At 47.6% G+C, this 129,016-nt stretch overlaps 35 protein-coding genes across 35 annotated transcripts; 20 read left to right on the top strand and 15 right to left on the bottom strand.

Annotated features, from left to right (window-relative positions):
• Window positions 1-2,496: 2,496 nt before the first annotated feature.
• On the top strand, window positions 2,497-5,374 carry J7T55_001262 (uncharacterized protein; the record flags this gene model as incomplete). Its single annotated transcript, XM_053136115.1, has 11 exons — window positions 2,497-2,646; window positions 2,763-2,875; window positions 3,004-3,030; window positions 3,120-3,126; window positions 3,190-3,286; window positions 3,358-3,397; window positions 3,535-3,871; window positions 4,113-4,512; window positions 4,602-4,743; window positions 4,987-5,222; window positions 5,277-5,374. 11 exons carry the CDS (start codon window positions 2,497-2,499, stop codon window positions 5,372-5,374), a joined length of 1,647 nt encoding a protein of 548 aa, XP_052986314.1.
• Window positions 5,375-7,314: 1,940 nt separating this feature from the next.
• On the bottom strand, window positions 7,315-9,000 carry J7T55_001261 (uncharacterized protein; the record flags this gene model as incomplete). The annotated part of the gene is made up of 3 exons (XM_053136113.1): window positions 7,315-7,547; window positions 7,619-8,225; window positions 8,302-9,000. The coding sequence occupies 3 exons, from the start codon at window positions 8,998-9,000 to the stop codon at window positions 7,315-7,317; spliced, it is 1,539 nt and encodes a 512-aa protein (XP_052986313.1).
• A 6,574-nt stretch (window positions 9,001-15,574) lies between these two features.
• On the bottom strand, window positions 15,575-18,296 carry J7T55_001259 (uncharacterized protein; the record flags this gene model as incomplete). The annotated part of the gene is made up of 2 exons (XM_053136112.1): window positions 15,575-18,126; window positions 18,266-18,296. 2 exons carry the CDS (start codon window positions 18,294-18,296, stop codon window positions 15,575-15,577), a joined length of 2,583 nt encoding a protein of 860 aa, XP_052986312.1.
• Window positions 18,297-19,161: 865 nt separating this feature from the next.
• J7T55_001258 (uncharacterized protein) lies at window positions 19,162-19,862 on the bottom strand (the record flags this gene model as incomplete). Its single annotated transcript, XM_053136111.1, has 3 exons — window positions 19,162-19,208; window positions 19,264-19,613; window positions 19,678-19,862. The coding sequence occupies 3 exons, from the start codon at window positions 19,860-19,862 to the stop codon at window positions 19,162-19,164; spliced, it is 582 nt and encodes a 193-aa protein (XP_052986311.1).
• A 3,051-nt stretch (window positions 19,863-22,913) lies between these two features.
• Window positions 22,914-23,355, top strand: J7T55_001257 (uncharacterized protein; the record flags this gene model as incomplete). The annotated part of the gene is made up of 3 exons (XM_053136110.1): window positions 22,914-23,018; window positions 23,086-23,160; window positions 23,254-23,355. 3 exons carry the CDS (start codon window positions 22,914-22,916, stop codon window positions 23,353-23,355), a joined length of 282 nt encoding a protein of 93 aa, XP_052986310.1.
• A 1,573-nt stretch (window positions 23,356-24,928) lies between these two features.
• Window positions 24,929-26,416, top strand: J7T55_001256 (uncharacterized protein; the record flags this gene model as incomplete). The annotated part of the gene is made up of 1 exon (XM_053136109.1): window positions 24,929-26,416. One exon carries the CDS (start codon window positions 24,929-24,931, stop codon window positions 26,414-26,416), a length of 1,488 nt encoding a protein of 495 aa, XP_052986309.1.
• Window positions 26,417-26,766: 350 nt separating this feature from the next.
• Window positions 26,767-27,794, bottom strand: J7T55_001255 (p-loop containing nucleoside triphosphate hydrolase protein; the record flags this gene model as incomplete). Its single annotated transcript, XM_053136108.1, has 4 exons — window positions 26,767-26,963; window positions 27,045-27,320; window positions 27,395-27,549; window positions 27,670-27,794. 4 exons carry the CDS (start codon window positions 27,792-27,794, stop codon window positions 26,767-26,769), a joined length of 753 nt encoding a protein of 250 aa, XP_052986308.1.
• Window positions 27,795-41,202: 13,408 nt separating this feature from the next.
• Window positions 41,203-42,234, top strand: J7T55_001253 (uncharacterized protein; the record flags this gene model as incomplete). Its single annotated transcript, XM_053136107.1, has 3 exons — window positions 41,203-41,665; window positions 41,902-41,936; window positions 42,022-42,234. 3 exons carry the CDS (start codon window positions 41,203-41,205, stop codon window positions 42,232-42,234), a joined length of 711 nt encoding a protein of 236 aa, XP_052986307.1.
• A 110-nt stretch (window positions 42,235-42,344) lies between these two features.
• J7T55_001252 (uncharacterized protein) lies at window positions 42,345-43,685 on the bottom strand (the record flags this gene model as incomplete). Its single annotated transcript, XM_053136106.1, has 3 exons — window positions 42,345-42,789; window positions 42,851-43,505; window positions 43,655-43,685. 3 exons carry the CDS (start codon window positions 43,683-43,685, stop codon window positions 42,345-42,347), a joined length of 1,131 nt encoding a protein of 376 aa, XP_052986306.1.
• Window positions 43,686-44,438: 753 nt separating this feature from the next.
• Window positions 44,439-46,280, top strand: J7T55_001251 (uncharacterized protein; the record flags this gene model as incomplete). Its single annotated transcript, XM_053136104.1, has 5 exons — window positions 44,439-44,606; window positions 44,709-44,867; window positions 44,947-45,909; window positions 45,973-46,055; window positions 46,121-46,280. The coding sequence occupies 5 exons, from the start codon at window positions 44,439-44,441 to the stop codon at window positions 46,278-46,280; spliced, it is 1,533 nt and encodes a 510-aa protein (XP_052986305.1).
• Window positions 46,281-47,702: 1,422 nt separating this feature from the next.
• On the top strand, window positions 47,703-50,402 carry J7T55_001250 (glycoside hydrolase family 92 protein; the record flags this gene model as incomplete). The annotated part of the gene is made up of 3 exons (XM_053136103.1): window positions 47,703-48,973; window positions 49,041-49,153; window positions 49,213-50,402. The coding sequence occupies 3 exons, from the start codon at window positions 47,703-47,705 to the stop codon at window positions 50,400-50,402; spliced, it is 2,574 nt and encodes an 857-aa protein (XP_052986304.1).
• A 377-nt stretch (window positions 50,403-50,779) lies between these two features.
• Window positions 50,780-52,301, top strand: J7T55_001249 (uncharacterized protein; the record flags this gene model as incomplete). Its single annotated transcript, XM_053136102.1, has 4 exons — window positions 50,780-51,260; window positions 51,337-51,803; window positions 52,001-52,141; window positions 52,197-52,301. The coding sequence occupies 4 exons, from the start codon at window positions 50,780-50,782 to the stop codon at window positions 52,299-52,301; spliced, it is 1,194 nt and encodes a 397-aa protein (XP_052986303.1).
• Window positions 52,302-52,914: 613 nt separating this feature from the next.
• On the top strand, window positions 52,915-53,214 carry J7T55_001248 (uncharacterized protein; the record flags this gene model as incomplete). The annotated part of the gene is made up of 1 exon (XM_053136101.1): window positions 52,915-53,214. One exon carries the CDS (start codon window positions 52,915-52,917, stop codon window positions 53,212-53,214), a length of 300 nt encoding a protein of 99 aa, XP_052986302.1.
• A 1,050-nt stretch (window positions 53,215-54,264) lies between these two features.
• Window positions 54,265-55,266, top strand: J7T55_001247 (uncharacterized protein; the record flags this gene model as incomplete). The annotated part of the gene is made up of 1 exon (XM_053136100.1): window positions 54,265-55,266. One exon carries the CDS (start codon window positions 54,265-54,267, stop codon window positions 55,264-55,266), a length of 1,002 nt encoding a protein of 333 aa, XP_052986301.1.
• An 845-nt stretch (window positions 55,267-56,111) lies between these two features.
• On the top strand, window positions 56,112-57,199 carry J7T55_001246 (uncharacterized protein; the record flags this gene model as incomplete). The annotated part of the gene is made up of 3 exons (XM_053136099.1): window positions 56,112-56,363; window positions 56,512-57,099; window positions 57,167-57,199. The coding sequence occupies 3 exons, from the start codon at window positions 56,112-56,114 to the stop codon at window positions 57,197-57,199; spliced, it is 873 nt and encodes a 290-aa protein (XP_052986300.1).
• A 4,523-nt stretch (window positions 57,200-61,722) lies between these two features.
• On the top strand, window positions 61,723-63,303 carry J7T55_001245 (uncharacterized protein; the record flags this gene model as incomplete). The annotated part of the gene is made up of 6 exons (XM_053136098.1): window positions 61,723-61,792; window positions 61,867-62,139; window positions 62,195-62,365; window positions 62,423-62,631; window positions 62,702-63,079; window positions 63,265-63,303. The coding sequence occupies 6 exons, from the start codon at window positions 61,723-61,725 to the stop codon at window positions 63,301-63,303; spliced, it is 1,140 nt and encodes a 379-aa protein (XP_052986299.1).
• A 115-nt stretch (window positions 63,304-63,418) lies between these two features.
• On the bottom strand, window positions 63,419-65,162 carry J7T55_001244 (uncharacterized protein; the record flags this gene model as incomplete). Its single annotated transcript, XM_053136097.1, has 5 exons — window positions 63,419-63,581; window positions 63,639-63,805; window positions 63,873-63,965; window positions 64,051-64,188; window positions 64,251-65,162. 5 exons carry the CDS (start codon window positions 65,160-65,162, stop codon window positions 63,419-63,421), a joined length of 1,473 nt encoding a protein of 490 aa, XP_052986298.1.
• Window positions 65,163-66,023: 861 nt separating this feature from the next.
• J7T55_001243 (uncharacterized protein) lies at window positions 66,024-72,375 on the bottom strand (the record flags this gene model as incomplete). Its single annotated transcript, XM_053136096.1, has 15 exons — window positions 66,024-66,173; window positions 66,226-66,415; window positions 66,474-66,647; window positions 66,696-66,861; window positions 66,917-67,070; window positions 67,141-67,755; window positions 68,115-68,287; window positions 68,409-69,336; window positions 69,405-69,544; window positions 70,259-70,834; window positions 70,891-71,068; window positions 71,184-71,290; window positions 71,345-71,708; window positions 71,786-71,995; window positions 72,238-72,375. The coding sequence occupies 15 exons, from the start codon at window positions 72,373-72,375 to the stop codon at window positions 66,024-66,026; spliced, it is 4,263 nt and encodes a 1,420-aa protein (XP_052986297.1).
• Window positions 72,376-72,774: 399 nt separating this feature from the next.
• J7T55_001242 (fungal specific transcription factor domain-containing protein) lies at window positions 72,775-75,303 on the top strand (the record flags this gene model as incomplete). The annotated part of the gene is made up of 3 exons (XM_053136095.1): window positions 72,775-73,017; window positions 73,179-75,179; window positions 75,238-75,303. The coding sequence occupies 3 exons, from the start codon at window positions 72,775-72,777 to the stop codon at window positions 75,301-75,303; spliced, it is 2,310 nt and encodes a 769-aa protein (XP_052986296.1).
• Window positions 75,304-75,403: 100 nt separating this feature from the next.
• J7T55_001241 (uncharacterized protein) lies at window positions 75,404-76,441 on the bottom strand (the record flags this gene model as incomplete). The annotated part of the gene is made up of 2 exons (XM_053136093.1): window positions 75,404-76,040; window positions 76,107-76,441. The coding sequence occupies 2 exons, from the start codon at window positions 76,439-76,441 to the stop codon at window positions 75,404-75,406; spliced, it is 972 nt and encodes a 323-aa protein (XP_052986295.1).
• A 683-nt stretch (window positions 76,442-77,124) lies between these two features.
• Window positions 77,125-80,955, top strand: J7T55_001240 (uncharacterized protein; the record flags this gene model as incomplete). The annotated part of the gene is made up of 3 exons (XM_053136092.1): window positions 77,125-77,773; window positions 77,846-78,242; window positions 78,315-80,955. The coding sequence occupies 3 exons, from the start codon at window positions 77,125-77,127 to the stop codon at window positions 80,953-80,955; spliced, it is 3,687 nt and encodes a 1,228-aa protein (XP_052986294.1).
• Window positions 80,956-82,495: 1,540 nt separating this feature from the next.
• Window positions 82,496-83,665, bottom strand: J7T55_001239 (uncharacterized protein; the record flags this gene model as incomplete). Its single annotated transcript, XM_053136091.1, has 2 exons — window positions 82,496-83,118; window positions 83,209-83,665. 2 exons carry the CDS (start codon window positions 83,663-83,665, stop codon window positions 82,496-82,498), a joined length of 1,080 nt encoding a protein of 359 aa, XP_052986293.1.
• Window positions 83,666-85,051: 1,386 nt separating this feature from the next.
• On the bottom strand, window positions 85,052-86,352 carry J7T55_001238 (uncharacterized protein; the record flags this gene model as incomplete). The annotated part of the gene is made up of 3 exons (XM_053136090.1): window positions 85,052-85,218; window positions 85,508-85,676; window positions 85,768-86,352. 3 exons carry the CDS (start codon window positions 86,350-86,352, stop codon window positions 85,052-85,054), a joined length of 921 nt encoding a protein of 306 aa, XP_052986292.1.
• A 1,003-nt stretch (window positions 86,353-87,355) lies between these two features.
• Window positions 87,356-88,498, bottom strand: J7T55_001237 (uncharacterized protein; the record flags this gene model as incomplete). The annotated part of the gene is made up of 1 exon (XM_053136089.1): window positions 87,356-88,498. One exon carries the CDS (start codon window positions 88,496-88,498, stop codon window positions 87,356-87,358), a length of 1,143 nt encoding a protein of 380 aa, XP_052986291.1.
• Window positions 88,499-90,505: 2,007 nt separating this feature from the next.
• Window positions 90,506-91,455, bottom strand: J7T55_001236 (uncharacterized protein; the record flags this gene model as incomplete). The annotated part of the gene is made up of 3 exons (XM_053136088.1): window positions 90,506-90,652; window positions 90,811-91,179; window positions 91,279-91,455. 3 exons carry the CDS (start codon window positions 91,453-91,455, stop codon window positions 90,506-90,508), a joined length of 693 nt encoding a protein of 230 aa, XP_052986290.1.
• Window positions 91,456-92,532: 1,077 nt separating this feature from the next.
• On the top strand, window positions 92,533-94,857 carry J7T55_001235 (Heterokaryon incompatibility protein 6; the record flags this gene model as incomplete). The annotated part of the gene is made up of 2 exons (XM_053136087.1): window positions 92,533-92,680; window positions 92,741-94,857. The coding sequence occupies 2 exons, from the start codon at window positions 92,533-92,535 to the stop codon at window positions 94,855-94,857; spliced, it is 2,265 nt and encodes a 754-aa protein (XP_052986289.1).
• A 722-nt stretch (window positions 94,858-95,579) lies between these two features.
• Window positions 95,580-97,038, top strand: J7T55_001234 (uncharacterized protein; the record flags this gene model as incomplete). Its single annotated transcript, XM_053136086.1, has 3 exons — window positions 95,580-95,924; window positions 96,081-96,838; window positions 96,999-97,038. 3 exons carry the CDS (start codon window positions 95,580-95,582, stop codon window positions 97,036-97,038), a joined length of 1,143 nt encoding a protein of 380 aa, XP_052986288.1.
• Window positions 97,039-97,053: 15 nt separating this feature from the next.
• J7T55_001233 (Heterokaryon incompatibility protein 6) lies at window positions 97,054-98,961 on the bottom strand (the record flags this gene model as incomplete). Its single annotated transcript, XM_053136085.1, has 1 exon — window positions 97,054-98,961. One exon carries the CDS (start codon window positions 98,959-98,961, stop codon window positions 97,054-97,056), a length of 1,908 nt encoding a protein of 635 aa, XP_052986287.1.
• Window positions 98,962-103,699: 4,738 nt separating this feature from the next.
• Window positions 103,700-104,299, top strand: J7T55_001232 (uncharacterized protein; the record flags this gene model as incomplete). The annotated part of the gene is made up of 1 exon (XM_053136084.1): window positions 103,700-104,299. The coding sequence occupies one exon, from the start codon at window positions 103,700-103,702 to the stop codon at window positions 104,297-104,299; it is 600 nt and encodes a 199-aa protein (XP_052986286.1).
• Window positions 104,300-104,992: 693 nt separating this feature from the next.
• Window positions 104,993-106,378, top strand: J7T55_001231 (uncharacterized protein; the record flags this gene model as incomplete). The annotated part of the gene is made up of 1 exon (XM_053136081.1): window positions 104,993-106,378. One exon carries the CDS (start codon window positions 104,993-104,995, stop codon window positions 106,376-106,378), a length of 1,386 nt encoding a protein of 461 aa, XP_052986285.1.
• An 89-nt stretch (window positions 106,379-106,467) lies between these two features.
• Window positions 106,468-109,112, bottom strand: J7T55_001230 (het domain-containing protein; the record flags this gene model as incomplete). Its single annotated transcript, XM_053136080.1, has 3 exons — window positions 106,468-106,716; window positions 107,033-107,176; window positions 107,508-109,112. The coding sequence occupies 3 exons, from the start codon at window positions 109,110-109,112 to the stop codon at window positions 106,468-106,470; spliced, it is 1,998 nt and encodes a 665-aa protein (XP_052986284.1).
• Window positions 109,113-109,608: 496 nt separating this feature from the next.
• On the bottom strand, window positions 109,609-111,745 carry J7T55_001229 (mitochondrial phosphate carrier protein; the record flags this gene model as incomplete). The annotated part of the gene is made up of 4 exons (XM_053136079.1): window positions 109,609-110,086; window positions 110,198-110,242; window positions 110,737-111,587; window positions 111,647-111,745. The coding sequence occupies 4 exons, from the start codon at window positions 111,743-111,745 to the stop codon at window positions 109,609-109,611; spliced, it is 1,473 nt and encodes a 490-aa protein (XP_052986283.1).
• A 1,152-nt stretch (window positions 111,746-112,897) lies between these two features.
• J7T55_001228 (uncharacterized protein) lies at window positions 112,898-115,106 on the top strand (the record flags this gene model as incomplete). Its single annotated transcript, XM_053136078.1, has 2 exons — window positions 112,898-113,247; window positions 113,360-115,106. 2 exons carry the CDS (start codon window positions 112,898-112,900, stop codon window positions 115,104-115,106), a joined length of 2,097 nt encoding a protein of 698 aa, XP_052986282.1.
• Window positions 115,107-116,640: 1,534 nt separating this feature from the next.
• Window positions 116,641-118,319, top strand: J7T55_001227 (WSC domain-containing protein; the record flags this gene model as incomplete). The annotated part of the gene is made up of 2 exons (XM_053136077.1): window positions 116,641-116,788; window positions 116,860-118,319. The coding sequence occupies 2 exons, from the start codon at window positions 116,641-116,643 to the stop codon at window positions 118,317-118,319; spliced, it is 1,608 nt and encodes a 535-aa protein (XP_052986281.1).
• A 1,369-nt stretch (window positions 118,320-119,688) lies between these two features.
• Window positions 119,689-120,447, top strand: J7T55_001226 (uncharacterized protein; the record flags this gene model as incomplete). Its single annotated transcript, XM_053136076.1, has 1 exon — window positions 119,689-120,447. One exon carries the CDS (start codon window positions 119,689-119,691, stop codon window positions 120,445-120,447), a length of 759 nt encoding a protein of 252 aa, XP_052986280.1.
• Between the last annotated feature and the right edge of the window lie 8,569 nt (window positions 120,448-129,016).

The following is a 129,016-nucleotide window of genomic DNA, read 5'->3' as shown; positions in this document are numbered from 1 at the left end:
ATTTATATATAATAGTATAAATATATATATTATTAATATTTTACTATTTTATATTAATTATAAATTTAATTTAAATACTTATTAATAAATAATTTTAAAAATAAAAATATTATAAGTTATTAATTATATAAATAAAATTAAAAAAATTTAAAAATAATTTAAAAAAAATTTAAAATTTATATAAAAATAAATAATAAAATAGGTAAATTAGAAAAAGTTAAAAAAATTAACTTTTAAAAAGAGAAATATAATTTATTTACTTTATAAAAAATAAATTAAAATTAAAAAATTTAATAATAAATTTAATTTTAAAAAAATTAAATTATTTAAAATTAAAAAATAAATATTAAAAACTAACTATAAACTTTTATTATTTAAAAATATAAGAATTTACTTAGTTTTTTATATTTTAATATTAAAACTAATATTAATAAATACTAAACTTATTAATAGTATTAAATTTAATAATTATAAATTAAAATATAAGGTAAAATAAATCCTTAATTATAAAATATATAGTAATATTATAAAATATTTAGTTAAATAGAAAAATTATAATAATAAAAATAATTTATAAAAATTAACTAAAAATTTAATAAACTATTAATAGCTTTTATAAAATTATTATTAAACTTATTATTTTTAAAAAGTAATACTTAATTTATATTAAATATATTAAAGCTAAATAAAAGTTAAGTAGCTATATTTATAATACTTAATAAAGTAATATTAAAAACTACTTATAATTTTGCCTTATAAAAATATTTTTATTTAGTATTATATTTATTTAAATTTTATATATTTTATTAAAATAAAAATATATAATGCTTTTTAAAATAATAATTTTAATAATATAAATATATAAAATGCTTTAGGGCGGCTTATAATTTAGTTTATAAAAAAAATAACTTTTTTTTTACTTTTTTAGTTTTTTTTTTAATATACTTTTATTTATATTAAACCTTTTTATTATAAAAGAAATAAAGGGTTAAAACTAAAAAACGCTATAAAAAAAAATAGGAAATATTTATAAGCTTAAATTATATTATTCCTATTATAAAATAACCTTTAATTTATATACTTAAAATACTGGTTAGAATTTTTTAAATAAAAATAATAAAAGTTATAATAGTAATAATAAGAATAAGGTATATTGCTTTTAGTATTTTAAAACTAAATTAAAGTAGTAAAAGCTTAATATTATTTAATTTTTTTAAAATAAGGCTTTTTAACTTTAAATATAATAGTTAAAAGATAAAAAAAATACTAAAAAAAAAAAAAAAAAAGGGGAATAGAAAAATTATATAAGGAAAAATAAATAGAAATAAACCTATATAAAAGGAATAAATTATAAAAGTAAGCGGAAAGATTAGATTAAATCTTTAAAAATAAAAACCTTAAAAAAAAAAGAATAATATTATAACCCTAATAAAAATAGAATTAATAGTTAGTTTTAAAAATAAGTATAAGCTAGCTATTATATAGCTAAATAGTAAAAAAAAGAATATGCTAAGCTATATAATCTACTAGTTTATATAAGGTATAGATTACTTAAATTAAGATTAAGCTAAGTAAGCTAGTATTTAAATTAAAACGCTTATTTTTAAGCTATTTAAGCTAATATTATAAATTAATAGAATTAGGTTTAAGCCTAATAATCTAGGCTAAAAAGATAAATTATATAAAATATACTTATTACTAAATAAATAGTATTAGCTTAAAATAGTTTTTTAGTAGTTAATTTAAGTATTTATTTTAAATAGCTATAAAGCTTTTAATTAACTATTATTATATATTACTTAGAACATTACTATTTTAAACGCTTTTTAAATATAAACCCGCTTATTAGGTTTATTAGCTAAGAACTAGTTGTAATTGTTATATTACTTAGCTATATTTATATCTTAAAATTTCCACTTACTTACTTAACTTTGCATATAATATTTTACTGCTTTAAAAAGAAAATAATAAAATAAGCTATAAGCTTAAAATATTAAAGTAACTAAATAAAATAATAAAATATATAAAGTTAAATAGTTAATTATTTTAAATTTAAACTAAACTTATTTAAAATAATTTATAACTTTATACTTTACTTTTTTATAATTAACTTAAATAATTAGTATAATTCAACTACCCTATATATAAAACCAATATACTCTAGTACTTATTTTACTATTATATTAAGCATTTAGATATACCTGTATATAACTTAATTCGTTATATACTATATACTCTTTATTTTCTTAATTATTAGCCTCTAACTTCCCAGTGTATTTCTATTAGTACCCTCTTTAGTACACTCTAGAACTTTAATAAAATCTCTGCAACTCTCTTTAAGAAGCAGCTGTTCCTGGGGTAAAGCTTTAGCTATAAATTCAGCGATTTGTTGTTTGAGTTTGGTTGCCGATCCCGGGATATATTTGCTGGATGACTGTGAGTTATACGATCTGTAGCATGCAATCTTAATTGAGGTCTTTTCTAGCATACCTTTCTATGATCGTCTTCGCCCATTTGTTACTGTTCTATTGTGACTCGGTTTTGATTTCAGTTCTAAGCGGATCCCATGTGGACGAAGGAAGACCTGACTGGTCCGAGGAGGACCCCGCTGGAGCCTTGGACCCTGATAAGGTGCCGGGCTTATGGGTGAACCGTGTTGAATACATTGAACTCAAAAGCTGCGTGGCAATCGACTAGCTTGAGGTCTTGAACTTTAAGGACCGTTGATACTTCAGCTACCGTGAAATTGCCGGCCCACGCAGGTCAAAACCAGTAAGATGATCCAGAGCATGGGAGTTTCAGCCCTTATGAGCTCATCCGCAATCTGGACCCCTCATTATCGTACAGATTATGATTGGACATCATGCAGCAGCAGGTATGAGTCTTACCTGTTTGAGCCTTGACAAGCCGTAAGCTGTAATCTAAAAGGATTGGATGAACAGGGCGAGCACCCATGTGAGAAACCAACCACGCCACGAACAGAAAAGGGTGACCTTCCTATAGATTCAGGGAGGAAGTGCAATCCATAAGGTACAGGCGTCGCACAGTCCAGCTTTTAATCCGTAAGGTCAGAGCTCTCCGAAGCGCTGCAAGGAATAACCGACCCTCGCCGCATACAGCGTGCATGTAGGACTCGGATGTCTCAATTCATGTGTATGCGGGGCTAGGATGGGCTGACCTGAGGCATAGGGAGAAGAACAGAAGGACTTTTCCCCGGGATATCTTCCTGCTCAAGTTCAACTGTCAGACCTTATTTGCAGTGCGTATCAACTAGTCATTTCAGACCGTACGTCTCTCATAATCGACCTAAGACGAATATGGCTACACAGTCCCATGCCACTCGACTACAAATTATAGTGACATATGCCAAGGATGCGCCAACATCGATCTCAAGAGGGTACTCTCGAAACCCTGGAGACCGACCCAGAAAGTACAGCAGCCGGAAGCGATCGCCATCCTATTCTCAATATTGATGGCCATGAAGCCAATACTTGGACGACTTCATGCATAATTTGCGGGTTGCGCGTGCTATAGCACCCCCTCAAAAGATATGGACGGCGCACCTTGGTGGAGAGAACGTCAAGTGTCACTATACGGGCCAGACCACGAAGTTATCGGAGGATTCCAGATCGAGAACAATTTCCTGGGCGTCGAAAATGTACATGACAGCAAGAGAATATTCATGTACTATCCCATCCCGGATGTTTACCTGTGCGGCCACCATGTTATAGCACCAACTGTCCGAATTCTGGAACCCAAGAAAGCAGATCTGGGGATTTTCCAGAGCGGGGTAACGACATGCTTTGATGTGCACGGGAAATCATGTAGCGTCACGGAGTCCGATGAAGTGCCTGGACTTCGATTGCTCAACGTGCGTGTCCCTCATGGAATAAGGAGCCTGTACACTGTTGGAGGAAGGCACCACCTCATGTGGCTCTGAGCTACGTATGGGGCCAGCCTCCCGGCAGAGGGGACGATATCCCAGTGCTTATAGAAGACGCTATCGAGATAACCAAAAGCCTGGGCTTCGACTATATCTGGATTGACCGGTATTGCATTCCTCAGGCAGTGGGATAAGGGCAGGACGAACAAGAAGGGAGAAAAATGAGCAGGAGAAACAAGAGCAAATAAAGCGTATGGCTCAGATCTGTGGCAATGCCGAGCTCACGATGATCGCAGCCCCGGGGAACTCGCAAGAGCAGGGATTGCCTGGTATATCAGCACCAAGAAAGTCTCAACCACACGCGAAAATTGGAGATTATACATTGGTTTCAACTCTTACCACGCCGCAGGTGCTCGTTCACGCCTCGCGATGGAGCAGCCGGGCTTGGACCTACCAGGAGGCTCTTTGCTCACAACGTCGTCTCATTTTTACCGATGAGCCAGTGTTCTGGGAAAGTGAACAGACGAGCTGTCGAGAAATCGTGGACTACGAATGGCCCCTGCATGAGTGCATAAGTACAACATCTTCAACTCTTACACTGTTCACGGCCTCGCAGCAAAGACAATCAGGTAAGACGAGGAGCATATATCAACTTATACCAAACGACAGCTCACGCTTGATGATGATGCGCTTAATGGCATGCTCGGGATTCTGCGAGTCTTTCAGGAAGGAGCTGCGCCTATATTTCACATTTGGGGCTTGTTCATGACCACCGAAAACAAATTCCTCGCGTCGATGAAGTGGGCTTTGAAAACACCCGGTAGGCGACGACGGGGGTTTCCAACCTGGTCATGGACCGCGTGGGTCTCTGAGGTAGTCTGGAGGCCTCTCCAATACTCGGACTTCCAGCCCGCAAAAGACTGTCGAGTTTCTATTGGTCAAGAGAACGGATCCTTCCTCCCATCCCAACATATATTTGAGCACTACGTGATCCGCAGTCTCAACGATTGCATCTCACATTACCTTCCCATAGAGGGTTGGATGGTGGACCTGCACGCATAGACCTTCCTCCCAAATTCGACATGGTTTGCGTGACCCGCCAGCACGGGGAAGGACCCGCACGCGATTGTTCCCGTTCTCTTGACAGAGGAAGTCGATAAAAAGACACGAAACTCGTGGCGACAGGTGCCCAGAGATTTGCTAGGCGTTATTCTTGCAGATCATCTCAACTTGGATGGGGGGCAGCCCTTGTTCGTCTTAGTACTTACAAATGTCGATAGCCACTTCGAACGGATTGGTCACGTGAAGCTGGACAATAGGCCGGGGCGTCACACTGATGGTACGTAGTCATGGTCGATATCAACTGGCCGTCGACCTACACCCCCGCAAGTAGTCAACGGCGAGGTCCTGGATTCACACTATGAATTGTGTCGACGTGAAGTGGCAATATGGATGCGGAAGGTGACATTCCGCCACATTACTCCAGCATGAGGAGACAGTTAGCAACATTTGACATTACCTTTGGGAACAAACATCGCTGGTATCAAGTTCTGCATCCTTCACCCTAAAGAAACGAAATTATCATTCAGTAAGTCTTCCGTGTACGTGAAGTTCCGGGATTACAATGTTAACAGCCGTGAGCAAGTTTTAGGTGCGTTTTCTGATAGGTAAGCTCCTGAAGAAATATACACCCGGAACAGGTCGCATTAACGGGCCTAAAATATCTTCAAGTCAAGCGCGTCCCTTTCCGCCAACCCCCCTTCCGCCCACCAATTCGCTCCGCCCACCACAACTACCCTTTGGCTTCATCCTCGTCATCCTCCTCTGACGAGCCAACCGCGATTCAATCTTCGGTTTCTGTGGTGATTTCCGATCCTTCTTCGTCTGCTGACTCAGCGTCAACTTCCCCGGCTGCGATTTGTGCCCTCCGAATTGCCCGAATGCCTACAAACCTTGAGTTGAGCTTATTTCGACCTTCTTCCTCTTTGCCGGCCTTGTGGCTTCCAATCGATCTCTCAGCTTCTGGTTTTCTCTGCAGGCATCTTTTACTTGCTGATTAGGCCCAAGTTGGCGTCCATTCCGAAGTTTGCACTACCATTTAGCGGCTTTAGAAGGACTCTGTCTCATGGATCCCATAGAACCGTAATCCTATGTCTGGCTCAAAAAGTCACGCGCTGGACACCTGCTTTGATTAGGCACGAGCGGTGTGGGTGAAAAGGCAAACAGCCACTATCTGATGTTGCGGCCAGGTCGGCTTTGCTTCTGGTAGCTCCTCTCAAGAAACCATACCCGATTAATGGAAGTGCACGGCGGATCGCAAAAGAATGTGTCAGGTGTGGAGAGCAGGATACAAATATTACTAATTTTGTCGTTATCTTGTTAACACTCAGGCACTTGGTCGTTGCTTTCATCGGGTCCCTACTAGGACAAGATAGGCGGATCAAGTGGAAAGCGTCACAAACAGTCTCGACATCGTTACATAAACGCCTTGATTAGTTGTTACACAGAGAGAAGACGGTCTGTCGCAAAGCATCGTGCGAGACGAAGAGGAATTGGCGTTACATTTTCAGGGCCATACTATACCTCAAGTCGACGAGATGTCTCTGGCGGTAAAGGAGGCTCGCTGCTGAGTGGTTGTTTCATCGAAGGTCCAAAGAGGTGCCCCGGAGCCGGTCGAATTAGCTTGGAACGGGACGAGGTGCTTTTTGCAAGGCGTAAGTCACGACGTAGGAGACCTATCCGTGGCCCTGGGCGAGACGAAGGATATGGTGAAGGATCCTCGGGCTAGACAATTTATTGCGTACGTGCTGGTATAACTGGGCACTAGTCCTTAATTGTATGTAACAGAAACAATTCTCGTAGTTACGCTCCACGGCTGCCACCCCTTCATATCCTTAGCTTCAACTCGCGTTGGAAGACCGTCTTCGTCCAAAATACCCTGCGCAATTTTCTGGACTATGTCGAAGCAGTGTCTGATCATGGAAAGGTCTACCATAACCAACCCCTTCAGCAGTCCTTTCGAGCCAAAGACCGAGTAGCGAGTATGGTTTCCCAAACAGCCCCAGGCACGGCATTAGAGAGAAATTTGTAATCTTTAAGACTGGTGAGGGTATATATTAAATTTTGGGACAGATAGTATATTAAATATACCTGACTTATAGCATAGCTCTTACGACTTAGCTGGTAGAAGGGAAAAGTTATAGAATAATGAGCTTAGTGAAGCTACTGAGATACCAGAAGCTTGGCTAAGTAAGGGTGAGAGGGCTCGAATGCTGTTTAAGTTGTAGGTTGTTTATTTTGTTAGGGTGATAAGGGATAACGAGAAACCTGTGTGTAGTGGAGAAGACAGTTTGGCTACTATGAGGGTTGCGGGAGCTGTTAGGACGGCTTTGCGGACAGGCCATGGCGTTGATGTTTAGGAAGGAGAGTTTTCAAGAGTTCTGGGTCACGGCGAGTATGGAGAAAGATCCACCAGCACTAGCGACAACCAACTTCTTTCCGCCGAAAGCCTTGCCATCGATCACAGTCGGAATCTTGATATCATCCTCCGTGCTTTGCCCAGTCCTTCCATTGGAAGAAAACCCCCATGAATAAGCTTTCCCATCATTAGTAAGAGCAAAACTGTGATCTGTTCCAGCTGCGACCGAGACGATGCGCGGGATGTCTACCAGTATATGTTTATTTTAGCAAGGACTTGTTTAGAGGAGAAAATATGCTGCACAGGATATATCTCACCTGGTATGACCGTTGGACTCTTCAAGATACGAGCAGTGCCGCGCTCGTCATATATAGTGTTGTCGGCTGTGAAAACCTCGGGATGCACGCCAACTTGGTTGCCATCTATGCGCCCCCATGTGAGGAGCTTGCCATCGTCGCTAGCTGCGAGAGAGTGATGGTCCCCGCCGGCGATGCTCACAACCCTGTAGTCTTTCAGGGCTTCAACAAGTCGTGGCTTTAAGTGGTAAGCGTTATCCTCGCCGGCTTTTTCGGAGATGCCTAGCTCGGCGTAGGTATTCAGGCCCCAGGCATAGACGCGGCCTTGCTCATCGACGGCAAAACTGTGATAAGAGCCACAGGCGACTTGGGCAGCCTTCACACCGCGTTTTGGAAGAGCCCCTATGCTGGCAGGTCTGAGGGCAAGCTTGGGATGGCTGGCCAGCACTTTACGACCTAGTTGGCTTTGTTCTCCACAACCCCATGCATATACCTTACCCTTGCCGTCGACCGCAAGTACATGGTTGTTACCGGTAGCTAGTTGTCTGATATCCTTAAGATCCGGAATGAGGATCGGGGTCTTCTGAACCTCGATATCCTTACTGAACCCCATGATTCCCTCACTGGACTAGGCACCGTCAGCTAAGGTTGATCGTAACACACCTGAAGCGGAATCCATTGGGGTTCTGCGGAGCGATAATTACCCGGAACGTCCCCCAACCATATACCCTACCCTCGTCGGTCAGTGCAAACGAGGCGTTGTCGCTTGCAGCTACCTGGGCCCACCGCACATTGGGGTCAAGGCCCGAGACGTCGACGGGCCCGGGTGTGCTTTCCGCAGGGTTAAACTCATCATCCTCATCCTCTTCGACATTTGTTGCGCGCCCCAGAGCACCGAGGTCGTTAACACCCCATGTAAGAATCTTGTTGTCCTTGGTAAGCGCGACCGCGTGCATGCCACCACAGGTGATCTGGACCACGCCAACATCGTCTGAAGAGAGCAGCTTATTCAGTCGTGGCCGCATCACGTCCGTCAGTGATTGGCCCTTGACGATCTTGCTGCCAAGGCCGAGCTCCCCACAAGCTCCTTCACCAAAAACAAAAACGTCAAGCGGATCTGAGGGTATTCTGTTGATCCGCTGACCAGTTTTTGAAGATGGTTTCTTGGAAACGCCAGCCCTCATCTTCGGCTTCGTTGAGGTTTTGTTCAGGGAAGGTTCTGCCCTTTTGGACCGCTTGGGGGGCCTGCCATCGCCTTGTTCATCTGAGTCGGGCCTCTCAGCTTGCGTTAGAGCGTTTGGGATGGGTACCTGCCCAGTTCGCTTGCGCTTATGGTGCATTTTTGAAGGAGCAAGATCTTCCTTCTTCTCAACGCGCGCGATCGCCTTCTGTCCTCGGGGCATGGTCGAGATGAAAGTAGCTGTCTTTTTTGGGCTTAGTTATAAGACGATATTACATCAGATTCCGTCGTCTGTGTTTTTTTTTTTTAAAAAAAAAAAGGAACAAAAGGTGCATAAAGGCCAGATGCTGATCAGCAGTGGGGTGGGCTGAATTTATAAAGTCGATTGAAAAGGGCTTTGGGGAAAGAAGTGCGCTATTTTAAGCCAGGAACGGCGCGCTCCCGTAAATTCGGGACCGCACGGACCATTTAACCACCAACCAACTTGACAAAAGGTTACTACAGCAACTGTAGAGAGTAGAAGGCGTCAATCCTACGCCAAGAAATCTGCTGTCCACGGAGTATACCCCGTAGTGCAACCAACTTTGACGGTTCGGGTTACATCGTTTACAAAAACCCCAGTCGGCCGATTCGGCCAATGCGTATGCCGCGATGTCTGACAAAAAGTCTTTGTCATTATTTAAGGCGAACGAGACTGTGTCGACCTGCATAGTGGCACCAGAAGGCTTTCAAGATCGTACATAAGTAAGATTAAATACAGTAAGATCAGCGCTTCATGCCGTGAAAATTCGAGTCCCGAGAAAGTCAAGTTTCTTACCGTCGTGTTACAATTTGAGATTGCGTTGAATTTGGCGGGCCATTATTGGAAACATACACAGAGGAATGAGTTCACCTTGGAACTTCACTATGTAAAGGTGCTTGTAAAGGGTTGGTGTTCCTTGTAAAGTCCGCGATGGTCGAAATGAACATAAAATTCAATACGACAAATGAGAGCCGCTATATTAATAAGTCCCCCGTTACTGGGGGCTTTCAACCGAATTTCCTTGCTTTTTAATGCCTGGGTCCCAATCACAATAGGTAGGGTGTGGCTTAATTAGGTCCAAGGCTGGCAAAGACACCGGCTCAATCCAAAACGCTTACTTACCCCGCAACGTACCATCGCCATCTATATTGGATGATACAACTTTCACCTTCACTAGGACTTCAAAGTACAGCGGTGTATTTGATGGCCGAATGAAGAACAATGAGAACATGCCTCTTATATTAAGCTTGAATGAGTGGCAGAGCTACAATCTCAAAAAACGGAGCACGACTTAGGTCTAATACAATAAGCAAAACAACATTAAGAGAACACTCATTCATCGTCATCCCGTTCGAACTCCCTCCTAGCTTGAGCCCTGTAATAACCGCTATCATACTTGCTGTTGTTAGTTCGTGCGATCTGGTCAGCGGTCTCCCTTGGATATCCACGCTTGCTGTAGCCTATTGTCAGTCCTACACCAATGAAAATTTGAGGCTGACGCATAGTATCCAAACTTGCCGGAGATGCTCATATTCCATCATTACACGTTGCCCAAGTTTACGGTCTGCATCACGAATTTTGTCTTGTAGCCTTCGCACCCTGTTCTCTGTGTTTTCTAATTTATGCTCGTAAAAATCCAAGTGCTTGAGCTGTAGATGGGCTTGTTTTGCAAGTCAGCTCAAGCCTTTTTCTTCAGAGGTGATGCCCGAGAGTTCGAGTATGAAAGTACTCACATACTTGGCCGTATTGTCTATTTTCCTCACATACCCGACGATAATGCTGGACTTGTCTCTGGACCCGCGGAAGTTGCAAGTAGGTGAGTTCAAGCTTAATTCGTGCCCTGTCATAAGCTTCGGCTTGGGGGGATCGTGATGACATTTTGAAGGAGCAAGACGTCTCAACAGAGTGTGTGGGTGAATGTGATATCTGAACAAATTGGATCGATTTGAAGTGCAATTCTGGTTGATTATGGGCGTCTCTCAATCCGTAGTCATTAAGCAGGCTTTACTTTATATTCAAGCACCTACCGACGCCGCTTGAGATGTCTATTCTTAACATCAAATTCTACAGTTGCTGACCTCAAGACGGCCATGGACAGCCGTTGAGCCATGTCTCGGCCACCTGGTGACCATGAGGCATGTCGCATGTTGAAAACGAGGATTGTTGTGCCATGCCTCTTCCTCGTAGGATTGATAGGATGCAACAGATCAAGGCACAGCAATAGAAGCCCTGAAAATAGGAAATGAGTAGCAGCAGATGTGTCTCGATGGGATGAGATGAGCACGAACAACCAACAAGCTGTTTCAATGAGGGTCGCGATCTGGTCTATGAGACCCATCAGTTAGCACTCTCCGGAAATCTGGCTCTGATCTAAGGTGGTATCAGAAGGGCGAAGGCGATGTTGGTCTGGTATGTTGGTGTTTAGGGCTGCCATTGGATTGGTCGAATTACCTGCCCAGGCAAATGTGTTGGTTGTGATTAGCTTTGATGGCGCGGTAAGTGGCGGCCTACCGTCAAGGACTGACAAGCACGGGGATTGCACATCTGAGAGCAGGAAGACGAAGCTAGTTCTAAAATTAGAAAAGCAATACAACATCAGAAGAATGCGATGATACCAAAACGAGCGAGAGTGTGGCATTAGGATTGGGGCCAGGAAAACACAACCGTGGCTCGTAAGGCTCACGCTGGCACCCGAAGTGACTCTTCTGGCCCTTCTTGTTGGTTGATCTACCAAGGCATTTGGCCTTGCCTGGGTCAGCCGCGTGCCCTCAACACGGCGAGGACGTTTTGCATAGGCAGCCCACAGTGGTTCGTGGCAGGCATAGTTCAGCGCGCCCACGGCCTAGCCTTCAGGAACGCTGGGAGCTTGGTTACATTCAAGCACGCGTGGCAACCCCCAAGTCCCTGTCCATCACTCAGCGCTGATCAAACACATGTATGCCGAGGGCTCCCCTCCGTACGTGGCCTAAATACGGTCGTGCAGCTTGATCCCCAGCTGTGGGTTTGACGGTCTAAACGCGGATTCCTTTTCTTTCCTCCATCTTTCCTTTTAGTCGTTTACGGATTTGATTAAGAAGTCTTTGCGGAAGGAGTACTAGTATTAGTGCCTACTAAGCTTTTTTAGCTTTATACTTTTCTTATTTAAATACAGTTTTATATAAAACAGTGATTACTATTTATTTATGAAATATATTACTTTTATTAAATTAAATTAGTATAATTACATTCTTCAGTTTAATTATTAAGATCATGTAAAGGTTTATTCACCTTTTTTAATTTATTTTAGTGGCAGCGCGGACCGTATCACAGATATTACACTCAGACGCAAAACCGGACCATGTATCAAACCCGACTACGTACCTAGGTAACAAATTCCAAATCGCTGTAATTCAGTCCTCATCATAAGACACTACAACCCGTACATCAAAACTCTTCCTCACCTTATTTGTCCCCTCGTCTACCCACAGATTCTTTAAATAGAATTATTATAAGGGTATCTATGCATTCCATATTATACACTATAGGTCATTATAGTCTACAGTTGCTATCAGCAGCATTCTTTTGAAAATACTAAGTATTTTAATTTCTACTACGTGACTGGTCTGCCTATACGCTGCTTGAGAAGAATATACGGATAAAAAAAACGAAATTACTTAGAGCCACAGAGCTTTGGTTATAGACGTGCTGTAGATGCTTTCTCATTCTCTTTCCTGGCCTGTTCAGCAAGCACTCTCCTGAGCAACTTTCCGGCATTGCTCTTCGGGATTGTCCGTACAAATCGTACTCCACCCCGGAGCCGCTTGTACGGTGCCACTCGCTTATGTATCCAATGTTTCAGATTCTTCTCCATCTCCTCATCCCCTTTATACCCATCAGCCAGAACAACGACTGCTCTTGGGAGCTCAGTCGCCCGTGGCTCGCTGTATACTCCTACCACGGCCACGTCAGCGACGGCTGGGTGCGCAAGCAGCAGGCCCTCGAGCTCTGCCGGTGCAACCTGGAAGCCGTTGTACTTGATCAACTCCTTCACGCGGTCGGTGACGTAGATGTTGTTCTTCTCGTCGACATAGCCAATGTCGCCCGTGCGGTACCAGCCCTCGGCATCGATGCTTTCGGCCGTGGCTTTGGGGTTGTTGTGGTACCCCTTGGTGACGTTCGGTCCTTTGATGCAGATCTCCCCTTCCCTACCCTGGTCGACTTCCTTGCCATCTGCCATGATTCTCATTGACATGGATGAGGCGAGACGGCCACTGCAGCCGATAGGCTTGTTCCAATCCTCCAGCCTCTGAGAGCATACCAGTGGTGACGCTTCGGTGATTCCGTAGCCTTGCTTGATAGGCACCTTGAGGTGCTCGTATATTGCTTCAATTATCTCATTCGCCATTGGCGCTGCAGATGAGTGCAACATCCGCAGAGAACTTAGGTTGTATTTGCTGACCATAGGGTTCTTTGCAAGTGCGACGCCAACCGGCGGAACGATGTAGGCATAAGTGATCTTCTCTCGCTGTGTAGTGTCACAGAACGCTTCAAGACTGAACTGTTTCATGACGTAGATGGTGGTCCCCTCGTAAAGTGGACTAAGAACCAAGATAGCGATTCCTGGTCACATTGTTAGTTATCAGCCGCGATTGGGAAATGCTTCGAGTCTTGTACGTTCCATAAATGTGATACATTGGTAAAAATCCAAGGCCCCGATCGTTTTTCCAGTTTACCACGCCAGGGTCTGCGGTGCTTAATTGGATTATATTTGCAACAACGTTCTCGTGGGTCAACAAGACCCCCTTGGGAAGTCCTGTCGTCCCTGAAGAGAACACAAGCAAACACAAATCGCTCGGCTTGTTCGCGACCCTCTCGATGCTTGTTGACGAGGCCCGCAAGCTCAAAGCATGCTGAAATCGGCGTTCCGGATCGTGATCGCCCACGAGGAGAATCTTGTCCAGGGACAAGCCAACAGCTAGCGCCGCTTCGCAGGCAACCTTGAGGCTAGCCACGTTGGTCACGAGAGCCTTCGCCTGAGAAGTTCTTAATAGCGACACCAGTTCCTCAGTTGTGTACAGGTAGTTGACCGGGCAGACAACTCCACCTGCAAACCAAGTGCCAAACGTGACCGGGGCGACATCGGCGGTATTCGGTGTCATCAAGGCTAGTATGTCCCCCCTTTTCCATTTCCAGTGTTGAAGAAGGCTTCTTCCGAACGCCTCTGCGGCTTGACGTATGGCGCGGAACGTGAATCTCTTTTGGGTTGCAAGGTCCACGTAGATGACTGCTTGTGTGTTATTGCGGGGTCAATTGTGATACATGCACCACGAATGCTGACAAGTCCGATTGAAAAGATACGTACCATGTTCCTCGGGAAACTCGCGATCATTTCGCGAGAATATCAGGGTCCACACATCTACTGGAGGCACAGCGATCGGTGGATAGGTAGACTCAATAGGCATGTTTTCAAGTGTTGAACTCGAGCCGGGTTTGCCAGGATGAGCGTGGAAGTGATGAAGGCACGTTCAAAACGTAGGAGACTAGACTAGGAAGACTAGCAGTAGCAGGAGATCCAGGTCAAATAGAGTAGAGGAACATATCTTCTTGTCAGAAATAGTGCTGACCTACAGATCTTTTTGCGATTTAGGTCTGCATTACGTGATGCCTCGGCAGTTGATTTGTTGATCAGTCGTGGGCGGCCAGCACCTCGATCCGAAACCCTATCTGGGTAGAAGGCGGCCGCTTCGTTCGAACGTTCACGTAATCACTGTTATTCTTGATTTTTGTCATCATCCACGGCCAAGTCCAATCCACTAAGAGTCCTTTCTTCAGAGAGACCTGATTTTACATTGAAAGACTGTAGCTCTTGTTCAGAGTGACGGGTTTCGGTGTCTCAGAACCCTCATCGACCTGTCTCTCAATCACGATTCGACCAGACCTCACAGCCCAGGCCTTAAAACCAGCACTTGCTCTTAGGCTTCGGTACTATGCGGGGACCCCAGGGTGGCAAGCTCACCATTTTTGCGGTGATTGTGGTATGCCCGCTCTCTTAGCTCTCAACCGCCGTCCCCCGTATGCTATCCTACCCATATCATCTTAGTATTCCGTTACTCATGGTTCGGATTCACCAACACTGTTCACTTCCACCCACTCCTTGAAGCTTATGGAGTTTATGTAGAGATACTTTCATTCTTCCTCGGAGGGGCTCGCGACAGCGTCGGCAACCCTTACACGCCACCCCTGAAAGCAAAGGAAACATTTGGGAACCAGGACTCAAACATGACTGGGGAGATGCTGGGCCTGAAAGTCGTTCCTCCCAAAGTTTTCCCCATCTCATCCCTATTTGCGAACTCCCCTGCCGCCCTTCTTGCCGATTGGGCTTGGGCGGAAGCTGATAATCCAAACACCGGTGCGGGTTGCGACTTGGATCAAAGACCATTATCCTGCGGAGAAATTTGAGCAGACCTTTCCAGCATTGAGCGTGGCCTACTGGAGCAAAGGGATCCATATTTCGACCCCTGAGGGGATCCTCCAGGCTCTTGAAGGTGTGTTTTCGCCTGAAGAGATTGAGGAGATCATGAAATTGGCCGTCTCTCCGGAGAGTAAGAAGAGAGTGGTGAAACCCACGATAGCTACTGGCGCTTTTGGCGCACCTTGGATCGTGGCCACGAATGCGGATGGCCTGAGGAAGGACTGGTTCGGGAACGATCGCTGGGATCAAGTTTTTTATCATTTAAGCCATTAATCTTACAAGTCCGACATGAATCTTAGGTATGATCTCTTTAATAAGCATTTGCTAGATAATATGAATTTCCTTCATGGTCTCCCTCTTGAAGACTTCTCCGTACATCCAGCCCAGAACATAAGCCGAGCATACCGCCATGTATTGCGAATCGAACCAGTCCGACTTGTCTGGACCCAGTGAGCGCAATACCATGGGCGCAGCCACTCCGGCTACAAGTGCCAGCCGGTCTCCGGGCATTATTGAACCCGTGCCGCAGCCGAGATATCCCTCGGTCGTGATGAACCACGTGGAACCGCTCTTGGCTTGGCCGTTGATAATTTCGACGAAAAACTGGAATAAACCCTGCTCAAGTAATGAAGTCAATATGTCGTGAGCATCTTGTGGAGTCATCTCGTGGGGCCCAGTTGCCTCAGCCTGCTCTTCTTGCACGAAGATGTCGTATATTTTCCGAACCCGCAACAAATCATCATCTTTCTCTGGCAGGCTGCGCCTTTGCTTCAGAAACAGATATATTATCGCGGGGTGTATCGCCACCTCTCCCGTGGGGCAACTGCAACTTTTGCGCCAGCACTGGCAGTAGAAGCAATATTGACGGAAGGACTGTTCGGCGAGTATGGCTGGGTATTCAGGAACCACTTTCCTAAGCGCATTTACCCATTCAGAAAACGCTTCGATGGAAGTAATCACTGGGTCTTTCCTTGTGGGAAGACACGGCACCATTTCTGAAACCATCTGCAACTTTTTCATGCAGAATGCGATTGCCCCTTTCCAGTGTCCAGAGACAAAAATAGCTCGTTTATCTGCACCGAAGCGAGTGAACGTCGCGTCTCTCCACGTCGTCGCGTAATATACATTGGGTATGTCAGAAGTTCCGAAGGAAATGAATTGGTTTACTTCAAGCCTGGTCCAGTCCGGGACCCAAGTCGGTAATTTCTCGGTCCGTGACTCCATAGAGACGTGCCCCTGCTGCACAGTATTGGCATATATAAGCAAGTTGATCGCGAAGGGCTGGAGTCCCATTAAATCCAGACAAAGTTCATGATAAATCTGTGCTTGTGACTTGCTGTAGTCGAGCGTAGATAGCTTGACGCCGAAGCCGCCCAGCACACCATACAAGGCATAGGACATGTCCTTTGACTCCTTAGCTTGTCTGTAGCTCAAAGTCTCAACAATCGCGAGCAAGAGCTCAGCATTGATCCGCTGCTCAGATCCCTTGGCGTCAAGGTCACCCGTGAAGTCCCCCGTCCTGGGTAGCTTCAACAACAAGAGACACATTATTACCAAAAAGAAAAACAAGCCGAAAGAGCAGGAGATGACCACACCATCTGTGTAGAGGGCAGTCCTTGTGTAGAAGGACTTCACCAATGGGACGAGCACGATGCAATAGAGGAAGTAAGCGACGATGTGTGTAACCGTCAACCCCAGATATTGCAAGTGACGGTTGCATATGTCGACATACGGCCTTTGACGCCACAGGATAGACGAGTCGCTAGCGCCTCCACAGGCAAGGCGTTCGTTGCAATTCAGACCTCGTCTATTGACGCGCATCCAGAGAAATAAAATCCGCTCAAGAGCAAGAGAGCCACACGGGCGGCATTCCTGGCTTCCTAGAGTCTTCGTCTGAAAGAGCATATGCACTAGTCTTCGTCCCCAGTGCTGCACGGTCCTTCTATCGTATCTGACGCCATCACTCGTCCACGGATTGTTTTCATGACTCAGAAGACACCTTAAGTCGCGATACCCCCTCGCGAACGTATCCCAACTCAAGGTCGTGGGGCCACACAGGATAATGGCATCGGCCGCGAGCACAATCTCTTGGAAGGTCCAAATCCTTGAGAACCACGGTGTCTCAAGCAGTTCCTCCCAATCAGCTGCTCGATAGGAACGCTTCATTTCTTTCCACCTCCAATAGTCACACATTCCCTTGAGGTCCACAAAAGGGGGTATGACCTTAAGCTGAAGCTTCATACGCTGCCAAACAGATTGATGGCCTCTAGTCGCCTCGGGTCCCAGGGGCAGGTACACAAAGCTTGCCGCAAACTTGCTATACTCTAGAGCCCGTTGTATACCTGATGTCCCTTGGCCAAGCCATACATATACTTTATCGGCCCTAGAGTACACATCCCCCATGAGGGAGACTTGATGAGATCGCTCCGTTTGGCAATTCTGGTCGATACAGATCGAGTCTACCCAGATTGTCGTGTCGCCGTACAGCTGGCGGATTCGCTTCAGAGCATCCTGGCAGTTTCTAGTTATGGGCAATTCGCCAACCCCCAAGTCGATGGTCATTCTCTGTGTCGGTTGCGAGGTGCCCCAGACATAGGAGAGTGCCGTAAAGTGCGGGGAACTCTCTGGTGCCAGGGAGACGGTGCGGAAAGTGCCCACGAGGGGATCTTCGAAATCATTAGACCTCTGTAGGTCAATGACGCGAATCTCTGGAGAGATTGTAGAGATCGGGTATGCATGTGAGATAAATGACCTCACAGCGCAGTCTTGATTCGGCGACGAGAATGTTGAAATTGTTGTCTCTGACAATGGCGCCCGTGGCCGAGTGACAGGATCAACGGCGTAACTTTCGTCAGTCATATCTTCTGTGCCTGGGTCTATCGAGAGGTGTTAGGAGGAGTCCGGGCGCGGGGAATTCGATATGCGTTTGAGATGCTTCAGTTGTAGGTTGAACGAGCATGTAGGTTGCATCTGCACTGTTTGCTCAGAGGCCGCCCTGTAAAGTTTTTGGCTTACTGTATCCGCAGTTGCCCACTTGTGGTGACATCGACACTATACTGGAAATGGATGGAAGGCCGATTCAGCTCACATTTGGCAGCCTAACGTCTGGAGACAGCTGATGTGTAACAACCGGAGTCTTAGTTTGCACAGTCATTGTAGCTATGAGCAGCCTGTTCAGAGGTAGTATTGTGTCGATTGCCGCCGTTTGGTTCGGCTGGTATGTACCTTTTTGAACAACGTCAAAGCCCACTCTCGAAAACACAGCTACACCCCAGGACAAGTTGCAAGCACGTAACGGCGCATTTTCTGCTGTCTTGACGAATAGCTTGTCATGCAGGAAGTAGAGCTGATAATTGGTCCCACGGCCCCGCTTTTGTAGGTATTTGAACAGCCTTATCCGTCTCTCACACGGCCTTGTTTGGCCCTTAGCGAACCGTTATATTATTCCCGGTGCCAAATGCCACGTCAATACATCAATCGCCACTAATACGACTCACCCGCCGGAGGGAGAAAGAAGTGAGGGTTTCAGTGACTCGCCACACGGGCCATCACTTGGCTGCATTGGCGCGTTGGGCTTGGTCCTTGTTTGTCAGCCTTGTAATGGGTGTCGCAACTTGGCTGTATTCCTTCACAAATCTTCTGTAGAGATTAATGAATCCAAGGACGCTTCGCACGTCCTTTACATTCTGTGGAGAGACCTGAAAAAGGAAAGAAGAAAGGCCCTTTGCCCTAGTGTACCCACGCCCTTTTATGGTCCTCCGAGGACGCCGGCGCCAGCTCCTGTGTGCCCTGAAGCCCCTGCACAGCTTCGTCTCCACCATCCAGCCAACCACACCGGGTCTAAGCCGACACACGCATGGCATTGAGGAGTGGTATTTTTCATCGAGCCTCTTGTCCCTAACTAGACACCTTCATTCCGTTGCTTCGGCCTCATCTATTTCGTCAGGTTCTTCAATCCCTATATCATCATTAGGTCAGTATTGTCGACAATACATCCGATATTTTCAACTCACATCGCCTGATCTTGGCAGTGATTAAGCCTCTGGCAGGTACCCAAAACATCTCCAGAGGCTGTCCCGGAAGCGGCTTTTTGAAATTGACCTCGATGACGTTGAGCGGTGGTAACTCAGTCACTCCTGCTTCTTTCCCTGCCTTGACTGCAGCCCTCCACATGGATGTTGTATAAGCGATGAACTCTCGCCTGCCCACCGGAATATAGTTGAGCACTTCGAGCTCTGCTTCGTCATTATACAGAGCCTTTGCTGCTATCTTTCCAAGAAAACACCAATAAGGTCCTGGGAAATTCCAGTCGTAGTGATAGCCGACAGATCTGAAAATGGCCTCCTGTCTCGATTGTGACACTCTGCCACCGGGTTAGGTATCTCAGATCAGTACCTTCGAACGCATCTTCCCAGGCCAAGGCTTACTGTATGACGACGTGAGAGACATGGTCCTTGTCAAAGTCCCCAGAGCGCTCTTCTGTCATTACTCGAACCTCTGGGACTGAGGCCTCGATGGCGACATGGTCCGGCACCCCCACTGTTATCGTGCGCAGAGCGGATTCTTCTGCCGGAGTTGTCGAAGGCTTAGTTGTATCTGCAGTTGTATCCATGCTTGGTGTCGCCAGTGCAGCGCGGAGTCGTTACTAAAATACAAAACGCGTGAAACGGCGGGACAAAGCTTTTGGTTGCCAAGTCAATTTCGCTGTGAAAGATTAGGAACGTCTAGTATCGACGCGCGTTTCGTTTTCGGGAGGAAGTTGGAGTAATAGGATCTGGATGACTGGTAAACCTGCACCTTGACTCCAAGTCGTGTCTAGCAGGGTTTCGCACGAGAGCTGTGGCAGGCGGCAAGCATCGGCGGATTTCATGGGCCGCGCTTGGTGAGGCTGGCCGACTTGTAGGCTTCCGCTGGGAGGATCGGGAGAAAACTTTGTTGGTTTTAAGGTCTGGTCATTGTTGGCCGCGTCGCATGCGGCCGCTTTAAATATGCCTGAGGCGAGGGGTCTCGCCGGGGGGAAGGGCCCACATACCTAGGTATCGCGGCTCGTAATTGGTTGGATAAGAGCACACCCATACCTACTGTCGTTGGAGTCTCAGGGTTGGTTTGTATGCCAAGCGCTCCCTGTCCGCATTATCATCCTAAGTAAGCCCAACACACATCAACTGAAATTATGGATGACCAACAAGCCCGCCGCTACTTTGTTTTTTTACAGACGACAAACATAAAATGAGCGTACCGGCTTATCATCTGGTTCGAAAGGCCGAGGCCGAGGTCAAGAAAGACAGCCTTGCTATGTCTAAGCCACCGCTGTTGGTTCTGGAGATGGTGGTCTCTCAAATAGCATCACTGTGACTTCCGTCCAATCAGTAAGCATCCGAGGTCAAGAAAGACAGCCTCGCTATGTTTGAGCCACCGCTGTTGGTTCTGTGGGCTGTCCTGTTCGAGTCTCAGCTGCTGCTGTTGGGCCTGGAGATGGTGGTCTCTCAATTAGCATCGCTATGACTTCTGTCCCATCAGTAATCCTAGAGCACCTTATGTCGAAGTGTTGTTAAAAATAGGTCTGCTGTCATTATTGGTCTGGCCTGCCTCTAATTTTGTTACTACTGGTGATGGGTCTAGTGCCAAAACTGTTTGGACTCTAGATATAAAGGCACGAGGAGAACATCAGCAACAGATTAAAGCTGTGTCGAAAGTTTCCCAAACAAAGCTCTAATATACTTCTCATCATCCAATCCTACCTGACTTTTTGAAACGATATTTCATACCTACTATCATAGCCTCTACGGCTGGTTCCGTTCTTGACAGTTTCTGTTAGACCATATTCTAGAGTCTCTAAGCGGTCATCCAAATCTTTTTATCAGATATCAAAGAACAAACTCCTACCAACAGCACACCCAGCGTCCTGAGGCTCGTGATAGGTATGTCCACCACCGTGTATAACTATCAGCACCGCCTAGCGGAACCGATCTTGGTCACACGGCGAAAGAAGAGCCAAAACAGAAGCCAGCGTTATGACTGACAAGCCATACTAGATCATGTGTAGCCACAAGCTTTACCGTTACAGGAGATGCGGTCACTGGCAGTCAGATGGTTACGCTCCATGCCGACAAGCTGTGGCTAGCAATCAAAGATGCCCCCGTGATATGTGGGGCAGGTTGCGTAGAGGGACGAGAAACGGGTTTTGCGAGCGTTGTTACTATCCATCACCGTCGGATACAGAGTGATTGAAGTCGGATGGCTTTTGTAACGGGCTGGGACCGACACCGGCTCTCGGCCACACCCGGAGCATTTCCTGTCTTTAACGTTGTCCTATCTTTAACGTTGTCCTGTCTTTAAAGTTGTCCTGTCTTTAAAGTTGTCCTTTTTACTTTTAGTTTCCTCCCCGCACTCCAATTGATCTTGTCAACAACGAGGTCTTTAATGAGACGAGCACCTCTTCATCCGACATTAGCAGACCAGATCCTTTTACTTGGCCTTTTCTGACACTGAAATTGCTGTATTTATCTTCACGGAGCATAAGGTGAATGCTTAGGGTTGACCAAATTTCAGCATATATTGGTAGTAAGAGTAATAGAACTGGAAATACCGTCCGAAGAAATTGAAGGCTGATAGGACTGATTTCGGCTCGTATTACCAACCCTGCACTAGATGTGCTCCAGTCAATGAAAAAGAGATCCCCTACCGTTTCAATTGCATCGCCTGTTTGCAGACTGACCACGTACACCAACCATACTCGCTGTAGACCGTGGACACGGTGTTTGCCACGAGGACTCATCGAACTTGCATTTGTACGGCAATTTTTGGTTGAAGTTTCGTACTAAAAGCTGACGGACCCATTTGAATTTGCGTTGGACAGAATCCACTCACTTAGTTGGTACCGAAAAAACTCTGAGCAGCCTGGGCAAATCCTTCATTAGATGACTGCATAGAATCTACGAGTCATTTTTCCGACAAGGCTGTTTTAGCTGGGTGCTGGACGGCAATATCACTTTATTTTGCTATTGACTGTTTTCTATTTGAAAGCAGAGAACAACAAGACACCCCTATTGAAACACATTGTCTTCACCAGTAAATTGAGTAGTTCGAAGAATCTTCAATCGATATGTCCACTAAAAAAGGTTTGTTTAATTCCTTGAACCTGGATCGTAAAATGTAAAGGAGGCTGTGACTGAGGATGAAGACTGGTTAGGTAATGTAAATGGAGGAAGACTCAAATGCTTCAAGAGGGACAACACATGAGTCCACTCTGCTTACCGTGTGGGTCAACGGCATCGATGATTGCCCTTCAGCTTTGCCTGAACAAGATCTTATCGCAGCAAAGTTGATCATCGGAACGCAGATCGACACGAAAGTGTTCCGGATTGTGGAGAGTGTTGCTTATTCCTGTTGAGAAATATCATCACGGTGAAGAGCAGTGACACGGCAAGTCGGCATATCGGCATAGGATACATTGAGCGCTCAAGATAGTTTTGAAGACGTGGCATGAATATTCGGAATCAGAGATTACATAGCCTTATTAACCCATCTATAAAAGGGTCTTGATTCCCATGAGTTCAGTTTCCTTCTGTGGCTCCATCATCACCGCTTTGCACAGTTTAATCAACTACGATAACCTCCACTAAACTCCTCAGAGTTCCAAACTCAAACAACAAGATTCATCATGCAGTTCCTCAATTTTCACTCCCTTGCCGTCGCCGTTCTGGCCGTTTCTGCCGTCGGCGCAAGCCCTACTTCAGAGCATCAGAACTCTAAGCGCAATGATGGGGTCAGTCGGCCAGACTCAACAGGCAGCTGTCAAGCTGGCTAGTAGCTAATCAGAAAGAAATCAACAGGAGTGCAACGGAACTTCGTGCAACCTCAATCCTGGCGGACTTATCCCGTCAAACTATGAATGCACTATTGGATCCGTAAGTTGACAAACGGCGGGACGTCGTAACCTAAGACACTTAGCTGAGACCCCGAAACCATCGCTTTCAACGTGCTAACATGCTCGAATAAAGTGCGTTGGCTCAGGCGGTGGTGATGGTGCATTCTGCAAATCCGTCGGCACGACCAACGACATCCTGTGCCCTGTGAACTGTGGCGATCGGTGCCCTCAGTGATCGTGTGGTCTACGTGAGGCAGGAGAACAGCAGGGGTTTCATGGTATTCTCGTGCCGACTTGAGCCTCTACAATCATTCGTTGATATGTGGCTGAGATGGTCATGTATCGGTCTCTCTCACTCTTTTCGGTGTCTGGCATGGGGCTATGTTGGCGAAAGTTTTAGATTTGTGGGAAGAAATGTCCGATTACGTTCAAACAACAGATGTTCGGCGCCTCGTATGAAGCGTTCGACTCAATAGCTGTTCGATCAGCTCATGTCCTTTCAGTGTTGCTCGAGCAAGCTCCTCAAGATGTCAATTTTGTCTAATAAGGGCTGCAATAGGAACGTAATTCTCACCTTGGGGCACTGACACTTCAAATCCCCCTACGACATAGCTTCTGCATTCCAATCTAGTATTATCAATTTAGTAATACCTCGGGAGTACTGAATCCCCCAATTTTCATGGCTGTATTTTTCGCTACACGGCCGGCAGGTAGACGGCCAAGCTTGGCTTGGCAGCGTTGAAGGGGTGTCTGCACTGCAGCCACCAGTGAAAGAGTGCGTGTTGCAGTAAACTATCTTTTTAGAGTCCGCAGCACAGTATATCCACCAAACAGCCATAGCGGGCTAACTCTGCGGCGGAAAGCCCAGATATCATGACGCATTGGTTGATTGGGTATATAAATTCTCAGCAGCGATGTATCCTACCCTCGGTGTCTCAGTGCAAGGACTGGTGTGCACTCCGCAGCCTGCTCTCTTTCCTCCTCATCTCTACGCCACACACATTCTAGAAGCTGGTACGGCCGTTGATGATATCGACAGGGTAACCCAATATGTACTCTTTGCTCAACTATTGTTATGCTTTGGACAGCTTGGGGAGTCATCTCGCGCGGCCTGATTCCTCGTTCTTTTTCTTTTTGTGCGAACATGTCTTATAATTTTGGAAACTGCCAAGAAATCATGACCTGTCCTGTTTATACGATTCCTTCAAATTTAGAATAGTGTAGACGAACGTAGCAGGGTGTATTTCCTCTCTTCTCGACGAACACAAGCAACGTGGAAAGGGCGCGTCAATGCTGCAGGTTCTCTCGAATGAGTCACACTTGAATATGCTCTTCAAATCTTTTGTTTAAACTTTGTACAAGTATATAATGATGAATGTATTATGTTGAGGGTGAATGTATTATGGAGTGTTGGTGTGGTATGTGCGCGACTAATCAGGTATGTGTGTGACCAATCAAACAGACAGCCGGGGCGTGGTTCACTTCATTTGAGACAGCTCTTGAGGTGCGGCCTTCTGAATCATTTGCTTTCTTCCTTTTACTCTACATGGACATGTCGACGTACAACAACCATGCCTATTTGTACGGTCCTGGCTCTCCATGGTCCGTGAAAGAACAAACTTCCGATTCATCACTCGAATTTTCCGCGCGCATGCGCCAAGACAAACGCGTTGACATCAAGATTGCGGCGATTAACCGCCATTTTGTCCGTTCGATGTCACCTCGGGCTCATTCTGCTGCCTCTTCACTTCCTTCGCTTCTTACCACATCGCGCCTTCATCGATTGATTCTAGCTCTAAGGCAACAGAATGGCCGCAACTGAGACTAAAGAGGCGATTCAAGAGGCCCTCCTCCAAAAAGCGCGTCACTTTGGGTTCCTACGAATATATGACTATGACGTGAACATGCCCTTGTTGCTCAATCCGCCTGAGTCACCTCTGCCATGCCGTGAGACCCCAGATGAGTTCGAAGCCATCAACTCGAGTTTCTCAGCCCGAATCCACAACCTCTTCAACGCGCTCCACGACTTTGAGACATCCAGGGACGGTGACGCTTTCATCCGCGCGGATGGGCTGCAGCCCGCCATTCGCATCATCAACCAGTCTTTCGACATCTACCCATCCAAGTCCTGCCTGCACCGCAACTTTCACTCGCGCCGCCTCTTCCTGCGTGACGACCACGACGAGGATCACCCGGCCACCTCGCTGCCCCAGCTTTTGCGTGTCACTAAGCTCCGACTTCTTCCCCGGGAAGATTATGCCAGCGCCGTGGAGTACGCGAACGCGCGCCCTGTCTCACCCCGCCTGCCACTGCAGCTCGCGACCCGCTGCCCGAACCTGCGCGAGCTCGACTGTCCCTGGCTCTGGGAGCGCACCCCAGCCGTTTTGCGGGTGCGCTTGATGCGCGATTTCACCCGGCCGTGGGAAGGGCCGTGGCGGGACGCGCGCCACGAGTTTGGCCGTGCGGTGCGAGAGTTGAGCGAGCAGCTGCCCGCTTCGCTGCGCAAGGCGCGCTTGTGGTTCTGGAAGCCGAGTGCTTTGTACATGGAGGACGACCAGAGTATGCCCATGCCGGATCTGGTCCGGCCGGAGAGCGCGGATCCCCTGTCGCTCGGCCTGCGGGAGCTGGCGTCGCACTTGGAGGAGTTTGACTTGCGCGCGTTCGTAACGCCGGATCTGTTCCGGGCGCCGGTGGCGTGGCCACGCATGAAACGGCTGCGCGTCGAGTTTCATCCATGGTGCCCTGACGGGACTTGGTATTTTGTTGGACCTGGCGGGCAAAATATCGAACCCGAGGGTGGCTATGAGGTCACGGATGAGCATTATCCGCCCGAGGCGCCGAACGAGCTGGACGACGAAATGGATGAGGGGTATGTCGAGATTGAAGGAACCGACGAGGAAGCAGAATATGCTACGAACATGTTCCGCACGGAACCTCTCTCGTCGAAAATTGACCCTCTCTTGTTCGCGTTCGCTGAGACGCTAAAGCGCATGCCTGCGTTGGAAGAGGCAGAGTTATTCGTGTACCTTGCCTGGCAGCCTTCTGAAGAAAAGCGAGATATGTGCGAAAGCGCTGACGAGCTACTGTTCAACATGGACCGCGCAATTTACAGATGGGGTGTCAGTTATGCCCCAGGCATAGATGGTGGCAAAGATATCGTGACGTGGCAAGTCGGCGCATGGAGGCCCCAGGAAAACGTCATGCGGGCATTCTCGTCTTTGGATGGGGGAAATGGCGAAGACATCATTATTTGGAAGCCCCTCAAGTTCCTGGATCAGAGAATTGACCTAAATTAAACAGACCTTCTATGATGAATCTTGTCATCGTGACCGCCACCGCTTTCAAATTTCTGCATATTCTTTGCAATATGGGATGCGCCTCCCAATATCCGACCCAAACCACAGTGGCCTACGCCAAGATCATTGTGCAGTGCACGTATAGACTAAGGACAGCACCTTGGAGTGGGATGAATTATTCACGCGAATAGGGCTCTCACGGTATCTTTGAAGAGCTTCTTTCCTCGTCCTCTCTCTCTTTTCTTTTGCTGTTTTTAAAAGTAAAAGATTTTGTAAACGACCTATATGCCTGGCATTGAATTGAACAGTAATAAAATAACAACTTGTACAACCTTATTCATTCCCTTAAATTAGCGCCATTCAAGTTTCCTATCGACCAGCCCATCTCCGTGGTGCAACTCAACCAAGTAGCTTTTGAAGTCCTTCGCTGCTTCCGCAACTCGCATAAAGTCTTCTTCCTCCAGCGCGGGTCTTTCGTGTTCCTCCTTCTCATCTGATTCAAGTCGGGAGAAGTGGTATTCTGCAAATGCTATTGCTGTTTGAAAAGCTATGACACAAGCGTGATGATCAGAAGAAGATTTTGCAAGGCCATGAGAGTCGTTGGTTCGATCACCGGGAAAATACGTACCGTTTCGCATTTCCCTTCCGTTCCATTCGAGGTCCCTCATCTCCTGATTGTCAAGTACAAATCTCACTGCCTCGCGCGAAATTTTGATGGTTTCGCGCCGCTCAGCCTCCAGCTTCTGGAACATTTGCTGCCACATGCGACGTCGGATATCAGCCGTAAAGGTATAGTAACGGATTGTTGCGTGAATACGCGACACGAGGCCTTCATCGAATGCGCCGACCCGGTTAGTTGTTAAGAAGAGAAAACCGCGATAATTCTCCATAAACTTCGTGAAAACTATGAATTGTCAGCTTTTGTTGATCACCCGACATATTTCAAAAGAATTCAGCTGTAATTTTGATGATACGAACCAGACACTATGCTGTTCCTCTTTAAGTCGCCTCCTGATCTTCTCTCCAGGAACGCGTCGACCTTATCAATAACTACAACAGCTTCCCATAGTTTGGCTAAGCGGAACCACTTAGACAGCCTCTGCTCCACAGTAATCTCTTTATTTCCAATATCTCTACTGGTCAATGCGATAAGTGGTCGTCTAGTTGCTTCTGCAATGCACTCTGCAGTCTTTGCCGATGGCGGGAATTTGATTAACAAAAGTCGTACACGCGCGCGAAAGGGGAGTACTTACATAAGTTTTGCCAACGCCAGGTGGTCCGTGGAGAAGCACAATCCGGCCGGAGTCCTCTTGGCGCACGAAGTCTGCTGCCCAGGGCCGAGATGTTCCGTTCTTGGTGTTTGTACTGCCGAGGGCAATCCCTCTAGTATGACGATGGACCAACGCACCTATTGTGGCCTTTGTCCGCGAGTTTAGAACAAGGCTATCGATCCCGCTTGTGTTGAATGTCACTGCCTTGCAGCTAATTACATCGCACCTTACTGCAAAGTAGAGTTAGCCTACAATATTCTTTTTGTAATATATACTTGCACAAGTCTTCTAGAGATTAAATATACCCTAAGCTAAGGCTTTCAAATCAAACCCTACAATCTCTGGAGGAGTTAACATCAAGAAGCAAGGCTTGACATTATTGGGCTGTACAGAATGTAGTTGCTCCTTGAACGTTTCAGCCAATTCTGGTTCGATTGGACGACTGCACTGGTCAATGATGATTCGTTGTTGGCCCTGCGAGAGAGTCAACCTTTAGAAAGGTCCAGCTTAGAAAAGTTGCAGGATATGATAAACTTACATCGGTCTTTTCAATCTATTTATAGTAACTTCTAGATAATATAGATTAGTAGTGCTGCCTATAAGCAATAAGTTGTTTTTATTAAGCAATTTTATTAAAAAAATATCCTATAGGTATATACTATAATACAGCCGTTTCTTACATTCCTGGAAAATATATTACTTTAATATTTTAATACCGCTTATATATATAGGTTTTGTTGTAGTTAATTAACTAAGCCTAAATTTTTAGCAGATTATATATACTAAATAGTATTTAATCTATTCTACTTAATTTAGAAATTATAAAGGCTTAAAAGTACTTTTTATTATATGTGTATATAATGCTCTTAAGGGTATATATTATTAGAAGTTGTATAAAGCTAGCCTTATAGCAGTGCTTTTCTTAAATTTAGGTTAGCTATAAAGAAATTACTAATAGATTATTCTATATAGGGTTAAATAAAAGTGTTTGCTTTAGGCTTACTTAGTACTAATATAGTATAAGTAATAAAACACTTTTTATAATTGCACTTTAGGGTTATAAAAAATTAAGTATAAAGATAATTTTAATAAGCTTACTTTATTTAAAAATATATAAGCGCTGCATAATATCAGACTTTATATTGCAAGCTTTAGGTCCGCTTTAAATAAGATTATTAATACCTTTAATAACAAGTATAATATAATAAATATCAGCTTTTTTCAGAAATTCTAATAGTAGTTCTTAGAGTCCTTAAATTGTAAACATCCTCTCTCTAATCACAAATGCTATGCTGCTTTAAAATATAAAAGGATTTTGCTAAAGTAATTAAGACAATAGATCTTGCATCATAATCAAATATTTATTGGACTCATTATAAGAACCTTTTGAAAAATGCTATAATATAATAACATTTTTAAAGTTGCTTTTAACTAGCTAAAGTAGAGGAAAGATAAAAGATGCATTAAAGCTAGCCCTAGTTAAAAGTTAATATGCATCCACCTAAAGGATCTCAGATATTAGTAATTTAGCTTAAGCTAATACTATCTCTAACTTATTGAAATTCTTATACTCTAATTAATATGCTTTTATCTTAGGAAGTTATTCTTTAGCATACTAATTCCAACTTATATATTAATTAGCGTAATAAAGTTTTAAAAATAAGATATTATAAACAGCTTAAAAGTTTTTTAAGAATATAGTGGCTGATATAAAGTCTGTTCAATATATTAGTATTCAAACGGGCTTATATTAGCCACATAAAATTATCACCTGATTCAAATTGCCAACTACTTTCTTCTATTACTAGCAAATTTAATCTTGCTGCTATAAAATGTCTTAGGATAGCTTTGGCCTATGTAATATCTTCCTTCTTTTTAAACTACAACATAGTAACCTCTATTTTATCATATAAATCCTTAATTAGTTCTATAACTTTCTCAACCTTTACACTGTATTATTATAGAAGCAATAGATTCCTATAAATCATAGTTATGTTAGTATATCTATTCAGAAGGCCGGAGTATTATACTATTTCTCTAATATTAGCAAGACTTTATTTAATACTATCAACAATATCCTAAAAGCGCTTCCACAGTTTTATTATAGCCTTAACCTAAGTCTCTAAATGTAGGTTACTGTTAATTCTGCTTAGATACTCTTTTAAGGCTTCCACTTACTTAATCGACTTTGTATATAGTACTTAACAGCTTTTATAAGGAAGCTATAAAATAGGCTATATAATTAGGAAATTAAGTTTACTAGCTAAAATAATTTAATATATAAGGTTAAATAGTTAATAATTTTAAACTTAACTTTAATTTACTTAAAATAATTTTTATACTTTTACTTAACCTTTTTATAGTTGATTTGGACAACTATTATAATTTTAATTGCGCTATAGGTAAAGCCAATATATTCTAGCGCCTAACTGTCACGAGAGGGACATAAAAGAGGCGAAGCTCTCAAGTCTTGCTCATTATTGTAGAATTCTAAATAAGACCTTGTCTTGCTAAGAAAAAAGAGTAGGAGGGAAGGATGCCTCCGATTGCAGTCAGGCCTTAAGAGCAAAGGGCCTTAGGGCTGCAGGTGGTCTGTGCGCTGTGGCCCACCTGCAGTCACTCAACCTGCCCGCAGCGCCGTCACACTAACCTACCATTACATCAAGAATTTAAATATACCTGTATACAACTTTATTTATTTTCCGTAATACACTCTTTATTTTATTAATTACTGATACCTGGCTTCTAGTAGCAGAAATTTGTTAGATGCATTTATTAATCTCCGTAAATTTACTTCGGCTATCTTCTAAAAGCCTCTGCTCTTAAGGTGACGCCTCTGTCATAAACTCAGCCAATCGTCGTTTAAGATCGATTATGGATTCTCAGATACAGGTCCTGGAAGTCTTAGTCAATTGCATTTTATGCCTGATCACAGATAAGGTGTTTCTCGCTTACTGCCTTAGAATCGCACTCGTCCAATTCTTGTCATCCCACTCTGAGTCGAGCTCGGGTCCATGAGATTGGGAAACCTGGCTAGGAAAAGTAGATTCCGGGGGTCCAACCGCAGGAGACCTTGGAATTTGAGACTCTATCAGAGTCTCAGGCTCTTCGGTGAGCGATGGGGGAGACATTAAGATATAATTTGCTACAATCTACTGCGGATTTCGTGCTCTGATAGGTCCTGAAGGAGCAAGCGTCGATATCTCCGCGTTAGTGAAAGTTGTTGGATGTTGAAGCCTTCTGTCCGAGGTCAGCCGCAAGACGCCCCTCACCATAGACCACGTGCTGTAAGCAAGTGCAGCCACAAAGTTAAACCATCCCTGTTCAGGCCACTTGTACAACATGATACGAAGCAGATTGTCCTACAGCTATCAAAGTAGTAGTTATGGCATTAGTTAAAACCTTTGAAACCACTCACCTTCAGTCAAAGAGGCCGTATATAATTGTCAAAACGTTCAGTATACAAAGATTTATATACTGTGGGAATAGTAGCGTCAGCGTTTGTAGTGGGCTGATTGGTCCGAGCGGCCTACGCCTATAAGTAGGTTACAGAGGGATGCAGCCTTCGGCTGCTTCCTATAATCAAGCAAGCGACACAAACCCAAATCAACAGCAGAATCCCCAACTGCACATTGTATTCGAATACGTGACCTAGCCAACATATACAAAAGATTTAAATACAAAATTCAACTTGGAATTTACATAAATTTATTACGAGAATAAGGACAGAATAATGAAATAGCAGGTCATTTCACTTGCAGCTTCTTTATATAAAAATATGTACAGACATGGAACCTCAACAGAAATCAACATATTTCTACAGCCAAATCGAGCCTTTGTGCCGTGACGATGTAGGAACCGTCTCAACATCAATCTTTACACGCATAGAATATCTATGATAAAACTTTTAGAATTCTGATAATAATCGATCCACCTTATTTCAAACTTGGTCCATTCCAAAGAATTTCAGAAGAACAGCATCATACCTGTCATATTGATGTTAAGAGAACTAAACCCGAGATCTCAATCACTGCCTGGAGAGGGGGGACGGGGAGTATTACTGTGTAGACTCGTGTTTCTAGCCCTCACTTAATCATAATCCATTTAAGGAGAGCAAATCCTGACCAGTAATCACTCCTCGATGGCCTGCAAATGTCCACTGTTTACTGCTCAATGAGTTCAAATATGCCATCACCGTGCTTCCTCTTGGAGTGAGCATCCAGACTGACTCTAGCCCGCGGTAGACCGCATTTTATGCGGCCCCATGTTCTGATACCACGTTGAAGCTGTCACGAGAGGGAAATAAAAGAGGTGATGCTCTGAGTCTTGTTAATTACTGTAGAATTCTGGATAAGCCCTTGCCTGCTAAGAAAAAGGAGTATGAGGGATGGTTGCCATTTGATTGTGATTAGCTCTTAAGAACAGAGGGCCCTGGGCCTGCAGTTGGTCTGTGCGCAGCCACCCCCAGTCACGCATCTGGTTGGATTCTGTTGCACTTAGGCCTGATACCATTGCACACTGTGCCAACGATGTCTGATCTAGGGTGCCGATCCTGAGTGGGCTCGGTTGTCCTCGTGAGGGCTGCGCTTGCTGGTTGAGATCGCCCTGTGCGGGCTGCAACTGTGTCCTTACGAAGTCCTGGTTCTGCTGTAGTGATATACCGGTACCGGCGAATACGAAGTTGCCGCTTTCAGCAATTTGCGAAGGATTTGCGTAGTACAGAATCTTCTGGTTCAATTGCTGCACGCCGTGAGTCGGTGTCATTCGGACCATTCCCGTCATGGAGGCTGGCTGGTAGGACTGGGTGTATGTCGTCTGTATCAGGTTCAAGGGCGCATTGTTGTAAGGCTGTGGCTGACCGTTGAAGGTACCAGGCTGAGGTAAGTGGCCACCGAAACCTGGCTGTTGCGTGGCTGTGCCTGAGGTTTCCGTTCAGCTTCGGGCGCTCCCACGCCAATATCTTTAGCCCTGACGTCCTCATGAATATTGTACAACTATTTGAGGTATTTGGTGAAATCGAGGTAGCCTTTTGATACAGTCTTGAAGTGGTACACAGCAAGACGAACTTCTTTGTCTGGCTCAGGCACCTCTTGATGACTACCAGCTTCTGCATTGAACTCGGCAAGGGCGAGCGCTGTCTGGCAAGCGTTTCGAATTTGTCGACCGTTCCATCTAGACTTGTCATTGACTCTGAAGTAGTCCAAAGCAAATTCAATGATCTCATCCTGATCGATCTTGATATTTCTCTTGTCTTTGTTGAAGCGATGTTGGATGAGTGTCAGGTTCAACTTAAATACTGCCCGTGTCTCGTCAAAACCAAGAGGTGGATAGTATAGACTGATATGAATTCGGCTGCGGAAAGCCTCATCGATAACCCCAACACGATTAGTGGTGAGGAAGAGAATGCCAGCATAATACTCAAGGACACGAAGGAAGACTGTAAACTGAAAGTCAGAATTCTCCGCTCGCAATTCAAAGAAGAAAAGAAAAGAAAAGAAAAGAAGACCTGATATCCAAGTCCAGTAGGAGACTAACCTGCAACGAGCCCGTTTCGTTCGAAATCAGTCTCTGTCCGAGAAGCCAGGAACACTTCGGCCTCGTCAAGAAGAAGGATGCATCCCCATCTGTTAGCAAGGTTGAAATTGAGGTCTAGTGCTTGTTCCACCTCTCTGGCCGTTGATCCGAGATCGCCTCCACAAAACCGTTAGCTGTTCAACATTTAGAGGCATAGACAGGGCTAAGGAACTTACCACAAGTAATTGTGAAGAGGGGTTTTTTGAACAATTCTGCGATACCCTCTAAAATCTTGTCATTATCTCAGGTAACCTAGCTCGACTGAGGTACGAACCTGCAGTACTTGTCTTTCCTACTCCTGGAGCACCATGAAGAAGCAGAATGAGGCCCTTTCCTATAATATCGCTGCTTAGTTGGTTTCATTCTGTCGTTCTTTGACAAGATTGCTTTAATAATATCGCTTTGTGAGATTTCTTGCCTTTTCCCTTTACAATATCCGAATGCTCGATACTGTGTCTTCCAGAATCCCTGTTGCGGTAGTGTTGGGTTATGAGTGACAAGACGATAGTTTTATGCCCCTCCGGCAATATCAATTGGTTCAAAGCGGGCTGAGGAATGCTGTCGTTTTCATTTCCTTCGGCATCGTCCCCGGCTGCGTCTTCCATGTAGGTGAGATCCAGTTCAGCTATGAGATTTCATCTTTAGCACACGTCACACTGTCACTTTAAAAAAGCCTCGCAACTTCTCTTAGATGTTCTTTCAACAAATGAGACAATACTTGCGGACAGATTTACTGGGCTTTCCTGATAAATCTCAAGCAGTGATATCCGTTTGCAGTAATGTCCAATTTGATATAACAGCCACTTGGAATTGAAACAACTAGATGAAATAGCAAAGAGATACAACTTACCCCATTTCCGTGTTCTCAGCACAAACGCAAACACACGGTAAGTCATGAGAAGAAATTCATCATCCGTGAGAGCATTCTCCCCAGTCGTGTCACCCAAATCTCGCGGATATACGGCGACGGAGGGAAGTTTCGAATAGGTCTTTGGTATGAGGCTGTTGATGTAGTCTTCTTTGCGTTTCTCGTCCACAACATTATCTCTGCAAACGAAATCTCCATCACAGCACCATCCCGAGCACATAAGATCGTCAGAGTCGACGGATGATGTCGAGTCGCCGTCATCTGCATCAGCCAGCAGTGGTTTCAGAGGAGAGACCGACTCGAATGAGTCGGATGACAATGCCGTCTCGAAATCAATCACAACCTGGCTCTCAACTTGCTCACCATCCGCTGTAAGTCCACTATAGTACGTGTTTTCCAGCCTCATGCAAGCAGCCTGGAGGAATCTCTTTCCTCTTTTGATCAAGTCCTGTCGCATACTCTGTGAGTCCGACGATGCAGAAAGGTCCTTTCTGTTCTGATTAGCCATAGCAGATGTATTTCGATGAAGCCGGAGAGGGTAAATTTCCAAAGAATCGACGGTTTTCTCGCCTGCGAACGTTTTGATCACGAAAGTCGTCGATACAGGCCCAATCCTTTTCCCATCGAAGTCCACGTAGACGCACACCACCTGGAAATTTCTTGAAGTGTCCTTGTCATCAAAATCAAAGGAATAATTCTTTGATGATGATGCTCTGTGCGTGGGATTCACAACTTCAATGACTCTGTACACCTGCTTACCATCGCGACTGACAACCTCGTCTCCGGGATTGTAAAAATAACCAGAGATCCCTGAAATGGATCTTTCGACAACTCGTTCCTTGTATATATTTCCTCCGCATTGACACAGTCGCGTCGTAAAATTTAATGAGACAGCCCAAGTACTCCATTGCGGTCTTTGAATGGGCTAAAGGAAACTCGGCTTCCTCGGGGCAGTCTGTCGATTCCCGCTTTGGTTCCTCAGCCTCGCCATTCTGTGTCACGATATTGTCCTGATGATCAGGATCTGCGCCCATCTCGCTCTTTTTAGATGTCTGAACGCCTTCATTAGGATCTTTAGACGCCTCGTGCTCGGCAGCGCCCTGCACTGCGTTCTGGTGCTCTGACTCCTTTATGGGGCCAGCACGTGATGCATCTTCGTCATCATCTATAGTTTGGAACTTCTTCTTCAGCTCATTAAACCTTTCCCTGATGCTTCTCTCGTGATATACGAGTGGACGGTATGGCTGAAGCAGAACTATCTGATGCGGGACATGAGTGATTGTTCCAAATCCTTCAAGAGCCAAGAGCTTGAAAGTCTGGGTGAATTGGGGGCCATTCAGTCGAATTCGCTCCGGCACGAGTCCTTGGGCCAGCTCGGGAATCGCGATGGGTACTTGGCTCCCGTCATCCAGGCTCTTACTCTTCGAAAAGCTGCGTGATGCTCTTGTAGCAATTATATCCGGCTCCCCATCTAGCACATCCAGAGCAAAGAGACGCTGTTTCTCTTCACTCAAAAAGGCACTGACCGGGGAGTCAAATTTGAAGAATGGCCACTGGACATAGCTGATCAGAGGCCTGGGCCAAATATTCCGCAATTTGGCATCTGGCGCTTTTGATGGACGATTTTGACCGGCTCGTTTCCACTGCAAAAATAGATTGTGTTTGCCGCGAACGACTTCATGAATTTGGTTCCGGAGAGCGCGTTCTTGCGCATCGTAGCCTTGAGCACCCGATGTGGTGTTGAATAGCGCTTCGTCGCTCAACGGGTTCATGAATGTTGAGAGGGGGGCCCGAAATGGGGCAACACTTTGAGGCAATGTTGGGTTGGGAGAATCATCGCCTTTGGGTTGTGTTATCCCATTTTTCTCCTCCCACTGTTTCCTGCGTTGGGTCAGCTGTGTATCAAATTCTTCCCGCTCCATCATCTCCCAGATGAAGCTATTCTCCCGCTCGTGTACCCATTCTCTACTAAAAGCGAAGGCTGCGATATCCTTGATGAAGCTTTGAGCCTTCATTTCTTGGAACTTCGCCCAATGTTGTCGCTCCGCATCACCCCCGACTCGCTCAACCTCCTTGTTCCATCGGCTTTCGACATTCTCGAGCATTTGTTGCTCACGGTCTCCTCTCTCAATTTTGACCAACTCATCTTGAAGCTTTTTGATTTCGCTCAACACCCGCGATCGATCGTTCATAAAAGGACTTGCCTCGCCGACGGACTTTCCATTTTGGCCGTGGAGGAGCGTTTCCGTGCCTTCATCCCCATGATCACGAGCACTTTCCGGTAGGGAGGACTCCAGCTTGGACGTGAGGTTTGCTGCAGCATTGCCGTCACCCGCTGGTGCTCCCAATTTCGTGTTCCTGGCGGTCACGAGCGTCTCGCCTCCAAGGCCGACCTTAGAAATCGCGACCTCATTAGGGTTATCCATACCTGCTTGATCGGTTTGCGAATGCGGAGATGAGATTTTCTGTGAGGGCCTGGTCTTCGAAGCTAGTCGTTCATGTACGGTGGCCAATGAACCTTTTCGCTCACGGCCGGAATGCGGGAACCGTCCAGCTTGTGTAACGGCCACGTATCAGGTATCGAGGTGCAAGTGCAAGATGATATCAACGGAGTGGGAACATATGGCACCTCAAGCGCGAAGTGAATGGATGCTCTGTCCAAGTTCCAAGCCTTTGCCACAAGGTTCGAGGACATGTGTGCGAATACATCGATCCTTCGAAATCCTCTGATGCAGAAATCAACGCCACTACTGCTGCTGCTGCTTCATGCACAAGGCGAAAATGAATTGTATCATGTGCGCGCTTACTTGCATAGAAAGGTGCCGAGTAATAATTCTATCCAGTGAATAGCTACAAGAGTCTTACTGCTGCTCACTGCCCACACCACTCATCTCCCACACCCTGTAATTTCGTAGAGCTAGACCGATTCAGGTTCTTTGTGACCACGTCATGCAGCTCGCAGGGCGAACATTGAACAGTCATTGGCAGGAATTAAAGCGTGTGCCGCCCGAGATATGTCGGCAAGACCACAAGCAGCTTATCATGCCGTGTCTGCTCTGGGAGGAATACCCCTCAAGCCAAGGGTATGCATGACCTGGAAGCCTAATTCTGCTTGCGCACGTCAAAGAGAGAAGGTAATTTGAGGCTCTGCTCGCGGTCAAGTCGCAGTTCCTGACCCACCCACCATTTTGCCTCATACCACGGCCCTCATTTGACTCGTTTCTGCATTTCTGTATTTCTGCATTTCTGCCTGGATGTACGGCGTCGGCGCTGGGCAGATTTGACATCTATGTTCCCGTATTGCCGAAAATTAGGCAGTCGTCCAATCAGCACATGTTGCCCGTATTTCGGCCCTGACCCGCCCTTGGGCGCTTCGATTGGTCTTTCCAGTGTGCCAACCGCCCCGGGGCCGTTCTCCGCGCAACAGCTTGGCTATGACGAAATAGAAGCCTTGATGATGGTCGTCAATGGCCAACTTATCAAGGTTAAAGATGTTAGTCGGGGATCGCTAATTGCTTATGGAGATGACTGAAGTGAATTCTCTTTCGAAATTGACCGTCGTGGTAGTGGACGCCTGCGGCATGTTTACTCTGCGTCTCCCCATTGCCTTTATCGAATTCCTTCTTCCCTTTGAAAACTACCCCTTTCAAAGCCGTGGCAGTGACAGTTGATGAACTTCACATGACCACACAATCATTTCCTCCAGTGCAAGTATTGCACGCATTAGATGACATGCCTTTAAATCGATTGGTACATCGAGGACAAGTGTCTGGTATTAACAATGAACCTCAGAATCAGCAGAGATCATGACGATAAATATAATACTGGACTAGTCGCTGTGTGCACGTTAACGTAGATGCTTACGGTATTGGCACCACGGTGAGATTTTTGTAGCGTATGCAAGCCGAGCTCTATTACAGCCAGCGTGTCTACATATTGTGGTAGTACCCATTTAGTACAATCTCTTTCAGTTTTGATCTGAGCAATGAAGTAAGATGGTGCAACAGGGACGCGGTTAGGATAGATAGATAATAGGTGAGGAAATCAGTAGCGAACAAGGAAGGCTCTACCTGCAAGATAACTGACTTATATGCCCAGCTCGAGTGTGAGAATTACGGTGACTCATTTTCTGTTCCGATTCACCACAAAAGTGCAAGAATATGGCTCCAAACCCATTGGTACATTCTGATAACTCTTTTGCCAAGACTGAACAACATCCAATGCTTTCCGCCTCACTGCAAAATCGCGTCATACCTCAGCCTCGTGTTGTCTTCGGTCGTGGTTGATAGTGACCTTTTTGTTATAAATCACATTCGTCATCATCATGACGTCGCTTACTACGATCTGGCCTGTCATACATCGCAGTCTATCTCATCGTCACGTTAGAAACCCGAAAGGGGAAAGCTACATGATGCAATTCTCCCAGTGGCACGATCTGTGGTCAAATATCTCTATAAATATCTACACCTGCCTCACCAAAGGAGGATCGTGATTGATTTCATGGTATTCAGTACTCGATTGCTCAGTATATCTCCGTCCGTAGAGGCATTAGACTTTCAACCTCGCTTTATCTACTTCGTTATATCGTACTCTCTCCCTCTCTCTATCATACATACCCACCCTGCCTGCCTGTTTGCCTGCCTGGAAGCTTTGGCGCATGTTCATATTCATCAAGCCCCAGAACAGTAACCCTATTGAACTAAGCTGTAACAGCCGGGGTCTCCACGACCCACCCCCGAAGGACGTTCGGAGGGCCCGCATATGAAGTCCCCATGAGGGCTTCCGATGCCATCTTGTTCTTCCTTCTGATTCTTCAAGAATCAGTCTCTTGTACGGTGCTCTAGTCGCCACGCTTGGAATACCATACGACTGAACCCGAAACACCTACGAATCCTGACCGTGTGACGATTTTGTCCGGCTTCCCCTTCCAAGCCGTTTTGTATTGCTTGTATTTTGCCGCTACGCGTATTGCCGTAGGGAAACGGCAGTAAAACGCTGAATATTTTAGGAAGGTACTTAAGTAACCTTCTTGGGCTGATGTGCGTCAGGGAACCCTGTTCAGGTGGCCTCAGCTACCCGCATCGGGTCATATAGCGCTTAGACTTTGGGACACTCAGTGTTCAAACGCATACGACGCAAGGTTGTAGACAGTCTAAGCCAACCTACCACACACATTGCCAAGATCGTACCTGATATTAATCTGGGGTGACTCCGGTGGATGGAACCGTTGGTCTCCTCCTACCAGCCAGAGCGCAGCTGCCAAAACACGACAGGAGACTTTGGCCAGCCTTTCGAAACTTGAGAAGCAATTCTCAAATATCAGTAGCTTTGCTGCTATCTTCCAAAGAATCTCGATGTCAAACAAACGTCAATCTCCCTAGTGGTGGCCATCTTCCAGGCAGTGAAACAGGCCATTGGGTGCTTCTTAAATTGTGCAGGTGAGTTGGTCTAGTGATAGATAAACATCGCTTCTCCTCCTTGGGAGCTTGACATTGATCGTGTCGAACAAGGAGACCTGCGCCAAATCTGCCCGCTTTTCGATGCTCTTGTTCACTGTCTACCGGTTGAAGTGACACTTGTTTTCTCATCGACAGGGTGGTGTATTATGAGCGTGACAAGTCTATCATCGAGATGCAATACGTCTTGACAGATACTCTGCGCCTCGTGGGCGACTGAAACATCCAGGCTAACGTGAAAATTCTCATCACAAGCCGATGGAGGACGGACATGGCGCATCAGTTCTTCCACGAGGATAGTGAAATACTACATATGGGAGGCATGCCATTCTCGGAGCTCACACCCAGTGCCGCTCGAGTTATCGACCGTTACATTTCGCAGCCGGATTCGGATGAATCTAGCAGGAAGAGTTCACCTGAGCCTTGGGATTAATTAGAACGTGAATTTGGGGTTGAATCCTGATGCTACGACTTCATAAAAGGGTACACATGAATAGTGCACAATGAGTGCTGGAATTGAGAAAGGAAGTAATGTGAAGTATTTATGTGTATACGGATAACAATACGTGAATTGAATACATACTTTTGGTGTAACTGAGACGACGGTACGCAGATTTATCAAATGTTCTAAGCATAAGTAGAGCGGACCAGAGAGATGGGATCGCCAACACTTGCCTGGACACCATCTTCCGGGCTCTGCTTTGAGACATAGGCACGGAGTTATCAATAAGCCCGTCCGCTCATTTTCCTTCTTGTTCTTGAACGTAGAGAGTTTTAAATGATGATACGGCGTTTGTCTATGAATCTCGTTCTTATTGATAGCATATCAATGCGTTAAGTTGAAGACGTACTAAGATAGTCAAGCTGCTAAAGTAGGCAAACGGAAATGAGAGAACACCCTTAGTCAACAACAAATAGCTCGAGGTACATGCAACACCAAGGTAGCCTACACACAGCCAGGACATGGACTGACGGGCTGATGGACTGACTTATATTATTGCCGTACGTGGGCTGCAGTCCCCCTAAGCCTGTCTATTTCTAGGCACAGAGAGCAATTGGGAACAGCTTTACTTCTAACCCTGAAGGCATAATGCCTACTCCACGTGTATTAAGTTATCGAGATTAGCTCCCCTGTCTGGAAATACTCCTGCGTGACAATAAAATATAGCATTGCTATAAGACACATCATAAGCTTTGTATCGGCAAGTCCGATGTTGTGGCAATGCAGCGCCGACATCAACTCCAATACCTGAAAATAAGGTTTTGAAGCATGATATAGGATGAGAAGTTCCGCGAAGAATGAAACGTGATGTAGTCTGGGGAGTATACCAAGTGCTGCCTAGCTTAGTCCGATGTTGTGACAAATTTATCAAGGGTACAGTCGGCAGTTGACATGGGACGAGCATACTATGTAGTACATATACTACCTTACCAATACATATATTCACTGCCCGTGAGTACTAGATCCGAAATATCGAAGACGCTGATACGGCTCCCTTTGAATGGTCGAGGACTGCTCCATCACTGTCGCTAGCAGCTAGCCGAGGGACAACCGTGTCTCTTTCGCGCCGTGGCATTTAATGATTCTGCCCTCAAAATAATACATTTTCCATCACAATGAGCTTCTTCATTCTTTTCACAATAATCACTTTTTCGCTCGCAGTCCGGGGCGGCCTCCAGCTCGATTATGCTGACGTACCTGCCCCATGCGTCGATACCTGCCGGCCTGTCGCAGAGATCAGCGGCATCTGCGACGTCGACGCCGATTTTGACGATAACAACGAAGAGGTAGAAGACCTCATGAAACTTCAGTGCATGTGCGCCAATCAGAGCTTTGATGTCGGGGGCGCCACGGCGCTTTGCGCAAGCTGCATCGATCAGAAGGGGTTGCCCAGTGACAAGGCCGACAACATGGACGACATTAACGAGATCATGGCCCGCTGTGGCTTCAAGAGCTTAACTTGGACGCCAGATGCTGCAAAAACGGCGCCTGCAGTCGCCAACGTCAGCGTTAGTGCCTCCAGATTGACAGCGTCCTCTCAGATCACAACGACGATAGACTTCGCACCCCGGCCGACCAGTACGCAGAGCCAGAGTGGACACCAGCATAAATCAAATAAACACAAAAACAAACATGGTTAATTCTGGGACAAAAGACCGTTGCTTCATTGAAGCAGGATGATGGTAGACTGTATCACGGTCATCTTATGGAAAATTCCAACACGCCTTCAGGCAAAGATTAAGGCTAGATCCTGCGTCGGGGTATATCTCTGTGCCCATATGAAAGGTTAGCAAGTCGTTGTGGCTTTTGACCAGTATATGCCAAGGGAGGCGAGCTCGAAGGCAGCGTGGTATGTACATTCTGAAGGCAACCTAGTAGACTGTTGTGCCTCCCTACTTGGCGTCAAAAGCTAACGCACAAGTGATGTTGAGCAGGCGGAACGGAAAGGACCCCAACAGAGATTATCAACGACATTGAACCAAGGCCCACTCATATCACAAGCTATCTTTTGGTTCTACGCAAGCGCATACCGCAGCTACGGTATAGTCACGGAGCTGCATGAGGAGATCGGTTCACATAGCATGACCGGTATATTCAGAAGACCAAGAAGGCAAGAAGAAATACGGTCAAGGCAGTCTCGCGCGTAACGCTGGAACCGGATAGTGGGGCTACTGTGGCTATGCTTTCGCGAAGCCTGGGTAGTCCATTTTTAACTTTTGGGGGCTTTAATATTTCGAAAATTACCCGAGGGAGAGCCTCAATTCCTTTCTAGTCGCCTGCTCCAGTCATTATTGTACAAGCCATATTCGACTTCTTTGCTGCCTCTCAGGCCGAGCCCACCGACTCCGCATGCCCTTTCTCCCTTCTGCTGCACCTTGTGGACACCAGCTAGCTTGGGAAAGACACGCAAAGCATTGTTGCGCCCAATGTCGACAAGGTCGCCGCCGTTGATTGGAACGTGGTCGTCGTACCATACACACCCATTTGGTATAGACTCGAATGGATAGTCAATAGAGAACATGATGGACCTCGACCCGATTTCTTGCATGGCGCATAGCAGAGCCGGCGTCGAGAAGTGCCCGGAGGTGGTAATGAACAACTGAGTGCCGAAGTAGTCGCGGACGAGTTTGTCCTTGGCCATTGGCATGTTGGGGAAACGCGCCCTATTCAGCTTGTGGTCTATCCGGTATAGATCGTAGGGGCTTGGAACATTCAAGTTAGAACGAACACAAATTTGGACCTCAAATCGTACGAAAAACTTACATGTGCTCGCCCATATGGCCCATAACAACCTTGAGCATGGGAAAACGGTCCAGAACGCCGCCTGTAACAATTCCAAGCACGTGTGTGCCGACCCTCGTCGCGTAGCCCCAGGCTGAGAACTCAAGCCACGGCCGGCCCTTCCACAGCTCCTCGTGTATCAGGGGCGTCGATGCCCTCGGGTGGATATAGACGGGGCAGTCCAGCTCCTCGGCAACCTTCCAGAACGCATCGTACTCAGGCTGGTCGTAGAAAAGCATCCTATTGCCGTCATCACCGGCGCTCTGGTAGTCATTCAGGATGACACCGACGAAGCCCTGCTTCTCCGCGAAGCAGCGGCGGAGCTCGGCACCCGCCTGCACCGGGTCGTGCATGCTGAGCGAAGCCAGGCCTGCGAAGCGAGTCGGGTTCTTCATGACCTCCTCGGACAGGCGGTCGTTAGCGAGGGTGGCGAGCTTGGCGGCTTCGCTGGGATCTGACTGCCCCTGTGGGCCCGGCGAGGAAAGCGAGAGAACCATCATGTCGACGCCGTTCTCGTCCATTTGCTGCAACCGAGTGCCGTGTACATCGAGGAGATTTTCGATTAGGTCGCCGCCGATAACGCCCTTGGGTGCGAGGGTAGATACATCATAGGCCTTAAAATTCTCTGGGATGGCCCCTACATTGTTCCACCAGTTTCAGCATGTTTCTCGCGGTTCACGATAGCCTGAATTGGTGATTGGAATAACTAGGCTGCTGTTCTTTTGTTCAAGTGGAGGTCTAAAATGCCAAGACCACACCCGGAGGGGTCACAAAGCGGATACCTACAAGCTTCTTCAAGTGCTATCTTTCCGTACATATTGATTGGAGTTCTGCCGTTGGAACGTGCTAAGAAGCCTCCTATGCCATAGACTGCAACAAGGTGTCGAGACCCAACGGGTAAGAGGCAGACCTTTATATATAGTTCAGATTTGAGGTCTAGTCATGGAGACCGTTTGCTCACAAGCTGGAAAGCTGCGGGATAACCAAGACCCGTCACTGATCCCTATTGAGGCCTCGATCCTGTACCGTGCAATGATGATTACATGATTAGTTAGTATCAGATCCATGGTTGCAACGTCGGCCCCAAGATGCACTTCCCCGCAATGTTGTGGCCGGTACCCTGCAGGCAGTTAGGTGGTACAGCCCCTGTAGCAGATCTTTTCCCAACAACCCCAGTTACGCCGTTCTCGAGGCCGTCATGCCTACTGTGGACTGCATGCGTGAATGTCTTGGGTGCAGGGAGAGGGTCTTGGTCTAGAGGGAGCAATCATTAAGTGCCGACTGGACAAGATGGAAGGAAGCATTAGCGTGTGATCTCCAGCATGGATATTGGATAAACCACAGCGTTTTTCCGGCGCTAGCCTGAATATAATTGTCAGTCCTCATTCTCGTCTGGGGTGTGTTTGTTTTCTTCTCACGCTAGTCAGCTGACACGGAAATTGATAGTGTGCTCTCCCTCTTTCTTCAGACATATATATTTAGTCTTCTTTGTGAGGTCTGAGGACCATACGTCGTCTTGTCGCTCTCTACCTACCTCTGGGACATAGCCCCGCAAAATACTACCAAGACAATGGCTTCTCCAAATCACGACGTGGAGGATGGACATCATGTTCCGCCAGACAGTAAAGGCATTCTTGAGCTTAATGAAGACGGCAAATCGCCTGTTCCGGCCATTAAGCTCGACAAACACGGCCTCCCATTGGTCCCCCAGCCCTCAGACCATAGAGATGACCCGTTGGTAAGTAGTAGTAGAACCAAACAGATCTTATATACATATGTACAACGGCTCTGTTGGACTACCAAGGTGTGATTGGTGGCACGTTCTGACATCTGACTCCAGAACTGGTCTCCTGCGTGGAAGCTTGCTGTTCTCCTCCAGATATCCTTGCTGGCACTCATAGGACCAATGGCCGCGGCAGTCATCAATCCTGCTTTCGTACCCTTGGGTAAAGCTTTTAAAATTTCACCCGTCGCAGCGTCTTACGAGCTGACGATGTATGTGAGTCTCCAAAGTCATCTGCTTCTTGTACCTCTCATGCAAACTTGCACCGCGCACAAGGGACTAAGGTGCTCGCCAGATCATCTTCGCGGGCGTGGGACCACTCCTGATAGTACCATTTGCCAATGTCTACGGAAGGCGCCCAATCTACCTCGGAGGCAACCTGTTAGCCGCAATCGCCAACCTAGTAGCGGGAAACTGCTCTACCTGGGGGGGCCTCCTCGCTACCCGTGCTTTCTCGGGCATTGGGGCTGGCAGCACCATCGCCATAGGCGCCGCGACGATATGCGACCTATACTTTCTCCACCAGAGAGGCTTCTTCATGGGCATTTTCACCTTCTTTCTGACTAACGGGCCACACCTTGCCCCGCTGATTGGCGGCTTCACTGCTCAGAACTTGGGCTGGAGATACTGCTTCACCATCCCGTCCTACATCCAGTTTGCCCTTTTCGCCATCACTCTTTTCTGCCTTCCAGAGACGCTGTACTCGCGCCAGACACAGGCCGAACCTACTGAGTATCACGAGAGCTCTTACATGGACCTTCTCTTGTTCAGGCCCAAGCACTCGCCTAGCCGCAAGCTCCGTCTAGTCGACTTTACCAGGCCCTTCACGATGCTGAAATATGTTTGCGTGCTTCTCCCAGCTTTGTATTATATGACGGCGTTCTCTTTCGGGACTGTTCTGTTTGCATCCACGGGATCGGTCGTCTTCCGGACATTCTACCATTTTAATCTCGTGCAAACCGGACTCATCCTCAGCATTCCACTCTTGATCGGCAGTCTCATTGGTGAGGCCAATGCGGGGTGGTTTGTCGATTTCTTGATCTACAAACACTCTCAGCGCCACGATGGCAGGCGCCCACCGGAGCCCCGGCTCGATGCGCTCTGGTTGGCATTGTTGTTACCCATCGGCACGATCATACAAGGCGTATGTATCACCCACTCGGCATCCACAAGCTGGGTGGGCAATGCATTTGGTATGGGAATTGCAAACTTCGGTCTCCAAGTGTCGACGACAGTAGTTTACTCCTACACAACGGACGTAAGTCTTAGCCCCTACCCGAGCGATTTTGCAGGTACTTATGCAGCTGACCGATCTTCCTAGTGTTACAAACCCCAAAGTGCGGAGATATCCTCTATCCTGAACCTGTTCCGATCCATTTTCAGCGCTTTCGTCTCCTTCTATGCGTAAGCGACATGACGTCTTTTGCTCTCTGAAACGATAGAATTGCTGACCAAAATGTGCTGTGCAGTATCCCCCTTGGTGAAATGATCCAGTTCCAATACGCGTGGCTGGTCTTCGCTTTCTTGACTTTTGCCTTCATACTGCCAGTAGGAATGTTGAGACTCTACGGGGAGAAGATCCGGGCCACCAACTGGCAGAATCCACCGACCTTTCACAACGACCTTTGAGAAGCGTTGATTTCAACAGGCTTCCAGCGCAATCAGACTCATCAATTAGTACAAAGACCGCTCACCTTTCTGGTGGCGTGATTGCTGTTTTGTCTCTACCTCATTCTCAAGGTCATAGTCTTTCGTAGCCCGTCAACACGTCTATGTTCAGAAATTTATCAGACTCTAGATCAATGGAAGTCCCTGGGAAATCGACTTAGTCCCAATGATAAGCATGTCTTTACCGTCCTGCCTTTTGAATCGAGCTGTGAAGGCGCTGAACTTAGTGAGGGCACTGTGGGTCCGGATATTAACGGTCGGTCCAGCCAAGCCGCGGCACGAGTATTTCGGTGGCAGCTATAATCACGATGACCAGTGAGTTTGGTTCTTGCGTCATGATTGTCTGATTATACGCGGGCTGGGTGGTCGTGCACAGGAAAGGTCTCTTCGTGGGCAGCATTGTTTTAGCTTCCTGGCTACGACTCGAAGTTCAAAGACAACTGAGAAGAAACATTGCCTAGAAGAGATGCATGATCACTTGCTACCCTTGCACTGATATATCTTGAACACTGTAAACCCCCTCCCCCCCCCCCCCCAAAATAATGGTCTCAATATAAGTTTGGGAGGAAAACATTAATAGTCTATTTAAACTTTTCATTCAGTATCTAAGGCTGAAGTCACCAAGTTGGGGACTTTCATCTCACCCCATTCGGCAGATAAACCCCTGTCTCAGGGGTAGCCTGCAAAGTCAACTTCAATCGCTTATCGAATCGTGCTTTGCCTGTGTCAGCATTGGTTGCTTGCCTCAATAAAGTTTGCCTCTGCCATCAAGTTACGGGACAGTGAATTCTCGTGGTCTTCTCAGTGCGTGACGCGTAGAATGAGTGGTCAGCACCCACGCTGCCTCCACAAAAAAAAACAAAGAGACGTCACTTGGCCAGTCAGCAATCGGACTTTCGCCACTGTGAGGATGCCAAGCCCAGCGATTTTAGCCAGTTTCCCGCCAAGAGCCGGGGGATACCACACGGCGCATCCGACACCGTGTCAAGAATGTGGGTCCGGATTCCTTCAATGTCGGAGGACATCAGAAAGTGAGAAGCTTCACAGGCTCACCTTCAAGATCTCTATCAGAGCTGACCGCCTGCTCGGTCCGACGCAGACTCTTTCTAGTCGCTGATACTGTACTGCCTCACACCCGAGCATACATGCGCTGACACGGAGGGCCTCGATCCGCTGACCACTTCATGCCGCCTCGGTCCGCAAAGCCAACACATCTCCTTGGCGCCGTCACCTGAAAGAGTGCGACCTCACCAAGCTGAGGCCACCCCAGGGCCTCGTCACATAAAAGAACCTCACGCCATCAGACCTGCTCAGGATCTTGGTTCAGGCGGGCAGCAACCCTTGCTGAGGCTCGCGGTTTCCGCGCCAAGCTAAGCATCGACCATGGCCAGCGGCGCGCTGCCTCGGGGCGCCAAGTACAAGGAGAAGGTTGGGGCCCCATACCGGCCGAAACGGCTCTCACGCAGACCCAGCAGGAGGACGGTAGTAGTGTACTCGCTGGTGTTCTTCCTGGTCGTGATTTTGATCCCAGTGCCGGGGTTTACTTCGTTCAGGGGCTCGGTCCTGGATCTCATCATCCCAGGACACGCCATACCGCAGAGATTGACGCCGCCAAGGAGCGTCCTGAGGTACATCGATCCTCTAATCGGGACGACGAACGGGGGCCATGTGTTCCCGGGAGCGACTCTGCCATACGGCATGGCCAAGCCCGTGGCCGACTCCGCGAACAAGGATGAGAACGCGGCTGGTTACGTAGAGGATCTGAGCTTCATCAGCGGCTTTTCGCATCTTCACGACTCGGGCACGGGAGGGCGGCCGTCTATGGGGCAATTCCCCCTGTTTGTGCATCCGGGCTGCCCAGACGACGACGTGGCGAAGTGCAAGTACATGACGCTCACCAGGTCGGTGATGCGATTGCCATACTCCGCCAAGGCGAAGCCGGGGTACTTCTCGATTCGGCTCAAGAACTCGGTGGCGGCAGAGATGACGGCAGCAGAGCACACAGCGCTGTACCGGTTCAGCTTCCCGGACAAGGACAGCCCGCGGGACGGCCTGGGCAACGCGGTGCCCTACAGCCCGCTGATCCTGGTGGACCTCAACGACCTCGACAACACGCGAAGCGGCGGTGGTATCCGCGTCGACGCCGACGGCATGCGCATCACGGGCGACAGCCAGTACCGGCCGTCGTTCGGCACGGGCTCGTACGACGCGTTCTTCTGCGCCGACTTCAAGGGCGGCGTCGTCCGCAAGGCCGGCACCTTCATGCAGGACGTGCCAGACGGCGGTCGCCGTATCCTCGAGCGCGACCCCGACGGCGACTTTAGCGTGCCTTCCGGCTCGGTCGGCGCGTGGATCCAGTTCGAACGTCCGCCCAAGGATGAGATCCTCTCGCGCGTTGGGCTGAGCTTCATCTCGCGCGAGCAGGCATGCCGCAACGCGGAGAGGGAGATACCGGATTGGGATTTTGCCGCTGTGCAGACGAGGGTGGAGGATGCGTGGGCGGAGAAGCTGAGTGTCATTGAGGTGGACGAGACGGACATCGACCCCGCGCTGCTGGTAACATTTTGGTCTGGATTGTACAGGACGATGCTGTCACCTCAGAACTATACGGGGGAGAACCAGTTGTGGAAATCGGATGAGCCGTACTTTGACTCGTGAGTGGCTTCCGTCATTTCTGAGTTTTAATACCACGATCGAAAGGCTGACTGAGTTTCTACTTAGATTTTACTGCATCTGGGACTCGTTCCGCGCTCAACATCCTTTGCTGAGCATCATCGACCCTGATGCGCAGGCCCAAATGGTCCGCACACTGCTTGATATTTACCGAAACCTTGGTAAGCATGGGATGTTCAAATGAATGCATGTCTGTGCAAGTGCTGACGAGAATACACAGGCAAGCTTCCAGATTGCCGTATGGCATTCTGTAAGGGCTTCACACAAGGTGGGACTAATGCAGATGTTGTGATAGCTGATGCCTTCTTGAAGGGCATCACCGACGGCGTAGACTGGGAAACAGCATACGCAGCCGTGGTCTCCGACGCAGAAGAGGAGCCCACGAGCTGGAACACCGAAGGACGCGGCAATCTCGTCAGCTACCACGAGCTTGGCTACATCCCGTACGACGACGTCGACAACAACGGCACGGGAAGAAGCACACGCAGCATCTCACGAACGGTCGAGTACGCATACGACGACTTCGCCATCGCGCTACTGGCCCAGGCGCTGGGCAAGGAAGACGACTACGAGAAGTACATGCGCCGCAGTGCCAACTGGCGCAACCTGTGGAACGCAAACCAAGGGGACGTGGTGGTGCAGACCAACAAGAATTTCGAGGACGAGGAGCACGTCCGGAGCGAATGGAAGGGCTTCCTGCAGCTGCGGGCGGTGGACGGCAGCTGGAAGTACCACAGCACGCGGACGTGCAGCCCGGTGCACGAGATGCACCGCTGCTACCTGGACACGGGCATGGGCACGTACGAGGGCAGCCCGTGGCTGTACAGCTTCTACGTGCCGCAGGACATGGCGTCGCTGATCGAGGTCATGGGCGGCAAGAAGCTCTTCGTGCAGCGCCTTGACTACTTCCACGAGTCGGGTATCATCTACATGGGCAACGAGCAGTCCTTCCTGCCCGTCTTCCAGTTCCACTACGCCGGCCGGCCCGGGCTGAGCTCGTACTGGGCCCACCGCTACATCCCCAGCCTGTTCAACACCACCTTTGCTGGCATCCCCGGCAACGACGACTGCGCTATGGGAGCATTCTCTGGGCTGGCGATGATGGGATTCTTCCCTGTGGCTGGGCAGGACGTGTACCTCCTGACGCCGCCATTCTTTAGAGAGGTCAAGCTTCGGGCGAGGAACGGCCAGTGGTCTATAATCAGGGTGCTCAACTTTGACCCGACATACGAGGCCAAGTACATCCAGAGCGCGACGCTCAACGGCAAGGCGTGGACAAGGAGCTGGATCACGCACGAGTTCTTTATGAAGGGCGGCGTGCTGGAGTTTGTCGTTGGCCCAAGGGAGAGCAGCTGGGGCACGGCCGATGAGGATCTGCCGCCGAGCTGGACTGTGAAGACAATTGCGTAATTAATGCCCGAATAGATTTGTATAATTATTTAAAAGTATCAAGAACTATCTTCTGATTGCCTGGATCCAGAGTGAAAGGTTATGATCGGGTGATGTCGAGGGAGGAATTGATCAACCAAAGAGAGGAAGCGTGCCAAAGTAAGCGAGTGGGCCACACGTGGTTTCGCGCTGGGACGAGGGAGTCGGGGAGTCGGGGAATTTGGTGAAACGCGCCTTGGTCGCGTCAATTCTCCAGCTGAGATTAGCAATGACGTCTACACTCGAGCCAAATGCTCTGCTGCCAGACGCCGTGCTCGACACTCTATTGCACTGAAACACTACCGGATATCTTTTTAGTACTCTTTAGCTCCTTCTGATCCAGTATATACATCGCCAACATGCCTCCACGAAAGCGAAAAGCCGAAGCCCCCGAGACCCCCGTCGCATCCGGCGGCCGCCGCTCAACGCGCATCAGCTCGTCCGGAAAGAAGAGCCAGTACTTCGAGTCCGACTCCGACGATGAGCTTGGAGACAAGAGCGAATATACCTCAGCATACGATGTCAAGGCCAAAAATGGAAACGGCACTGTCAGGAAGAGAGGGAGGCCACCAAAGAACTCCGCGTCGCGTCAGACCTCCAGCGGCAAGAAGGCCAAGATCGAGGACGACGACGACGCAGACGAGTTCCAAGAGGAAGTCGAGGATGAGGAAGATGACGATGATGAGCTGGACGAAGATGAAGAGCCGCGGGTTACCATCACACCACTGAACAAGATGCGCGGTATTGGAGGCGTCGATTACGACGATGAGATGCTGCACCCGAATACTCTGCTTTTCCTAAAGGACCTCAAGGCGAACAATAAGAGGTCGTGGCTCAAGTGTAAGATACTGGCCGATACCTCCATCAAGGGAATACTCGTAGAACGTGAAATGGCTAACGAGGCGCCCCGCTCCAGCCAACGACCCCGAATATCGCCGCTCACTCAAAGACTGGAACAGCTACGTCGAAACCTTAATGCAGAAACTCATTGCCCTGGACCCCACCATTCCGGAACTCCCTCTCAAGGACGTCGTCTTCCGGATCTACAGAGACATCCGCTTCAGCAACGACCCAACCCCCTACAAGCCGCACTACAGCGTCGCCTTCTCGCGCACGGGGCGGAAAGGTCCTTACGCCTGCTACTACGTGCATTGCGAACCCGGCTCGTGCTTCATCGGCGGCGGGCTGTGGCACCCGGACGCGTCCCACCTGGCGAAGCTGCGCGCGTCCATCGACGAGCGGCCGCGCCGGTGGAGAAGGGTTCTGCTGGAGGATTCGTTTCGGGCGACATTCCTGCCTGGGGCAAAGAGGGGCGATGAGAAGAGCTGCCTGAAAGCTTTCTGTAAGGCAAATACAGAGAACGCCCTGAAGACGAAGCCAAAGGTGAGTGGGTCCTTTCTGGAAGCTTAGCCCTGGTGCCGAGGTCCAGCTTGCTCTTCATCTAAAGTCTGAGGACATGCCGAGGTCTTCTGGCGGGAGCAACCGATTTTGTTCTGGACTGAATCGAGGCTCTCGTGTCGGGGTGTGCCGGCCGGGGAAGAGTTGAACCAAACCGCTGCTAATCTGTCCCTCTAATACAGGGCTTCGACGCCGATCACCGAGACATCGAGTTGCTCAAGCTGCGCAACTTCACGGTGGGCAAGAAGATCCCTGACAGTGTTTTCACGGCGGACAACGGCCAGGACCAGGTCGCGGATATTATCAGGCCCATGGTTGGATATGTGAGTGGAACGTGCTCTGGATCAAGGTGAAACCTCCATAGCTTACTAGTCCCAGGTCAGTTTCTTGAACGATGTGGTCATGCCGGACCCGAACCTGGACAGTGACTCGAGTTCCGAGGAAGAAGACCAAGATCAGGCTGAAGATGAGGGGGAAGAGTGATGGCGTCGAGATTGATCTGCCAGGGTTCGGCATCGCATGATACTGACGTTACTTGTATAGATATTGAGCAGGATATGAGCCATCAGGCCTCCATGGCTGAAGGTTTCGTGGATCGAGAACGTTCGACTGGGCCTTACGAACGGGCACTTCCCTACCTCGTTCTCCCAAGTCACAGGAGAGTTCTCGCAAGCATTGGAGGAGACATGATTCTAGTAAATGAGATATGACAGCTCGTTTCGATTTCATCTGGACTCGGTATTTGTGAATTGTCCGTCGCAATCACATGTGCTCGGAAACCTCAGCACGAAGGCCATCCTAGGAGCAGCTGTCTCCAGAGTGGATGGTCACTGAGACAGATCATCGTCCGATATATCCTGCCCGAAGAAGCCCAGATGCTCATATCTCGACCGACGCTGACTCTGGAAATACTTGGTGGTGTGTTAATCTGTTCCAGAGTCAGCGAGCTCATCAGAAGCAGCTGCAACCTTCACTACGATCAAATTCGTGGGCAGCACCCAACTCGCGGAATATCGTGATCCACTCTATCTGCATGTTGCTGTAATGCGATTGGCTCCGCATCGGGCTAGGAGGTCTCAACCCTCGGCCCGCCACAATGGAGCCGCCCGGTGGGGAGCAGACCAACCCGATCGTCGGTCAATTTCATGCATCGATGATGGCTGCCAGACTGAGCGAGCTGACAGGTTCGTTCCTGGCTTTCAGATTGATTGCGGCCCGCGAAACGTTTCTGTTTGGCTGGCTGGTGCTAGGTGGTGATCCCGGGAATAAAACAAAACGTGCCTCGGCAAGTCCTGCCGGGGCCACCCCCCTTACCCAGGGGTTCACTTCCTCCAGCAGCCTCTTCTCCTTCTGCAGCACCGAGAACGAAAAGAAGCATAAACACATCTCGGTCTAGCCTCCCTCCAATTACAGGGGCACAAGACACACAGTTCGTCTGTTTGACCCACACTCTCCAGGGTTGGAAAAGAACCTTAACTTCCTCAGCCTCATGATGGCCTAGCACGCCTGGGTGGGTGCATTGCGGTACAGATGAACCGAAAGGTCGGATGAAGGACTACAACCCTGTTCTATGTATATACCACGGCACATGTGAACTCAGCTCACCCTCCTTTCTCTCGCAGGTTCTCATGACTCAACGTCGCTCGTGTTGCTAGCACAGCAAGCCCTATCAAAGCGGGCCTGGCTCTCAACGGCCAGACCGTTTGGCTGGGCTGGCATCGGAGAGAAATTTGACGGACCAGACAGCTGTGTCCGAGCGTTGTTTTTTCGCCGCTCCAAATGGTTGGAGTCCAGGGAGGGATAGCCGGGGAGCGTGTATATTAGATGTTTCGGGCAGCGGTTCGTTAATGGAGGAGGAGTGAGTGTCGTGAACCTTGGCCCGGCCTTGCTGCTCTAGCTCAGCCACGGCATATACCCTGCACGAGAATATGCCGACGTCAATATGGGTGGGCTGCCACAGGGTGTTGTGATTTTCTCCTTTTCCTAGTGGCTTGGTGAGGGCTCGAGGTGCAGACATGGGCGATGTGGGCTGCTCCAGACTGGCCTGGGTAGTCAACCTTCAAGACATCGGCTCCGAACGTGCTCGTGCTAACGCCACAGACATATTGCAGCCTCATGCGATGAATCATTTTCCTGCAGAAATCCGGATTGATTACCGGAAGAGGAAAGAGAGGATGGCCTCCCATGGTCGCTTGTTGTCTTGCCATCTATAAGTGTTGGTGAAGTCCTCCTGAGGAAAGCCGTGAATATGTCGAACCAGTCCTCTATCAGGAACCATCAACGCTTTTCACACTCGCTTCCATCACCGGCGTTCTTCACTTCACATACTCCTTTTCAAGAACAATAACCTCGCAGGCTTGAGGCCGCCTTTCACTTCCATCCACCTCGCTTCGCTTCCCCGAATAAACCTTTTCGACCAAACAAAGTCGCCATTACAACAGCAGCAATGCATTACCAAGCTCTCCTCGTCGCATACTTCTCCGCCACGGCGGCCGGACTGCCATTGTTCTCGAAGAACACTCGTCAAAGCTTGCCAGGGCTAGGTAGCGGCACCGGGACCGGCAGCGGCATCCCATCTCTCCCAAGCGGTCTTCCAGGCCTGGGTGGCGATGGCACCGGCTCCGGAATCCTGCCCATTCCTAGCGGCCTTCTTGGGGGACTCGGCGGCAGTGGAACTGGCTCAGGATCATTGCCGATTCCCACTGGACTGCTTGGAGGACTGGGAGGAGGCTCGGGAACTCCTGCCCTTCCAACCGGCCTCCCCGGCCTGGGCGGGGACAGCACCGGCTCCGGGCTTGACCTATCCGGCCTCCTGGGGGGCACAAGCACAGGCACAAGCGACGCCGCCGCCGACACCGCCGACACCTCCACCTCAGCCAACACCGCCGCCGCCGCCGCAGACTGCAACGCCGTGACGGTCATCTTCGCCCGCGGCACGACCGAGGCAGGCACCCTGGGCAGCGTGGTCGGCCCCGGCCTCCAGAAAGCCCTCGGCTCTTCCGCCACCGTCACGGGCGTGGCGTATGCTGCGGACGCGGGCGGCATCGCGACCGAGATCTCCCCCTCGGGCGGCGCCGGCACGCAGGCGATGGTCAAGGCGGTGCAGTCGGCGCTGTCCAGCTGCCCCGACACGCAGATCGTGCTGTCCGGGTACTCGCAGGGCGCGATGCTCGTGCACAACACCATGAACAACCTGGCCTCGGCGCAGGCGGGCAAGGTCAAGGCCGCCGTGACGTTTGGCGACCCTTTCGTTGGCCAGGCTGTCAAGGGCATCCCGGACGGGGCGTTCAAGTCCTACTGTGCCTCGGGCGATACTGTCTGCTCTTCTGGGGTTGCTTCTTCGCCTTCGTCTGGTGGCACCACGAGTGCTAGTGCTATGGGCCACTTGGGCTACGGGTCTGACACCAGTGCCGCCGCTACGTTTATCAAGAGCAAGGTCGCAGCTTAGGTGTGGTTACTACGGGCTTGGGACAAACGTCCTGCGGGTGGACCCGCCTGTTATTTTCTTCTGAGGATGGATGAGCACAAGCAGGACGAAGCCAGGCTTTCTCCTGTTCGGGCCATTCTCTTCCATTGTGTATATTACTTTGATCACTATACAGTGTTTGTGTGACCTCTTTCTTTCGAGGACTGGTATCGCAACAACTGAATCACACAAGGCTCAAATCGCCACTACACTTGTTCCTAAGAACGCTTGCTTCTTTCTGTGACAACTTATCTATGTGTAGACTCCTTTCAGCAAGACCTACTTTGAAAATATTGATGGTATACTTTGAAATCGCACTTGCGATCTCCTTACCACCTGTTCTGTAGCGACGGAGTTTCAGGACAGAATTCAGCAGGATTACGCCCGTGGGCTCGCTTGCTCTGACTGTGCTCCGAATATGCGCTTCTCTACTTCTCTCCATGTATAACAATGACGCCGCCTTCGCGACTCAAAGACTACTACTCTCGCCAGGTCACCCGATCCTTCCAATGTCGTGCTTGACGTGCTTGCCCGTGGTTCGAGTACGTTGCCGCTTCCCCCCAGACCTTTTCGTGCGAAGCTCAAGAAGCTCCTGCCTCTGTCGGCTTCAATGGGCAAAGGAAGGCATGTTAGATCTCATTCAGTCAATAACAAACATCTTGCCTTGCTCCCTCTCCTCCGTCTCTCCCGTATCGAGACCTGCTTCTAACAACCTCCACATCTCACGCCACCGTCTTCGCTTCTTGGCATATTCTCGGATTTTCGATACAGCCTCATCTGTACGGGACACAAAATCAAGGGAGGAAGAAAGTTGACCAGCTCCGAATATGGCAGCTCCTCCAGTGCAATTGGACTACAAGGTCATTAACCCGCCGGGTACCGTCCGTCACTCGCACACTGTGATCATGCTGCACGACAACGAGGAGGACGCGGACGCATTGGGTTCGGATTTTTTCGAACTCAGATGCAGCCCCGGCAACGATTTTCATCCTCGCAGACTAGTCAATGTGCTCGACTGTTTTCGATGGGTTTTCCCCCACGCCCCCTTCCAAATCGGAAACCAAGCCACTGTACGCAGGGTAAGTTTCCAGAACTTCTGTATCTTCACAATAGACGATGTCGGCATCTACACACAGAAGTGTCCTTGGAGGAATTCCATGCCTGCTCAACCACTTTTCATTCTCGCATTCAAGATCCTCTCAGTGCTGACTCTAAATTCCGGTGAAGTGGTTTACTATACCGAACCCACTTCAACAACAGGACAGCCCCGCCCTCGACGATCCCCACGAATTGGAGGTCTCCATCGATGGTATTCTAAATCTCATCCGGAATGAACAGAAATCTGTGCGCCGCCACCAAATTTACATCGGCGGCCATGGTCAGGGATTTGCCGTGGCAGCCGCTGCATTCCTCGTGGACGGAGAGGGCGACTTCGCCGGTCTATTCGGCCTCAATGGCTGGCTACCTCACGTCAGCATGATTCAAGGCGGCAGTCCTGACAACTTCTGGAGATGGGTTTCCAATGCGCGAGCCTTGCTTCACCCCACCAGGTTCGGCTCCTTGTTCACACGGCCCTATCCATCAGATGATCACGACATCGTAGTACCACCACCTAGTGTCGATCACAACTGTGGCATCGTTCAGAGGCGTACGACCTTAGGCAGAAGACGAACGCCTATCTTTCTGGCCCATCCACATTATGATTCTGTCGTTGATTGCGCGTCATCGGCTGCGGCAAGTGACGCATTCGATCGTATGGGCTGGGTGGGCGCCGGTTTTGAGGACTATCCCCATGACAATGGTGAAACCCAATCTGTGCATTGGATCAACAGGCCACTGGGAGTTGATGACTTGAAGAGATGGCTTACCGACAATCGTACAGCCTGCCGCAACCACCCTCGCCGTGGACACCTAGAAGAGATAACGAGTCGTGGGAGCGGACATCAGCACCTAAACGGCGGTCACTGAGGACCTCGATGTCAAGACAAAGTTCTCAAGCATCATTTCTGTAGTCTCCCGGTGTTCTTAGTGTTGATAGGCAGAGAGTAGGGTGTGCGGCTGGGAGCATCACTTGAAGTTTGGTCGCTTGTTGCCGGATTTGTCTTAAGGGAATCACTTCATATGTTAAATAGGCACAGGTCTCATATGACCTGATGCGCAAGCCTTCATTCATTTCACAATTCTCACCGAGTTTCTTTACTCTAATGATGCATGGTGTTTTGGGCAGCTTGCTATCGCATTTTGTTCATTACTGCGGCCACTGGATCTCTCAGAAGCCGCGTGCTGAATGTATTTTCTTGATTGAAGCCCGTAATGATCTTGGCTTTGGAGGTGCTTTTTGCCACTGGTGAAGGCGCCCACTTATCCGGGTCTGACATCCATAGATGCCGGTGGTGTTCTATTTCTTGACTTTGAAATCGTTCTCGTAGATCCTTCGTCCACGTCGCGAAGAACAACTCCGAAACCCCCCCCCCCCTTCCTTTCGTATCTGAAACAATATAATTGGGTGTGCCGAGCTATGGAGGGTCAGCCGGGTAGTGAAACAATGAGCAAATCTCTAATCTAGGTATCGCGGGAAGGTAAAGCCCTAACCTCTGCGTCAATCAATTTGAATGTTTTCTCTCTATGTACCAGAAGCATCTCAAGAACTGTAACTGAAACGAACAAACCTACGATAAAATGAGAAAGGTGCCCAATGATACCCTGAATCTATTGCTGTACACCATCTAGTGAAGAACGTTCAGGCGCTGCTGACCTCTTCCTAGGTGTAGCTTGCAGCTCAAAAGGTTGACAACGACCGCCAAAGTAATTTCAATCATTTCCATGGTTCTCTTGGAGGCAGTATCGATGCCCAACAAGAAAGAAGTCGGCGGATTTCCTGCTCCCCTCTCGTGTCCTATGTCACCCGGGCTTGATCATGTGTCGCAAAGACTGCCGGGGTAAGGTGACCCGAAGTATTGCGATGGCTGGTCAGATGTAGCATCTTCCATCACTTGGCGCTCCCTAGTTACAGCCAACATATCACATACGTGTCGCAACGGTACGTTGGTTCGCGTCTGTGGCAACAGATGGAACACTCGCTCGGGCTATCACTTCTTCCCAGTGTCCTGCAGGCATGCTCGCAGAGAAACCACGGTGTTGGTAACCATCTCGAAGAAACACATTTGAGTTAAGACACCTGGAGTGATCGACGTTCGCTAGGGGAAATAGGGTCCTCTTCCGACACAACACAGCAGGGCTCATTCAGTATTGGACGCATGAAGATGCATAAACCATCCCACATCCTTTGTCCCCAGATTACGAGTGTCCGGATGCCACAAGATGCCAAGATAAAGACCGTTCATCGTGTTGTTCAAAGTTTGCGAAGGAGCAGAATGGCTGTCTATAGTTCATGCCGAACAAGCCGCCACATAACCACTTTGTAATATCCAAGAGCTCATTCGTTGGGAACAGAGCTGGTCTAGTAGTGAGGGTGTCGGAAATTGGGCAACGAAACTCTTCCGACCTCCCAAAACTTGATTTCTGCAAATGTTGGTTTGGCTCCGCCATCATGTTGTGTTGGGCTCGAGGCGCCTTGGGCCACTACTGTGGTAGGGGTGAGTGGATGTGATCTATCATTTTTCCAACAATTTCGTGGTCGGAGAATCTCCAAAGCCTGAGGCTCAATATCGGATGCAATGTACTGGCTGCCGCGAAACTATACAGCATTCAAGTATTGCACACGTGACCCCGTGGATCTGATGGCTGTTAAAGCACTGAAACCAGCGAGCCGGCGAAAGGGTTCACGGACCGCCCTCGGGTGAATTCACCAGCCGGCGCTGTGCACGGCGGACACATCCGCTCACTGAAGCGCATCGGAAACTAAGATGCCGCATTCGAGACTTGGATGGCCGTCTGTCGGCATGCCGCTTCTGCATCTCCACGCCTGGCCCCAGTCGCACCTGATGGCCGGCCCATACCGATGATGCGTGGAGAAGCTGGAGTGGGGAACAAATGGTTTAAACTCCCGAGTCCCCGTTGCGAACTGATGGGTCGTGCCGTCGTATTGGAGGTGGCCAGGGGAGAAGAGAGCTGACGAATTAAGGTTTCCTGTGGCGTGGTCCGGCAGGGGGCTTACAACTCGGCACGGGATACGAGTGGTCCAGTGCTCCCAACTCCAAACGTGCCATCCCCATGAAACACGGAAGATGATAGTAATCTTTGAAAACTCGACTCCTGCCCGTGGCAGACTCGAAATAAGATTTCGTTACCAGAACTTTGTGACCACCGCCATCTTGGTGCCTGAGTATCATCAAGCGCCCAGTAGGCGCTGAGCGTGGCTGAAGTCTGACCGCGGGGATAGTTGTGATGACCGATAGAGTTGCAGGCCTGCATTATAACCATGATATTTATATCTATTGCCTCGATGGCCTTAATGGCATCTCTGAGACATATGCGCAGATTACGTGCAGCTTGGGCTACCGTGCGTTTCCTATAACCCGTGTGCGGGCCTAAAGGTTGCCGACCTTTGTGGTTTGATAACATGGCCTGTGCTGCGCAGTGTTTGGCAGCTTGGCACGAAACTTGTTCCTGGCGGCGAATTAATGAAAATCCAAATCATCCCGGCGGCCACGAAGGTTTCCGCACTTTCCGTGCCCGAACACGATATCGAGAGCGCAGGTAAGACAGGGGTTTCGACACTCCACCGGGTCTGGAGCCAGGATCCGGTGAGTTGGCGTGGACTCCGTGGATTGTGGTTCCAACTGGAAGGCGATGGGTTCTTTTCTGACATGCTGCGACTTTTTCAATGATTAAAGCAGCGTTGAATTCTGTCCGTTCGCAACACTGTCTCACGCATTGATCTAGGACGGCTGCTGTACTGTGCACAGCGTTGGAGTGGTTGGTTACTTTTCCAAGGCTCTCACAAGGTCATGGCAAGCTTGGGAGTGTGTTAAAGTTTAATTGCTAGGTGGTAGACAAGACTGAGTGGTACTGCGGAGTACATTGCCACGGTGACCTTGAAGTATATAGGACTCACCATCACAGTGACAGTGTTCCAAGTCTATGATCTCAAATGAAATTTAGCCCAGCTGACCGATGCGAATTCCTTTTCCTGGATTCTTGAGTGGCAAATCCACCTATTCATGCTGCATAATTGTTGGTCGCGTATACTTTGTGCTCGCTTATGCTTCAAAAGCATCTACGGAGCGCAGTCGAAGGCGGCAAATTGCATTAGGAAGGATTCAGGGCCAAGCCCTGGAGGATCGGATGCGTAAGCCCACCTCGGAAAGTATGTGAGCCTCTCCAATTCCCCAGCCACGCTCACGGGTGTTTCCAGGGGGCCTATTGCAACACTACTCGCAGATCATATCCTGTTGTTCTGCAGAGCTTTTGCCTGTGGTTTTTCAGATGAATCCCCAACGTGCTCAGCTCGTCGACAGAGTTCGGACGAAGTCGGGGAATTTTCACATTGCATCGGGCTTCGGAGCACAGGCTCTAAGATGGAGTCCTAGATGAAATTTAGTTGGCGCTTCCGACCATGAATGTCGGAAGTTCATCAGTGGTGAAATATTGCTGACGAAATTTGTGACCTCAACGTTACAGGCACGAAGGAGCTTAAGAGCTACGGTGACCTTTTACCTGTGATAGAAATTGTTACCATGGCTGGCCACGACGAGATCACCAATAGATGATTGGGCCAAGACCTGCTCAGACAATTACAGTCCACGGCTTCTGTGCCTGAAACGGGTTGGTTCCGAGATCGATCGTCCACCGGGCTGGGTATTATCCCTGCCCAAAAAGCTTGACCGGCCCCGACCCCAGCTAATTCCGTACAGTACACGCAAGAAGCTGTCAGAAGTACTAGAATTGACACAGCGTCTGGTCACTACGGGCGTGTGCAGGTGACGGGGCAAACATCAGCCCGTGCGTACATTTGAGGCCCGTCGAGATCGAGAATTCCCCCGGATTGTCGGGTCGTAAGCTCACTCCAAGCTCACCCCAAGCTCCCAAAAGCGTTCCACATCAGTATCAGAAGGCTCACTAGCCCGAGTCTATCGAGAAGTACAGCGCACAATCACAAGCTCAGCTGGAAAACATTCACCGGCGTAATGTCGGTTGCAACCATCTATTGGGCAGAACATGTCACTCAATGTTTTCTTTCCACAATCCAGCCCAGCGACAACCATCTCCCACTGTCATCGCGTTCCCAAACGGCGGGATATGATCAAAGCTTTAAAGGCGAAACTGCGTATTTAGAACCGCTCGTCTCCACTCGTTATCGGCTTAATATTGCCAGCATGATCTGTGATATTACATCTTTCGTTTAAGGGCCTCGCGACTGGTTCGCATTTGAGCCCTGCAAAGCCAAGCCTTTTAACAACACCACGCTATCGTGTGTTGATCCACCCGTGAGAGTCCGGCCCTTGTATTCATAATCATTCCACCAGATCAAGCATAATGTCGCAGACCGATCAGCAACGGCAGGACAGTCTTGTCATTTTGTCCATCGTTCTCACAACACTGTCCAGTAAGTGATAGCCTCCTGTATCTGATGTGTCCAGGTGATTTCAAAGCGCGGAGTGCTGATCTCGCATATCTCAGCGGTTGTTGTTGCGATACGGTCATTAATACGCTTCGTCATTATACGAAAGCCCAGTTATGATGAATACACAATCATCGTCGCACTGTTCTTCACCATAGGCTACATGATCGAGATCATGTTCCTCAGACAGAATCACGTCGGCTTCCCAGCTTCGACGTTAACCATGGACAACATGTTGGAGATATTGCAAACCACGCTGGCAGTCGAGGTGACCTACTACCTCATCGTCGGCTTCATCAAGACGTCCATTCTCTGCATGTATCTCAGATTTGGTATGCTGAAACTGTCTATGGACCGACACCGCATCTGCTAATTCTGTGCTCGCAGCGGTATCTGAAATCTTTCGCTATCTGTGCTATGGCACCATTGTCTTCCAACTTGTCTTTACAGCCATTTGCATCTGTGTGACATTAGGTCAATGTCAGCCACTTAGCAAGTTATGGGACCTCACCGGAACACAACCGGGTGATTGTATCAATACCACGGCATTCTTTTACTGTGAGCCTATTCCTTTGAGCCTTTCTCAGAAAAGGAGCCTCGCTGACCTCCCACTAGCGACCTCAGGTGTCAATATCATAACAGACTTTTGGATCATAGCATTACCCATCAAAACTTTGAATTCAACTACACGGCCGCTTCAGGAGAAAATTGCCCTCGCTATCATTTTTGGCGCCGGCATTTTTGCTGCTATCATGTCGGTTGTGCGCCTGCAAAGCATTTACACATACACCCTGGCCACCGACCCCTTTCGCGACGCTATTGCAGTAAGATGCCGCTCTCATTTGCTTGTTCGTCTACCACAGCAGATCAGGGCTGACTGGTGTGTCTGCACAGGTGAATCTTTTCTCACAAATAGAGATCAACGTTGCCATTCTTTGCGCCAGCGTTCCAGCCTTGAAGCCTATCTTCACGCCTCGTCGCCTGCAGGAGTTCAGGAATGGGAGGAGATATCAACACCGACCACAAGACAAGTTGGACTACGACAGCCAGAGGAGCGCATTTAGCAGAAAGAGATCACACCCAGAATTGTACCCAGACACCATCGACCTTACAAAGCTGCCAGCTGCAGACCGAAGCTCGACAGCATCGCTCGGGGGTACTGAGTCGGAAGAAATTGTGTTCAACAAGGTCTGGCTGCCGCCAAATTCGAAGATTGAAGACGCCGAAGATGAGATGACTTTCGATTTGCCGAACCAGAAGGCGTTCCATCCTGTATGACGCGCTTTGACGTGTTGGAAAATCGGACGAGCGCAAACTCACCATGCAATATCACGAACTGTAATATCATATGCCGTTTGGGGGCGTTGGCGCACAGTCTTACCGGGAATTGGCGTTCATGTCATGCATTTGAGGTTGAGGTTGCTGAAGGACTCGGTTAACAGGACGAACCTTCACAGTACCTCACCTCCCCGGCCCTTTGGTGGGCCCCCGAATAAGGGTCATACCCGACTCTCGCTTGTTTTCATTCATCAAAATGAGATTGTATGGAAATATGAAGTGTAATGTAGATATAACAGGCAGCGAATTCCTGAGATCTACGGATCCAAGCTATCACTGCCCTACAGGTCTCAACCTGACGTTGAAAGGTGGCTTGTCCCACACAATAAAAAGATTCTTTTGATCTTTAGCCCAGTGTCTGCTATCTCTCTGCACCTCCATGTCGAAGTTGTAAATCATATGGGCAAGGATGAGGCGAAGCTCCATGACAGCGAGACTAGAATATGACGTCGTTAGCCAGACGACTCTCAGAATTCACCTCCCACTTACTTACTTCCTTCCTATACAATCTCTTGCTCCAGTGAAGAATGGCTTCAGAGCCTCACGCTCATCATTGGCGTACTGAGGATCACCAAGGAATCGCTCGGGGTGGAACTCATCCGGGTTCGCAAACAGTTTCGGGTCCCTGTACATCGACCACACCCAAATTCCCACCACCGTCTAGATTTTCCGACATCGTCAGCATACAATCGACTTTTTGACCAGCATATTGGCTGGCTATTCATACCTTTGGGGGCACCGGAATGCCACAGATGATGTCGTTGTCTCCAGATATCCGTAGAGAGGGCACGCCCGTTTGAGGGTAGAGCCTCAGCGCCTCCTCAGTGCAGGCTACAAGATCACGGTGACTGACTGTTGACAGCATCTAGGGAAATCTCGGATTGCGATTTGAACACGGAACGGACTTCCTGTTTCAGCCTTTGCAGCTTATCGGGGTTCTCAAGTAAGAACGACGTGACCGCGGTCAGGACTCCCGCGGTTGTTTCGCTGCCCGCGCCAATGAAGACAGTGGCGTGAGAGATCATGTCGTTCGCCGTGAGATTCTACTTCATAGTCAGCTCAATGCCATCGGACCGATACATGAATCGGGGGGATATCTACTTACCCACTCATCCTTCTTCATTATAATAGGATTTATCAGATCGGGACGAGCTGTGCCCTGAGCCATCCGCCTCTCCATCATGGGCTTCACCCTGTTATTGTGCATCTCGAAGCCCCTTGTAGCTACTGTCTGGAAAAGCCAGTTGGTGACCTTCTTGGCCACAGGATACATGCTCGCAGCGGTGAGAAGCCACATGGCCTTGCCTGCATCGGTCATTCCCCTGATCCAAGGGTGGAAGTCGGCACCATTCAAGCACCCAAAGGACTCGCCCAAGGCCAAGTCACCAATTATGTCGAACACAGTGAAGCGATACCAATTCTCCAGGTTGAAAACTGCCGTGTGATCTCTAGCGCCAGACTTCTCGGCTTCTGGGTCAAGCTTGCCATGAGAAGATTCTTCAGCGATACAAGACTCTCTGAGTCTGTCGATGAGGTTTTCGATGTACTTCCTGATAAGCCCCTCTTGCGCCCTCAAGCTCTGGTCGCTAAACCCTGGAGCCACGGCTCTTCGGAGCATCTTGTGATGCTCTTTATCCACTGTGTTCTGCAGATGAGGCGCCATGAACTCAGGGATGAGATATGCCTCGCCCCACTTGGCCAGCTCTTTGGAGCCGCCGCCCATGACGTCCTTCCATGACGATGGATCCGCGAAGGCTAGCTCATTCGGTGCAACGCGGACAACAGGCCCATACTTGCGGTGAAGGGCGGCGGTGTCGCTGTGAAGCCGACCGCGCAGGATGGAGAGGGTGTAAGGGATACGGGAGGCGCGATGAGCTAGAGGCCCAGGGAAGGATGAGAGTGGGTGGAGTCTCAGGTTGTAGATGATGTTGATGGCATGGTACAGCACCACCGCGAGTGCTGCGAGGCCGATCGTCTGAGCCAGACTGAGCCCGAACGGCAACGAAATCACAGCCATTGTGTGATATGCACCGAACGGATGAAATTTGGTTCCCAAAGTTCCAGGTCAGTCGAGGGATCCTTAGTGAACGGTGCTATAGTGCATCATGTCTCAGCAAAGAGGGGCGAAGGATCCGCCGAACCTTATTGAGTGGGATCGTCCCTTTGGACAAGCCGGGGTCAAAAACTTTCTTCCGAAAGTGAGTGTTCGACCTTTAAAAACATGCCCGAATTTCAGTTGACTTTTAGCCGGTAGGTTGTTTTGATCTGATTTTCGAACTCAGAAGTACTACGGAATTATGGTAGAAATTGTTGATGACAGTTTCGACCAGGTGGGTGTGGAATGATATCGGACTGTTTCGTCTTTAACGGTAGCTGACCGCCTGCCCGGCACTAAGTATTGGTGATTGTTAATTATAATTCGAGAGCATAAACCACTCGAGACTGACACTTGAAGCTTTGTGCAGAAGGAGTTTATTGGGTACTCCACGAATATTGTAAGAGATCGACTAGCGTGCGCAGTACTCATGCTAGAAGTCAGGCTGAGCCAAGCATGAGTGATGCAAGGCTCTAGTCTTGCTATGCCATTTTAGGTCAAGACAAGGCTGCACCACTAAGGCGGTTACACCAAGGACAGTGACACCCATAATGGAAAGAGTTCTTCGAATTCGAAGCTATCTGTTGGCTATATCTGATCTTGAAAAGGACAGTCTCTGCAGGCGATGCACCAGACCTGGGCGTAAGCTTGAGCAAACAAACCAATGGAAGAAACACCGCTCCAACATACTACGGTACCAGCAGAAGCTGCGGATCTAATTGGGTGAATAAGATTCCACGGAAGCTTTATTGGTGCTTGTTCTTTCTCAATCTCCTCATCTCCTCAATCTCTTAGCTCGGGAGCGTCATTCAGGTTCACGGGCTCAGAAAACCCAAGCAGCCGTTTGACTGAAACCCACAACGGTGCGAAGAGAACTAGCTTGGCAGCGATGGCAAATAGGATCCGTGTGCCAATTTTACTAGAGTCGAAAGGCTAACCTCAAGTCAGAGAAGCTCTGGTCTCGCAGGAATGTTGCGACACTTACGATGGTTTCCTTTCCACCACTCTTCTGAACCCATTCGAATGTGCGTGGAATCATCTCACCCTCGAATGTTTCACATGCGTCCTCGACATGTTTGTCACTCAGCTCACCGGATCTTGCCCTCTCAGCAAGTTGGACAAGTAACGGAAGCGCCATTGCGGCATCTCGCATGGACTGGTTACCGCCTTGCCCTCTTTGCGTCCACGTGGTGAGCAAGGTACTTGCATCAGTCAATAGGAGTGCATGCTCACCTATACGGAAACATGGCATGCATCGCGTCCCCTAAAAGCCAAACTCGGGGAGTGCCCTTTGTTGGATCATGCTCGGATTTGACCTTCCGTCTCCAGTCCTTTGTCGGACGCGAGCTCGTTCGAGCGGGGTACACCATAAAATCGGAGTGACGAACTACTTCGAGAGCTTGGTGACTGCGAGCGAGTCAACAACAACATCTTGGAACGGCTCATGTTACTTACAATTGAGGCGCCCATTCTGCAAAACCCTTCGAGACAAAGTTCCACTTCTCGGCCGGACTTCGATCCTTCAGGTCGGCTGGGGCCGTTTCTATGGGAAATGCACCGCCAACAGAACAGGAGGAGAATTCATCGAAGGAGGACTTGTCCCCCCCTTCCGGCACGTATGCTGGTCCAGTGATTAGTCAAAGATTTTGCTAGTACAAGGCATTATGCTAGCTTACCGGAGAAGTAGAATGTCTTATTATCTGCGAACGCCAATACAGGGCCAGAAGTGAACTCCCGGCCCAAAGTAAGCAGCGTCTCCGTGGGAAGCTCTTGTTTGATTAGTAACTGGACATGAGTCTTGATTTCGGTGAGATTGTTCAGTCCCAATTGCTGATTGACCTACACTATTGGTAAGCGCGGGACGTCTATACCTAGGCAGACGAAAAGCGGTTGTGATTACCTTGGAACTGCTCCCGTCCGCGCCGACCAAAAGATCGCATTCATCAGTCGACCCGTCATCAAAGACAACCCGTACCCGTTCCTGACCCCCCTTATCGAAAATCTCGTACCTCACGAATCTCTTCTCGTACCTGACCACGCCCGCCTGCGCCAAGGGCGCAGCCAGCGCGTCCCGCAGAATCCCCCGCTTGATAGGTGCGGACTTGGTGTAGTCGGGGAATGCCTTGAGATCCAAGAGCAGACTAAAATCTTTGTGCCTCAGCATCGCCGCTTGGCCTTTCCTTCCACCTGCCCTACCAAATTTTGCCACCACGGACGCTATCTCGGCCTCGGACATGCAGGCACGCAAACCAATGAGTGCAGACTCTCCTAGGTGGATCTGATAGCCTCCACTGCTAAAGTTCTCCTCGCTACGCTCGTAGACTGTGACGGGAATAGAGGCGTGGATAAGACCATTGGCCAAGAGGCTCCCGGAAAGGCCAGCCCCAATAATGATCACTTTGAATGAGTGGGTATCCTGGGATTGGGCCATATTGGAAGACGCTGATTTCCGGACGATATGACTTGAATCTTTGCCTGCTATGTAGAACCTTTCCTGGCTGTCCAGATGGCTTACCTATTGATATATTCGTGGTGGGGGTCCGGATTGTTCCAAGGAACAGTTGATCGGATTCTCCGGGGAACAGGGAACAAGCAGAAGCACATTCGACGCATGTTAGAGACAATCCCTTGGCTAACATGACGAAACTAGCGCGCAGGCCCAATTGATGATTATGATCGAATTGCTGCCATGTGTAGGTAGCATATATCGGGTATGATTTACCCTTCAACTGCGATCACCCAGACCTCACGGCTCCACATACCGGCGGGCAGTCGACACTTACCCCGCCAACATCCCGTGCAATAGACAAGGATAAATTGGAATCCCTCGAACTCTGGGATTTGTAGTCTGAGCAACACCGACAACTTACTTACCATTGGAGACGGGCCCGGGGTCGTCACAAAGTCCGGGGAAGCGATCAGTCCCCGCACAGCTCGGAAATCCCGGTCCTGTTTCACGGTGCTTAGGTGTACAATTTTCCCAGCCTTGTTGATTATGCTCAAAAGCTTCTTTGCCTTGACCGATTCAATCAAAGTGGTCGACAGCTCTTACAAATGATAAGCGCAGTCAAGAGAGAAAACTTCACCATTCCAGGTCTATCATGCGGGTTTGGGCTCAAACATGAGCGGCTACTTACTCGTCCCACAACACCATAGACCAACTCTCACCATCCGGCAAGGCAACAAACGACGTCCAGACAGCGAGCGCCGTCTCGTCACTTATGATGCCTGTAGTCGGATCCCTACTAAACACTGTGATTCTACCTGGGATCGAGTGTTGGTTTCCCACCGCAACCAGAGTTCCGTCTGCGCTGATAGAGAAACTGCGAGGCCATTCACCCCCCGAGGCAGACAGTTGGATGAGCCTGAGGTCGCCAGAGTCAAGGTCGATCTCATAAGTGACCAGCGTGTCGCTCGGTTCTCCCTGGTACATACTTTTCGTGTCATTCCTCGAGGACAATACTAAGTGATTGTCTTCTGTAAGCGCAATCTCCGCAGGAATGGCTAGCCCAACACCGTCGCCGAAGCCTGTTTGAAAGATACTGTCCTTGTAGATGGATTTAAACTCCAAATCACCGGCAGATTCGTTGTAAATGACCTCGAAACCCAGCAGGGAGCTCGTCAGCTCCCCAAGTACGTACAAGAAAGTTTTGCCTGCGTTGCCTTTCGCAAATACACCATGTCGAGCCCCGTTTGTCGCATTGGCGGGATCCACGCGCTGGAAACCCAGCTCATCGAGCCGCCCATCCCAGACACCGATTTTGTACTTCCGAATGACATCAGCGCCACGGTCGAAGGCAACAACGAAGCGACCAGTGGGATCGATAGCGACGCCGTGGATATAAGACTGGTCCTGGAGCGGAGGGTACTGTCCTGGCTGCAGCTTATGCTCGTAATGAAAGCGCTGCAGCTCGATAAGATTGCTTGAATTGCTAGTATCGATCACAGAAAGGCCTGCACCACCGTAGTGAGCCAGAGCCATACGATGTAGCGCGTACGTGTGCCCTGCTGCCGGCTGAGGCAAAGTGGTAATGTTGCTAGTCACGGCGAGTGTCTCTGGATCAAGTGCCGCTAGGGATCCAGCAGTTGGTAGCGTCTACTGTAAGAGTAAGACCAATGACTATGGCTTGGTGACGTACTGTCGAGCGGGTAGTCAAAACTCACATAGGCTTCGTTAAGGCACAGCAACATGCTTCTGGATTTGTCCAATTCCATCCAGGCTGGGTTATCGCCACAGTCGTAGGTCTCGGCGAGCGGATGAAATGAGTAGATGCCTTGATGTTCCACGAGAGATAGATGCGTGACTGTCCCTCCATAATTTGTCGCATACAATTTCCGTGTTGTATTTGAAACGACAGTCTTAAAGCTCAGAAGAGAGAACAGCCACCCCGTCCAATTCATTCTCTCTGCTTGGTACTTTTCAATGATGCTAGATGACTTCCGTGGAGATGGAGTATTTGGTATCCTAGCAATTGTTCGGTGATGATAATTGAGCGTAGAGTAAGGCCCGAAAGCTTCTTTATAAAATACCGTAGCGGGTGCGGAGCTTGGATCTACGTCCGTTGCTGAACACAACATAAACTATAATTCTCGGCGTAAGCTGACTGTGACTCTCATACTCTGGTGTCGGATGAAAGATGAGTAATTGCCCAATATCGCTTGCACACGTACCGTAATACGGGAACGGACACGGACGATCGGTGATATAATTCCAATCTCATTTCGTGGCTGGCTAATAAAGTTCTCTTTTCTGCATGGAAAAGCACTAACTGATAAAGATTATGGCGATTCTACTGAGTAAATCTTGTGCAAAGTCTCCTACGAAATAAGTAGGTAGTAAGCGATGATCGAGCTTTTGGCATCCGTAGAATTTCTCAAGGAATCAATACCTTCTCTTATGAGTAGGTAGTCTTTTATTGTTTGATTATCCCAAGTTCTAATATAGGGTTTCCCAAATAAATGTACCCGATTCCTCGATCAGGTCGTGTATCTGAACAATGGTGACTTTGACCCCATACCGATAAGTACATCCTCGCTATACATGGCCCGTATCTCAGCTTCAGACATCTTAGCTCTCTTCTTGTTGCTCAAAACATAAGACGCCTCCAATGCAAGAGCAACCAGTACGCCAGACAGACCGAAAGCAATCGCGAGGCCGAAACCGGTCGGATAGGCTGGAGCTTCGCTCTCGAGATACATAAAGCTTCCGATAATACCTCCCGCGTTACCGATGCAGATAGCAAAAGCAACGCCTATAGCCCTTTGACCAGCCGGAGCAAGGTTGTTCGCGTTCCATGAGCTACCTGATGGCTGAACAGGATAGATACCTATGCAGGCTAGCACGGCGCTGAACATGGATGCGCCAACATGACCAGCAAGGTCGCCTTTGAATGAGATGATGATGCTGTAGGCAACTGCAATGAGCATGAGAGGGATGGCGACGAATGGCATACGCCAGTAGTAGTAGTCCGAGAGACGGGCGAAGAAAAGAGCTGACAGGGCTCCAGCAATATATGGTGGAGCTGTCATCAACTGGGCGTTGGTGTTTGTGAAGCCCATAGCCTTGGTGATAGAAGGAAGAGTAAACTTGTTGCCTGGCACTGGTGTTAGCTACCATTCCATCGTGGGCAGACTTTATAAATCTGCTTACCATATGAGCAAGCAGAGATTGCGAGAAGGATGTAAGCCTGTCCATAAATCCTCGGGTTGGTAACGACAGCCTTGAAGTCGCCCCAGTGGAATCGGCTTTCCTTCTCTTCATTCATACGACCACCTTGCTTGATGAAAGTCTGGAGCTCCAGGTATCGAATCTCCTCAGGGTTGAGCCACTTTCCAGACAACCGGGGGGGAGTCAACAAGTAGGAAGAAGGTCATTACTCCTAATGCGATGGTAAGCAGGCCTTCTAAGATGAATATCCATTGCCAGCCGCTGTAGCCTCCAACTCCGTCCATTTCTGCGATACCAGCTGCGAGGAGACCGGAGAAAGCCCCCGAGAGTGAGCTCGCGCAGTAGAAAATGGAAATCCTTGTAGCGAGTTCCTTGGGCATATCTGAGGCGAACTTAGCAGGTGACCAAGGAGCTGGGCAAACATGTGAAGACTTACACCAGAAGGTGCACAGGTAGACAGCTCCTGGGTAGAATCCGGCTTCAAGTGATCCCAAGATGAGGCGGAGAACCAAGAGACCAGGAAAGTTTTTCACGAAGCCGTGGCAAGTCATGACGATTCCCCATGATGTAACAAGTATTCCAAGGTATATTGATGGTCGGCTGAACTTCTTGAGTAGGATATTGCTGGGCACTTCGAGTAGGACGTAGGGGACGAAAAATATGGAGTTGCAAATATTATACTGGACTCCAGACAGACCAAGGTCCTTATCTAGACCCTCGATCTTAGCGTTTCCTATATTTGCTCGGTCAAGTTGAGAGATCAGGTATAAGCAGGCAAGCATGGGGACGAGGCGCCAGTCCTATTGAAATTTGAATGTCAGTCATCGAGATTCAATCATGTTGAGACAAAGAGACGAAAAGCACCAAGAATACTCACCACCTTGCTGACTAGCTTTGATCTTTTCTCAGGCGGGTAACTCTCGTAGAATTCCGCATCTTCATCAGTCAGTCCAAGAACGTGAATGTTGGCGATGACCCTCGAGGCGCTCTGCTTTTCGGGACGATCGCCTTCTTCGATGCTCCGGTTGTCCACCATCGAGATATCTGGTTTGTCTGCCATCTTGAATTTGGTAAAAAGTTTGAAAGGCTTCAAGAATTTGGATCAGAATCAGGGTGTCTTGAAGTTTATTGGTAGCCTCGCTGGGCAAGTAGCTACGTGTTGAGCCTCTGATCTGCAACGGCCAATAACACGAGCAGATGTTGATGCTTGCAACTTGCGTGTCTGGATCTGGGGCAACAAGACTATGGCCGGCTGATCAAATTTAATTGATTGTAACCGAGTAGCCTCTTTAGACTTATATCAAAGGCTATACAAACTCTCAATCGTACATTACCAATCTCCTGGGTCCCCAAAGCAACGACAACGGTGGCATTCTGGGCGTTGGGACCCAGTTGTTCGGGCTCGTTTCCCTTGGCAAGGGCCAAGCTTCTTCCCCAGACTGTTGTGGTGCGATGGGGTTCAGACATCGCGGGGCCCCGCATGAAAAGATGGATCTAATTTCCGGATTTATGCACGCGGAAAAGTCTCTGATTCGACGGCGCGTCTCGGCCCACGCGGCTTGGACTTTTACGAAACGATCCTACACCAAAACGGCTTAGGTTCGTCTTCCCCCACAGACTGTTCGCCAAGACAACATGCACAGATGACCCGAGGAAAACCCATTGAAAGGCGTCGTCTGCCAGTCTCGAAGATTTCCGCTCTTCGTCGGAAAAGGGCTTCGAATAGTTCTCACGCCCTTCGGTACTCTGTTGCGTGAGCTCCTTAGCGGGGCGATGCCGGAATCGCCGTGGTGAGCTTAAGGTGTTGGCGTTGAGTCCTGACGCGGATATTCAGCTGCCCACCGGACCTGCTTCTCTCGTCCGAAGATGTTGGGCGTACACCGCCGCAGCAGCCAGGACGACGATGCAGGAGGAGCTTCTGTCGACGCATCATCAGACCCACAGAGCACACACATGGTTGCGTCGCCTTCACTGACCGTGTCCAGTACGCCCCTGCACGTTCTGGCTCATGCGTCTACACAGGAGCGGAAACGCAGCGTTTCCGCCTCTGCGGAGCGGCCAGTCAAGCGGAAGATCGTAAAGGTGACACGAGCTTGTGATGTCTGCAAGGTATTGTACAATCCGGCTATCGCAATGTCGCCCCCTTGGTCCGGTTAGACTGAGCTGACCGTCGAGCAACTAAGGCCCGGAAAGCAAGATGCTCTGGCACATTGCCCTGTGATAGCTGTGTCAAACGGGGACGCTCTCCAGATTGCCATTATGATGCAAAGTATAGCCGAGGAAGACCTGTGAGCCCGCCGAGAGCGCCCGATCGGCGAGAATCTCACTCTTCTGGTGACCGTGATGCCGTGCAAGGCGATGGTTATGGTCGCCAAGACCTGGAGGGTAGCAATACTGGCATGAACACACGCTTCATCGCAGTCAATGCTCCAATGGAATCCGTCCCTCAGTCTGAACAACGTGGAGGAAATGAGACCTCCGCGCCTTCGCGTGCGTCGCCCGAGCTGGAAGTCTCGGAGATTCAGGGGCAATATCATGATACAACCTCTGGCCTCGCTTTTCTCCATCGAGCTTGCAGGCGTTTGTCGAAAGAGGCGAGTGCGCAGGCAGGCAGATACAATGTTACTGTGCCTAGTCAACCGGAGAACGAGGATAGCCCAACTCTGACCGTAGGCGACAAGCCTCTGGGCCGCGGCAGACAAGGACACGTCGACTTTCCACCCCTCGAATTGGCAAAGCAGCTTGTACGACTGTACTCGGATGTTTGCATGGCGACTTATCGCTTTCTTCATCTACAAACCGTGGAAGGTTGGCTGTATATCATGTCAACCAACGTCAGGGATGGCTTTCCGCTTCATCGTGGAGTAGGGCGAGCAAAAGCTGCAATTGTCCTGACCGTGCTGGCCATTGCAAAGTCTCACGAGGACAAGGCTAGTGGCCGGTTCCAAGTTGACGAGGAAGCCTCAATGGAGCATACCGACGCCTTGTTTTCTGATGCCTCTTCGCTCGTGCAACAAGAAACAGCAAGCCCCACACTCGAGTCTGCACAAGCGCGACTTGTTCAAGTCCTATATTTACTTACAACCTCTCGCTTTAATCAGGCTTGGTATGTCTTTGGGACAGCAATCCAGCTCATATCGGCACTTGGGCTCCATCGAAGACCGGGACGGAAACCCCGAGAAGTCCCAACAGGGAATTACATCGAAATGCAGCTGCGCAAAAGAACCTTTTGGAGTGCCTACATCCTGGACAAATATCTGGGAGTCATCTTTGGGAGGCCGAGGCACTACAATGACGAAGACATCGATCAGGAAGCCCCAGATAGTGTCAATGATGAGGACATGACTCCTACTGGTCCGGTTGCAACGCATCAACGTGGCAAGAAAGACTGCCACGTCGACGCCTTGATATATCATTCAAGAGTTGGAAATATTATAAGCGAGGCAGCCAGAACTGTCTACTCGATAAAACAGATATCACACAAAGATCGCATTGCGGCTGCTCACCGCCTCGGGAAAGACCTCCAGCGATGGCGAGAGAGTCTGCCTCCGTATCTTGGCTCGATCCACCCATCCAGCCTAATACCGACGTTCCGTCGTCAGTCCATTACACTTCGAATAGCTCATTGCCACGCTATCATGCACATCAATCGTCTGTTCCTCCTAGGCAAGATCAGCTCCGGGAGCGAGCCTCAAATACGCGAGGCCATAATCGCGGCCACGACAGTCCTCGAGACCGTCGACGAGATGGTCAATGAGCAGGGAACCATTTTTCACGCGTTTTGGTGGACACACTATGTTACCTTTTGTGCATTGGCCATAGTATACGCTTGGGAAGTACAGAGTCGGAAGACACAGCCAAGTGTCGCCCTCGATGCAGGAATATCCCATTCGGAGCTCATGACTCTAGCCGAGAAGTGCCACAAACATCTCGCACAGGCTACAGCCTCTAATTCGCCCAGCCGCAGATATAGTCTGATCCTGGAGAAACTGCGAAGAGAGGCGATACGAGGGATCATGCCTAGGTACGCCGCCGCGGCGAATGGTAATAGAGAGACAGGAGGGGAACCTGTGACTAGGGAGATCCCCGTGCAGTCACACACCACTCCTACACAGATGCAAGATGCGCCCTTCCCCAGTCCAGCAAGCCGTCCTCAAAGTGCGATGGAATTGAACTCCACGCCGCAGAACGGCTTTGGTGCCACGTTCGAAGAGATGAATTGGTCACTACAAGAGTGGCAAAGTGAGGACTGGTTGAACCTAGACTCAATGGTAAGTCAACAATCATGTGCATAGCCAATCTCATGTAGCCTGCTAATTCGAACTCTAGGCATTTGGTACTTTCTCTGAGAGTTATGATGCCCCATTCGTATGGAACGCCGACACAACTATGTAGCCTGGCTTGCACCGAAAATCCTTGTTAAACACGCCTTCTTGAACCGATTCTGTCTATAATCTATTCATAAAGTAAGAAAATATGCGCCTTTACTTCTGTGCTACACATTGAATTTCGTCAAGTTCTCTGGACCGGCATCTTTGGCGATTTTCTTGACCTCAGCGTCTCCGATCTCCTCAAAGATGTCGTATCCCCACCTCGATTGGACATTGAAGCGCTTGTGCCTCTCCAGGGCAGTCACTTTCTGGAAAATGTCTTCTGGTAGCTGCACCACCTTGAGATTCGACTCGATCCGGCTTGGCGTCACGCTCTTGCTCAACACGACAGTGCCCCTCTGAACACCCCATGAGAGGACGAGTTGGGCAGCATCGAGGCCTTGTTGCCTGGCCAGCTCCTTCACAGAGGCATCATCCACAACCTTAGGCTCTCCCGTCTGGTTGTTCCCTAGAGGCGAATATGCTTCAATCAAGATGTTCTTTGACCGGCAAAACTCCACAAGCTCAGGTTGTTGGAGGTATGGATGAGCCTCGATCTGGTTGACTGCGGGAACGACTTTCGTCTTGGAGATGAGGTCCTTGAGCTTGTTGACCGTAAAATTGCAGACGCCGATTGCGCGCACTTTCCCAGTGTCTAGCAGCTTCTCCAGCGCGGTATACGTGGCGGCTGGGTCGATATCTGCGAGCTTGAACACGCCTTGTTCGTCGATTGGGAACCATTTGTCGCTAGACTCGAATGCACTGCATGAAAACAATTGTCAGATTCAAATTTCTCTCGCTATGGGCATCACGGACTATGCAACTTACACTGGCCAGTGTATGAGGAAGAGGTCCAAGTAGTCTGTTCCAAGATCTTTGAGCGTCTTGTCCAGGGCGCCCTCGACATCTTTCGGGTCATGCTTTGTGTTCCAAAGCTTGCCTGTGATGAAGATGTCGGAACGAGGGACGCCGCCCTGCCTAATTCCTTCGCCTACGGCTGCCTCGTTGCGGTAGATAGCTGCTGCATCTATGTGGCGGTAGCCAGTCTTGAGGGCCGTCTTGACGGCCTGAACAACCTCATCATTGGGGGCCTGCCATGTGCCAAATCCCACAGCAGGAATCCTGGCACCGGTATTGAGAGTGAAGTGTGTAGGAAGCGACATTGTGAATGTGTTGATCCGATTTTGGTGCAGTTGGTGTTTGGCGGCTGGTCAAATTAGGAGAGATTGATGCCTCGGATTGGCTCGGAAAAGTGTCAGACTTGGAGGATCTTGAACACTACCCCGGCCCTCTTTAACCAAGTCCACTTCTCGTAGAAATGCATCCTATTCCCTCAACAATCTTGCTTCGCTGACAATTTTCCTGATCATTTTCCGAAAGATAACCAGTTTTTAGTTCGGAAATGCCAGGTTACCTAACCCTTTTCCGGGCCTTAGGATGGGAGAAGCAACGCAAGTAGCGGGACCCAGCCGGATACTTGTTTCATTGGCCACACTTCATACCAGCAACATCCACTGCGTAGACGGTGATCCACTACGGAAACGTCATCGGCACTGCAATGGCTCCCGCGTGATGTTGCCCGTAATAACAATATCCGAGTAGCGCAAATCACTCCTAGGATCTTTGTGTGGCGGACTCATATAGCTCCGCTCACTTGGGTGGCCGAAAGTCGTGAACATTAAGTACTCAACACTCAGAAACATTGTCAACTGATGTGGACTATTCCTTGGCAGAGTTCGCATAAAACTTCAAGACAAATCTAGCAGTAGATCATAAATCCTGCCATCGGACCTTCAAGCATACCAAGGGTGCTACCACTCACCGTCACCCAAGTTGCTCATCCACCATGCCTCCGGCAGCAGCTGTGTCATCAATGTGGAGGACAGATGGGCCGGTGTCCAAAGGCACCGAGAAGGACACCGTCGGTGTCCAGCATATCGAGCAGACCGAAGATGACTCAACACTGAAGACCGTGGATGAATGTCTCAGACGACGGGCGAGGACAGATCCAGATCTACCCGTTGTATCATACCCATCCTCAGGCATCGAGTACGTGGACTACACGTTCCAGCAACTCGATGTCTTCGCCTACCGGGTAGGTAAGCAGCTTCAGGCTGCAATCCCATCGAGGACAAGCTCGGCCGAGAAACGGACCGTCGTCGCGATGCTTGGCCCTTCAAATCTGGAGTACCTGGTGACGATGATGGGGCTTCTCAAGCTTGGCCACACAGTTTTGTTCCTGTCTACCAGGATATCGGTTCCCGCAATCGAGTCACTAATCAAATCCACCGGTGCGGCATACTTGATTGCGGACCCTCGGTATCTGGAGGCGTCTTTGGCAACCAAGGAGCTTGTTCCCGAGCTCCAAGTACTCGAAATGCCTACAAGGAGTAACTTCGAGTTCCCAATCGATGCCGTGGGCGACACGCAACTCGATGCCGCCCTCGACCCGAGCATCGAGATCAACCAAATCGTATACATCATCCATTCAAGCGGTATGAAAAAAAAAAAAAAAACCAAAAGATGCTATCATTATACAGTCAGAGTTCACAACTAATAGACTTTAGGATCCACTGGCTTACCGAAGGCCATTTATCAGAAGCAACATGCGGCGCTCTCAAATTTCTCGGGCAACATGAACATGAAGGCGTTTATCACGCTTCCTTTATATCACAACCACGGAATTTGCAATCTGTACCGGGCGATCTGGTCTAAGAAGGCTATTCACCTGTATAATGCCGATCTACCCTTGACGTGCAACTATCTTATCAAGATCTTGAAGGCACATGACTTTGAGATCTTTTACGGCGTCCCATACGCACTCAAATTGCTCGCCGAGGCCGATGATGGCCTGGCTCTTCTGGCTCAGTTGAAGATTGTCATGTACGGTGGCTCAGCGTGTCCCGATGATCTAGGAGACATTTTGGTAGAGCACGGCGTCAATCTTGTCAGCCATTACGGAGCGTAAGTGCAGCTATCTGTCGGCATCTCGTTAGTGAATACGTGGGATGAAATGCGCTGACTGAAATCAAACAGAACCGAAGTGGGCCAGCTTATGACATCGTTTCGACAGCCTGGAGACAAGGCCTGGAACTACGTGAGGGAGCATGACAAGCTGAAGCCCTACCTTCGCTGGATTCCCCAAGGCCCCAACTTGTTCGAGTGCTGCGTCCTCCCAGGCTGGCCGGCCAAGACATCGACCAACATGGAAGATGGCTCTTACCGCACAAAGGACCTTTTCGAGCCCCACCCCAGCATTCCTGGGGCATGGAAGTACATAGCTCGCCAAGATGATACGATCGTCCTGGTCAATGGCGAAAAATTCAACCCTGTGGTCACGGAAGGCAAGATTCGGTCCAGCAAGCTGATCACTGAGGCGGTTCTCTTTGGAGCCCAGCAACCATATCTTGGTGTCCTCATTGTTCCGTCGCCAGCGGCAGCTGCTGGCAAATCACCCGCTGAAATTCTCGATATTGTGTGGCCAGTGGTTGAGGCAGCTCAGGAATCAAATGACGCATTCGCAAAGCTTTCCAAGGAGATGCTTGTCATCCTCCCCTATGATGTCGACTACCCGCGGACAGACAAGGGCAGTCTCATTCGCCAGGCTTTCTACAAGGCCTTTGCCAAAGAAATTGAACTTGCCTACGAAATATCGTCGTCGACGAATGAGAATGCTCGGGAATACTCCGAGTCTGAGCTTCGTGAGTTCCTGAGAGGGCTGGTCACAAAGGCACTTTCGCATGGAACCAACTTTGCGGACGATACCGACTTTTTCTCTCTTGGATTAGACTCATTGCAGTCCATTCAAATCAGGGCAGAAATACTGAGGTCGGTGAAGACAGCCAGCAAGCTGACCCAGAATGTGGTCTTCGACCACCCGTCAATTGACAGGCTGACTGCGTATTTATCGGGTGCATCAACGCAGACGAGCATAGAGGACGAGATTGCTTCTCTCGTTGAGAAGTACTCATCATTCTCCAAGCCTCAAGCCAAGCAAGGGAGGTTCGTTGCCATCACAGGTTCAACCGGCTCTCTCGGCGCGCATATTGTCGCCCAACTGGTGCAGGATCCGTCGATAGAACGTATTTACTGTTTCGTCCGCGCCCAGGACGACGCTGGCGCAGCCAAGCGTACGGCAGAATCTTTGATATCGCGCAAGTTGTACCACAACCTGCCTCTACAACTACGCAAAAAGGTTATCTCTTTACCTGTCGACCTCTCCAAGACCGATCTAGGACTGCCAGAGCCGACATATCGTGAGATTACATCAAGTCTGAGAACTGTCATCCACGCTGCCTGGTCCGTCAACTTCAACATCCGCCTCTCGTCTTTTGAGAAGGACAACATCGCCGGTGTGCGCCACCTGATCGATCTCTGCCAGTCGGGAGGTGCCTCCTTCAACTTCTGCTCATCAGTGAGTACAGTCTCAAGACATCCGGACGAACAAGGCCCGGTTCCTGAGTCCCTGCCCGATGCTAGGTGGGCACAAGGCATGGGATACGCACAGTCCAAGTCCGCCGCGGAGGCAATCTGCGCCCGCGCCGCATCGCAGGCGGGGATCCCCGTACGAGTATTGAGGATCGGCCAGATTGTAGCTGACACCACACATGGCGTGTGGAACGCCACGGAAGCTGTCCCGCTAATGCTCCAAAGCGCGCTGACCATCGGTGCGCTACCCCGTCTCTCGGAAACGCCGTCTTGGTTGCCCGTCGACACCGTCGCCAAAGGTGTCGCCGAGATCTCGCTTTCGGATGCAGACACATCGGCTAAGGCTGCGGTATTCGCAAACGTGGTGAACCATCGCACGTTCAGCTGGACGAATGACTTACTCCCTGCACTTCGCAGTGCGGGCTTAGACTTTGAGGAGGTCGAGCCAAAGGAGTGGGTCAAGAGGCTGAGAGAGTCCAATCCGGACCCTGTGGCGAACCCACCTATCAAGCTGGTCGACTTCTTCGCCAGCAAGTACGACCGCGATGAGTTCGCCCCCTCAAAGCAGTATGTAACCGACACAGCGCGCTCGCTGTCGCAGACCCTGGACAATGCGCCACTACTGAATAGCGACTTTGCCAAGAAGTTCGTGGATCAATTTTGCCGGACGTCCTGGAAGTCTTCGACTGCCAGCAAAGATGCCAAGGCAGGCTCGCCTGCCAAGCGCGTCGTCATTGTGACAGGACCATGTGGCAGTGGCAAGACAACCCTAGCTACAGCACTGGCGAACGAGACACTGAACACCCCGTTCATTGAGGGAGACTCGCTTCACAGCAAAGACGCCGTTGACCGTATGCACGCTGGCCAAGCCCTGTCCGACGAACACCGGAAACCATGGCTCGACCGTCTTGTTCGTCGCGCGGAGGAGGAGCTCTTTGACTTAGGTTACGAAACAGTGTTGGTCAGCTGTTCGGGGCTGAAACGGTCGTACAGGGATCAAATACGACAAATCGGCTCAGGGGGCAGGGCCAAGGTGGTGTTTTTGGATTTGCAGTGTGCCCCCGAGACTTTGATTGCAAGACTACAAGGAAGGAAAGGACATTACATGAAGGCTGAGATGGTTGAGAGCCAGCTGGCGGACCAGGAGAATGTTGCGGTCGATGAGGTAGACGTGTTTCCTATAGACGCCGAAGGTGGACTGGAGGGCATTTTGCAAGAGGCTACTTGGGCGTTGGAGCGTATTTCATAGAGTTCATCAACTTCTAATGCATGACCATTTATCGTATACATCTAGAAGATCTAACGAGAGTTTTCAAATTTCACTGGTATCATGCACATCGCTTTGGCCTTTGACTACCCAGGTTTCAAGTTTCGAGTTCGTGGCAGACATTCAGGAGGTTTACATTAGTAGGTAATAGTTCGGGATAGCATCACGATTTCGTCTTCGTTGATTTCTCTGGGAGTTGACTGCATGATCTCCACTCTATTCTCTTCCAATCTGAATGATCGTCTTATTCTGTCAGTTTCCTCTACGCAGGATTCAACGACGCCGTTTGTATCAGCATATGCAGACTCGTCAGGTCTAAATGAGGGAAATCCATTGTCTGCATCGTTGGTGGAATTCAGCTTCTTATTGGTCTATTAGATGAGGAGCACTGCATCTTTTGTCACAACACTTATCAACCAGAGTCTTGAAAGAACAAGAGATAATTCCAATGAAGAGGTTTTTGGATAACAATGAATCCCTGGTGGCCCTGACACGCTGGAAACAGTTCTGTATTGTTGGGTGTTCCAGTTTCTGCCACGCACAAGGCCGTGTTGACACGTGATTGTCTCAGACGAGCGATAGCACACTACCGTATCATTTCTCTGAAATGGTAACGGAAGAGAATGAGTCTGATACCGAGATCGCCGAGTATGCACACGCAAATTATGAAAGTGTGAAGACTGACAACTTCCACGACTGAGAGATTAAAGAAAATTAGTTTGCATTTCGCGCTCCCAAAAAGAGTTCAATTTGACAAGACTAATAAACTTTTCATAAATACTACGAACTACCCATTGGGAAATAAATAGCAATTGAATTAACATGACTTCCACAGACGACCACAAGGAAAACGAGCAGTATCAGTTAAGCCGAATACGGTCTAACCATCATTCCATTATTAAACACTTCAGAAGTTTCCATTTCGAAAGAAATCTTAAAAACAAAAGACGAACTTATGGCGAGCGGAAATATCAACCAGCCAAGTGATGAGAGGAGGAACAAGCAGGAGCGAAAAGAAATTTATGGATCGCGATACAGCAAAGTTGATAGGCGCAGAGGCCGTAACAAGCATCACTGCCCGGGATTCAAGGGCAACTGATAGCCTGTCACGTTGCACAATGGGTTGTCTTTGTGCAAAAAACACGAAACTACGTGCAGCCGGCATCGTAAATGGCTTTTCTCGGAAACGCAGACGTGTTGGTTGTGCAAGATGGAAGCGTCAACACAGGAAAAGAGTAGTGAGCTTACCGCTGAGGGCCAGGAGAAGATGGCAAAGAAAATTCTAAAGAGGAGTGATATGAAAGAATGGACTACTTTAGAGATGGAGTTCTGCCATTTTCTGATAGCGCTGGACATATAGCTAGACTAGGCTTTCAACATAGCAAAGTGGCCGAAAAAGCTTCCTGAGAATATTGATGGCAAGTCAACACAGACATCACTTCAGTTGTAGTCTGGGCGGGTAGCGTTTATGCTCATGCGTAATGCAACTTTACGTCGAAACTCCTCGCAGCAGATCACTCCCTCAGAGAGTTCCATAACCCCCATTGGACAAGCCTGTGTCTTTTTGATCTCCATAGATCTTTCCAGCCGTCCCATAAGACTTAACTTGGCTCACGGCCAGCGCATCAACCTCGTCTCGCGGCGTTGCTCCCGCCGATGCCAAAACATTAGTCACAGCGTCAGCAGCCGTCCACTTTACCATGCTAGTGGAAGATGAAGCCCAGGGAGATGTGAGGACCACCGCATCCCCGACCTTGTTCTCTTGCGCACCATTGAGCACTCCATCCAGGCTGGCATCTCCGTAATTGCCAGTAGCGTAGACCGCCTGGTTGGCATTCATTTGGTAGTATCGATTGCCAGCACTGGTCGTGCTCGGACCAGCGATGAAGTAGTTGTTGATCACATCGTGGGAAAAGCTTCCACCTGTGTTTGCCGCGGTATATGCGGCCTGATAGTTGTAGACAACATTGTTGATGTATTGCGTATCGTCCTTGGAAAGTGGTTGGCGATTATGAGCGCTCACCCACAGGTTGCCGAAGAAAGTAGAAGGTCCAGTTTCGATGTGAGCTCCGAATTGTTGTCCGATGGGGAAAGCAATGATTGAATTCGACACTGTCAGGTTGACTACTCCGACAGCATCGATGGCTTTGTACACAAGAAGTCAGTGAATGCTCCGCGGAGAGACATGTGCTCTCATTTTCGAATAGATCAATGCTGGTCTTCAATTCGACTTACTGTCCCACTGGCCGTACGCAAATGAACAATGATCCATGATAATGTTCGACGCCTTGCCGAAATTTACAGCGCTCTTGCCTGTATCTGAGTCCAGGCTGCCTTGTCGGAACCGCATATTGGTGATGATGATGTTGTTCTTTCCGCTGCCTGACACTTCGCCAGCCATAATCCCGATTCCAGGACTAGGAGCCGTCGATCCATCAATGGTGAGTTGACTCGAGAGGGAGACGGCAGAACTGAGCGTGATGTACCCGCTGACATCAAAGACAACTATCCGGTTAGACGCACTCACGCAGTCACGGAAAGAGCCAGAGCCGGAATCATTGAGGTTGGTGACATGGCAAGTTGTTCCACCTGATCCACCGGTCGAGACTGCACCGAAGCCAACAGCTCCAGGAAAGGCCAAGGAAGACGCGGGAGACGCGAATCCCAAAAGGACTGGAACGAACAGTAGCATGTTGAATGTTCCGCGTGAAAACCGGGGTATTGAGGCTGAAGATAAGCTCATCCGATCTCTTGGAAGCCACGGGACAAGAGCTTGGCGGTCTCAACGCCTTATGTACCCCAGAGCAGGAGTATCAATACGGTGTTTTGTCGTCAGGGGTTTCGCGGGACTCGACCACTCATGTACCGACCACGAATGCGGTAGCGTCGTACCCGTTTAGATTGGATATGAAGACAAGGTTTGTACGTGTTTTTCCTCCAATCCCCATGCCCTTCCAGCTCCGATCCTAATAAGGCCAAGTGCCATTGATGCTGAACTGCGCCTTGCAACCTGCGTTACTCGAAGTGGAGCGATAACCAAGTGGCTCGTTGAATTGCAGAAGAATTTGAGAATTCAAATCATGCGGGGGAGGCCACAACGGGACAACATGTGCCGAATATGTTGATTTCCGTCGTATACCCGATCCCTTCACGGAATTGTATACACGCGTATGACCCGAAATCATGAGCAATGCACATCCATTTTTGAGGATGACTGACTCCTCAGCCAAGCTTGAGCAGCGTTGGGAAAGTTTGCCCTTAGACGTGATAAATCTTTACCTAGCTAGATATTGGTTCCAGTACCGTGCATCTCTAAAGTCACAGCCTGATCAACCGTGACCAAGTCGTTAATACTGTGATAAGTCGCAACAGGGACATCCCAACAAAGCCAGCGCTGCACCCGCACCCGCTTTTTAACTCCGACTTGGCTTTCCGTGAACTGAAGCTGCGAAACTCCTATGACATCTCTTTTCACCCGTTACTGCTCGTATTGAGCCTTGACCGCATATATCTCAAGTCACAACTTCCAACACTCGACCACGACAGGATCACTGATTGTGACAGAATCGTTGAAAGTGGCACCAAAATGTGACTACCATTAATTTCCGTCGACTAAGTCGGTCAACATTACTACGTCGGACGAGTTCGTTCCATTCTGCCGAACAACGAGACGGAAAGAGGACGGGTTACAACTCTCGCTTGGGCTTCCAAGCTTCTACAAGTGCAGCAAGTTCTACATGTGTGCACAGGGAGGGACAATGGTGGCTGGGCAAATTTCGGTACAGTGGAGGAGTGCATACTGGAAAGGGCTGCCTCGCCTTAGTCTTCACATTCAGTGTCATATTATCACAGTGCAAGCATCATTGATCATTTCCTGTGCATGCGAATCGCACTTACCATGCTGATCCAGCCACATCAAATTGATCTCGTGGTCCTCTGCCTATTTCGTTGGCCACCAGCTTACCCTGACTTGAGATGCACTCCTATTGCACAAGGACATTTTCGAATTTGACCAATACTTCAAGCATTCATTGGTATATATACAATAGCTAGACTTATGTACAAATAAACAGCATATTTACAACGTGTTTCCTGCCTGCGCCGGAACTGTGCTTTGTATAGACGAGGCTGATTCAGCTTCAGGAATGGACTGGCCTTGGAACTCGGAAAGGAAGGACGTGTCATCATAACTGAAGTCTCCTGAAGAAGACAGCTCGTTGGACACACAGTCACGGCCCAAATACGCTGAACATTGCGAGACGTCAGACGGTTCAGACGTAAACAATAGACCAGCCCAGCCCGATGCCACAACGGTTGGAATATTTTCGAAATAGTTGCCCTCATAAAGACCCATGCCTTTTTCTTCGCCGCCTTCAATGAGATGACCGGTATTAGAGGACCAGACGTTGTTGATGGCATGGAAAAGTGTGGTACCAGATAATGCTGGTGTGCGGCCAGACGTTTTATAGACGTAGTTTTCTATTAGTCACTAGTCAGACAATGATATAGATGATCGCAGAAAACTACAACTCACTGTAAAATGTGATCTGATCGTCAGAACCAACAAGCTCCAATGCCCAGTAGGTGTGACCGTCGCACGTAGCAGAGTGGGCAGTTTCGCCATTAAGAAAGCTGTTAGAGATGGCGATTCCACTGCTAGCATCCTGTCCAAAGGAGTAGTGTTGACGGCCCAGATTCGAAGTCTGTCGGTTAACAAAGCTGATTAGCATCACGGTGACTGTTGCGGCACACAGAATAAAACATCATGCGTCGAAGAAAAATTAGACAACTGACCGTAACGTGATCGATCCAAACATTTTGAGTACCAGAGAAGGTGAGAGCATCTCCACCCCAAACATATTCAGGGTTCAAATTCGTGATTTCAATATTTTGAATTATGATGTTGGAAGCATCAACAAAGCGCAATCCTTTTCCGTTCAGCGTCGCATTGTCTTTGCCAACTAGAGTCTTGTCTGAGGCGACATTGATGCCTTGGTAAGCGGCGGTATCGATTGAGACGCTATAAGTCGATGTAGAGCCACAGCCATCAAGGGTGTTGAGCAGCGCTTGTCCACCGTCAGATGGGCTGCAAGAATATGAGTCGCAAGCATCGTAGGAGGACGTGCCCTCTGAGCCTGAGAAGTCAAAACTGCCGGATATTACGATGACTTGAGGATCATCGGAAGTGAGGTAGGTCTTTAGCTCGTCGATAGTAGTCGGGTACACTGGGTCAGCAGCGCCACCGCCGGTCACTGCAGATGCGAAACCCATGGGTGTGCCGCTCACGGCCGAAGAAATTGCTCGTTTGCCAACAGCCCTGCTGGCAGCAAATTGGCCAAGCGCCATTGATAGAAGAAACGCGGAGTTTGACGACTTCATATTTGCGGTACCAAAATTCGAACGCGGTTGAATGGTGTACGGATAGGTTGGTAAGTCTCGTGGGAAATTGCATACCATCTAAATAATTATTCAAAGCAACTCGACAAATGAGGGGCTTCCTGTCAAGGCTCGTACTTTGCCACATTTCTTCAACGTCTTACTTCCCAGGTGCTATTCGTATCAAGTACTTCATACATGTCTATTCGAAATGAAAGGGAGTTGGGGTAGAATACTTGATCCCGATGATGGATTTGTTAGCGGGGCTGCCGCTACTTCACTCAAAGTAACCAAGCGAGGTCTGGGTTTGGATCAGCAGGTACGGTGCTCTGAAACATGACACCTCGGACAAATGTCCTGAGAATTGGCTGGTGATGCTTACTGTGGTACGCGTCGATGTGGGTAGTTGTTTCCTTTTAATGATGTTAGATTGCGTCCCCCACCCCCGTCGCTTGGCAACTCGGTTCCCATTCCCCATCCGTGAGAAAACTAGTGGCTGTCAGCGCGGGAACTGCCGTTTGCTGCTTCTGTTTCTTCCAAGGCGAGTGTCAGGGTCTAGGCTTGTGAATCCGCGTATTAGATCAAAGCTTTTGAGAGATCATGGTATCTATAAAGAACTTTGACGGTGGTGGTGATTTTGAGAAGGAAACTATGAGACTAAGACTGTTTGAAAGCTTGTAGCTTCAGATTCTGTGGTTTTCCCTCATACGACATGCTATAACACGCTTGATGCGAAAATGCGATTGTAAAAGGGAATATTTCTTTCCAAATCCATGCAGCGAGCCCAGGTGTCTGTCTATGAAGCCGAAACCAAGGCGATTGCCACAATAATCTCGTCTAACTATAGCGCATCCTTGTAAAATATGAATAATGCTTGTTAACGGCAACTTCTATTTCGCTATTGATTAAGCACCTCGTCCTTTGAAGTACGAAGAAACAACTTTGAGTGTTATAACAACCCCATGAGACTTCCAGTCACTATAGCTGCTATTGAGAAACCAACTTATTACCATAAATTCGCGACAAAGAGACTGATTACGGAGGACTGCGTGCCGACGCTTGCGGGTGTGTAAGGCCCATCCCACGAAAGCCCGAACAGATCCAGGGAGTTGCGGTCCGAAGTACAAACAGACTTGGCGTTGTTGGAAAGATACTCGTCATACGGCCGATCTTGTACCTGCACATTCAGCTCCGCGAGATTGCGAGTGAATATGCCCTTGAACGCCTGCTGGTTGTTGTCGCAACCTCCCGTGGTCTCGCATGGCTCTTTCAGGATACCGCCGGGGGACAGGAGCGAGCTGGATATGGTCGCATCCGCGATGCTGCTCGCAGCGTCCAGGTAGGACTCCTCGCCGGTGGCAATGTACAGCTCCGAAAGAGCGCCGAGTATCACGCCCTGGTTGTAAGTCCACGTCGTGTCGCCGTTGTTGACACACGTGCCGTTGGACTCTTGTGCCAGGCCGTCATTGACGAGGTGCGCCGAGTTGATCATCCCCGAGTGGTTGAACCAATTCCAGCCCTCCACAGCTCGGTCGAGGTATTTCGTGTCCCCAGGAATGCGGTTGTGCAGGGACGCGGCCAGCTTGATGTACAACTCGTTGCTGATGGCGTTCTTGTAGCTCAGGTCCGGGATATCCCATATCACCCCTCCCCCGCAGGTGCTCGCGTTCCAGTAGGTGTAGATGTACGCCTCGTCGGTCTCTGCAATATCGAGGTACGTGCTGTTCCCGGTGATGTCGAACAGCCGCACCATGGCCAGCGCCCACCACCCTGTGTCGTCTGTCGAGTCTGCGCGGAAATAACCGCCGCCCTCTGGCCACCAGGGCAAGGGCCCGGATTGTTCCTGGACCGTATGCTCCAGCTGAGAGAGGTACTGCGTGTCCTTTGTTGCATAAGTGTAGTCGCAGACTGCTTGGAGTGCGTTGCCGGTCAGCCACCACGCTGTTGTCGAGTTCCAACGGCCGTCGGTTTCGTTGTACCATGCCGTGTTCATGGCATCTATGGCGGCCGACGTGAGCTCCGGAGTGACGCCTGTCCAGGTCCCATTTGACACTGAGGTTGAAGTATCATTCGAGCTTCGTGGGTGAATTATTTCCTTTGACTGTGCGAGGCCAGCCACTGCCAGCACGAACAACACGTTGAGCATCATCCTGGTAGCTGCAGTGATCCACCGTAATTATGTTTAATATTCAAAGAGACGTGGAGGCGAATACCGTAGCGATCTGACATTTTTTACGCCGTATTTGGCAGTAGGAAGAGATATATAGACAGCCCGCGGCCGCTAGTCCTGAGGGCAGGACACATGCACGCCGGGTATCGTGATCGACATTTTCCACAGCCAGCGTCCATATGACGCTAACCTGGACTGCTGCATGATAAACACTGGGTCTCGCGCCAACTATTTCCAAGAAACCCATCCGCAAATCCCAACCGCGTTTCCGGGGTGCAATGCAACTGGTAAATCGACCTCTAAGCCCCTTAGTCGGGCATGCTGCCCTGCAGGGACGACAAGTTGGAAGCACTGCGATGAAGAGCCCATTGGTTGACCAACAAATAACAATGATAATTCGATGGTATATGGACCCGCACTTGTGGATGGCTGTGGGTAGCACCGACCAGTAAGCAGTAACACTGTCGAATGCGGTACCGCAGGCCGAGCCGGATTGATGTGCCCCTTTCTCGCCGTGCGACAATCAACACGAGGACGGGCCGCAGGTACAGGGTGCTAGGATTGCAGAAGTATGCCTGCAAATACATATACTGCAGACTTTATCATTTTGGGAGGAGGTAGCTCTCCTATGTGATTTGACTGTGCAGTTGCAGATCTCCAATAAATTTGGGGGAGTTCCACTGTTTTCTCAAAATGTACCTTTAGTAGCAATTTTCGAGGGAGAATACTCAACAACTAACAGGGCCAATCATATTCTTTCAGACAGGCATACTTTTGGAAACCTGGCACGCTGTACCATCAGCCGGTACAGGAAGGGTGTCAGGGCGATCTTTCATGCATGTCATCCCACCCTGCTCTGCCGTCCTGTTCTGGCCCGCCTGTCTGGTGCGGTCCTGCGGGCAGGGCACAAGGCAGAGACAGGCACAAGCCATCGTCAGCAGTGAAGTTATTTAGCCGCCGTAGATATGCATTCCGGAACTTATGCCTTGGTAATACGCAGTGCCAGGTCCGTAATCTCTTTGTATTACAGCATAAAGTCGAGCTCGTAGTGACCGAACGCGGACAGTTGGTGGGCCGGTTCATGATAGCCAGGGTCAGCAGCGTGTACCAAAAGAGACATGCAAGTGGAATGAAAAGCAAACGAGACACTCTGCAACCCAGTGATGACACTGCACAAAGCTCAGAATACTCATCCAAAAGTCCGCAAGATATCCACCGCAGATCTATGGGCTAGTAAGAAAACAAATTTGAGAGACCGTACAATTGATCGGCCAAAGGGCCGACAATGCATGTCATCAGCTCAGCAGAGAAAAAGCATTTCAGGGAGGAATTGGAGACGAGTGCATATTATCCATAAGTCTATGGCCAAAATAAACTGGCAAAATATATCATGCCACTTCTGGTCGGGGGAGTACTGCTCATATGGGTGATAAACTGCTCGCAAAGAGAGCCCCTCGCAAGGCTCGTGCCGCTGTTCACTCCGCTTAATAACCCTGCTTTGAGGGACTTATGCTGTAGCTAGTGCGGCCCCATTAGCAGTTCAAGCTCTTGCGTCTTGTCTCCGGAGCCTCACGCTATATACTTGACTCCAGCGGCATTGTTGGAAGAGGATGTGATGGAGGCTGTGCTTGACACCTGTACGCCGGGTGGTCGATCTGAGGAGAAGCTTCGTGAACGAGTAGCTTCTATATTATATTTGACCACCAAAGAAGACTGTTCAGCATTGAGAGCAGTCTTCCAAGCCCTCCTTGTGATGGAATTGACCGTTCCGTCCACAACAAGGTGACTATACGCATGAAGAGCCGTATTACGTTATCATCATACGATGAAGATTGATCAATAATGACGCAAAGAGCATAGAGAAAATCTGATCAAGCCACTACAGAGGAGTATAGATCAAGTGTAATCAGCATAAAATTGGTGTTACCAGCTATGATTAAAGCTAAAGCGCCTTCACAACTCATGATGTTTCTACATCCTGAATAATTATTTCGTTCCCTGGGTGTTGTGTGCTGCTTCCGCCACTGGCTTCTTCAGACCCTCCACTGACTCCATCTTTGCTTTGGAATTGCGCTCAATCTTGCGGAGAATCCTGGCAGGGTTACCTGCTGCGACGTGGTACGGCGGGATATCCTGGCCCCCGTAACTCGGTTAGTAACTCTCAGTTATCGAATGAACGCGTCACTCTCATCACTGCTGCCGAATCTCAAGCGCAGTGTAGGAGGAAAAATAGAAGTAATAACAGGGCAACCAAATATACAAAGGGAAATGGCCAGAGCTACCTTGGTTACCACACTTCCGGCCCCAATGGTGCATCCATCGCCCACAGTCACGCCTGGGAGGATGATAACATGTCCAGCTAGCCAGCAATCCTGGCCGATCGTGATAGGAGCACCGAGCTCCGGTCCGTTGGTGCCATTTCGCAGGTCTGGTTCGAGGGGATGAGTGCCGCTATAGAAGGAGACGTTGGGGCCAATAAGGGTGCGCGAACCAATCGACACGGTGCAGGTGTCGATGAAGGAGCAGTTGTAGTTAATGAAGACGTTGCTCCCCACTTTGATATTCGTTCCATAGTCAATGAAGATGGGTCGTTCTATCCAGGGATACTCATGTAGAATGGCGTCTTCTTCCTCTTCGGTGGGAGCCACAGGAGGCAGAGGCTGTTGGCTATTCGTTATACTGTTGCGTTGTGTCAGCTTGTGCCCTCATTTGCTTTCCTCATGCATAGAGGCTGTGTGTGGTACACAAGGGCATTGCACTTGCTCCTTCCAAAGTTCTGCGATTTGCCGGCGACTCGGATCCTCCGCCCTGTTGAGCCGCCCAACAGCCTGACCGCATCGCCGACGACCGGCTACAAGTCTAGGAGAGAAAGCGTAGTACAGCTCGCCTCGTTCCATGCGAGTGAGGTTCTCATCTTCATTGATGTTGAGCAACATGGTTATAATGCGCGCCGGATCGGTGCCTATGACTCAGGTACATGCGAGAGGCAACACGACGGGGAGTACTGCACTGAGAAGCAGGTTCACGGTGCGGCAAGTGAAGGCAGTCGAGAGCGGATGGGAGTCATGAGCCATCAACTGCCATTGAAGCATATGTGGCTGTTCTTTGATGTTTAAATACTTTGAAACTTGCTGGGAGGACAGGGATCCTACAGCCGTTCCCAGATCTGTATCTACCCGTTTGAGGAGCACAAAAAGGCGACTAGTCCGTGCTGTGTTGTTAACTCATGCACTTGGTCTCCAAAGATGACTTGGTCTGAATCAAGCATTCAAATATTCGCCAATGAGACTTCGTTGTTGAAAAGCACCTTACCCTTTTCAGCTTTAACGTGCCGACGCCAAGGTGCGGCAGACGCCAGGAATCTTCGTTAGAGCCGCGAGGGCTATCCCCAGTCACCGGTGGATCTGTATCGTCGATTACTCGTCACAGCCGTGGGTCTGCCCTCGTAGGACCCCTACTGGCGTGATGGGCGCCAAATTCATTTCCGTAAAATATTTTTCAAAACCATGGCAATTGCTTGCTTCGGATTCCTATATCACAGATATATTGAAGTTGAACACAAATTCTAATAGAATATTCAAATCATATGAAATATTCGAACTGTCATCTATAATACAGATATTATACACATTGTGCAAAAAGAGCTTGGATGCCCCTTTCTTTCAGGATCAGTAGGAAATAGAAACGCAATTCAGTACTCCAGAATTACATCTGAACAAATCATAACCCTCCGAGAAAGATGTAGTTCAACCATGACATCAAGACTGATTGAGAAGAAGCCCTCTTGAGGCCATCATTCAGCTGCAGTTCGGCTGACGTCAGCTGCAGCCTGCAGCTGGGGTGTCTACGGCTTGCAACATCATGATGGGCTAGAACAGTCACCCTGTGCCTCAAACAATCCTTCGAAATGGGGTCAACATGCCCATGGATAATGGCTGTGTCGGAATAGCCAGATTGCTGAACCTCCTTGGTCTCTTAAGAACTCATCAAAAATTCTCATCGAATCCGTAGCCATGCTATCGTGGGCAGCCGAGACAAAGAGGTCACAGCTGGTGGCAGTGTCAAGGCAGTGTCCAGGACGCCCGTACCTGGAACTTAGGATCCCGCCCGAAGTAAAGAGCCTGACACAGATGACCATCATCACGGTATCCCATGATCAAGGTGCTTGCATAGCGACGTCCCAGAACTCCCAGCGATCTCTTAACTAATTAGTACCATCAGGCTTCAGCGACACCGAAGCTACCCTGGGTGGCACGTACGAGGGGTCAAACTCCTACTTCGAGCTGACAGTTATCTCGCCTTCGTATCACGAAAGGGTCCCGACGCAACGGTTCCAGCACAATGTGAATGCATCTCTGGACCCTAAGAGACATGAAAACGTGTGGCGCCTCGACTCCCCACACAAGGGAGATTGGCTGGCCTCCGTTCGGGGCGGAGATACTATCCAGCTCCTGGCTCGCTCAGAATTTCCCGCCTGGATGAATTACGTGCACCACGCTGAGATCAAGGCTGTCGGCGAGCTGCTCACAGACCCCTTGCCGGCCCTTGTAGAGTCAGCCACGCCCTCTATACAGCTTTACCGGCCTCTGAGACGAGATCAAAGAGAGATTCGCGTGGTGGAGATCTTTTCGGGAGGATTCGATGATGCCATAAAAGTGGCGCTCGCAACGATTTCACTCGATAATCTCGATCGAGCAAAGTACGAGGCCCTCTCCTATTGTTGGGGGGATTTGACCGATACTCGATCCCTGGTCGTGCAGACGCCTTACGCCGGCGAGCTCACAGTCACCGTCACATCCACACTTTACGATGCTCTGCGACGCCTCCGCCCAGTGTCTGGTCCGTCCAGAACTCTTTGGGCTGACGCTCTTTGCATAAATCAGCTCGACGTCGAAGAGCGGTCGCACCAAGTCTCGCTTATGAAATCCATTTACACTCTCGCCGAGCAGGTCAATGTCTGGCTTGGCCCGTCCACTGAGGACAGCAAATGGTGTTTCAACCATATCAAGGCAATTGCGGCCACGTATGATCAGGACGGCGATTCGAAGGCTGCTATTGACACCACCCACGATTCCATGGCCATCGGGAGAGATGGCATGCTCCCGTTCGTCGACCGTTGGCGTCGATGTGACTTTCCCTACTTCCGTCGGACATGGGTGCTCCAGGAAGTCGCCAATGCGAAATCCGCCTGGGCACAGTGCGGCAACGATATCGTTCCCTGGCCCGTGATAGTGCGGTTGGCTGACTGCATTATGCGGGGCAAACATGCAACAGATCTCTTTCGCTACAGCCTCATGCCCTCTGTCTTCTCGCGGCTCTTCCCTCTTGTCGGCGGAGAGACGGCACAAGTTGTCCGCTCGTCCGACCTCAAAATCATAGATGTCCTTGTCGCAGCACACGACTTGGATGCTACCGACCCAAGGGACAAAATTTTCGCTATGCTGCAGTTTGGCTCAGAGACCGGGGATACCGAAAATCTACCCCTGGCGGTGCGCCCTAATTACCGCAAGAGCGTGACGGAGGTGTTTGTGGACTTCACGCGGTGGTGGATTGCCGAGCACCAGAGCCTGCGCATCCTGTCTGCCGTTCACACCCTGCATGATAGGGGGTGGCAGAAAATGTCGTCCGGCCCCGACGTGGATCTATCCAAGCTCGGCCATCCGACTTGGTGTTTCTGGTACGGCGGTGCTGCGAGCAGGGCACGGTCGACTCTCGCGCTGGGCGAGAGCAGTCTCTTTAGCGCGAGCGGGTCGTCGGTTCCAGACTCGAGGCTGTTGGCAGATACGCGGAGCGGAAGCTCGGTGCTTCGCTTGGCGGGGTTCCGTATTTGCACTATCGAGAGTATTGGAGCCTACCCAGCTGTAGACACGCATGGAATGATTCGCGGCCCTTCGGCGATGCACGACATCTTTGCCCAACTATTCGATCCTCAGGGCATGTCGATGCAGTGGCTATGGGAGCGCGAGGACCATCGACCAAGAGACAGAAGTGTCAAGGATCGGATGGACAGCTATCTCGACCATCTTGTGCGACACGTCCGGCGTGGGGAACGAGGAGCCAATTTTACGTGTCTGAGTGATTGTTTTTTTAAGACCCGGGACGCACGTGGCTTAGAGGGCGAGGGGTTATGTCCCCATTATGCCAGGGTTGGCGATGTTGTTGTGATCCTGTATGGAGGCGCGGTCCCTTATTTGCTGAGGAAGGTAGAGCAACAAGGAACCGGTGGCAATGACTATGAATTTATCGGGGAGTGTTATTTGGAGGGCTTCATGGACGGCCATGCGATGAGTCGCTTGGAAGCCGGAGAAGAGAAGGAAGAGGTGTTTTCTCTAGTCTAGAGTTTCGGAACGTCTCATGTATTATCGTTGTAGGGCGGACTCTCTTTCTCTTTCGCCTCCGGATTTATTATGAAGCATATGTCTGTCTTGCTTTCCTTGGATCGAAATGCTGCTTAACCACAACATACGCATCAGTCTAAAGCGCATTGGCTTCCTGAAAGTATTCAATAATTATGAACTGATAGGTACTATGAAGAAATTATAGGCTATTGTGAAATGCTGGTAATACAAATATCATGCGGTTGAATAAAGGTTTTGACTATGGCGGGGATTTGGCGCCTATTATGCTTGTAGGGGGTCAACGCGGGCAGACCCACGAGTAGTTTATGCAACGCCAAGGCGCTCTGCAGACTGCCGATCCCGCACAAACTAGACACCTATGCCCTGCACGGTGATCTTTTCACCTTGCGTTATTATCACTCCGGCTCGGCTCCATTCAGCGGAATACGGTCCCATCTCAAGGACAGACGGAAGGGACCATTCAGAGACAACAACATCGTGTTTGCTAGCGGGACATGAACGGGTCCGACATACCTCGTCGTTCGAAAAATGGCTGTCAACAATGTCGTCATCGCAAGAGGAAATGCGACGAGCGCCATCCGTGCTGTACTGCCTGTCTAGAAAGAAACCTGCCGTGTAACTGGCGAGGCGCTGAGGCGCCGCGTAAGCAACTTCCTCGCCGGCAGACTCGATACAATAAAGACTTTGCCTTGCCTCATGAGATGCGTCCTCTCACCACCGTTTTCACGGCCGCGACCACCCCCGTTGTCCAGGCACTGTTGTCCCACTTCCGCGACGCCAGTCCGTTGTGGCTAACGATTGGCGGCACCAAGAGGAGGGCTGCCTGTCAGCGTCTCATCATGCCAGTGGCAGCACGGAGCCGTTTGGTGCTCAACTGCGTCCTGGCATTGGCAGCAGGGGATCTGAGCAAGTACCACCTGGCAAGCTCTGACATGGCCAATCTGTCTTGTGGCTTCTACGGCCAGGCCTTAGAGGGCATCCGCTCTGTGTTGGACAGTGAGCGTGCACCAAGCGGCTCTGTAGGGGCCGGGGCCCATAATGCGGCGGTAAGAACCACGCATTCGAGACATTTACAGGCCGACATAGCAGACTGCCGATCCGGGGATGAGGTACTCTTAGCTGTAATTCTACTCTGCGTACACGAGGTAATATATTGCAAGCCAAAACTTCGGATGTATGCAGTAACCTAACGCTCTCAGCAGGCCGTCAATTTCACTAATAGTGAGAGGATTCTACCTCACATTAACGCTGCCGCAGCCCTGTGTCACAGTCGCAGTTTCGTAATGGCACAAGATCCCGGTCTACGAGGCCTGATTTTCGAGATATTCTGCTACATTTTCACCCTGACAGCATTTTCACATGGACACAACCTGCAGCTCAATCTAGCTCTACAGATTTTCAACTCGCCCTTCCTCACAGGCTGTCAGTATCAAGGTATCCTACTCGGACGAAGCCGGGAGGTGTTTTTCTACATCCTTCGCGTGTCCATGCTAGCCGATGATGTAAGGTCTGCTGCTGCTTCTAGCACGGCTGCTGCCTCCGAGCTGCGGACCATCGAAACACAGCTTTCCCAGCCGCATCCGTTTTCACCGAAAGAACTTCACACTGCAGCAAGTGATGACGCGGATTTGATCTTCAATTTGTATCGGCTTGGCTGTCTCCTCTACGTGAAGAGGACGTTGAACCCTCAGCTTGCGCACCAGTCTCCAGAGATCCAAAATTTAATTCAAGAGTTCGTCTCGAGCCTTGAGGAGCTATCCCCATCCTCCCCAGCGAACGGGGTGATGTGTTGGCCGCTCGTTGTGGCAGGTCTGGGCGCTACTGTAGGAACCCACAGGAGATTGATAGCGAGTAGGCTGCGCAAGAATCATGAGACATGGAGAACAGACATACTGAAAAGAAGCGAGGAATTTCTCTCAAAAACGTGGAGGGAAAACAGAAACGCCGGACTCTGTGAAAGGTTGGATATGTCTGGTGGTGCTGAAGCTTCGTGCTCTATCCTGACCGCGAGAACTTTTGAGTACCCGGCCGTTTTCTTATAATGCGTCATTTCACATGTCAGTGCAGAGCCGACGATTTGCTAGGTTCGAAATAACAGCATCGACTGAATTCAAATCAAGGCACGACACATACTCAACACCTGAGTTCGCACGCTGGTAGTGAAATGCTAAGCGCCTACACAAGCTGTATTGCCTCAAAGCTCCTATGATTGCCATGCTCGTCATAAGAACCCAGAGCTTCACCCTGCATTATTCCTGAAACGTAAGCTGGGCCGACCAGCCTGTAATAAGCCATGTGTTGCCGCAGAGCCAACGGTACTCGGCAACCTCGCACAATAGCAACAAGATCTTCTTGTTGCACGCAGCGAGGCCCGATTCCTAAGCGCCCTCCAATAGTGGTGAAAATAGCTGTCGACTGACGATCGGTCGTTTCTGCTGCTCTGCTTAGATACTCCATCTTGTTCAGACACATCTGCTCCAGGCCACAGCCTCGGACCATTTCCGGTACCGATTTATAGAGACCAAGAGCCGAAGTAATTTGTTCGAAAGACTCTAGAAGGCTAACAAAGATGGGACTGGGACCAAAAAGCTCGCAAAGGTCTTGGTAAAAGCCAAGCGCCAGCCTCCTCGTTCTCTCTTGAATGCGCCACTCTGTAGAACGTTTATAGACCAGGGTGGTCTTGTCGGCGAATGTGAGACCTTCGAAAAGTTCTCGAAGCCTCAGCATTGAGAACATGCCGTCATCGGTCAACGAGCAGACAGTCATGATCAATTCTTTGCGATCAGGGTCTGACTGGGCGATTCCATGGAGTGGCCTGCAGGTTTGGATGGTATCGAAGAGTATTGCGTTAACATTGACGATGTTGTTCCCGTCCTGCTCGAGGAAATCATCCTGCTTGAGAGTGAACCCATGCTGCGTGGGAGCGCTCCCATCAGCGTCAAAAGCATCCACGTAACTGCCTGCCAAATAGCGAATATCAACGCCGCCCATGCCGCGAAGATCAGGGACCCATGAGGGAAGCTTGATGTCGCCCCCATTCAGTGGGCTCCATTGCCCAGCTGTAAGCACCGCAGACAGGTTACCATCTTCTATCATCTGGCTTTGCGCAAAGGCGGTGAACACATCCCGCACTGAAGCAGAGTAATCAGGATTCACAATCCAATCCAAAGCTTTGCAAACACCTAGTAATGCGAATAGCTTGTCTCTGGGATCTTGGCATTGTAGATGCCTTGTTGGGTGCAGGACGTTGTTGATATGGGTGGCCTGGTCCACAGTGATACAAAAATGGGCAATTCTGAACATGGCCTTACGAAACTCGAAGATCCATTGGTATTTAATTTGGTGTTCGAGCCACAGTGTATGTTTCGACGAGACGTTGTCAAGCCATCTGAAATTCGACCATGGGGCTTGTAGTGTTCCACAGTGGACGACTGCCCTGCTGGCCAAGACTATCTCTTGGAAAACCCACATACGATTCCAATACTCTCGTTGGAGTAATTTTGTGATCGCCTTTGTGCCGACTTCGTTGCGCACAACATTTGCTACAATATCCTTGTCCGGCACACCGTCGGCTCGTCCACATCGATGAATCAGATTGAACGCCGCTTCTGCATTGTCAGAATCTGTTCCGATCCATACTCTGACGGCGCTGGCTTTCGAGTAAACTTTTCCCATCAATTGCACTTGGTTGTTTCGATCCCACGTGGAATCTTGGTTGATGCAGACGCTGTCGATCCAGAAGGTGGGAGAGGCCGGAAATGATTGCTGTCGAAACTCCGACAAGAAGCAGAACACATTTTCCATCACTGGAAATTTGGTTCCGTTGATGATGATAGTGTGAGACTTCTTCGTTCGTTCCCACCGATATGACACCGCGTCGTATGGTGGAAAATGATCAAGCGATGCCTTGAAGAGTCTACCAATTATTGGGTCGCCGGAGTTTTCAGCCGGCTCAATCTGCAACAGGCGGAACTCGTTTTTGCTGGTGGATAATCCCTTGTAAACCAACTGTGGGCGGTCGAGTCCTAACACTTCGTCGTCTTTGTCCAGCCGTCTTACCCAAGCTGCACTTGAGTCCGGCATCATGGGCTTCGGTGAATTTAGATCGAATAAAAAGTCTTTGGGCTTCTTAGTACCAAGTTTGATGAATAGAGACTAATCATCATGGTCGTCATTCAACTTACAATCAACACGTATTCAGCGCTCTTGTGAAATATGAGAATAGAAATGAGACTGCCGCTGGAGCCTGAACGTGGTCCACACATGCATAGTCGACTAAGATCGTTCGCTGTGTAATTCCATGGCCCCTTGTGCCGTATCTTGGGCACCTATCCAGGGGATGCTGGTAGTAAAGGCAGCGACAAGCACTGAAGAGCTCTAGGACTTGGTAACACATGTGGCATCCAGTGTTGAAGATAGACTTGGAGTAAAATAGTCCTCAGGCACGTGAAAAAAGCCCCCAGCCAACTACCAAGGAGAGAAGGGGCGATTTCAGTGTGTAACATATAGAAAAGGGGCATGCAGTCTAATTATACAAAGTGATGGAGGCCTCTCGTCAATGTGCCTACAGCTGATTCAGCCACAATTGTATGTAAGACACATGCACCACAGCCCCAGAGATGTGCAGCTGACATTATGATGCAGGTATTTGAGCCTATCGTCTCCCGCCATGTAACGTAGGGGATGTGGATGAGATCTGCCGCATGCAGCAGATGTGCGTTAACCGCCGCCCGTGCCCCAATGACATGCAAGAAGATGCATATCCATCATGTAATGTAAGGCGTACAGCTATAGCTTTACATCAAAACAGTTAAGCTTTAGTAATAGTATAATATTATTTAAATAAATATAAAATTAATAAACTTTATTTAAAGCTTAATTAGCTATAAAAAGCTTAACTATATTAATTATTATATATATAATTTATTTATATATAAATAATAAAATAAATATAATAAAGTAAATATAACTAAATTTTATAAAAAATAAAATATTAAAATATATAAAGTAAAGTATATAAAATTTATTTAAATTTAAATATAATTTTTAAAACTTTTTAATTTTAAATATATTATTTTAAAAATTATAATTATAAATAAAATAATTAATATTAAAAAATAAAATAAATAAAAATATATTTTAAATTTTATATAATTAATAAAATATTTAATTTTATTAATTTAATTATAATATTTAAAATTAATATAAAAATAATTAAGAAATTATATTTAATATAATTATATAATAATTTAAATATATTTATATAAAATATAATAAAAATAATTTTTTTATATTTAAAAAATTAAATATATTAAAATATAATAATATAAAACTTTTTAAAATTTATTTTATTTTTTAAATAATATTATTTATTATATTATTAAAATAATAATATATATAATATATATTAAATAAACTAACTTTATTAATAATATTTATTAATTAATATTAGCTAATTATTAATTATAATTTAATTTATTTATAGCTAAATATATTAAAATTATAATTAAAAGCTATAACTTATATATATTTAGCTATAAATAAATTAAATTATAATTAATAATTAATTAATATTAATTAATAAATATTATTAATAAAGCTAATTTATTTAATATATATTATATATACTATTATTTTAATATATTTAAAAATAATATTAATATTATTAATAATAATTAAAAATATTATTTATATTTAATTTTTATTTTATAAAGATTTTAAAAATTTAAAAAAAACTTATTAATATTAATAAAATATTATAAATTTTAAAAAATTTAAATATTTATTTTTATAAAATATTTAAAAATAATAATTTAAAATAAAAATTATTAATTTTAATTTTATAATTTTATTTATTTTTATATTTAAATTTTAATAAATTTAAATATAATTAAAATTTAATTATTTTATTTTAAAAATTAAATTTTATTATATATTAAAAATATAAATTATAAATATAAATTATTAATATTATTTTTATTATATATTTTAAAATAAAATTATTAAATCTTTTTATTTATTAAAATTTATAATTTAAATATTAAAAATATATAAAATTTATTATTTAATTTAATTAAACTTTTTATTAAATATATATTTTTATATATTTATAATTAATTTTAATTAATAATAAATAATTATAATTTATAAAAAATTAAATTATTATATTATATATAAATAATTAAATTTTATTAATTAATAATATAATTAATTATATTTTTATTATAATTATAATATATAAAAGAAATATTATAAATATATATATATAAAATTATTAAAAAATATTAATAATATTATAAAATATATAAATATTTTAATATTTTATTAATAATATAAAATTTAATATTTAATTTAAAGTTTTTTTATTAAAATAATTAAATTTTATAAAAAAATTTATAAAATATTATAATAATTTAATAAATATAATAAGCTTTTTTTATAATTAAAAATATAATTTAATATTATTATAATTTTATTTAAATATTAATACTTTTAATTATTATTATATTAATAAAATAATAAAAATTAATTATTTTTTAATATATATATTTTAAAATTTAAAATTTAAATATTAATGTATATAATATTTATTAAAAAAATATTTTAAAAATAATTAAATAAAACTAATTTTAAAATATTAATATTATTTTATTAATTTTTATAAAATTTAAATTAATATTTAAAATATATTTTAATTAATATATTTATATTTTATATTATAATATATATATTATTTTATTTATTAAAAAGTTTATTATTATTTTAATTTAATAAAAAAGTTTAAAAAATATAAATAATATATATAATAATATATTTTATAATAATAATCTTAATATTTATTTTTAATTAAAATATTTAATATTTATTTAAATAAAAACACTTATTATTATATAAAGCTAGTATAAGAATATATAGCTAAATACTAGCTAAAACTTATAAAGCTTTTATTAATAAGCTTATTTTATTAGCTTACTACTATACTATAAATAGCTTTTAGGGCGTGCGTACAGTGATGCTGTTCTTACCTTTCTTTTTACTAAGTAAACTTTAACAGAAATTAATATATTTTTATAGCTAAATTAAGCTTTTATACTATAACGATATAGGAACTGTTTTAGCTAGTATGCTTTATATTTAAATAGAAAATTACGTAATATAAAGTTAAGCGTTTAAAAATAAGTAAATATATTATTTATTTATATTCTTTTAATTTCTTTATTAATGTAAAATAATAATTAGTATTTTCAAAAAGTAAAATAATAAATATATTTTTTAATATAAAAGTAAGTATATATATAAATATATAAATTAAGTTGCTATAAAGTAGTTTGAACTAATTTAAATTACTAGTTTATTACTTATAAAAAAGCTTTTTATAATAAGCGTTAATACTTATGTTTAGCTTTTTTTAAACCCTTGCTATCAATGTAAATTAACTAAATAAGTAATGTAATGCTTGAAGTGCTTATACTTTAGTTAGTTTTAAGAAAATAGCTGTTAGCGTATAATGGCTAATTCAAGCATGAGATATTTTCCAGTAGCTATAGCCTCTTAAAAACCATTATAGGATGTAGGTTGGCATGTACTGTTTTATAAGATGAAGTTGAGCTATCAGCTTCTGAGTTGGATGCGCAGTATTGGCACTGTTTAGTGTTATGGGAAATAAGGCGCTGCTAATTCCTATTACCTTATATATGGGGTGGTTGGTTTGGGTGATACTGGCTTTAGCGTCTGGATTGGCAACGGACGGTGTACCGCTTAGTCTTGCAACTGCAATCCGGGCATTCCCTAATGTGAAAGTTATATATAGCGGTTAGGTTTAATAGTACTGTAGGAAGGCTAGAGAATAGATGGAAGGGAGTTGTATTTGTTGAGTGTACTGTGTGGTTTGGGGTAGTATTAGAATTAGTGATGGAAGGTAAATGGATGCCTTTATACCCAGTTTATCTTGTCTTAATTAAATAGTTTAAGCCTTTGACGAGTTTATTATAACTACAGCGCCTTAGTTCGCCTTCCTACTAGCTATATGCTATATCCGCCAACTTCTAAAAATACCTATTTACCTATTTAACCTGCTTTTCCAATAAATCTGCTCCTAATCTTTAGTGCCTAAGCCGTTTTAGCTCTTGCAACAAAACGCAAAGGACTGCAACTACCGGCTATTGCGCTAGGTATTTCAGCTAATATAATTACTTAAGTATAAGTCTAAGCCTTTGTATATTATGCGCCTACTTGCCACTTATAAGGTTTTGATTTAATAGTAGCTAGGTAATCTACGCTGCTAAGTACCTTGTATTCTTTGCAGCTTGTAAGGTCTTTAACCTTAATTATAATGGGAATAAGACTGGCATGAGAACTAATTGCTAATGGCCTGGCCTGAGTTAACTGGTTTAAACCAAGTTAGATGCCTAACCTCGGGCTCTAAGCGCTCCTGCAGGAAGATGTTGGGCCCCAGAGAGCGGCAATGGAACTAACAAGTGGCAGCGTAGATAGGCTAAGTACTTAGCTAACAAGCACCTTAAATAAAGCTAACAAGCTTGAATTGAAAGCACTCTGCACAGCCCCACACTGCCTGCTACCAACTTGATTCCTTAATCTTAAAATACTTAGAAGCCCGTTTATGTCTCGCCCGCGTTGCTGTTCTGACATTACAAAATACGAATGTTGAGTATATTAATGTGCTTATTAGGTAGACAAAAATATGCTTGGCGGGGTGCAGGGGTTATGTGTTTAAATATCCTGGGACGGCTAGCCCAACCCTGCATTGGTGGAATTCACCTCCATACTTACCCAACTCGCGCAGAATAAATAGAAAACCAAGATGCAACTAAACGTTTTGCCTGCAACTTTGGCTGCTTTGAAGGCGGACGGCACGATACGATGCCTTGCCGATGTCAAGTACCAGCCCGCGTCCCGGCACTCGTCGACGGCGTTTGCCCTGGCTAGGAATCTGGCCGACGAGTTCACCGCTGCTCTCGTTGGCCAGCTTGGCCACGCAACGGCCACACCCTCAGGCTCATCATCACCACCCACAAACACCTGCAAGGCTGCCAGCGCGCAGGCACAGCTGTACGCCACACAGCTCCGCCGCCGCGACCGCATGCTCGTTTGTTTCGACGTGTTTCTCGACTGCTGCACGCCCGCGTTCCGCAGGGAGATAGACGAGACGGCCGCGCGGCCCATCCACGCGGTTGCCAAGCTAGGAGACGACGACAGGTACCAGGTGGACAGGAAGCCGCCCCTGGATGCGAGGGTTGCCCGCGAGATTGCGTGGATACAGGAGGTCGACGAGGGCCCGCGTCCGTACTTCACTGACGACATGAACCCGCCATGCTATGACGACGGAATCCGCGTTGAAGACAATTTGGAAGAGCTTTATCCGGGCTTCTCACCCTCGGAGCGTACTGGCCACCGGGAGTGAGATTCCCAGCTCCGGAGCTGGGTGGACTGAGAACAGTAGTGGAGAGGGGTTTTTCCTTCTTCTTCATAACCCGGTCGGGGAGCTTCCATAGATGGAGACGAAAGCGAGTAGGGAACTTAGGCAGGGGGGGGGGAGCTGAAGTCAGCGCTCTCAAAAGTCCAGACCATAAACTGTACTTGATCCTGTAGGGCAAAGTCCACCTCTCTCGTCTTAGTACACGGAGACCAACCTCGATTGTACGTGGGCTATCATAACTTGGCCAGATGGCTGGACAGATAACCAAACAGCTCTGGAATAGATACAGCACTTCGATAAGTATAGATGTAGGTGGCTACAGTGGTGATAGTTGACGTGGTGGTTAGGTCGAATTAATTGAGTAACGTAACTCAGATGGGGCTGGCTTTATTATATGGGTCATCAGCGGATCCGCCACCAGGCCTGACCTGCGCCTGCGGGTTGGGCTCGCTAGACTTGCATTCGTCCAATCCTTCCACGCTAATAGGAGCGACAACGTCTGGAACGCCATTATAAGAATCGATTAGTTTCGCTGTTGTTCAACAACGGTACGAAAAAAGAAAGAAGTATACATTTCCACCACTCGATTCTTCACTGCATTTCCGCTCACAGCCTTTCCTCATCGAGAATAAGTAACTAGCTTCCACGCTTTCTGCCTCGCACAACCAGTATTTCAACATGCCCGAGAATAACCCATCTCTCGCTGACGCCGAAGAGGATGAGCTGGCGTCCTTTCTTCCAGTTCTTGCTGTCCTTGGATTGGATTCGGTTCCTGGAATGGCCACCAAGATCTGGGACAGCAAACATCCCAGAGACCGTCTGGCGCGCCCACCCGTTGTCGAAGCGCCACTCCATGGGTCCTTCAATATCCTATTCCCAGTCGAATTTAGAGATCGAGGAATAGCATGGCTTCTTAAAATCCCTATCAACGGGACACCTGGGCATTGGAACACCCTATGCGCCGACGAGCTGGAATCAGAAGCCCGGACGATGCAGCTCATCCGGGAGCACACCACGATTCCCATCCCCGACGTCTTGGGGTTCTGCAAAACCGCCGACAACCCTCTCCGCTGTCCGCACATGTGGCTTTCGTTCATACCCGGGATCTCCTTGTACGACTTCTGGTTTGTCGAGTGCCCGGGCATGTCCGAAGAGGATTACCACCGCCGCCGGACCCACGTTCTCAAGGACGTGGCGTCAGCCATGGTTCAGCTCAGTCAGTTCTCGTTCAGAGAGGGCGGCCGCCTGACGTTTAGCGATGGTCGACCGCTTGGTGTTGGTCGCCACCGTGAGCTGGACATTGACGCATTTGCCCAGCGCCTGGAGCAGGACAATCCCGACTACATGCCTGTCTACTTCCCAAGCGGGCCTTACAAGACAGCCAGAGAGTTTTATACCAATGCACTCGACAGGCAGAACCTTGACTCGTCGGAATTTCTTCTTGGCCAGAGACGACTCCTGCAGTTCTTTGTCGTCTGCGTAGACGACTTTTTCGCGGCCGATGCTCACTCCTTTGAACTCACCCATCCGGATTTTGACCTCCAGAACTTCCTTGTCTCGCCACAGGGGGACCTTGTTGGCATTATCGACTGGGACGGCGTCGGCGCCTGGCCCAGGTCTTTAGGCAATCTTAGATACCCCGGCTGGTTGATTCGAGACTGGGATCCAGGTATGTACGAATACGGGTCTGACGGAGTTCTCGAGGATCCCGCAATGGGAGGGTATTTTCCACAGACGCTGGCCCATTATCGTAAGGTCTATCAAAACGCTATACGAGATACCTTGGGCGAGCAAAAGATCCAAGGAGATAGCCGAACGTATCACACAAGCGCTACACTCATAACTGAGATCCTTCATACCGCAGCTAGCAACCAAAAGGACAGGAGTATGATCCTGAGGAAAATCGTCCAGGAGATAGCCGGGCTTGTCAAGGTTCCTTGCAGCGATAAGGATCTTCTTTACATGGAGCTATGCCACTCTTTGGGTGAAGGCGAACCGAGCAAAGGGGCATTGGAGGCTCTAAGAACGGGCTTGACAATGTTGCTGCAGAACGAGTCTCTATAGATCGCTGAGATGATTGATCGCAACATTTCATATAACTCTGTGCTCTTTTAAAGCCCTTTTAGTTCTTAATACCGGCTATATCATCCAATTCAGTACAAGTGTCTGCCAAGTGATGGTGCAAATTCGACGTGGACCAGGGCTGGCGCCCAAAGACGGAAGACAACTTGGGCCTGGTTGTCTGCCCGCCTGCAGTCACAGTCGTTGGCAGTCTTGATAGTCTTTTTCTCGCTCCTCTTGCTTTTGCGGTGGTTCTGAAAGCATTTTCTGCCGAGATGACCTGCCTCGTTTACTGCAAAAAGATGCATGTCCACTATGCAACTCAAGGCGCACAGCTCTGGCTTTGCATTGAGACAGTCAATCTTCAGTGACAGTATGATATCATTCAAATAAGTATAAAATTAACAGACTTAACTCAAAGCTTGATCAGCTGTAGAGAGCCTGACGGTGTTAATTACCATACACACGATTTGCTCATACGCGAATAGCAAGACAGATGCGACGAAGCGACCACAGCCAGATCCCACAGGAGATGAACTATCAGAATGCACAAAGCAAAGTGTGTAAGACTTGTCCGAGTTTGAATGCGGTCCCATGAGCGCGCCGACATCTCGCCACCGATTCCAAGTAGAGAACAATGTCGTGGCCTACAGCGACGATCTCCTCGTGGAGCCATATGTGCCACCAGAAGCCTTTGCAGTCAAGCTTGGCGCCGGGCCCGAATCCCGGATAACTGACGAGCGTCCAAGCTCCTCCGATCTGACCGCGATCCTTGAGAATGGTATAGGGATAACCAAAGCACTGCGAATTGTGGTAATATGCTGCGTCCCGGGCATACCTGTGCAGGCCGCGGTGAAATTAAGCCTTCCGATGCAGTGTTTGGAAAGTCGAGTATATTGGCGATTCAACGATGGAAGAAATCCCAAGAATCTTCTCGCCTTCCTATTGTCATTACGTTGGTCTTTAGCAAGCTATCCTATACCATCTTAATCTGTCTGAATGAATCGCTTGTCATGTGGCTTGAACCGGAGACAGCCTCTCCCTGCATGATACCAGAGACGTAAGAAGGACCAACAAGCCTGAAATAATCATCCTGCTGACGCAAAACCAATGGCATTCGACACCCCCTCACGATTGCTACCACATCTCCTTGCTCAAGGGGATAACGGCCAATGCCGATATAACCGTCGACAGTGGAGAATATTGTCGATCCTTGGCTTCCCTCGTGCGACTTTGTCTTATACAGGTATTCCAGCTCATCACGACGGAGTTCCTCCGGGCCAAATTCTGGCGAAAGTTGGGAGGCATGATCGTCTAACAGCTCGAGGCCAACATCTCGGAAAGTCTCCAAGAATCCGATAAAAGCTTGTTGAGGCCCATAGAGATGCTGCAAGTCTTCGAAAAATCCGAGCGCCAGCCTCTGTAGGGATTTTCTCTGTGCCTTGTCAAGCACCCTTATGCCTGCGGAAAATGTTGAGTTCTCGAGAACGATGGCCCGGAAAAAGTGCCTCAGTTTCGGTGCAGAGAACTCCTGCCCATCTGCTCCGAGGCAAAAATTATCAATGAGAGTTTTACGGCTTTGCTCATCCTCGTTCTTGAGTCTTTGGTGAGCTTGAACAGAATCGAGGATCAAAGCCTCCACCTCGAGGATTGTGTTCTCATCGCACGCCGAGAACGCAAAGAACGGACGTGAGCCGCCAGCGCCGTCTGCATTGCACGTCTCAAGATAAGCACTGCCCAAGTAGCGGGTGTCGACTCCAGCCGTACCACGCAGGTCAGGAACCCAGGACGGGATTCCTAGATCCTCGCCGTTGGCCGGGGTCCACAATCCAGCCGTGAGGAGCGTGTAAAGCTCGCCGTCCGACTCAATTCGACTTTTCGCAAATTCCGTGTATACATCTCGCACAGGGGCTGCGTAGTCTACTCTGACCGTCTTGGCCAGCTCCTTGCAGACCCCCATGAGACCGTAAATTTTATCTCTCGCGTCCGTGCATTGTAGTCGCCTTGTTGGTATAGAGACGGCGTTGATGTCGTGAGCGTCGTCTCTAGGAATTGTGAAATGCGAGATCTGAAATAGTGCTTGGCGGAGGTCGCCGATCCACGTGTGCTCGACCTCAAATTCGGACCAGAAAGCCCGTTCCGCCGTGATAGTATGAAGCCATTTGAAGTAGTCCCAGGGCGCATCGTGGCTGCCACAGTGAACCATAGCGTTGGTCGCTAGGACGATCTCCTGGAACATCCACATGCGGCCCCAGTAGGACCGATGCAGGACTTTCGTGAGACCCCTGGTCCCCTCCTCGTCGCCCAGCACCCTGCTCACGACCTCCTCCGGCGTGCCTGCGCCGCAGTCTCGCACCAGCTTGAAAGCCTCATCCACCCCTGCGCATTCCTCGCCCAGCCAAATCCGCACAGCGTGTGCTTTGGAGTAGATCTCACCCATCAGCGGAACCTGCTCCCCGCGCTCCTGGCCGGAGTCCTGGTTGATGCAGATGCTGTCGACCCAGAGGACTTTGGGAAGAGGGTGAGACTCCCTCCGTAGGCTCAGAAGGGCTGCGTATAGGTTGTCTGTAACGTGAAGGTCGGCCCCGTTGACTTCCACTGTCTGCGTCTCTCCACCTTCCCAGCGATATGACAGGGCATCGTACTTTGACGGGCTGGTCACTTTGGCTTTGATGTGTAGGCTACATGAGCAGATGGAGGCCTCTGGTGATCGTGTTTGGAGCTGGTTTAGCCACATTATTACGAGACGCACATGCACCACAGTCCAAAAGATATCCATGTGACAATGAGGTACAGGCTCTCCCAGCCTATGGCCTTCTGTCGTGTAACGTGGGGAGCGTGAGTGCAAGCTGCGGTCAGCTGCATAAGGTGCATCGACTGCAGTTCGCCCCGCTATGAGGAACGGGATGCATAGCCACTGGTGCATCCAGAGATACGAAATGCTGGCTGCGAATCAGATACTGCAACCCTTGAAGCAGGTATGAAAAGGGACCGGAAATTTTGCTCGCCGCATTATCTAAGGAAAGCACTGACGAGGCTACGTCGATACACCGATGACCTCATGTCTCGAACCGGGTAAGACGATGCAAGCCTAAATCGGGTTTAACAAATTGTTTAATGCTATCAAATTATCTTCTAGGGATGGCATGTGTAAATATTAGAGACAAATACATCTTGTTGCTGGAAGAGCGGTCAGTAAAGTGGGTAGAACAATGATTTTGTATAACGCACCATCAATACAGATCCTCCTGCCATTGAAACCACTGGGCAAGCCACTTCGACTTCTTTGGAGTGGTTTTGATTTCATTGGAATTTCCGACCGCAGTGTTTTCTTCTTCCACTTGCTCGAGCTCTTGCTTCTGCGCATTTTGCTCCTGTGCCTGTTGCTCCTGTGCGTGCAAGGCATCATTCTCAGCTTGCAGGCTATCATTCTCCTGGTCTTGTTCCTCATTCACGGTAAGGCTTGCGACCGGGATGACCTTTTCATCTGTTTCGACATCCTCGTCTCTTTCGGGTGTTCCATCTGATCCAAGACTGTCGTCTGAATCGAAAGACTCCCTCAAATCCAAGCCCTCGTCTGTTTCAATAGCATTGATTTCGAACTGTTGTTCCGGTTCTTGGAAGTCGTTCTGCTCATCGTTGTGCATCCTATCCGACTCCTCAAGAGTCAGTCCTGGCATGTCGACGGTATTTTCCATGGCCATAATGATCCTGTGTACGTGATTGAATTAGCGCAGGCTGTGGCATAAACTCCATAGATAAATGAGACAGACAACCGTTGGGATGAGTTGGCTGCGAGGACACAATTGAGCACACACTTACTGGGGCTTGAGTAAAGATTCAACAGTTTTCTGAGGAGCGTTTCCACTAGAAAATAGCAGTTTAGTGATCGAGAGAGATAAAGCTGTTGGATGCGAAGGAGTTGTAAAGAAGTGAGACCCAGGATGCGAATGAGGGATGACGAAATAAATAGGCAAAAGACAAATCGATATGTCGTCTCGAGGGTCTCAAAAATTCGATATCTCAAAACCTTGCGATGCCTGAGGCGCCGCAAGAGGGGTAAGTGAGCCACCGTCAGTGGATGAGCATCCATACATGTTGGTCCCCTGCATACAGCGTACTAGTATAACCGCGGACTTGGCCAGGCTCCAGGAGCGGGGCACTCCACTGCTGGTTGTTACATTGGCGCGAAAATGCTACAAGAGATATCACGACGCAACCCTGATGCAAGCAATGTTGGCTGGAAAATGACTCGAAGATTAGCTACTATAGACGCCGTGCCCCCCTTGCACCCTTAAGCGCCATCTATGCTGTATATTTCCACTCTGCGAAACGCCGAAAAGAATCCACTTTTCCCTTACGCCAACGACTCCTCTTTGTGAATCTCAATTCCAGGTGGAGCACCAACAAGCGTCTTGCACTGCGCATAAATCACAAACTGGCCGGCGACCAGGCCACAAGTCATGACCACACGGGGGCCTAGCCCCGTAGTCAACAGCCTCTTAGGTCCAAACTCACGCGCCAGGGTGAACATCCTGGCAGTAGTACTCTGGGACTTGTCGCCCGCGCCCTTGTTAATAGCCGACAGCAGCGTGTCGGCGGGGTGGGACAGGACGGCCGCGGCAACACCAGCGACGACGCCCGAGGTCAGCTCCACGCCGGTGGACTGGAGCTGCGTGAGCTTTGCCTTCCTCTCGGGGCCCATGGCGCGGTAGATCATCTCGTTGGCGGCCTCGTGCACGGAGAACTGGCCCACCGCGTACGGCACCTGCTTGAACAGCAGCGGCACGAAGCCCGAGTAGAATCCCCTGAGGCCCTCCTCCCGCGCCATCCGCATGAAGCCTGTGGCCAGGCCGCTCGCGTAGCCTCTCTGGCTCACAAGACGGATGCGAGTCGCCTCCAGCGGTGACAGGGCAATGTCGGCGAAGAACTCTGCGGTGGCGGACGCGCCCAGGTAGATGGCGGTTCGGCGCTCGGTTGCCTTCTCGGTGGACCCGCTCAGCTCAATGAACTTCTTTTTGAAGAACTCGTAGCCTGCGAACTTTCCTCCACCTTGTATCAGGTACCCAACGGCTGTGGGCCCAAATCCTGTGAGGAGCGCTGCAGCGCCTTCGTTGGCAACGATGGTCCGCCCCGCCTTGACCATGTTCAGGCCCTTCATCGCGTCGTCGACTTGTATTCTTGTCTTGACGACATCGATGGGCGTTGCGGCCTGGAAAGATTGTCAGCTCATGGTGCTATGGGTGTAGTGGATTTTACAGGAGAACATACGCCATGTGTTAGGGTCGCCGCAAGGGCACCAGCACCAAAGAACTTGACATAATCAATTGGGCCGTAATTGGGCAACTGTTGCTCTTCTTGTTTGGACATGGTGATCTAGAGGTTGAAGGCCTGTGAAACGTTGGTTCCTCGACGTCAAAGTTGGCACGGTTGCCAGAGATGCTGCTCCGGAGCTTCCGAGATCGTAGAGAGGCCCACGAGTCGACGATGGTAAGATGTTTGCGAACAAGTAACAAGTGTAGGAGAGTAATTGAGAACAATCAAATGGGTATCGAGTTCAACGCCGGCTGCCCCTTTCTATCGCGATGCGTTGTCACTTCAATGAGCTGGTGAAATCTAGATGTCTTTATCGAGGTTGAGTGGAGATGAGTCTATGGGTGGACAACTTGGGCGAGTCAAGCAGTGTACGTGAAGTTGTACTGGCGGTATGGGATGTGTCTGCGTGGGAGCAATTCGAACGAGGTAGCAGGCACGTCAATAAGTACGAAAAGGTCCAGATCTCTCGCGACAAAGTCGTCACTGGTTTGGCAGCGAGGACCTCGGAACGATGAGGTCAATTGAGTTTTGCTTGGTCGTTCCGCCCGTTCCAGCGAGCAAGGAACGCGCAAACGCCATGAGCGACCGGTGACGTCAGTTTGGCTTCGCGTTAAACGTCGTCAACCGTCAACCGTTCCTTATCGACCCGTAGGCTGCTCGCTTATCTCTGCTTCCCCGGAGTGCCCGGTCGGTCTGCACGGGCCTCTTGCGCGCACTTCGGCCGTCGTCGCGAGGCGAGCCAAGCCCGCCGATCTCGGTTCCGAGAGACGACCTTCCTACGACCATGACAAAACCCGATCATCGTTGAAGCCCGCTCGCTTTTCCATAACTTTTCTTTCTCTCCCTTTTTTACAGTCCAATCTACTCTTCAAATGCACATAAACTGATGCATGTTTCGGCCTCATAAGGCACATATGACCCATACGAACCAGGATAAGTGAACACCGAAAAGTGGAATTTGCCCATGCTTGTGGAACCAGACACACATACAGAGCCAATCCGCCCTCAACTCCGTGACAGGGCGCTTAAAAATGGAGAATTTTAAACCTGGGGAGCGGGAAAGAAGACTCTGCAATGCTTGGAGGCATACAACATCGCGCCATCCGCTTGAGGGATCCTCTAGATAGTTCACTAAGCTCTTCCGGCTTGCCCTTCCGCTCTCGGTCACCATAACCCAGGTCTTGCTGAATTTTTAGAGGAAGAAGCATGTCCGTCAAAAGCGTCTCCGAATCACAAAGACGTCTTACAGCCTCCAGCATCTACAGTCAGCCCCTCAAGCCATGGGAAACCCGAGCTCTCCGTCTGGAGCCTGCTCATCGCGAGCACGGTGAAGGAGACATTGTTGAGGTGCACTTGGAGACTGCCGTCATCCCGCACCTGGAGGGCTTGGGCCTCGTGGACACCGGAGAGGTCGTCTTCTATGAGGCTCTCTCCTACACGTGGGACTCGTCTATCTTTAGCCACGCCATCCGGTGCAACGGCCTCGATTTCAGTGTCACAGCCAATCTGCATGCGGCGCTCGTGCACCTGCGGAGCTCTCACATCCACCGCTGGCTGTAAGTAATCAGCCGCCTTCCCCAATGAACCGTGCTTTATCTTGCACGCACCAAGAGAGTGCCCCACAACATCATCCGTCCGGTCACCAGATTTGGCTTCTAATAATAGTAGCTGGATCGATGCTTTATGCATAAATCAGTACGATGAGGCTGAAAAGGAACGCCAAGTTCGCAACATGTTCCACATCTATCGTAAAGCAAGCTCCGTCCTCGTGTGGCTGGGCTCTGCTGGCCCGGGCACCTGTTTAGGTGCCGACATCCTCAACATTTACGACACATTTTGGCAGGACGATAGGCAATACGATTTTGTTATCGCGATGAGGCACTTTTTGGAGAGGAGGAAATACAGCGGTATATATGTGGACGATATCATTAACGACCTCGGAGACAGCCGATTATCGGACGACGAAAGGGCGGATGCCGACACATTGGGACGCTTATCTTTGGCCTTGGGCGGGATTGCTGACCTCTGGGGACGCGCTTGGGTAAGACGGACCTGGATCATCCAGGAGATTGCGGCCGCATCTAATGTCAAGTTTCACTGCGGGCGGTCGGTCATATCGTACGATGCGTTCTTCCATGTGGCCCCGCACGTTGGTAGGATGATTTGGCACACTCGGTCTGTTCTTCTGGCGGGACAGGAGGACCCGACGGTTCTGGAGCGTTTTAAGAAAGCTCGTCATACTGATATTCTTGCGATGTTTGGCCACAGAATACATGTAGGGGATGACGGGCCAGCTTTGTTCAGAGAATCATCTCCCTTTACCCAAATTCTTCACGAACTGAGGCTTCTTGTACATGACCCTACCCGCCGCGTACAAGCAAGGTGCACACAGACGGAGCTTCTTCTCGTGTTTCTCGTGGAGACGGTGTCCCGGGGCTTCGAAGTCTCAATTGCCGCCGACCGGGTGTACTCGCTGACGGCGATGGCGGACGCCATCTCAAGTGCTTCGTGGGGATTGACGTTTAATAAAAAGACGGCCAGTTCTCCGCAACAGCTGCCAGTGGACTACTCTGTGGGATTCCAGGCCGCAGTGCTGCGTGCTTTAAAGATCCGCATGAACGAGGTTGGTCACTTCTACGTGACTATCCAGCGGTTATCTTCGTTCATCGGAGGCAACGAAACTTATAGTAGCACGGAGGACCGGGGAACTAAGCTTGATCTTTTCTCCATGTGTACAGCTGACTCTTCGCCCCCCAGTTGGCTCAAATTGCTTGAGTTCAACGAGGGCCAAATGGATCGGTATATCGACAGAGTCGGCAGCTCGCAAAAGGCGCGGGATCTCCGGCGGAAATTTTGGCGGTGGGCTGAACAGGATGTGACGGAGCCTGACACTCTTAAGCTTCGTGGAAAGGCACTGGGCCGCCTGGCTGTCGACTCCGAGGGGCACCCGTCACGGACCTGGGTGGCATTGCCGTGCCCTCTTGGGCAGGAATTTGAAACGTGTTCCACATGGCAGAAGCCAGTCAGGGCTTTACATGAAGGCTGCCCTGATGAGCGGCCTGCGGCTGCCGATGGAGCAGGTTTAGACGATGCAGAAATTGGTGGCGAACGAAACGAGCCTATTGAACAACGAATGGCGCCAGATCAGATTCAAACTGACAGTGATGATGGTTACCAAGATTTTGAAGTTGATTTTTGGAACTGGCAATTTCCGCTCAACGCAAGGGACGGAGACGTAATCGTCGTCTTTGTTGGGACATGTGCTTTGATCCGGCCCTCGCACGGGGGAAGATATAAGTTTGTCAAAGAAGGCTTGAGAGTGCCCGTGGACTCTTCGAAGAAACTCACAGACGATCATGAGGAAGAATTTCTTTCCAACCATCGAGAAGATTTAGACACCTTCGTTTTGATTTAGCGTGGTAGCAATGGGTAGATCTAGCCAGACCTGCTACTATTATTTGATTCGAGCCTCTTAACTTATTTTCCCATGCAGGCTACTAAGGTTGGGTAGAAAGGTTTTAATATATAGTATAGGAAATCTGTTTGAGGTACGTGCATGACTAAGCAAGAAATCTTAACGCCAATTCTAAGACCAAATCTTGAATAGGGGATTGATTAGTGAGCGACGTACCGTATAAGGCACCCGAACCTTCATCACTGCGACTTATTCTGTAAGATATTAACACGTTCACTTTTGAATAAGCTGTCACTGCTAATTGCATTCTACTAAAAAATACATTTCTTTTCTCTCTTTTTTTAGCATAATGCACTGCCATTAACACATGCTATTCAATATTGCCTATGATATAGTCGCACTTGTAAGCTTTGCGTTATGCATTGGGTTAGTTTAAGGATAGAGAAGTTTCTAATCAAAAAGCATAACGCCGGAACCTTTCCTTACCTGATAATTATCACGATTACAAATCAACGGCTTCAAGGCACTTGTCAGAGGGTGATCTGCGATCTCGGAGGTCTAAGGGTTTTTCCTGGTGGGTACTCAGGGCCCTGCTCCTGAAAGTTTGCAGAGAAAACCTGTTCATCTATCATCAACTTCATGACTAGAGCTGCTACATTGGCAACAACACCTCTATTGTCTTTGTCCCTATTCTATTTTGACCTTTTTACAAAGCATTGGGAATATCCTTGTGGGAGATACGAGATGAACGATGTCCGTGTTGACCAATTGATTCCACAAGGCCAGGCCGAATTTGTCATTCATTCCTTAGCCCTCCACTTACACAGCCGTCTCTCTCCACAAGTCTAGCAGAGACATTTTAACATTGCCAATCCCTGCTTCATCAGATAACTTTCTCTCTTTCTCCCTCTCTCCTCGTCCGTTCCGCATCTGATAACGAGCCCAGTTGGCCATTCCGCACCGGGCCCATCCTCATTTTTGTCCCGCCGTCAAGGATCAAGGTCTTTTCTTCCGACTCGAAAACGGGCAAAGAACGAACTGCAGTTACCAAGGTTGGAACCAATTCGGCCAAGTCTTTCAAGCTACGTATAGCAATCACCTTAGCTTCTTTCATCCACAAGTCTAGGCTGCAAACCTGACAGCGGTGCGGAATGCAAAGAGGGCAAGCGGAACGGAAGACACCGACGAGCCGGGCAGGCCTGCTGCATTGGGCCAGGGACCCGATGCCGCGGATCCGTCTTGACGGCTTGGCGATACTGGAGCTCCCTTCTGTTCTCAAGTATTCAGCTACCCCCCTGAAAGAAGGGTATCGCTCCGCACGCGATGGAGTCAATAGTCTCCTCTCACCCTGAACGGTGGAAATAGGGCCCAATGCGGTGATGCGAATCGAAGAGACGGCGACAGCCACCCATGCCTGCGCAGATTGAGGTTCGGCCGGACGGGTTACAACCTCTCTTTTCCTCTCGCTACATTCAACCCGTCGCTGATACGACTCTGTTGCCTCACTCGGAAGATTCCCAACCTACCAGGCGGGATGAAGAAAGGAGCTGTCGCCATCATCACCGGCATCGCCGCGTTGGCACAAGCCACAGAGGCGGCGTACGTATGGCCCTCCCAGTACGATGAAATCGAAGACATTCTCTACTTGCAGACGGGATACCGCAGCAGGGGGTTCGTCGAAGGTTAGCAACGACCTTGAGCTATTGGGTTCCCGCCGGTGACAGATACCCCCAGACTGACGCAAGCCAACCAGGCGTGACCCCGTGCTCTTTCGGCGGCAACATTGCCGGCCGCCAGTTCGCCGCAGAATGGATCCGCACCGCCTTCCACGACGTCGCGACCGCGGACGTGGCCGCCGGCACAGGCGGTCTGGACGGCTCCATCTGGTTCGAGCTCGACCGCGCCGAGAATGGTGGCTCGGCCTTCAACAACACCTTCAGCTTCTTCGCCAATCTGTACTCCATCCGGGCCTCAGCAGCAGACCTGCTAGCCATGAGCGTCATCGTCGCCAACGCGGGCTGCGGCGGCGCGTGGATGCCGTTCCGCGCGGGCCGCGTTGATGCCCTCGAGGCCGGCCCCGCGGGGGTGCCGGAGCCCGGCACGCCGCTCGAGACAACCCGGGCCAGGCTCGCCGATGCCGGGTTCAGCGTGCCCGACATGATCTCGCTGGTGGCGTGCGGCCACACGCTCGGCGGCGTGCACAGCAGGAACAACCCGCACATCACGGGGCTCGACCCGACGCCCGACACGGTGACCAAGTTTGACAGCACGTTTGACAGCTTCGACAACCGCATCGCGGCCGAGTATCTGCGCGGCAACACGACGAACCCGCTCGTCGCCGGGCGGAACGAGACGCTCAACTCGGACAGGCGCATCTTCGCGTCGGACGGGAACAGTACGATCCAGGAACTCGGGCGCACCAACGACGGCTTCAGGACGGTCTGCGCCGACGTCTTGACGCGCATGATCGACACGGTCCCTGCGGCAGTGCGGCTGACGGAGCCGATCGAGGCCGTCGACGTCAAGCCGTACGTCGACCTGGCGTATGGCGGGAACGGGAGCATCGCGTTCAGCGGTTGGGTGCGTGTCCGGACGACAGCCGGCACCGGGCGCGACACGGGCGACCTGGCCGTCCACCTGACCTACATGGACCGCAACGGCTTGGGCTCCGTCGACGTCCCCGCGGCGCTCGACGCCGGGGGCGCCACGCACGGCCTCTGGGGCGAGACGTTCGCCTGGTACCAGTTCGAGGCGGCCGTCCCCGCCGCGAGCGGCATCGGCGGGTTCCTCATCCACCTCACAACGCTGTCGACCGGCTCAACGGCGATACACCGCAACGGCGGCCGCGGGCACTACCCCCTGGACGACGCGCTGCTGTACCAGGCGTCTGCGTCGTGCGTGGACCGGACGAGCGTCGCCGGCGAGCGCGCCTTCACCGTCACGGCGGCGGTCCGCGCGGACCGCGCCGCGGACCCGCTGCCGATGGACCTCGTGCGCCTCGTGCGCCGCCAGGGCATCGTCCACCGCCGGCTCGAGGTTGAGACCGTGGGGCTCGCACCGGTGGGCGAGGCTGGCGCGGGCAATTACGTCCTGTTCCAGGGCCGGGGGCAGCTCGCGACGAGCGGGTGGAGCACGAGCTTCGACCTCGTCCTAGGAGGGGAGAAGGAGGTCCGCGTCGACTTTTTGAAGACGCAGAGCTGCCCGCGTGCGTGATAGTGACCGGAGTCAGACGGGTCAATACCGTCCGTCTATGGTGTATTTGAACTGTACTTGAGCCGTGCCAGCACCGTGCCAGCACGGTTCCTACTGGGGCACAGCTCATCTGTTGGAGCGGCTTTGTAACAGTTCCAAGTAGTAAACGGCTCATTTCTGGGAGCAGCTCAAAATAGGAACCGTGCACAGATAGTGCAGGGCGCGGGAAAGGTGCATGGAGGGTGCAGAGGGGGAAAGGTGCAGAGCACAGGAAGGGTACGGCATTTAGTATAGCGCACTTAGAATTGCTTCCTTGTTCTTTTTTATATGTAGGGTACTCTTGAATTCCAATTGCATTTTAATTTTAAGGAGCCGTTTTTTAATTTTTTTTTTGAGCTGCTCCTAGAAATGAGCCGTTTACTACTTGGAACTGTTATAAAGCCGCTCCAACAGATGAGCCGTTTATCGTATTCGTATAAGCCCGGTATTGGTGGCTCCCTGAGCTCTGCTTGTTGTTGGCAACAGGCATGCAAAGGGAACATGTAGATATCTAATAGACTAACAAGAGCCTGAGACAGCCCCTTGACCGCTGCAATATAGCCACGGGCTGTTTCTTGACAAAAGGTCAGAATTCCAGAATGCCTTCAGCAATACAGCGTAATCTTATATAGCGGTGCCGTCACAAAAACGTGCAAGCAAAATACCCCCTCCAGCAAAATCAACTTTTTTTTTAAAACTCCTTACTTAAATAAATGTGTCATTACTTCAACCAATAAATTTTAAGAATTTATAATTTCAATTTTGAAATCTATACTTGAGTAGTTTCAATATCATGTATAGCTTTTTGTTATTGAGATAGATTTGATAAAGTTGAAATTTTGAGAATGGGCGTTCAACGAGATTTTGAGATGATAGATAGGGGGAGGGGTTCATTTGCTTGCCACAGACAGCAGCATTCTAGCTACAACGAATTTGTAGTTCCAAAGTGAGCTTCCTGCATATGCAGCAATTTTCTAGGCACCGACATCTAACTGGGTCCGATCATGCGCTCATGACCACCGCTTGACCAGAGCCGTACGAAATTAGTAAGCTTCCATAAATTATCAGCGGAAAATGGGTCCCACCATGTTACAGCATCCAGCCTCCATTTTCAGACCCGCTCAAACAACTCACTCAAATAAAGACTCACTCAAACAACGACTGGCTCAAACAACGACTGGCTCAAAAGCGACTCACTTAGATAACGTGATCGTGCATCTTAGGAAATATCATGACTAGGCCTGTGTCTCTTGGAGGGCGTCGAGGTCGGCTGCGCGGTCGCAGTGCCACATGCGGTGCTGGCAGGTCGTTCAAGAGACGGAGATCACCCTCAACGGTCACCAAATCGTCAATGGTCTCCGAAACGTCAACGTTGTCCGAATCTTCAATGTCGTCCGACTCATCTGGATGGAGCACAACTTCAGAGCCTACGGAAGGCATTGTGTTGACTGATCATGCGGCTGTTCACGGTGCCCGTCTCGACTCTAGCAAGAAGCAGATCCGACTTTTGCAGATTCTTCCCCTCGAGGCAGATCACGACCCAAAAGACGAAATTGTCCATTGCCGGATGTTTAAGACATTTCTGAACGACTTTGATCCTTCGTTCAACGCCCTTTCCTACACATGGGGAAGCCCCGACGAGCAGACGAACATCGTCGTCAACGAAACCACCGTATCCGTCACAACCAATTTGGAGAGCGCTCTACGTCATCTCCGTGACTACCATCTCAATACAACGTGCGGCTTTCCACTGTGGGTCGACGCCATTTGCATCAACCAAGATGACACCGAAGAGCAGAATTCTCAAGTTGGATCTATGAAAGAGCAACTCGTGTGTTGCCTTGGCTCGGGGAAGGCAATGTTGACACCGACTGGCTCTTACCGCTTCTACGCGACGTTGATTTTTGTGCGGAGGCTGCCCAACAAGCAAAACAAGTGGACGGCCCTGCGCCAGGGTCGCTTATTATCCGCGCAGTCGCTATCTCAATGGACGATTTGTGTCGTAGATCCTGGTGGTCTCGCCTATGGGTCGTACAGGAGATCATGTTGGCGAAGCGTGATCCGATTATTCTTATCGGAAGCGGAAGCGTTCCTTGGTCGGAATACGTGACTGTGTTCCAAAATTTGAATAGAATTGACAACCGAATCCGGTTCACCAAGGAATTCCGCGATGAAAGAAATAACCTGTGGGTCACCACGCAATCTAATTTGCCCTTCATGGTTACTGCCTCACTTCCTGGGTTAAAGGCGTGGGCTTGGAATGATCTCCGATCCTACATACAGAACAAAGGGGAGCGTAAACACATGCACCCTTACCTCAACTCGATATGTGCCCTTCTCGCCGGGTACGCAGATCTGCTTAGTCAGTCTGCAAGGAGAAAGGCAGATTACGTTTACGCTTTACGGGCCCTGTTTCCAATAGAAGAACAGAGGCTTATCGGTGTCGACTATTCTAAACCACCAATGGAAGTATTTCATGATGCGATGATCGCGGTCTGGACCTCTCCCTACTCATCGAGATGGCTTTCAAGGGTGCTAAAAAAGTTGCAATATCGCCACAGAGGTATTCTTGACAATGCTCATGACATACCGTCTTGGGTTCCCGACCTTTCACAGCAAGACGACAGCCTTCGTTCTTCTCCGTTCCCATCGACACATGATCCTTTGAAACAACCGATCGTGAGGATTTCCTCGGATAGAAGGACGCTCACATTCCATGGCATATATTTCGACGCCGTTACCGAAACATGCGCCGTTCGAATCGGGACTTTCTTCCAAGACCCCTTCTGGTCCCATGACCCCAATCTAAGCGATCTACGACGAGCTACCCAATGTATCACGGAAGCACTCAGTCGCAAACCACCGACTTCGTCTGTTCTTCACGCCTTAGGGATACTCCACAATCGGGAGCAAGATGCGTACCATATGATACGGACCTTCATGGACCACATCTCTTTGGACTCTTTATCCAAGCATAAGCGGCTTGTGCATGCGATGTTACGTATGCTCTTATCAATGGAGAATGTCGACTATGACTCCTCTTTTAGCATTCTTTTGCAATATACAGAGGAAAAGTTGAGGCAACGACCTACAGGACTCACAGCTGAATATGTTGTGAATCAGCTCTGCAACGCACTCAACTCCCGCCTCAAGGGCAACTTGGTCTTTGGTACAGATGCCGGGTCTTTCGGTGTTGGTCCAGATCATATGGAAGCCGGGGACCGGATTGTCTTCCCATTTGGAATGGAAGTGCCAATAGTTGTGCGACCCATGGACCCTGAGCACCCGGAGACCCATGAATATTCCCTTATCGGCGTTGCTGATATACCAGACCTGTCTGAACTTCGGATGGAGCTGGAAAAAGCAATTGAAGATAAACTCTTGGATGTAATTGAAATTCATCTCAAATAGTCAAGTTGTCCGAAGGATCGCGGGGTGTTCTTATTGATAGTGGGAAGGGGAGGTAGGAGAGCGACGCAACATTGAAGTGCACGTAGTAGAGAGTGAGAGGGCTTGGATTTGAAGGTCTAATGCCTACATCATCATGTTGAGCCAGTCTGTTTAATTCTCAAAGCTGGGATCACACAGTAACTTGTCTGCATCACCTGTCACATAGAACCACAGGCCAATATCTAGAACTTGCCTCTTCCAATGCTCGAACTCATTATATCTGTATTGCTGCGGCATCCGCCTTATATGAGCTGAATACTGTCTTTTCTCGGTGATGCCCTGGTCCAGATCTCCCTAGACAAGCAAAACATACCCAACCTTCGTCCTCGACCCGGTTCTCCATCGCTTGTATCAACACCAAGGCAAAGCACATGATGGAATTCTCCCAGACCATCTTCACCCTCCAGAAGCTCGACCTCAACAATTTTAACAAGGTCTATACCGTCGCGCAGGAGCCAAGTGAGAGTTGAGCCACGGAGGGTACGTGGGAAATTGAGTTTTATATGTGGCCAGTGATCGTACCAACGTGGGTAATGATACTGGCAAGCGTTTCCATTCACATCGACGAGACGTATGCGCTCGAAAGGTGTGCGATATTCGCGATCTGAATCCCAGTCGGGAACAGAAGTCCGAGCCTCAAGGCTGTCGAAGCTTGATGGTACGCAGTTATGATCCTCCTCCACCTCTTCCATGTCTATCGGACCCGATACAACTGCAAACGAGAAGTGTGCTATCTCCGAGTTGATTGTCAGTGTCTCGTCCTTGATAGCAACATCGGCCACGTTCTGCGAGCACCGGTTCGAGGGTGATGGATTCTCTATGCCCCTGTTGAGTAGCAGCCCCTCGAAACTGATTTCGGCCGTTGAAGGTATGGCAGGACGTAGCTGCCCTGTACCATCGTCGTGGAGCTTTCCAGAGCTGCCCTTGTCTGGCTCAATATCATAACGCTGCTGAAGAGCGTGCCAGCCGGCCCAAGACCAGCTTGGGAATCCGGGCCGGGGACGGTCATACTCGCCTGTCCATAGCAGGGCGTAGTGGAAGTCATTTAATGGTAGTCCATGCACGAAATGCATGCCTTTCCGCCGTCCAACCATATTGAGACAGCCGGAGATGGCATTGAGCTTATCGGACTCGTATGAGAGCGCCCGTCCGGAGAACACGCTCAACATAGTATGGAAGTCTCCGAAGCTCCACTCTGAGTCTCTTAACCACTTGTTGGCGAGAAGCGTGTAATGAGTTGTGGAGCGAAGATCCAGATCGGTAATTTGGGCACTATGCCCGTACCTCCCCGAGTGAAGGCACCCACTCCAACGGCCGGCGCCGCAGAGAAAAGAAATACCATGCTCTCCAAAGAAGGCAATTCTGTGTGCAAGGGCACCTTCTTGATATGTCCAACCTCTTTCATTCCAGGCCGATCCGTGTATCTGATCGGTCATTGAGACAGACGACGTGATGTAACTCTTGCCGCGTATGTTTTCGACCAGCTGTCCTTCGACACTGTCTGCTGCGGAATGTAGAAGACGAGATCCGGATCCTCCTGCTACAAACGTAATTAAAGCTTGCCGATATATGAGACCCATGTCTCTTATATCTGCGGTTTTCCTGACCGGATCATGCTGATCAACACAATACAGATCGACCCATAGAAATGGTATTCCGAGTCTTCTGCACACATCCATGCCGTCTTCGATGATTTCTGGAGCAGAAGAAGGCAGAAGCGTGACCCCGTCGTCGCCTTGTTGTATCTCATCGGCAAATTTGAGGTATTGCTCAGTCTTGTGCCCCCAGACATAGCTCAAGGCTGCATACGAGCAGACCTCCGGGTCACCGTATACCAACGTTCTTGAAGCCACATCAATGAGGCGAACGCGGCCAGGCTTGTTTTGATGAGATACATCTAAAAGCCCGCACGTGTCTCGATGAGAACTAAAGCACGTTCTGATCCAGTCGGAGAGTAGAGTTAGACTTTGCGTCAAGGTCGTTGCTTGGTGTCCGTTCAACAACGGTCGACTTGGGTCCACAGAGCCGGGAGAAAGCAGCCGCAGGCCGTTTCCTTGGTAACACATTCTGATGCGGTCTTCCTCTTCGGTGCTGCAACCATCTACACCCACAAGTCTCACCTGAACTAGCGTTGCCACCTGATCTCTAGTCTCCTTTGCCACGTATCTCGTCTCTTCGTAGTAATCCGCGCGCTCCGGACGTAGGCAGCATCGGACCCTGGATGGGTCGGGCTGCTCCTCGGAATCGTACCACAGACTGCACGAAGTGTCTTGAGACAACTCGCTGTAGAGGTCATGCTTGATGAGGCGGCACAGTGGACATCTGATGTTGTCAAGTACCTCGCGCAAGGTGCCGGCGTATGTGAGAATCCCGCCCTGGTTACCGACAGCATCGTGAGGGAAGTACCGCGGACCCGTGAAAATCGAGTATAGGTCGATGTTTGAGCACGCTTGGCAGAGCTCGTCGGTATCATTTTCCGCCATCGCGGTCGTACGTTCGACAGAGAGAAGTCGGTTCCTCGATTTTCTGGACTATTTGAAAGCAGACTTGGGCACGAGTTTTGGGAAACTTGGCGGGTAGAGTGCACCATCAAGGGTGGCCAAGTTTGATTATTGTTGTGGGATATACGGCCTTTCCATGGGCGGTTCTGTGCAGATTGGGAAGTAGAGTGGATGAAGGCACGGGAAAGTAAGCGTGCAATGAGCCCGGGAACACTTAAGTATCGGGGATTTTGGAAGCGGGCAGATGCCCCGCCATGGGAAGCTGAATAGTGCAGAAATTCAGACAGGCATGCTGCTGACCTACATGTTAGCTACGCGGCAGTGAGCGCAGAGACAGCATTGCCTGTTATGTACGTAAGAGAGCCCATTTCGCTGGGAAAATTATTTTGTTTACTGAGTAAATAGAATATTTTTTTTTTAGTGTTCTATATGTAAATCTGCGTACTAGGTGGGCCAATCTAAAGAGCTGGGGGTCCAATTGTGTAATTCATGACGAGTTACAAGACCGTTCTCGGGAACTGGCTGGCGTCAAAAGTATAGCTGGTTCGAGAGCAACGAGGATACCGAGACCTTGAATACTGACAAAACTGTGAAGGAGAAGCTCCTACATTCTGCACGGTAAACGTACGAAGCGAGGTGGACCTGACCGGGATGCATTGCGAAGGTGAGCCGCATGCCGTCAGGGCGACTTTGCAGGCTGTACAGACCCCATAAAACGTCGGGAATTCTATTCGAGACGGTTACTATTAGTAGGGCTTTGTTGTGCGTACGCATAGAAATTGCTAGCGATTAAGTTTAGTAATGTAGTTAGTTGTTATTTATAGTGTTTTTAACTATATATAAGCAGGCTATATAAAAGGTTTATTTAGGCTATATAGCTGCTAAGCTATTACTAGCTAGCAATTAGCTAATAAGCTAATTTATTTACTTATATATTACTATTATTATTAAATTTATATTAATATTTTTTTTAAAAAGAAATATTAAATTATTTAAAAATATACTTTTTATTATAATTATATAAATTATTAAATAACTAATAGCTAGCTAATAAATAGCTTTTACTTTTAATTATTTATCCTTTATATTAGTAATATTTACTATTAATTTTTATACTTTTTATACTTTTATACTTATTTACTTTTATTATTTAGCCTTTTTAATATTATTATTATTATACTTTAATTAATAAACTAGCTAATTAAAGTAATATTATTAAATTAGTATTATAATATAGTTAATTAAAGTATATAATAAAAAACTAAGAAAATTCTAATAAGCGTATAAGTAAATTGCTATTTAAATAATATTAAATCTATTATATTAAATTTTTAAACCTTTTTTTTATATTAAGGTTTTAAATTTAATTTATAATTATACTATTATTTTTAAAAATAGCTATATAATATAATTAATATAGCTTTTTATTTAAATTATTAACTTATTATAATTAATTAAATACTTTAATATTTTATTTAGTTATACTTTTATTAAGGTATTAGTTAAGTTATTGCTTTTATTAATTTAATAGATTTTTATAATTTTTTATTACTTATATTATTATTATAATATTATAATATTAATTATTAAACGCTTTTTTTAAATAATATTTAGCTTAATTAAGCATTTATATAGTAAGTATAAATTTGTATAAATTATAAGTAGTATTATAAATAAACTTAATTAGTTAGTAATTATTTAAAAAATAATTAAAACAATAATATTAATATTAAATTTATTAGGTATTTTATAAATTTTTAAAGTAAATATATTTTAAATAACTTATTTATATTTTATAAAGAATTAGTATAATATATTACTATATAGTTAGTATTATATATTATTATTATTCTTTTTTTTTATAATTAAAAGCTATTATATAGCTAATTTAAAAGCTAAAATTTTAATTATTAGTAAATAAGCTATTAATAAAAATAATTAGCTTAATAATAATTAAATTAATAAAAATATAATATAATTTATAATTAATATTTTTAATTTACTATTTTAAATATTAATTAAGTTTAATATAGTTCTTTTTATTAAAGTTTTATACTTATATAATAACTAATAGGTTAAAGAAAGCTTTAAATTAATAAATTAAAGCTAAGTAAACACTATAAGTATATTATTTAAAATATTTAATACTTTAAATTAATTAATTTAATTTTTAATTTTTATTTCTTTTACTTAAAGTTAATAAATTTATTAAAATTTATTATTAATTTTATATTATTAAAGTTTAAAAGCTATATTAAAGAAAAAATAATTTTTAGCTTATACTTAATTTAAACTTTTTAATTTTTTTTTAAATACTAAAAATATAAAAGTTATTATAATTAAAATATTATTAGTTTATATATTAATTAAACTAAAAGCTTTTTAATTAATAATAATTAATAAATAAAGGTTATATATAAATATTTATTTTAAGCTTAACTTAATAATATTTATAATAAATAGCTTATTAATAAACTTTAGCTTTAATAATATTGTAAAAAAGCTTAATAATTCTTATAATTATTCTTAATAAATAATAGTTTTTAAATTAAAATAGTAATATAACTAAAATTATTTTAAAAAGCTTAAATTTAACTTAAAGGTATATTTAAGTTATATTATATAACTTAACTATTATACTTATAAGCTTTATAATAATAGCGATTATAATAATTAAGTGCTAATTAATTTACTAAATTATAGGTAATTAAATAAAAATATCTTTCTTTTTAATATTATTATAGCTTTAAATAATAAAGTAAAACTTTTTATAAAGTTTTTTTATTTTACCCTTAATTTTTTAAATTATATATAATTTAAATAAATAGTAATTATTATACTTTTTTTAGCTAAATAATTTAAAGTTAAAAATATTATTATTAATTAAATTTATAACTTTTTTTATATTTAACTTTTAAAAGGGCTTATTTAAGCTAGTAATTATATTATTATAGTATAAATTTAGTATTAGCTTTTAGTTATTTTTTTCTTTTTATATAATATAAACTTTATTAGCTTTTTTATAAAAGTAGTTTTAAATATATATTTATAAAAGTATAAGGTTTATAATAATAATAATAGTATTTTATATTACTTTTAAATTAAAAAGTTTAAAAGGTTTAATAAAAAAAAATTAAAATTATTATAAAAATAAAGATATATAAAGGTTAATTAAAACTTTATAAGTTTATTAAGTAAATTAAAAGTAATATTATAATTATTAATTATAATTAGTTTATAAAGTTTTTATTAACTATTCTTTTTTTATTAAATTTTTATATTATTTTATAATAATAAAGTAAATAACTTATTTATATTTAAGCTATTATATATATTAATTATATTATTAATTTAGCAGTTAGTTAAAATTTTATATAATACTTATTATAAAAAGTATAGTTTTTAAAGTAGCTTATAAAGAGCGTTTAATATTAATTATTAATTAATATAGAGAAGAAGAGAAAAAAAAAAGTAAACCTTTTAATATATTTATTACTTTTTTTTTATAATAAAATTGCTTAAAAATTATTAATATACTATTTAAAAGCTATAAGTTTATATTTTATTATTAAACTTTTAATATTAAATAAATAGCTTATAATATTATTTTTTTTTTATAAATTTTATTTAATATAAATAATATATATTTTTAATTAAATTATTTAAATAATTTATTTAAATAAATAGTTTATATATTTAACTTTTTTAAATATAAAATAATAACTATTTTTTTATTAAAAATTAAATTTTTTTTATAGCTTTATTAAATTTTCTTTTATTTTCTTTTTTATTTTAATTATTAATTAATAATTATTTTTTTTTTATTATAAAATAGCTATTCTAATTTATATATTATAAGTATATAATTTAATTATAATAAAGTAAACTTTAAAAAGTAAACTAAATTATTTATATAAAAAAATTTTTAAATTATTTTTTAAAAATAAAATTATTATTTTTAAAATATTTATTATTTTTAAATTATTATTTTTTATTAAAATAAATAATAAAGTTAAAAATAAATTAAAAATTTTTAATTATTTTAATTAAAAAATAAAAGTAATTTATAAAATAAAAAGCTAAAAAAATAATTAAAATAAAAATAATAATAATAAAAAAGAATTTAATAATAAATAAGTAATTAATAGTAATAATATTAATATTAAAAAATTTATTAACTTTTTTTTTATAATAAAAATAATTATTTTATAAAATAAATAGCTTATATAATTATTACTATAAAAGCTATAAAAAAATTAAAAATTAAACTTTTTATTTTTATTATTAAATTATAAATTAATTATAAATATATTATAATAATTTTTAAATTTAAATATTTTATTAATAAGTATTTTATTATTAAATAATTTTATTAAAACTAAAATTAAAATAAGTTATTTAAAATTAATTTTATTAATTAATTAAATTTTAAATTAAATAATAAAAAAATTACTTTTTATTATATTATTTTTATTAATTAAAAAAAGCTTTATATTAAAAAAGCTATTTATATTTTACTTTTTATTATAATTAATTATTATTTTAATATAACTTATATTATTATATTAAAATAATTAAAGCTTATTTTTTATAATATTTTATTAGCTTTATTTTTAAAAGCTATTTTTATAAAAAAAAAGTAATTTAAAACTTTAAAAATTATTATAAAAAATAAAAATAATAATATTATTAAAATTATAATTAAAAATTTATAAAATAGCTTTAATT

The sequence above is a fragment of the Diaporthe amygdali genome, assembly GCF_026229845.1.
Source record: "Diaporthe amygdali strain CAA958 chromosome Unknown NODE_64_length_129016_cov_63_110044, whole genome shotgun sequence".
NCBI classification, from domain to species: Eukaryota; Fungi; Ascomycota; class Sordariomycetes; order Diaporthales; family Diaporthaceae; genus Diaporthe; species Diaporthe amygdali.
This window is presented reverse-complemented; position numbering and strand designations above follow the sequence as displayed.